The 114552-nt window shown below is 38.8% G+C and overlaps 3 protein-coding genes across 5 annotated transcripts; all 3 read left to right on the top strand.

Moving 5' to 3' along the window:
• Positions 1 to 4483: 4483 nt before the first annotated feature.
• Positions 4484 to 31860, top strand: LOC106050769 (acyl-coenzyme A thioesterase 9, mitochondrial-like). 2 transcript variants are annotated; one of them, XM_056012843.1, is made up of 14 exons: positions 4484 to 4563; positions 9646 to 9757; positions 10290 to 10335; positions 11272 to 11474; positions 12120 to 12212; positions 12716 to 12822; positions 13003 to 13076; positions 13621 to 13688; positions 18683 to 18794; positions 19609 to 19699; positions 24574 to 24659; positions 25891 to 25981; positions 28165 to 28318; positions 30033 to 31860. In XM_056012843.1, the coding sequence occupies exons 2-14, from the start codon at positions 9646 to 9648 to the stop codon at positions 30074 to 30076; spliced, it is 1281 nt and encodes a 426-aa protein (XP_055868818.1). In that variant the 5' UTR covers positions 4484 to 4563; the 3' UTR covers positions 30077 to 31860. The 2 variants fall into 2 exon arrangements, with proteins under 2 accessions (XP_055868818.1, XP_013061260.1); XM_013205806.2 differs by lacking the exon at positions 4484 to 4563 and adding an exon at positions 5116 to 5217.
• Positions 31861 to 36746: 4886 nt separating this feature from the next.
• On the top strand, positions 36747 to 63876 carry LOC106050761 (RNA-binding protein FXR1-like). Of its 2 annotated transcripts, none has more exons than XM_013205791.2 (16): positions 36747 to 36868; positions 40922 to 40974; positions 41234 to 41330; positions 41519 to 41664; positions 41934 to 41999; positions 43037 to 43130; positions 43737 to 43853; positions 44084 to 44251; positions 45020 to 45098; positions 47556 to 47665; positions 47801 to 47887; positions 50373 to 50491; positions 50691 to 50776; positions 53715 to 53900; positions 55214 to 55315; positions 55880 to 63876. In XM_013205791.2, exons 1-16 carry the CDS (start codon positions 36818 to 36820, stop codon positions 56407 to 56409), a joined length of 2091 nt encoding a protein of 696 aa, XP_013061245.1. In that variant the 5' UTR covers positions 36747 to 36817; the 3' UTR covers positions 56410 to 63876. The 2 variants fall into 2 exon arrangements, with proteins under 2 accessions (XP_013061245.1, XP_013061244.1); XM_013205790.2 differs by having other exon boundaries at positions 47556 to 47680.
• A 6296-nt stretch (positions 63877 to 70172) lies between these two features.
• LOC106050753 (uncharacterized) lies at positions 70173 to 112335 on the top strand. The gene is made up of 10 exons (XM_056012022.1): positions 70173 to 70307; positions 72425 to 74964; positions 77807 to 77913; positions 79476 to 79572; positions 80864 to 81043; positions 83194 to 83244; positions 84542 to 84775; positions 88189 to 88427; positions 91216 to 91358; positions 93362 to 112335. Exons 1-10 carry the CDS (start codon positions 70211 to 70213, stop codon positions 112333 to 112335), a joined length of 22662 nt encoding a protein of 7553 aa, XP_055867997.1. The 5' UTR covers positions 70173 to 70210.
• The last annotated feature ends 2217 nt before the right edge of the window (positions 112336 to 114552 follow it).

The following is a 114552-nucleotide window of genomic DNA, read 5'->3' as shown; positions in this document are numbered from 1 at the left end:
TGAATAAAACCAACCTCTGATTATGCACACACTGTGCAATTTTTCATTGATTAAATCATGTACTCTTTTATTGAGATATTAAATGTATTTTAAAGGGTTTTACAATTTCACATAACTTATTTGTTGACAAATGAATTACTGCTTTAGGACATCGATTTCTATGCAATTCGTCTAAGAATGCTCTATGAAGAAATGACGATTCGCTTCTAGGATGTAATAAAAAAAAATTATTTAATATAAATGACCATTTTTTAATGTTCCTGTAAATTGCGGTCGAAAGTTGTGGTCGAAAATGGAATTATATTTAGCTTTTCCATCAACGCACATGGTTAAACTGGATGTGAGCCAGCGCTCCCAGGGCTATTTGTATGTATTTTTATTTTTACTACTTGTATAGGCTAGTACTAAGCTGTATACTTGTAGGCCTACTTCCGCCTATTATTAGATGTACTATAAATATTAAAGTCAATGCTGTTTCCTGTACTGTTGACCAGTGGACTGTTGACCAGTGGTCATACTGTGTGACAAGTGACGGTTGTGACCTGTAGACTTTTGAAACTTGTTTGAATCTTGTTAATTATTCTTTATCTGGGACTGCCTGTAAGTTTCAGAAATATGTTATTCTCTATTTTAACTATGTTGTAAATAATATTATTATTATTGTATATATTACTTCGATGTGGGCGGATTAGTGCCATCGCATCATCGGTTAGTTAATTAATCATTATCTTATGTAATGGGATCGGAAGTTCCATGCGTGAAGTTCCTAAGCTTTCACTTTTCTAATCAAGTAAATGTATATGATTTTCTTTTACATTTATTTATAAGTTTGATTTGTCATTCTGTAAATATATTATTTAGATTCGTATTTTTCTATCTGGATAGCTTCTAAAATAGTTGGCATTTTGTTTTCTAAAGTATGTTTTGAAAAGATGACCGCTCCCAACCTAGCGCTATCAAGATGACGTCTTTTGTTTGTGTAGATGTGTGTACTAGATCTTTTTTTTTTTTCAGGGTTCGTAGCGCTCCTAAAATTCTCCTAAAAATTGACAGAATGCTCTTAAAATGTTGCCCACTCTCCTAAAATTTGTACCCAATATTTTTTAAAATATATTGCTTATTTCTTGCTAAAAATCAACAACAGCGTAACAGGCATGGAAAAAAAAATGTTACAGTGATCGCTCTAAGCAAAAGACTCAAGCACTCAAACCTTCTCAGGCCAACACACTAACCACTCAGTAACCACTGTACCTGCGAATAGGTTATGAAAATAGTTTTTATTGTTATCTTCAAACTTTAAAGCGGCGACCTGCAAGGTATAAAGGGGGTTAATTCAACTTCTACCACTACATCTGTGGTGGAGTTCAATCTCTTTCTCTTATTTGACACCAAACAAAATAATTAATTACCAATAGTTAATTAATTGGTTGTGTTTTTTTTTTTTTTATGATTCTTGCTTTTTCATAATTGTGCAAAATTTCAACCTAATCCGACTTTTTAACCAGACAAGACAGTAAGTTGATATAACTAATATAAGAGATCTATACATAGACATAAATAAATATAGACTGGAAGTAGGAAGTTATTTTTATTTGGGGGAAGTCAAATATGTTTTATGTACTCTATCTATGTGAAAAAAAATGGCGGCAATTGAGCTATAAATTCTAGGACTAACATTTCAGCCAATATATAATTATGATCTTTAGTTTTGAAAAGTACAAAACTGCCATATTCCAAATATTTTGCCTTTGTTTCATAATCATAGACATAGGCAAATATATATAGGTTTGTGATGTGGATCTATGTTTGTTGACATGGCTTCTTTATTAATGTATGGCGGTCGTCTTATCGATTCAAATTGTTAGAATTAGTTTTTAGTCAAAAAAGTCAAAGAAAATTAGCAGAACGTGCTCTAATGTTCGTAGTACGATAGGCCAAGGATAAATTCTAAAGAAAAAAAAATTGAATATTATACACAGTAACTTTCAGTTTCAGTAAGTCAGAATAATTCAGTATCACTGTGACTGTGACTGTCACTAATTTAATATTGATAGATCTAAATCTAATAAATATGACTAATATTTGTAATAACTAGGTCTAATACTTTTCATACTTTTAACTAATAACTATTAAACTAGTCAGTCTAACATCTATGCATGCAGGCTATAGACTAGATCTAGTATAAGTATAGATTATAGATCTAGTGACAATCTAGTCGTAGACTATTTATATACTAACTATAGACTAGACTATAGGCCTACAGATTACAATTGTAGTTTATAGTATAGTATAATAGAATAGTAAGTAGTATTTTTTTTACTATAGTATTTATATAGACTAGGTCTAAATCTAGTATTTAAAACTATAGTCTATTTATAATTATTATAATTATGTAAATTTAATAGTAAAAAAACATGGCATATATAAAATCTAGAATTCTAGGGGTATATAGGTTATGGCTGAAAAAAAACAACAACTATAAATACTTTAAATTTTACACTGCTCATAATTGCTGTATAGCTCATACAAACTTATCTTTTCCCAAATGTTTCCCATAATAATTTTTACTTTATCGTCCAGTCTATATATATATGTCTATGGATCTATAGATATGTTTCGGTTTTTAAAAAATGCGCATTCGAAATTTAAAATACCCAGATTTAAGTATTAATATTATATACCCATATTGGTAGGTCCTTCTTCCCTAGTGCTATTAGAGTATGGAATTGGCTGCCTGAGCCAGCCAGGAAAACCAGACATGCATGACTCGTAGGACGTACATTATCTTCTTTGTTTTTGAAGCAACATCTGTATTATATAAGATAAGGTAGGATAAGATATACCAGTAGTTCATGTATACCTGATGACAAAACAGCCAAGCTGCAACGTATACAGAACAACGCCTGCACGAATAGTACTTAGAAAAACAAGACAAGATTCTGCTACTACGCTCTTGCACACTCTCCATCGGCCTGAAAGCGAGAATCGATTACAAGGTCGCCACACTTTGTCATTAGTGTATATATAGGCCTAACAATGAGATGCCCTTGTACCTTAGCGAACTGATTACTCCATATGCCCCCCCCCCCCCCCCCCCGAGAGCCCTGCGCTCAATAGACTCAACGCTTTTAGTGGTGCCACGTTTCTCCCTCAAAAGCTACGGTCTGCGGGCTTTTTCAGTGCACGGACCAAAGGTTTGGAACTCCCCATTGATCTCAGACAGACAACATGCTACACCACTTTTAAAAAGAACATTAAGACCTACTTGTTTAAAACTTTTTTAGATTAGTTCTTGAATGTTGCTGTCGTGTTTGTGTTTGTAATGTTATTACAGTGCCTTGAGCCTTCATTTTGTTTGTTAACAGCGCTTTATATATAAAATTATTATTAATGTATTATTGTGCACATTGATGACATTAAGAGTTATTAAAATGTGTGTTGGGTACATGATGTATATATATATATCCTCCTTCGTGAGAGCACATTTCCCATGTCCTGTGGACTCTAAGGTGACTGTAAAGTCCAATCCTCGCTTTAAAAAGCCGGCCGCATACGTGGCATGGGTGGGTTTGGTCATTTGCAGATAGGCATGCTTCTTCTCTCAGCTTTTTGTTGGTTCGGCGCTCTTTCACCCTGGCCACTCCTCTTGCCTCAAATCTTGAGACGCCGAGACTCACACCTTCACGTCATGAGGAGCGATCGAGAGCTAGTGCTTCCCAGCTGTGAATGTCGATATCGCATCCCTTGAAGGAGTTCTTGATAGTGTCTTTGTAGCGCTTGTATTGAACCACCCTGGGAGCGCTTTCCTGCACACAACGCCCCGTACAGAAGTCGTTTGGGAAGGCGATTGTCTGGCATGCGGATTAAATGTCCCGCCCATCGAAGTTGGGACCTTTTTGCTGTCGCATTGATACTGTTCATGTTGGACAGCTTTAAGATTTCTGTCTGGTATGTGGTCGGACCAACGCACCTAATGTATTATTACGTTCTTAAAGGTTCTTGCATTTTAAAGAAATTCAATGAGTTACTTTATACAAAATGTTTCAAAAATGCGCAGACGAAATAGATCAAGGTCCATATATAATAATTTACTTAGTAACCAACAATGAAAGGGCGGGGTAAGACACATTTGACCTGTGTAATAGTAGATCTAGATGTATCCTTGACTATCAGATGTGTTATTTGTTCGCTAGACAACTCAAGCCTATTACGCACAAGGAAAAACACGTAACTACTAGACTATATATAATAGCCCTAGAGCTATCTGACCAATTCAATACCCACTGGTCTGATGTCCAACTTTAAGTGTTTACTTTTGGGCAGAGAGGGAGGGAGTGGATGAAAGTGTTAACCCGAATGCAAAAAGATCTGTAATCTAGATTAGATTAAACTTCGCGGTTTCCAAACATAAGAGTCAAAAGATAGGAACGCTTTTCCGAAACAAAATATCTCACCTTACTGTTACTCTACATTTTATATAGTCAGGTACTAGATCTAGTTTGTATGCCGTTATCTCTGGACTAGACTGTCTAGAATTGATTTTAGACTAGCTCTAATACAAAGGTATTGTTTCAATCTTTTTATATAATATAGGCTCTATATTCTATTTGTGCTTTAAATCTGCTAAATCTAATACTAATACTCTTCACTCTTCTATTTTTCTTTCGATTTGATTTATTCAAATTATTGTTGTGAGTTTTACTTGGTTTTAGTTTTAGTCACTCAGCGAGTTCACTAAATTAGACATTAGACAGTATTAGTGACTATTCACTATTCCCTAATTTACTCATTGACTCAATCACACACTATTCACTGTCTCAGTTTCTGGCTCATAGCCTCATGGTGTACTTCTAAAATCAAAACAAACCAACTTAGCTTTAGCTTAGAATTTAGAATCAGCAACAGATCTAGTCTATATCAAATCAGATCGAATATTAGAAATCTAGATGTCTATAGAGATATATTATAAATATATATAATAAACTATTTAGATCTAAATTCTAAATATAGACTAAGACTAAATATAGTCAATATAAACATTAACATAGACTAGATCTAGATTTTAAACTAAAAGTCTACTTCAAACAATTTATCTAGATCTAGTGACTAAATATATTATTAGATTCACCCAGTAACTAGCAGAATGGTTATTGTCTAAAATCTGGATTGAGTCTACATTAAGTCAACCAAGTGTTGGAGAATTGTGGCTCTCAACTTGTAAGTTTTCAGGTCAGGCATTCCCCTCCAGAAATAATAAAAATAATATTACATCCCACAGCACAGCATGGGTGTTTGTGGACAAGGTTCTGTCTGTTCACTTTTTTTTTTCACTGAGACTGAAATGCAATGTACAAAATATCTGAATATCAATAATGTTATGCAAATCTTAGCTTTACAGGCTTGCATACAACTCATCATCTTCTTTTTTGAAGTAACGTCTGTATTATATAAGATAAGATAACTCCATCCATCCATCCCAATGATGCTAAAGCTCATTGAGGGCTCTGACCAGCCTCAACACATCCCCTCATTTAGTTCTTTCCTGAGCCTTTTGTCTCTACACCCGAACCCCAAGTTGTTGTACATTTGTTGTGTTAGCGCGAATTCTTTCTCATCTTGAACAGTACTGTCTCTAGGAAGAATTTCAATCTCTATATATAGAAAGTGCCGTAGCACAGAGACAGCAGTGGTCAGGGTACTAAACGACTTACTTCACAATTCCGACAAAGGCCACATATCAATTCTTTCCATGCTGGACTTGTCCGCAGCCTTTGATACGCTAGACCATGAAATTATGATGGCCAGATTCTCTGCAACTTTTGGTTTAGCAGGAGTCGTCCTAAAGTGGCTTGGATCCTACCTGACGGAACGCACCCAAAGTGTCGTTGTTAATGGGACAGAATGAACAAGCTTACTCTTGAAGTACGGAGTACCCCAAGGATCAGTTCTAGGCCCAGTACTGTTCACTATGTATACATATCCACTCACCGGTGTCATACGGCCAACCGGCATCTTATACCATTTCTTTGCCGATGACTCAGTTATATGATTCCTCAGTACCCTCAGAGGTTTCGCATCTGGCAGAGAAAATCAGTGGTACCATTGCAAGGGTGAGCGATTGGATGGTTGAGAATAAACTCAAGGTGAACGAAGACAAGACAGAAATAATTAAGATAGGCACTCAGAACAACGTCTCAAAAGTCAAAAACACTGATCTCTTTTTATCATGGACTGCCAGGTTCCTTATGTCCATGTAGTGCGGAATCTTGGAGTTTTCTTCGACTCACACATAAGTCAGCTCTGCAAGGATCTTTATCTGCAGCTGCGCAGATTAGGCCACATCCGACCATATTTAACAATGGAGTCAACAAAAACGCTATTTGTAGCATTCATACTCTCCCGCCTTGACTACTGCAACGCCGTGCTAGCAGGTATACCCGATGACAAAATAGCCAAGCTGCAACGTATTTAGAACAATGCCACACGAATAGTCCTTAGAAAAACAAGAAGAGATTCTGCTACTACGCTCTTGTGCACGTTCCATTGGCTTCCAGTGAAAGCGAGAATCGATTATAAGGTCACAACACTTTGTCATCAGTGTATATATAACCTTAGCGAACTGGTTACCCCATATGTCCCCCAGAGAGCCCTGCGCTCAATGGACTCAACGCTTTTAGTGGTGCCACGTTTCTCCCTCAAAAGCTACGGTCTGCAGGCTTTTTCATTGCACGGACCAAAGGTTTGGAACTCACCAGACAGACATGCTACACCACTTTTAAGAAGAACATTAAGACATATCTGTTTAAAACTTTTTTAGATTAATTGTTATTTTAGCTCTTGTGTTTGTGTTTGTAATGTTATTACAGCGCCTTGAGCCTACATTTTGTTTGTTAATAGCACTTCATAAATAAAATTATTATTATTATTACATCTGCCTCCACATCATCAATCCATAGCATTCAGGGATCTGCCTTTGGGTCGCCTGCCTTTAAAGGTTTTTGCCGGTAGTATACAATTTTCGCTCCTGTAATAACATCCATGTCTTGTGTTATGAACGCATATCTTATCTTCCATCTTCTTATCTTATATCATACCACACAACTGGACCTTGTTTTTAGTGACTTGGCTGTGTGAGATTTAGCTCTTGAGATATGGAGATGAGAATGACCCTTGAGGGATTATGGTCGGGACATGGCCTAAATTGTGCTGATGTGCCAAAAACCCAAATCATATATCATATAATATAAATAGAATACATGGTAGAAAAACTAAAAAATGCACTAAAAAGTAGAAAAGAGTTAATATAAAAAATTGTTTACTACATTTATTTTCACTTTTTAGTCTTAAAATTTTACCATCCTTTTTTGACCATTAATTTTCTTCCTTTTGTCTTGAAATTCTTAGAGCATCAAGTCTTGCACATTTTCCTGGTTCATTCTCTCTATCCTCGTTTTCCGTGCATTGTTTTTTTTTTTTTTTCTATCGCTTGATTCTCCACACAAGGCTTATCTCTGTAAATAAAAAAAACAACTAATTATGACTTTTTAACTAATTGGCTGATTTGTTTTTTTCGTCAAGCATGAGCTTGTATACAAAATTTGATGACAATAGAATGAGTAGAAGTGGTTGCAAATTCTATTGCAAAAATCCAAACATATAAAAGGAAGATATAGAATGAACATAAGCCTTGTAAAATAGATACTACAGTGCTCACATCAATTATTGATTGGTTTTGAAGATATACTTCTCCTGGACCCACCCCAGGCAGATTAATTAATTTGATAAAACACTGGTTGTTGTTTTTTTAAAACTCCTGGCTTGTTACAGGATGTAGACTATGAAACCTAGGTCTGTTCAGGGGAAGTCGTGGATGTATAATTCGAGTCACGATGATATCTGAAAATCTCTATTCATAGTACTACAGCAGTACTATTTTGAGCCACTGATACTTGCAGCAGGTATATTAGAAAAACAAACAATAGAAATGTAATGCTGAAGCTGGGGATTCATGGTCACAGATAAGCACATCTCATTTTTATTTCTAGACAAATATGGCTGATCACTTTCTGGGGCATGTGTGGTTTGGAATGGATTTAGCTTGGCCTGCATTCGCTCTGAATATTATTTTTTTTTGCTTGTTTATTTACCCGAACCCTTGGCGACTCGTTTTTCTTCTGTCAAACGCACTTTATAAATCAGAGTTACGAGGGTTAATTAATGTTTTTAAAAGGAAATGATTTGGTGTTGAGTGAACTTAAAGAATAGACTTGTCGTTGGATATTTTGTCATGTAGTTCTAGATCACTTAATCCAATCTCCCCTACATCTGAAATTGTCAAGTAGTGTTGTGTTGCACTTGGAACTCTAAGGCCAGCAAAAGTTAACAAGAGCTCCCTTCCACCGGCCTGAAGTGGGTGGCGAGTTCCTCCTTCTCGACACCCTGTCTGACAGAGGGTGAGATGTGGGGTTAAACTTAGAGCTTGATTTTGTGTTCACTTCCGGTGGACTCGGACTCGCGGACTAGAGACGCTGCCAAAGGCCGCACCACCGGGTCCCTCCGTCGTGTTCCTTAAATCTACCAGGCTAACCATGCGGGACACGCCATTTATGTAACGGCCCCTTGAGGGATGGCGCCTGGACATTGACAGATCGCTGTGGGAGCTCTTTTACATCCCCGCCCAGTGCAAGATGAAGATGCTCTTGTACCACTTAGGCACTCCCGTGGGAGCCTTGTTTTGCTACCCATTTGTTCCCTCTCATGACCGTTTGAACCTGGGCGCCACGATGAGGCAGGGCAGCAAGCCTGGGATCTCCCCTACAAGTGTGTGTATTAGCTCAAATGACACGAAAAATAAAGCTTTCATTATTTTCATTTTTACTTATTGGATAAGACAATACCTGAATCGATTAAAAAAATAAAATTTCACCAATTAGTCAAATGATCACTGGTAATTAGTTTGATACCAACAAGGGAAATTAATCCTTCAGTATTCACAGATGAGTCTAAATATGTAGGCTTTTGTTCATTTGATATTGTGCATGTTTTTTCTCCTACTCCCATCCTTGGTTCAAGTTAATTAAATATCTAACCAATTAGTCTATTATTGGTAATTATTTTGTTTGATATTGAATAGTTATTTATTGTACCTAACTGTTGTGTATTTATGTTTCTTGTTGTGTGTTGTGAACTGATATGTTCTTGTGTGCCAAAATGTCTTGGTGTCCAGGCCAGCTTGTGTGTGTGTGTAATGTGTTATCGTGAGCTGTTTTGCCATTTTTGTTCAATAAAGCGTAGGATCAAGAAATGTCTTCTAGTTGTGTTTCAGTAGGTTACTACACTTACAAAACATGAAGCAATTAAAAAACCTACCAATTAGTCAATTATTGGTAATTATTTTGTTTGATATTGAATAAGGGACATGCCTTTTACATTAGATATGGTTTTAAGTGTGGAGTTCTTCCCCATATATAAGATATGCTTTTTTTTAATGATTTATTTTCGCAATGCCAATGACATCATTGCAGCTAAGTTTTTTGACTGGGAGTTTAAGCTCCTTGCTCTAACCATGTTCCTCGACACAATTATCCCAAGTTTACTTTTTACTTTATATCCAGTACACTATAAAGAACTTGTCTTTGTTTTCAGATGCTGTGTCCCATTCTTAGAAGGCTTCTCTTTTCATCACTTAGGCTTCGGGCTGAAGCAGCTGGTTACTGTACAGTCCCAGTTAATCCAAACATGATGACCATTAAAGAAGGTGACTTCTTAGCTATGTTACATTTGCATTGATGACGTTTAGATATTGTAAAAAAAAAATTTAAAAAAATAGGAAAGTTCCCCTTTCTGGCCTTGGGACCTATGATGCAGATGATGTAAAGGTCATCTGTTTTTCTGTGGCTCACGGTCAATGAGGATATCATGTGGTCAGCACAATGACCAAGTGCCTTTATTTTTCTCCAACTTATCTAATGTACCGCTGGCTGGACTCAGTGATGCCCTAAAGATCCCAATAGTAAAAATCTCATTCTTCACCAGGTTTTGAACCCAGGGACTCTCGATTTGTAAGCCAAGTGCTTTACCACTTTGCCACTGTGCCTTCTAGGATGGATTACTACAGATTTGTCAAGACATGCAACTGCATTTAAATGTTTTGATATCAAATGACTAAAAATAAAATATGTGGATTGTGACGCAATTATCCTTTTGTTTGTACTTGAATACAAATGAACGAGACTTATCTTTCCTATTAAACAAATATCATGTCTGTTTTCTAATTTATTGCTTTCCAGTGCGAGACAGTCTGATAAACATGGTGGGAGTCAGAAAAAAATGGATGTAAGTTGATTTTTGTTTTAAAGAAATCATCATGTAAGTTGTTTTTTATAGATCAGTTTTGATGTACATATGTTTTTTTATGCTCTCGTCTTAAAGATTTTAAATTTGCTTGATGCTATTGTGTGTGGGCTGTTCATCAAGATGTTTGGATTAGGACTTATTAATCATCTCTTCCGAAGGATTGTTTAAAAATTATAAGAATAAAAAAAAGTAAAGGTCTCCTTTCAGACCTTGCAATGATAAATGATAAATAAAGGTCATCTGTTTCTGGTGCCCACAGTAAACATAGGTGTTATGTGGCCAGCACAATGACCAACCTCCTTTACTTCTACTGTTCCCCAACTAATGTCAGGTACCCATTAGAACTAGGGGGACTTAGTGACGCCCTAAAGTTCATGAAAGTAAAAAAAAAATCCCAGGATTAAAACCCGGAACCCCAGGTTTGTAAGCTAAGCACTTTACCACTCAGACACTGCGTCTCCTAAGACCTTAACATCATCTTCCCTATAGTCCAGAATGGCTGAAAGGGGCACTTTACTTTTTAAGAGTATTATATTACTTTAACACCTCCTTATTATATTACCTTATTATCCTCGTTTCGATAGTATTGTTAATTTTGATGATTTGTATTTCACTATCCTGTTATGATTAAACTTCAATAACTTTTTTGTTTGTTATCAAGAAATGTTATATGCTCTTTTAACACAACACATAGTAAAGTTTATAAATCCAAAAACAATTTAGTTTATGGGGGGTCAAATCAATGTTGGCATCGTCAATTAGGAGAGAAAGAGTTAAATCCTTTTCCATCATATGTACTAATAAATTTGTAAAACTTTTATAAGCTTAAGTACTAATTAGAAGAGCATGGTTCCAAATTTGAATTTGACCTTATAAAAGCAAGCCAAATGACTAATTTGATTTTTTTTTATCAAGCATTGAAGAGACCAAAGTAACTGGTGTTATGCAAAAGGTTGTCAGTGACCAGTCATTATTGCCTAAACGTAAGCCCAGTGACAGTTATGTGCAAGCTGTCATTCCACTAAGTGACCCAGATAATAATGTTCGAGACAAGTACATCACATTTGCTAAAAAAATCCGATTTGGAAGACTTTTGGAAGATTTTGATTCACTTGCAGGTAAATCATTGCTGAAGGGATAAGAATATTCTTTACACTATATTTTATCTTTGTAAATTTATTTTCTTTTTTAAATATCACAGTGACATGTTGCATTTTTAGTGACTGAGAAAAAAACAAAAAAAACGCTTTAGCGACCTGTCGGGCTAAAGCTTGAATCTGGACCCAAGCTGAGTTGTGTGCAGACCGCCTATAGGCAGGACTGAAACATTTCCCCAGATAACCCACACACACACATTCTTCTTTTTCTAGCCAGCTTTTTTATGCTGAGCTGTGAGCTCTTTTGCAGACTTTGCCAAGGAAAAATAGTGTGCTGTTCTACCTTAGGGAGGGGCACTCAAAGAGGATATGGTTTAGTTTCGGACCATAGGCAGCTTATAGCATTAAAGATTGCGAAGTTTTAAAAAAAAAAAACGTAGAGCCTTTCCTATCGAGAATTTTTGCCAGCTAGAGTTTTGATTTGTAAAATGTAATGGTGAGGACAATGCAAAGAAAAACGTTTTAATTTTATTCTCGAAACACAAAAAGATTACTTTTATAGTGTTGATACTAAATGTACAATACATATCATGGTTTCGAATACAGAATAAATATTATGCAGATAAGAATGATTATTTAAAAAAAAAATTTTTACCTATCTCCCAGGGCTTATCTGTTACAACCATAACTTGAACCCTGCCCTTGGACCTGATCAGAAGTCTCCTTACGCATTTGTGACTAGGCTTGTGGACCGTATTGGTTAGTATGACTGGATATTTATGTTGTTTGTAATTAGAAGTTATTATTATTTTATTTAATGCTACTTGACTCTTTTATCTTCTGGAATTGATTTTAATAACTGTCACTGTCATTAAAAAGAAAATCACAATTCTATTTTTAAAAAAACTAAATTAAGTTGTTTTTAGTTAAATGGTCATACATACTCATGTATTAATCAAATAATTTTGTTTGATATCAAATAAAGGAAATAACGTCTACATTATTGATAGATATAGTTGTAAGGGAGTTCTTCCCCTTAGAAAAGCTTTGTTTTTTTAATAAAAGGATATTTTTTTTTTTGTATTTTTGTATTTTGCTTGTTAAAATTTTTTGTGTAGACATAAATAATAATCCTTACAGAAAAATCGACAATCTTTCAACCCAGTGTAGGACACATATTTCTAAATTATCACCTTAACAGAATGAACCACAAATATAGTCACCTTGTCTCTAATTTATATATTGTATATCTCTCCGTACAGAGCAGTCCCCTACCAAGCTTTTATCACCGTACAAAGATATCATCCTAGATGGTCAAGTGACCTGGGTCGGTCGTTCATCTATGGAATGTACAATGAATATAAAACAGGTTTTTTTTTTAAGCTTTAAGCTTTTCTTATTTGGTAGCATTTGTCGTACTTGTAGATTTAACTTAATAACGGTTGGGTTAAGGCTTAGAATCTAGTGAAGTCAGATAAAAGTGTTCACCATCACATTATTCTCCGTTTCAAAAGGAAGTTGTCTACCTTGTCTTTTGTTTCTATTTAAGGAAATTGATGGAGAGTTAGTCAAAGTAATAACAGCTAGATATCTGTTTGTGGCAGTGCTGTCAGAGACTAGCACGTAAGTACGAGACATATTTTCTCGGTTTTATATTGTTTATAGCTTTCCTCCAACATTAATTGCTTTAGTCAGATGTACTCGTTAACCTTTGGCCTACTCTAGTTGGGGAAAGTTAAGGCAGTTGTTCGTTGTGCTGGCCACATGACACCCTGCTAGTTAACCATTTGTCAACTCTAATGGGAACCTGACTTTAATTGGGGAAAGTAAAGGCAGTTGGACACCCTGCTCGTTAGCCATAGAAACATCACCTTAACATCATCTGCCCTGTAGATCACTAGGTCTGAAAGAGGATCTTTACTTTACTTAGCTGTGGACTGGTTGGATTTTAGTCCTGACTTTGGTTAGCTAAAGTAAAGGCAGTTGGTTGTTGTGCTGGCCACATGACACCCTGCTTGCTAAACTTTGCACAAAGAAATCAATGACTTTGCATCATCTGCCCTATAGATCGCAAGGTTTGGCAATGGAGACATTACTTAACTAAGTGAATATATTTCCCATGTCACGAGAGCAGGATTTTGTAATGATAACTCTTTTATGATTTTAGCCCTGGCGTTGTGAACCCACTAGATCCACAGACCCCTGAGGAAATAGCACTCTTCAAACTTGGAGAAGGTAAGGATTTCATATTAATACTACTATGAAGTTGTTCTTGATTACAGTGTATCATTAGCAGCTGAATGAGTGAGGACAAGCATTATTCATTTTGTGTAGAATTGTCTGTTAGGTTTAGATCTAAAAAAAAATATTAAAAAATGAAAAACGCTTTTAAAATCCCAATTCTCCATACTTTGTAGCATTTGGAAAATAAGTACTATAATAAGTTACCGTAACTCTCTGACCTGTTTCTTTTTATAAAATAAATATGCAAACCATTTTTGTCATACAAATAAACTGTTGTTTGTCAAAATGATACAATTTGTCAAAATTAACCACTTTTTTTTTTTTAAAGAAACAGATTTTGCACTTTGAAAGCACATCTTTTACTCTTTTTTTTTTTAAACAAGATTTAATTTTCAGTTTAATACTTGAGCATAGGCTACAATATCTGAAATCACCGGTCTATTTATCCATCACTTAATTTATGTGTGAAACTAAATCCTGTGATGTTCAAGCTCACAGTATTGATTTATAATGAACCTCAGATATTATTTTCTCTGCTCTGACATTGGTTAAAACATGGCAACCATGTCTTTGATGTACATTTTGTATGAAGGAAGATATGACTTTTTGGTTATTTATGTTTTTTAGTTCATTTGTTAATTGTTGTTTTTTTTGCTTACGCAAAGGTAGAAATAATTCTTTTCATTACCAATTATTACTATGAAAGTGACATTGTTATGGACCTTTGTTCATGTTATGTCCAGTAGACCTTTGTTCATATTACAGACCTGCCTACCGTTACGCAAAATGCGTATTCGTTACGCAAAATCTCCCAAAAATGACCGTCAGTACGCAAATACGCATTTAACCTGTCGCGTTATGCATTTCGTACCCTTTTTTTTTTCCCTCTCTTGACTAGCTTACGAGCGGTCACGGAGGTCACGCTAAGCCGTCCTGTTGGGGGGGGGGGGGGGACAGAAAAGGTGAGGGAACACATTGTGTCCAGATCTATATTGGTTCTTAAAAGCAATTAGATTTAGTCTAGAAATGAAGAACGAGGGAGTGGCGGGTTGGTACCGTCAGTTAACTGATACACCAACGTGACTTTTTTTTGTGTGTAAGTTTATTAGTAGAAATTATGTTGAATCCCTGATTCCCGTATTCATTTGTATAGAAAAAAATATCGAAGTGCTATCGATTCAAAACATATTGAGTGACATTATAGATATCTAGTCTAGATCTAGATTCTAGAATTTAGATAACTTGTTATACAGGAATAGATCTAGTTCAAGCTAGAGTCTAGCTAGTCATTACGTCGGTTATGTCATGATTCTCTACAATCTCTAGATCCAATTTAGTTGTAGTATGATTTAGATTGACTAGATCTAGATCGATAACATCTACTACCATCTAGTCTAGACCTAGACTAGATTCTTAGTCTTAGTATAGAATAGATCAAGGATGAAGGTAGGCCTACGAAAGTTTGGAGTAGACCTACGTTTGTAGCGGATCCACGGCATCGGAACATTCTTAAGCCCAGATCTAGAGTAGATTATATTCATTATATAGACATAGATCCAAATCTAGTCTAGATATTATCTCTATTGTCATATTGATCTAGATTTAGATTGTAGATCTAATCATGACATCTAGATCTAATATTATATATATAATATATATATATATATATATATATATATATATATATATATATATATATATATATGACAAAATAGTGGATCGACGCATTCTGGTGCCAAAATACGCATTTTGACCATCATCGTTACGCATTTGGACTTTTTTTGTTAGGCAGGTCTGATATTATGTCCAGTAGACCTTTGTTCATATTATGTCCAGTAGACCTTTGTTCATGTTATGTCCAGTAGACCTTTGTTCATATTGTTACGAATCTCACTATCCAGGCTCTCTGCAAACTGCACCATACACCACTAACCTAAAGAACTTGACAACTCAGGGCTCCAAAGTAACGTAATAGTTTAATGTCGATAAATAACAGCCAATACTGTACAATTGGCAACACGTACACTGTACAAATATCTCTCCGATAACACCGTTCCGCCGTATCAACTCTTGCACTGGCCTCAACGTCTCGTTCCGGGCTTGCACTGGGTTCAACAGTTCAGGACTGACTTCACACACTAGGCTCGTTGTGTCGGACTCGATCGCAGACCAAGATCAAGACACCAGCCGTCTCAACTGTACTTGACAGTACTCCGCACTGAACCGTCGTAATGCTCCGTACAGAAACACACAGCTGAACTGTGCTGTAGTCGACCGGACTGTAGTGAACCGGGCTCTGAACCCCTGCCGTGAACCTTGCTGTAATGAGCCCCTTTTCTCGACCGTCTTGACTGCGACACCTCCGCTCTTATATAGGGTCCCTACTGGCCTTCTCGAACCGGACAGAACGCCGCTCGACGTTTCCAGGTGGTCAGATGACTACAACTCTCGTGACGCTCCTGAGCTTGTTCACGACGTCGATCCTTCCCGAACCGCCGTCGATCCTTCCTGAACCGCCGTGTTGACACTCGTCTCGGCTGACCGTCGTAACTCGTCACGGTTGACCGCTGTCTCGCGCTGGCCTGGGGCGATTTGCGTCGGCTGACTACACTCACACCACTACCCCCATCTGTGCCACCACCAGGTTTATAACACTGCCCCCTCCTTAGATCTGTCCGTCCCGGACAGAATCAACATCATGACATTGGCTGTAAAGTTTCATCGCTGCAGGCGGGGGGTCGATCAGTGGCAGTTGGCTTGCCTCTTGAGCTTGATGGAGCCATCCATGTTGCAGTCAGCAATGGTCGCTTCCTTCTTCTCCTCCAATTGGCCTTCACCTGGTTGCATGGACGTCGTGCTTTCATCGCCATCCACGTTGAATTCAGAAAACGTTTTCTTCTTCTCCTCCAGTTAGCCTTCTTCTGGTTGCATCGATGTCGTTGTCGCATCGTCATCCGCGTTGCACTCAACAAAAGTAGCCTTCTTCTTCTCCGCCAGTTGGTCTTCATGTGGCTGCAGTTATTTCTTGGTTGAATCACCATGCACGTTGGACTACGCAAACGCCGCCTTCTTCTTTTCCTCCAGTTGATCGTCCTCTTGTTGCAGTAACGTTGTGGTTGCATCGCTCTCTTGTCGGTGGGTACCGAGGACAGCCACTTGACACATGGAGAGGTATAGGATGTAAGGGCTGGGGATACCAAGATCGTTGGCAAAAGAGGTTGCTTCATAGGGCTTTGCGAAGAAGGACTGGGATAGGCTTCAAATCCACAGGGCGGGGAATTGTGGGACAGGTCATCATCTTCAGCCTTGTCTGGAGGGCATGCTCGTGGGGCAAGTTGGTAACACTCCTCGTGCAAATGTCCCTCGTCTTCGGCTTCAGGCTCCATTCGGCTTTCTTCACCACCATCAGGACCTCTCTCTCTCGTCTCAGTATCGGGCCAATCGCTTGTTGGTTTCAGGCCCTGTCGATGACTTTCATCTTTCCAATGTCCATCAACGTCAACGTCAGACTGCCTTGGATTCTCTTTACCACCATCAGGACTTTCCTCTCTAGTCTTGGCAGCTGGACCAACGTCTGTTAGGTTCGGACCTGGCTGGTATCTCTCGACTTGCATATGTCTCTCAACGGCTTTGTCAGGTTTCAATGGGTCCTCGTGATCACCACCAAGGCTCCTCTCTCTGGTTTTAGCATCTGAACGAACGTCTGAGTTGATGATTCTCTCCTCCACAGCAGGTATGCGTTGGTTCATAGCGGCTATCTTGGTGTTCATGGCATCTAGCTTGGAATTGATCTGTTCCAGCAAGTTAGGTTCGACTTCAAAAAGATATGTGTCCGGATCTTCTTTTTCTTCCAAAATGTCATCTCGGAGGCGTGCTTGTAAGGTTTCTTTATTTCCGCTCGTTTTCAGATCTCGATCACGGAGTTCTTGCTTCAGTTCTCTAAATTCAAGTTCGTACAGCAGTTTCAGACGAGCCATAGTAGATCCGATCCAATCCGATTCCGATCCGATCCCACTTCTGACACCAGTTGTTACGAATCTCACTATCCAGGCTCTCTGCAAACTGCACCATACACCACCAACCTAAAGAACTTGACAACTCAGGGCTCCAAAGTAACGTAATAGTTTAATGTCGATAAATAACAGCCAATACTGTACAATTGGCAACACGTACACTGTACAAATATCTCTCCGATAACACCGTTCCGCCGTATCAACTCTTGCACTGGCCTCAACGTCTCGTTCCGGGCTTGCACTGGGTTCAACAGTTCAGGACTGACTTCACACACTAGGCTCGTTGTGTCGGACTCGATCGCAGACCAAGATCAAGACGCCAGCCGTCTCAACTGTACTTGACAGTACTCCGCACTGAACCGTCGTAATGCTCCGTACAGAACCACACCGCTGAACTGTGCTGTAGTCGACCGGACTGTAGTGAACCGGGCTCTGAACCCCTGCCGTGAACCTTGCTGTAATGAGCCCCTTTTCTCGACCGTCTTGACTGCGACACCTCCGCTCTTATATAGGGTCCCTACTGGCCTTCTCGAACCGGACAGAACGCCGCTCGACGTTTCCAGGTGGTCAGATGACTACAACTCTCGTGACGCTCCTGAGCTTGTTCACGACGTCGATCCTTCCCGAACCGCCGTCGATCCTTCCCGAACCACCGTGTTGACACTCGTCTCGGCTGACCGTCGTAACTCGTCACGGTTGACCACTCGTCTCGCGCTGGCCTGGGGCGATTTGCGTCGGCTGACTACACTCACACCACTACCCCCATCTGTGCCACCACCAGGTTTATAACAATATTATATCCAGTAGACCTCTGTTCATGTTACATCCAGTAGACCTTTGTTCATGTTACATCCAGTAGACCTTTGTTCATGTTATGTCCAGTAGACCTTTGTTCATGTTATGTCCAGTAGACCTTTGTTCATATTATGTCCAGTAGATCTTTGTTCATGTTTTGTTACTCTCTATTCCTAGAAAACAAGATCAAACGTCAGAGAGAAACCACTCAGTCACTGTTGAAAACACCACCTACAGAAGATGAAAGACTAATTATACACGATCTATTTTTGTCTACTGTAGACCTTAAGTATGTTTTTTTTTTAATCTTTTGCTACCTTCAGGTAGCTGATTGTTACTAAATTGTCATAGGGCTGAAAAAAAAAGTTTTAGTCAAACAATTTGACATTGAATTTTCAGCACTTAAAACTCTCAAATGAAATTTACAAAAATCAGTGAAGAACTGACATCTCCAAACATTTTTTTTTCCCTGAATGTGTACCAATTTTATAACTTTAAATATATTTTTAAATTTTGTGATTCTAGCCGGAATAAGTAGGGAGAAGAGAATTGTCATACCTAAGGACCTTTTTGGTTATCCAGCTCCGAGGGCTGAATTTAAGGGAGGGCAGGCGAAGCTGAGCCTTTAGGGGCTCCCAAACTAGATCAGTCATTTTTCATATTTTTACCAACAATACTTAAAATCTTACAGTTGTCAACACTGTCATGGTTAAAAAGGTTTCCCCTTAGTGTACTTTGGATGTACTGCTTAGCGTGAACTCTAAAAGTTGACTTTTTTTTTTTTTGAAATAATTTGATTTTTTAAACAAGGAAAATTAAATTTAATTTACAAGTACTTTCTTTTATAATATGGCATGCTTTTAGATATTAGTATTTTTTTTTTTTTTTATTAATATGGGGATTTGTATTACAGCTTTTGAAAAAATATGGAAGCCTTAACATACTTAAATCTGGCCCTGGTCTGGTAGTTTCAGAGATTCAAAAAATTCACGGTTATCTTCTTGAAGTACACCAGCGTGGCCTTTTTTTTTTTTTTTAATTGAAGTATTCTTCTTTATTAAATATTTGGTTACAAATCCATCAATATTTTTTTTCATCAAAAGCTCTGGCACATTTAAAGTACGTGTGAAGCCAGAGAATACAGTTTGGATGGAGGATGCAATCAAGAAGACTCTTCTTATATGTCATCCAGAGGTATTGCTTCAGCTGTTTCCCTTACTCTAGTTATAATGGAAAGTGATTAGTCTCCCTTTACTTGAGGCGTTAGATATTTCTTAGTTGTCTCCCTAATTCTAAGCTAGCATGGAAAGTAAAAACCTTTACTTATTGTGTAAAAACATAATTTATAAGTATCAAATCATACAAATACTAAACAAAATATATTTTGGTGGTTGATAATGTTCTGATGTAAGATTGTTTCTTCAATAGAGACATTAAGTAAGAAGAACAACAAACTAGTTCAGAATTTTAATTTAGAAACATCTTTTTTCTTTTAATTTTTAATGTTATCTTTTTTTTTTATGGAAATGAATTTTGGCTATAAATTTAAAATAATAAATGATCTATAAATTTGGAAAAATAAATGAGCCATAAATAATACATGAGCTAAAAAAAAAAAAGGAAAACTTTTTAAAGGGAAATGGTTAGAAAGAAAACATAAAATAGTTGTGTTTTTTTTTTAAGAAAAAATGTTTTTGGAAAATAATACCATTGCTAAACCAATTTCTATTTGTTAAGAAAATAATGTACCCCCTTGCGATCTATGGGGCAGACGATGTAAAAAAATCATGTTTCTATGGCCAACACTTAATGAGCAGGTATAGTGTGGCCAGCACAATGACCAACCACCTTTTCTTTCCTTAACTATTGTCAGGTACCCATTAGAGTTGGGTAGACTCAGGGGAATCCTTAAAATCCCAAAATTACAAAATCCCAGTCTTTACCACCAAGATTCAAGTCTGTTTCAATCAGTTCGGATATTTTTTCTTTACCACTCAGCTTCTACACTCCTTTCTGTAAAGAAACGTGCATTTATAAGTTTTAAAAAAAAGATAGCTATGATGTAAAGATTTTCTGCTTTTAAGGAGGCAGCTATGTATCACACATTCCACCATTAGTGCTAACTTTTCTTTCTGCCTGTAGATTTTGTTAACATGACACATTTCTTGATACCAATCAAGGCAGCATATTAATTAGTTATATTGGGGCCCAAGTTAGTTATAGGATATTGGGGCCTAAATTAGTAAAAGGATGATTGGGGCCTACATTATTCATAGGATGATTGGGGCCTACATTAGTCATAGGATGATTGGGGTCTAAATTAGTTATATGATGATTGGGGCCTACATTAGTTATAGGATGAATGGGGCCTACATTAGTTATAGGATGATTGGGGCCTACATTAGTTATAGGATGATTGGGGCCTCCATTAGTTAGAGGATGATTGGGGCCTACATTAGTTATAGGATAATTGGGGCCTACATTAGTTATAGGATGATTGGGGCCTACATTAGTTAGAGGATGATTGGGGCCTACATTAGTTAGAGGATGATTGGGGCCTACATTAGTTAGAGGATGATTGGGGCCTACATTAGTTAGAGGATGATTGGGGCCTACATTAGTTAGAGGATGATTGGGGCCTACATTAGTTAGAGGATGATTGGGGCCTAAATTGTGCCGCTGTGCCAAATATCCAAAATATGATTGACAATCTTTAAAGAATTCCATTTTTCGTCAACATAAATAAATTAAATTAAAGCTTTTATTTATCTCTACCTTCATGCTTATAGCATGCTCAGAGCGCTATAGTCCAATCTCATTTGTTAACCAGTGTGGGGAGGGGTATCTTGGAGAAGGTTTACATGCTGTCTTTAGGCGCTCAGGTGTGGAACCTCGAGCTTCCTTCATAGGTAGCCAAGACAGGCCATCTTAATATAATGACATCCAAATATAACTGTGAAGTTAGGTGCTGAAACTTATGAATAATACATACATATTCAACATAAATCAGGCTTCATAGCGCTCCTAAAATCTCCTAAAAAATGAAAAGTCTCCTAAAATTCTCCTAAAAATTGCAAAAAATCTCCTAAAATTTTGTTCACTCTCCTAAAATTTTTACCCAATATTTTTATTAAATATAATTTTGCTTATTTCTTGCTAAAAATGGGGGGGGGGGAAACAACAACAGCGTAAATAGGCATTCTGATTTTATGACGTTACGGGCTGGCTGTGTTAATGAGCTGCCCAGTGACGCTTCTACACCGCCTTTCACCCACTTGTGAAGCGCAACCTCAGGATTGAAGATGGCCTTGGCTCAAGCAAGCAGTATTTTTCTGGTCAGCGTAGAAATGTTTGTTTCCATTTATTGTTACCACTAAAGACGCGCTAGATGTAGTCTGTAGTGACTATTGTCTATTATTAGAGCAATGGCCAGATGGAGGAAAACTAGAAAAATCCATTGCAACTGGAGAGCTCTCTGACAGTCACAGAGCAGAAAGGGAAGCACTAGCACTAGCTGCTACTATGCTAGCAAATCATCCAAGTTCCCCTCAGTCAGATTGTCTTTCTAACAGACGAGAAAACAACCCTCCAAAGCCTGCAAAACTCTGATTCCCCTTATATTAAAAACCTCAGAACAGCACTTACAAAGCTCAACAACAACAGCAAAAAAACTGTTATTCAATGGATACTAGCTCACATACAACTAGCAGGAAATGAGAAGGCTGACACACTCGCCAAGAGTGGGAGAACAAACTCACAAGTAAACTCTGCACTCTATCCAGAAGAAATGAAGAAATTAATTGTAGATAAAATAAATGAGAAATGGACGAGCTCTCATCCAAATCACAAGAAAGATGACGCTTACTATAAGCTATCCCGACAAGACCAACGTCTAATCTTTCGACTCAGGACCGGGCACAACAGAATGCGACAACACATGTTCCGGAAGCTCAAAATTGGAACCAGTGAAATCTGCCCATGTGGAGTATCACCAGAAAATGCCGACCACATCCTCCAAAACTGCTCTCTCTACCAAGAGGCCCATATAAGACATTGGCCCCAAATCACCCCAATAGAAAGAAAACTATATGGAGAGCTCCCTGATTTGGAAACCACTGCGCAGTTCATCTCATGTATTGGTCTAGTCATATGAACACTCCAACATAACAATGAGAACGATGAAGAAGAAGAAGAAGAGCAATTACCAGACTAATTTGTAGGCTACACCCCTCCGGGCCCTCCCTCACCTAAAATCTTCTTGTTGTAAGTGTAAGAGTGGCTTCGCATGGAAAGTCTGTAAATCTTCTAAATCTAGCTAGTATCTAGTAATAGTATCTAGATCTAGATTTAGAATTAAGTTAGATCTAGTGAAGATAATTTGCACCTAACCTGAAAACTCAGTGAATTTTAGTCAATTTAATGATCTCTATACATCTAATGTTTAGATTACTCTAGAAATACGCTAGATTCTAGATTTACGCTAAATCACTTTCTAGTGAAGATAATTAGTACAAAGAAGTAAAAAGCCCGCAAATTTAGTGACTTAGATCTAGACTCTAGATCTACGGTATATCCAGTGAAGATAATTCGCACTCTGCCGCGAAAAGTCCGCAAATTTTATTGACTTAGACTTAGATCTAGACTATTCTAGACTCTAGATCTACGGTATATTCAGTGAAGATAATTCGCACACAGCCGCGAAATGTCCGCAAATTTTAGTGACATATCTAGACTCAAGATTTACTCGAAATCACTAGAATCTAGGGAAGATAATTCTCACACAGCCGTGAAAAGTCCGCAAAATTTAGTGACTTAGAGTTAAAGTCCACGAATTTTAGCGAATTAGCTTAAGAGTCTAGATCTTCTGTAAATTTAGTGAAGATAATATTCACACAGCAGTGAAAAGTCCGCGAATTTTCTTGACTTTGATCTAGACTCTAGATCTATTGTAAATTCAGTGAAGATAATTCTCTCACAGCCGTGAAATGTCCGCGCATTTTAGTGGCTTAGATCAAGAGTCTAGATCTACTGTAGATTTAACGAAATTATTTCGCATACAGCTGTGAAAAGTCCGTAAAAATTATTTCACTCGTAAAAGCCAGGGAAACTATTTGATTGAAAAAGATTCTGCTAGGAAAAAAAAGGCGAATAGGTCTAATCCCCCCCCCCCAAATCCAAAAGCCATTTTTTAGTAAGCAAATGTCAACTAAACATTCAAATAGGCCTATATTGCCCTTTATATTACATGCTCTGTTTATGAGAAGGATTTAAGGTAGCTAATAAAAGAATAAAACATTACCTCAAATGTACACCATGACTCTAGTATCTATAAGATACACATAGGAACTAATAATGTACATTTCCATCACAGAGAATACACATTATGATAGCATCTCTAAGAGTGTTTCTTATTTAAAAAAATGGAAAAGCAACCATTTGTAATGTTTTTAAATAAATCGTTGAAAAAAAAATGGTTGTTTGAGGTTTTGGGATGACAGTCGAGTTGTTACTTGATTACATTTTCTGTGGACATACCACAGCTGATAACATTGTTTCTGTGGCATATTGGCAAGATATTTATTATTTTAAAAATCAAATAACAATAATTGATTTGATAAATGCTTAGTTTTGTGTAGGTTTTACTATGTATCACACAAACGGATAGGAAACACACACACACATCATACATTTCATCCTTAAAAAACCTCCTAAAATTTTGTCATGGAAAAGTGCTACTAACCCTGATAAATGAACAGCAGCACCAGGGACCAAGTTTTTAAATGAAAGTAGTGAATTAAATGTGACGAAAATAAGGGACTGCACTGACCGAGGCTCGAACCTGTGACTCTGGAAACAACACCACCACCTAGCAAAAACGCACTGTAAAGCGAATTAAACCTCTAGACCATCGGAATGTTTAAAATAAAACATTCATTTGGTCCAGAGTTATTCACCCGTTTACAATTTAACACCCCAGGGGTCAATGGTCACAAGCTCCAGCTAGCCCTCCCCCCCGGCCACTCCCAAAGGGCGAATTTGTGTATTAATTTATTTTTTTTTCATTTTAGCAAAGAAACCTGTACAACAAAATCTTTGGAGGTTTCTTAATGAGGATGGCTTATGAGTTGGCTTGGGCAAATGCCTCTATTTATGCGTAGGTTATATTTTCTACATCAGTGTTTAACATTACTTTATTTATTGAACATTACTTTATTTATTGAACATTACTTTATTTATTTAACATTACTTTATTTATTTAGCATTACTTTATTTATTTAACATTACTTTATTTATTTAGCATTACTTTATTTATTTAACATTACTTTATTTATTTAACATTACTTTATTTATTTAGCATTACTTTATTTATTTAACATTACTTTATTTATTTAACATTACTTTATTTAACATTACTTTATTTAACATTACTTTATTTAGCATTACTTTATTTATTTAACATTACTTTATTTATTTAACATTACTTTATTTATTTAACATTACTTTATTTATTTAACATTACTTTATTTAACATTACTTTATTTATTTAACATTACTTTATTTAACATTACTTTATTTATTTAACATTACTTTATTTATTTAACTCTTTATTTATTTATACGAGCTGCTAGACTGTGTGCTCATGCTTGGCTTCAGATCTCAGGGTCTGTCAGTGCTTGCGCAAATTTTGCTCAAAACATGAGCTGACTGAAGAGTAGTTGACTGAGTAGTAGCTGACTGAGTAGTAGCTGACTGAGTAGTAGCTGACTGAGTAGTAGCTGACTGAAGAGTAGCTGACTGAGTAGTAGCTGACTGAGTAGTAGCTGACTGAAGAGTAGTTGACTGAAGAGTAGTTGACTGTTAAGGAAAGTAAATGGAGTTGGATGGTTGTGCTGGCTGCATGGCTATTGTCCGGGGGGCGTAGATAGGAATTTTCCATCGTTTGGGGGCCCTGGGGGCTTGACTTTTTTGGGGGCCCCTGCATTTTGCGTTATGTTTAATTTTTAATGTAAAAAACACTCATTTGGAGGGCCCAGGGGGGGATTTTAAAATTATCCCCCTCCTCCCCCACCCTAGCTACGCCACTGTCTTACTGTCAACTGAAATATGGGAACTCTTTGTCATCTGCCAGTTGATCTGAAAGATTTAAAAATAATGGAATCTTTAGTTAGATAACAGAAATGAGTCAAAATGAGCCATGTGTGCTAGGTTAAGACAAGTATTAGTAGGGCATGAAAATGTATTCAAACAGATGACCTTAACATCATCTGCCCCATAGATCGCAAGATCTGAAAGGGAAACTTATACTTTCATGAAAATGTATGTAAGCCAGACCTATATAAAAAGGTCATGATCACTTACATTTTTTTTTAATCACATGTCCTCAGGAGAAAACGTCCAAGATTGTGCAAAGTTGTGGATGACATCCTGTTCAATAAACCAGTAGAAATAGGTTCACTTCTACTCCTCTCCTCACAGGTTAGTGTTTCAATAATGCTTGGCTATGGATTCTTCTTCTTCTTCTTCTAGCCAGCTTTATTGCTGCTGAGCTGTGAGCTCTTTTGCAGACTGTCCCAAGGGGAAAAAAAAGGTGTGCTGTTTTCTTCAGTTGTTCAGCACTGCCGTACAGGGTGTTGGTTTTGTTGGGCTGTAGTGGAAGTAGGGTCTGCCTAAGGAGGGTTCAAAGAGGACATGGTTTACGGTTTCATAAGGATGGGCGCAGTGTCTGCCAAGGGGGAGTTGTGTGGAGTTTATTATTTATTGTCTATAGATATATTTTTAATAATTGAAGCCCGCATTGAATGACGTAATTATATAATCTTTTGACTGACTGTTAGTAAAGATTGTAATGTTTATATTGTGAAATAAAGTCACCCTTCAAACATTTTTTGTTCTCAAATTTGAGTTTTATCACATTTTTTACAAAGCTTATATATCAACTCTTGTCTGGTACTTCCCACTTTCTGATCAAGTTATACAATTACTCTTTGTCCCTAACAAAAATGAATTAAAAAAATTAAATAGTGGTATTAATTAATTTTGTTTGATATTGAAAAGGGAAATAAATCTTATGCCAAATGGATGTAATGCAGTTCTTTCCCTTATATAAGCTTTTGTTTTTTATTATCACTTTTCCCCTCAACCTTAATAGTATAGAACTTGAGATAGTTGTGTTCTTTTGTCTTTCCCTTGCACAGAAAATGTTTTTAAACACTGTGTTACTAGGCGACTAATGAATCAATAGGATGGAGCCGAGATAGCAAGAGCATTAATGTTTACTTGAGGTGCAGTATTAGTGATCTGGACTAGTATTTTAGTTTTGCTTTGACTAATGTTTAAGCCAAACTTCTGGCAAGCAGCAGATAGTTTGTCAACCAGGAACTGAAGCTGAATATCAGAATCAGCCATCATCAGCATACAGGAGTTCCCTGATAAGTATCTTCTATACGGAAGTGAAACTTGGTCAACTTACTCATGGCAGGAATAAAAGCTGAATGTCTTCCACCTCTGATGCCTAAGGCGGATCTTTAAAATAAGGTGGCAAGATAGGATAACCAATGAGGAAGTGCTATGAAGAGCAGGGTGCCAGGACATTCGCTCTGTTATCAGCAGCAGACGCCTTGGCTGGCTTGGCCACGTTCGTAGAATGCCAGTAGGTCGACTTCCACAGGACATCCTGTATGGCGATCTAATAGAGAGCAAGAGAGCGCTGATCGCCCACTTTTACGTTATACGGATGTATGCAAACGCGACATAAAGCTCTTCAAGATCGACACGAGTGTGATAGTAAGTGTATGTGTTTTGCGTGGCTAGTAGTGCAGTGTGTGTGCCTGTTTATGAAATGACCAGTGGACCTTGAGTGTACATGCTTGAGTGAACAGCAGTGTGTCAGGACTGTGTGTAAAAGGAAGTGAGTTTAGAGAACAAGTGGCTGGGGTAAAGAACATAAATAGAGACTAATAAAATCATTGTGTTTATTGAAGCTCGTGTTGTTTTAGTCTAGTACAACTAGCAGCTGGGGAAAAGTAGCACTGGATAGATCTGCATGGAGAGAGAGCATAAAGGAAGGCTCTCGGATTGCAGATGCCATACACTACAGAAGCAGAAAGAATGGTGATAATGCAACGGCTCCTTGTGATCACATATGCCCAACCTACGATCGCAGCTGTGTATCAAGGAGTGGCCTCTTTAGTCACATAAGAAGTTGCAAAGGGAAAAGATCATCTCTCGAGAAGTAAAATGCCACAGAATGAATCAATAGGACAATGGCTCATTCTGCACAGTGCTATAATAGCTTGTTCGGGCCAGTGCTAAAATAGTTTGTTCATCCCAGGCAAGCTCCATCATTGGGAGGCCTAGGGAGCCTCCACCACAGTAAGGCTAAGGAGCCTCCACCACAGGGAGGCCCAGTCAGGTCTTCTAAAAAAAATTTTTTTCACATAGTAGAAGCTGTTTATTTTGTAAGCCTAGTCCAATTGCATTAGTGTGTTTTTCTTTGAAGTCTTTTGTGTGAGTGAGTGTGTGTGTGTGTGTTTAAGATTGAATAAAGTTTTTTTTTAAAGTTTCTGAAGAACAAGGCACACAATACATAATGATTGTTAGAAATCCAGAATTTTAATGAATTGTGAAGATTTTAAACAAAGATTGACCTTTCCTTCAAGGTTGTGTACACCAAGGGCTCTGACCTGCAGATACATGTCCACGCAGAGGTTGACAATCTTGAGCGAGGCATCAATGAAAATACAAACGACTTTCACTTCACATTTGACATGGGGGTCCCTAACCTTCCTCGTGTTATACCGAAAACATACTCTGGTGAGTTGACTTGTTACTAATTAAGGCATGTATTTGTCCAGCTCCTGCACACAGACCTCCCAGGCAATCAGTGCTAAACAGAGCTATGAATTAAGAGCAGTATACTATTAATAGAATTATAGTAATGGAAAAAAACACACCATTTTCCAAATCTGGCTACGTTTTGTGTCATTGTGTTACAATATCTGTTAGTTACCTGCATACTAGAGTTACCAATTAAACACAGACTCTGTATAGTAGAGCTACCCATAAGCATAAGATAAACAGAACCTGAAAAGTAGAAAATGTAATATAATATGGCCCCCTTCAGTCATGAAGCGACTATGGATCATGTCATGGATCATAAGATGAATGCCTGGGCATTAGCTGTGGTCGAAACGATGTCACCCTCATGTTAGTTCCCCCCTCTCTACGCAGCTGATGTATCCAAAGGAACACCAACTGCTGATACAGTTTGGGGTCAACTGCCTAAGAGTCGATGTTGTTAGGGTGGGTTGTACCGATCTAGCCATGGGATGGTATAAATAACCTGGTTCTCCACCTTGGCAGTCTATAGTGTGTTAATTCAATAATAACAACAAACCAAGTTGCATAATAACGAACTGTAAATAAGTAGTTAAGGATCATTGAACAATAACAATATTTAATACTAAATAGAAATAGTTAATATCCTCAGTGTGTTCAAATCATGGGAATAATAAGTTAATGCATTGGTAGTCGTACAAAGTAACACACCTCGTGCGCACACACTCAATCTCTGCCACACAACCCAGTAGCTCCAACTAATACATCAAGGCTTGACCTGCCCCATACCTGGGTCAGACACAGCTCCTAGGGCAAGCTAAAAACCACAAAATAAATCACAGCCCCAATCCTATCACCTTGAAGCAAAAAATAAATTGGATCTAGCAATGCTGCTAAATCAAAGAATGACACCTGTACCGATTGACACATTTAAGTAGTTTCTACCATTAAAGCAAGGAAACAGTAGAAACTGTAGCACAGAAGGAGACCCCAGACAGAACGTCCTCTGCTCAAGAACAACGCTAGAACTAACGTGTGGCTCATATATTGAGAGTTACCTGTAAGCATAATTTAAGCCCAGATCCTGAATAGTAGAGTTATCCTTAAGCATAATTCAAACACAAACCCTGCATTGTGGAGTTGCCCCTGAGCGTAATTTGTTAAGCACAGACCCTGAATAGTAGAGTTATCCTTAAGCATAATTCAAACGCAAACCCTGCATTGTGGAGTTGCCCCTGAGCGTAATTTGTTAAGCACAGACCCTGAATAGTAGAGTTATCCTTAAGCATAATTCAAACACAAACCCTGCATTGTGGAGTTGCCCCTGAGCGTAATTTGTTAAGCACAGACCCTGTATAGTAGAGTTATCCTTAAGCATAATTCAAACACAAACCCTGCATTGTGGAGTTGCCCCTGAGCATAATTTGTTAAGCATAGACCCTGAATAGTAGAGTTACCTGTAAGCATAATTTAAACACAGACCATGCTTATGCTTACTAGAGTTAGCCAAAAGCCTAATCTCAACATAAAGCTTAATACTAAAGTTATCTATAAATCTAATCTAAATACAAATCCTTCATACTAAAGTTAACCATAAGTCTACTAAACACAAATCCTACATACTAGAGTTGACCCTCACTTAAGTAACAAGAGTATTATTATTTTATGAATTGTTTTTATTTCCTTATAGAATCCATGTTGTACCTAGTGGGTAAAAGGCACTATGAAAGTTGAGAGTGATATCATCACAGCAGTTCACTATGAGGATTGTTTGAATCTTGTTAAAGAGTTTTAATATTATAGGAACTAATTGATTTTTTTACTTTATTGAAACCATATTTATTCTGAGCACATGTAACCTATTGGTGAAAATAATTCTGTATTTATTTATTTATCAAAACTGAATCACATTGGGTGAACAACTTTTTGACTTTCATTAATATTTTTTGGGGGGCGCTGGTTAAAAGTCTAGTCTGTGCACAAGTTTTTGGTGAAGGAAGAACATAGTCAGACTATCTAATCACTTAGTCAGACTATCTAATCACTTAGTCAGACTATCTAATCACTTAGACTATCTAATCACTTAGTCAGACTATCTAATCACTTAGTCAGACTATCTAATCACTTAGTCAGACTATCTAATCACTTAGTCATAATGATGGTTATGATTATTTACACATTGCTGTTGTTGGTCTGCTGTTAGCTTACTAGTTCCCGCTTGCAGTGTCAGGTGTCTATCGATGCCACTGGTAATTATTGCTACCCTTGTTCATAATTCCTGTATGACTTTGTCTGCAGTCAATTATATGTCACATCAAGCATTGAATAAATGCCAAGCTTCAATGCCCTCTCTTTCTTGTGTCATTTACTGTGGCTGAAGAGTGCGGACTTGACCTTTTTATGCTCTGCAATTTGCTGAAATTTGGATTTATAGCTTTAATCAATATTTATCAAGTCAGTTTTTTTTTTATTTACCAAAGATTACCTGTAAGACATTGTCGTTTGTCTAGAATGCATGACTAATTGAACTTGTTATGTTTATCACTTTTGTTTAGTTTTTTTTGTCTATTTACAGACAAATTGTGTGTATGACTTTTTGCTCACACTTTTTGTTTCTTTTGTACATCTGGAACCTCATTAACACCTCCTTCTGACGTATCTACGCAGGAACTGTAATTGAGTGGGATGTTGGCGATTGTCTTTGATCAGATTTTATGCTCTGCAAGAGATTGTATGAGAGAGACCATGCTATGCAGGATACTATTCTCTGTGTCAGAAATTTTTTCTATACAAAAGATTGTATTATGCAAGAAACTATCTTATAAGACTGATTATGATATGCAAGAGACTGTCTTATAAGACTCTTTATGATATGCAAGAAAATGTCAACCCTGTGAGAGACGATTGTGGCATACAAGAGATTGTACAATGCAAGAGGTTGTGTTTTGTTTACAATTTGTTCCACAAAATTTTTGTTGCCAAGACAGTGTCAGCAACGGCCAATGGCTTCCTAATCTTTGGATTTCATAGCAAATGTTCTTCCTTGAGTTGTTAATTTTAACCAGTTCGTTAAGTAATCTGAAAATGAGGTCAGTGGTGTCCCAATTATGTGTGCATACTGACAATGCAAATCAGCCATTATATGTCAATACAGCCATTTCTTTCTCTTTTTGAATTACAAATTGAAAATCCGTTTCATAAAACTACTATACAGAACATGGTAGTGTACTCATCCAGTTTTTGCAGTGAATCTCACTTTATGTGTGTATATATTTTTTTTACTGCTGATAACTATACTGTTATGTATAATTCAATGGATATTACTAAGATGTTTTATAATGTTCAAAAGTGTTCATTAGTGACTCTACATACTGTAATGGTCATCACAGAGGGAAGACTTGAAATAATGCTTGTATAGTACTTATAATTCTTAAATTTTTTTTTTTTTATAATTCATTATATATTTTGTCACCCCTTTACAGATTGTTTTGTGGTTAATTAAACCTTATAATTTACAATCCAAGTTTTTAATGTCCTTATTTTTGTCTTTGTTCTAGCATTGCAGATTGATTACGTGATTTGGTGGGGGGGGGGGGGGCGGCGGCGGAGTGGTTATAGTAGAGTTCTACTGAATTTTTAGGGCGCCCCTGGGTCAACCCAACTCTAATGGGTACTCTGAAGGTGGTTGGTCGTTGTGCTGGTCACAGAATCAGATGACCTTTACATCATCTGCCCCAGCTAAGACTGCCTAGCTACAGTGAAATACTGCACTCCTCCTTAATCTTCTGTCTTGAAGACAAGACTTTTTTTTTTGAGACATTTCAGATTGGCTTCATCATGGGGGAGTGGTGTCGTTTGATTTTCTGAATACTGAGATTCTTAACCTGGATTTTTACGGCTAACCCTAACCCGCACCTGAGTCCACCTAACTTACATTAATTGGGGAAAGTATTGTTGTGCTGGCCACATGACACCATTGTTAGCTGTCAGTGATAGAAACATTTGAGCGTTACATCATCTGTACTATATATCTTGGAGGCGCAGTGCTTGAGCGGTAAAGTCCACCCAGCTCTAATCAGTAGCTCTCATTCGTTGAGGAAAAGGAAAGGGGGTTGTTCATTGTGCCCTAGACCACAGAAACAGATGACTTTTACATCATCTGCCCTATAGACCACAAGGTCTGAAGGGGAAACTTCACTTTTTAAATATAGATCTCAAGGTTTGAAAGGGGTTCTATACTTTTTATGACCTAATGGGAGGTTCAAATCTCTTAAGCCTGGGATTTTTACTTTGATATTTTCTAGGGCGCTTCTGAATCCACCTAACTCAGACATTGGTTGTGAAAAAGTTAAGTAGTTGGTCATTGTGCTGGCCTCAACGGATGGCCTTTGCATCATCTGGCCCATAGACTAAAGCATAATACGCTTGACCAGATTTATCTTAAAATAAACCGGCTAGAACACGCTAAGTTGACTTAGTTTCCCTATTATGACGTCGTCAACCTTTGTTGTCAGGGAAACCCCTCTTTCGAATGGATTCGAGATTGTGAAATTTTAGTGTCCCTAAAACGCAGATTAAAGTGCTAATATCTAAATAATTACAAAAAAATTAGGCCTTTTATAAGCATTACGATTCTTAAAAAAATGCATTACAGTGGTTTTTGCGTTTGACCCCAAAACCTCTTCAGTTGGTCTTTAAGGTCTTTTTCATTAGTTACATGGTTGCACTAGGACAAACTTGTAACACATCTATTCTAAGCATAGTTAGTTGTGTGGTTGGCTTTTACTGAAAAAGGGCGATTTTTATTTAGGGTGGATGTGTTTTTCGTGGGGAAAAAAATCTTATACATACAAATGTAGGTCAACGCCTGTCTTCAATAATGGCATTTCGCTGAGTCTCAAATGTTTGTCCTGCAGCCTTTGTAAGAGATCTTCAACTGTCTCTTTCAGAGGCCATCTGCTGCCAGGTACTTTCCTCTATGCTAGTGAAGGCGATGTGGCGCCTGAGTTGATCTTTATAGCGCTTACGGGGGCCACCTTTGTTACGTCCTCCTTTAGGCTCGCCTAACATGATCGCCTTTGGCATGCGGTCGGCCCCCACGCGGGTAAGCGTCCGACCCAGTGCAGCTATCGAATGGTAATTAGTGACGTCTAAGTAATTTTGTTTTATGCCGACATCTCTTTACCATGACTGTGATGCTCTTTATTATTACAAAGCTTGTCGAAACGTTGTCAAGAGGCAAAGCACAATATCACTTAGCTTGGCTAGGCTACCTATGAAGGGTGCTCGAGTTTCGACGCCCGACTCGAGCATAGTTATGTTTATTGAGCGCCTAAAAGCAGCACAGAAAACCTTCTCCCAGATACCCCCTCCCCCCCCACTGGTCCACAAATGAGATTGAACCATAACGCTATGAGCATGCTATGAGCATGTAAGTAGCGCTATATAAAAGCTATAATTATAATATCAACTCAATCAGTCTGTCTGGTAAAAAGTTTGAACATGGTTTTTCTATCATTTCCCATTATTGGATCAAGTTTAAACTTTTGCACAATTAATTATTGAACCTGACAAGACATGAATCAATAAAAATAATAACAATAAAAACAACAACAACAATTAGTCAATTAATTGTATGTGATTAATAATTTTGTTTGATTTCGAATACATGCTATTTAGTCCCCTTATTACGTTTTGACACGTTTTCGGATCAAGTGGAAATGTTGCATAATTAGGCCTATTCATAGTCGATAGCAACATGGGCGAAGCCAGGATTTTTTTTCGGGGGGGGGGGGGATTTATTACATTCTGACCCTTTCGGAAGACATTTATTGTGACCTAGAATAGATTCTTCCTGGAATTATTGGAAAACTTGTAGACTCACCGCACTTGCTAGCAAGGGGGTCTGGGGGAGCTCACAGTGCTCCCCCAGCGCGGGCTTCGCCCCGCCGCCGAGCACTATTTCTGGTATTGAAAGCCAACAAAATGCATATTCTGAGGTATCTACAGTGCATTATCTTGCTATTAAAAAGTTTTATTTCAAAAACCTAATGTGTTATTCTTACTGACTTAGACCCTCTCGCGCCGTTCGGCGCATTTACCGGCAAGCTGTTTCCGCAACTCTTATTTTGCGTAATTCATTTTGTCGGAGAACATGTCCCGCAAAACCTCATGCGACGCTCTGTCACAATCTTACAAAAGGTTCGACTCCCAGTTCGGCATATGATTTCTTTGATTTAGACCCGATCTCTATGACTGACTCCTAAAATCTGTCTTAGCCATCTTTGTTGAGCCACATATAGTGTTTTTCAATTTCGGCAGAAGACTATTCACACTTTATTAATGGAGCTCAAGCCACTGGTAGAAATTTGTACCCTTTCTTGACTACGCTCTTGGAATTACATGCCTGTATTTCGCTTTAGATTTTATATCGAAAAGGAAAGTTTTTTCGTCAAAATCATCTGTTGAGGGGTTTTAAACTAAAAAATCTCTGGAGTTTTTTTGTGTTTTTTTTAAATTCAAAATCCCATTTAGCTACGATCATAGAATTTGGTGACTGTAGCTTGCTTTAAAATAATATTGAAGAGAGAGGTTTTGAACTCTAAACGCTCTGTAGGGGAATTTTAAACTCAAAACCATCTGGAGGGGTTTTAAACTTTAAAGAAAAAGCCATCTGGAGGAGGGGGATTTAAACTCAAAACTCCTTTGGCTACGCTCATAGAATTTTGAGTGTGTAATTTGCTTTTTGTTTATATTGAAGAGGGGGTTAATCGTAAATTTTGGAGGGGGTTTTAAAATCAAAATCTTCCTTAACTGTGCTCTTGGAATTTGGGGATTGTTGTTTGCATATTTTGTTTTGTTTTATAGAAGAGGGGGATTTAACTGCAAAAACCTCTGGTAGGGGCTTTAAAACTCAAAACCCCCTGTAGGGGTTTTAAACTCAAAGCCACTGGTAGGGGGTTTTAAACCCCTGGTAGAGGGATTTGTATCTCAAAACCCCCTGGTAGGGGGTTTTAAACTAAAAACCCCTTGGGGTTTTAAACTAAAAACCCCTTGGTAGAGGGTTTTTAACTCAAAACCCCCTCGGCTGTGCTGTGGTAAGTGATCATTTAGTATTAAAATCTCACCTAAAATAAACAAATGAAAGCAAAAATCAGTCACTTAATTCCATTCCCCCCCCCCCCCGGCTACGCCCGTGGATAGCCCGTGGATAGCAATACTCAAATCAATCCAATTAACCAATCAGTTAATCATTTGGAACTAACTAAATTCTAGTTTCCGTTGCTTGTAATATATTTCTGTGTCCACTATGATTCGATAATGGAATTTTCAAAAGTGTCCGTTAGCACAACAAGAAAAGTTCTAACTTTTGTAATTTTTTTTTTTACAAAGTTTTATATCAACTCACTCTGCCTGTCTGTCTGTTGGGCACGACATGGCCTAAATTGTGCCGATGTGCCAAAAAATCTAAAACTGTCTGTCTGGTAAAAGTTTGTACACTTTATTTCCCCGACACCCAATCTCAGATCAAGCAGAAATTTTGCACAATTATTTCTTTTACCTGACAACACAAGAATAAAAAAAAAAAATTAGTTAGGCCTAATTAACTGCTTGTAATTAATTATTGTGTTTGGTATTACGAACAAGGGAAAGAGATTATGCGTTGAACTGAGGTGTTGGTATAAGTTGAGTTAGTCCGCTTTATAGGTCACCGCTTTAAAGTAAGTTTGAAACAAACATTAGATAACTATAGGCTACAATCTTCTATTTTCAAACATTCATCACTAGCAGAGTGGTTAAAATTTCGGCTTAAGGATGCTTGTGTTCGAATTCAGGTCGTCCTCCCCTCCCCCTTAAAAAAAAAATAATAAGGCCTAAATGCAGCTAAAAACGATTACAGTAAAATTCACACAGATACCCCTTTCTTTCTCCCCCCCCCCCCCCCCCGCCCGCCCCTTTTTCCTAACTGGCCCTGATAATTGATAAGGATCATAGCGTATCGAGAAAGCTAAAAGCATGAATTTTAAATAGCGCTAACAAAAACAATTGGTAAAAATATTTCTACGCTTACAGATTTATTGTTGTTGATCTAGATCTATTACAAAATCTATTATATGACCATTCGTAATAAATTGACACACCTACACTTCAAAAACGTTTTTTTTAAAAAGTATTTTTATGGTTTTTCTTGTTTTAATGACTGGGTCTGAAAATGTTTAAGTAGCTATCTGCCAATTTATTATACGTCTCGATCTAAAGTCATCAGTGGTGAATCGTTTGGCAGATGTTGACATTAAAACAAAATTTAGGACCTAGGGAGTCTAGATCTATTAAATCTTTAGAGAGGTCTCCAAACAGGCTAAGGTCTCTTTGACTCATGAGATCGTAGCCTAGCCTACTCTGAAGAAAAGAAAGGAAAACGAACGAATCGCAGCGCGTGAAGAATTTCCCAGCATTCTTCCATTCTTACCCAAAATGGAGGATCTTTCGGTTGAAGTTGGTGGAAGCAGTGGTGTTTATTATAAAGTACGTAAACACTAGACCTGTTATTTTTACTTTATCAGTGATTATTTATTAAGATTTGGAGAATGCAATCTTGAAATTTAGTTTAGAGTGTTATGTTTGTAACTTTTTAACAGCTCTAAATCAAATTTTGGTCGATGTTAAGACAAGAATGAAGTTTGCATTTTTTTTTTTATTTATTGTGAGTGAGTGTGTCAGTGTGCAATTTTGAGTTTTATGTTGTGGTCTTTATAATAATGAATCTGTTCTAGCCTAGTTAGAGTTAGATCTAGATTCCAGATTTAGAATATAAATCTAGATATTAATTTAGATCTCTAGATAGTCTGTAACTGTTTACTCTAGTCAGTCTAGTGACCTAGAATCTAGTCACTCTAGACTAGATTAGTAGGTTACTAGATCTAGGTAGAATCTACTAACTTAACTAAGACTAAGACATTTACAATATACATTACAGTACAGTAGATCTATCTAGAATCTAGATCAAGATTAGATTATCATTATATTAAATAATGATGATACTAAATTTAATACTATTAATAGTAATAGGTTTGTCTTTAGACTTAGACTTTAGTTTAGGCTAGCTAAATCTTTATCTAGAGTCTAGAAGTCTAGATCTAGATAGTGATCTAGTCTATATTTCTAAGATTTTAGACTTAGAGATCTAGTCTAGACTCAAGTCTAGAGCCAGTAGAGGTCTAGATCTAGATTTACTACTACTCTAGATCTAGTACTCTTGAATCTACTTTAGTTTAGATAAATATATTCATCTACTCTGTCTAGAGTCTTCTCTAGAATCTAGATGCTGAATCTTAGAGACAAGATTATATTTAATTATTCTAGATTTAATCTTGAAGACTATGACTAGTCACTGACTAGTGACAAGTGTGAGTGTCCAGAGACGTCTAGATCTACTAGCTCTATTATATGTAGTAGAATTCCAATATCTAGATCTAGAATTGAATATTATATAACAATAAGAGCTATCTAGGATATATAAAAAAGAGATATAAGAAATTTCTAAGAACAAAGAGAATTCAGGCTTATTGGGTGGAGGAAGCTGGAGAAGGTATTGTCAAGTATTGAAGATCATCATCATTGAAATCATTCCTTTGGGTTCCTCATGGAACATAGGGCCTCGACAAAAACATGCCACTCTCCACGATCTCTTGCTAGTTTTTTTATGGTTTCCCAGCTCTTCCCGGTTCTCTCTGCTTCTTCTAGTACACTGCATCGCCATGTTCTTTTTGGTCTTGTTCCCTGGGGGTCCACTCTAAGGCCTACCTAGCTCTGTTGCTGGTATCTTTTCTAAGGGTGTGACCAATACATCTCCACTTCCTCTCTTAGATCTGCACTTCTAAATTTTTTTGTCCACTCATCTCCCACAGTTTGGTGTTTTCTACTTTGTCGTACCAGTGTATTTTTAGGATATTTCTCAGGCATCTGTTGATGGAGCTTTGTACTTTTTTTTGTTGTCGCTTCAGTTGTTCTCCATGTTTCAGAACCACACAGTAGGAAAACCTTGACATTAGAGTTAAAGATTCTTAGTTTAGTCTTGTTTGAGATGTGACGAGATTTCCAGGTTGGTTTTAGCTGTGCTAGATTTAATGTCTTCATCTGTTCCACGTGATATACTGACTACACTCCCAAGATATAAAATTTTCTACTTGGTCTATTGTCTGTAATTTGTTTATTGTTTACTTTAAGTACTTTTTTTTTTGCTTAAAGCTGTGACCTTTTCTTGCATATCCTGTAGTCTGTGTGATAATAGGGCTATGTCATCAGTGAATTTCAGATCTTCTAGCTTTGCAAAGAGAAGTTCTATCATCTTAGAGTTGAATTAGAGTTTTAGACCTAGGAATAGAGAGATACATGTGTAACATTTTGGGTAATGCCTAATGAAAGACTGTATGTCAGGAATTCCAAATTTGCAGATATAAGGAACGAAATTATGTAAAAATGCTTTTGAAACACAAATTTGAAGGTTAATTTTATTACATAATGAACTCAATAGAATATATTTTTTATTTTCATGTGTCAAAGTAAAAAACTATCTGCGCAAAGTGTAGTTTTAAAAATTAGATCTAGCTCTAGATCCTTTCGATCTTTTCTCATGTAGACATGGCCAAGATCGATGAAGTTATAATGCTTTCATAGAGTTGGTCAACTTTTTTTTTTTTTGTGGGTCTTAAGTTTGTTTTAGGGCTACAATACATAGACTTTTCCTTCCTGAGCAATGTAACATTTCCCAGTATCTTCATGCTGATGCACCAAGTTCATTTGATTCTAATGATGAGTTTGAAAAACAAATCTTTTATTGTTAACATTTGTATGCACATTGTTTAGCTATATAATGTCAAGTACTGAGCAATAAAGTCAATGAAAGCCAATCTTAGGAATAAGGAGTTATTCATCTCAATGCAACTCAGTCATAAAGTCTATAGAGGTTGGATTGTCACTAAATATAAATAACAAAATGAAATCAGGTTTAATTTTGAAACATAGTATCCTGCTAACTATTGTAAAAAAACAACTAAAAGGCTATAACCATATTGCAAGGTCTTTGGGGCTTGTAAAGACCTTCCTAAAGGGAACAGTACCAAGAAAAAAATTAGGCAGAAAAAGAAAGCGATAGGAAGACAACATAAATAAATGGAGAAGCCTACCATGGAAATTCTACCAAGGCAAAAGACAGGAATGGAGAAAGACGGTTGACAAATCTTGTGTGGTGCTCCAACGGTCAGACAGACTAGGGGATAGGTGAAGGTCATCCTGCTTATTAGTCAAAATATCCATAAGAGGAAAAGGAATATAACCATACAAACAGGGAAAGGAACTGTCACATTTTGTGAGTTGGCCTCAATGATGAGTACATAGCACATGGTGGGAATGTAAGAAAGGCTAATTTGTCCCAGTTTCATCTGCCACGCCATGTGGCAGTACACTATAGAAACCTGGGTGAAAAGCTTGCACCCATGTAAATTAATTTTGGGGGGGGGGGGATTGTTGTAAAGACAGATTAAATTTGATTTATTGTCATTATTTATTTGTTTGATTAAATTTAAACTCATGTAATAACTGTCAGCTCTTTTACATTAGGGATTGTGTTATGAAGGTCCTGTTGGGATGTTCTTACATTAAACTCATGTGTGTAGCTGTTGTGCGTCTGAAGGCGTGTTGGGGTCTCAACTATAGTATTGCATGATAGGCACAAGTACACATACACCCATACCACTTGAACTAAAAAAAACACTTTAGAATCAAGTCTCTTGTCAGCAGACATCATTTATTTACATAAAGATAACAGGATAAAATAAGTGAATATGGTCGTTCAAGCAGTTATTCTAAACTAGCTTGATTAAATACACTATAATATTATCCAATACTTTAGAATCACATAATTATATCACTTCTCAATTATATCAAGTACATAGTCCAAGAAAATACACAATTCATGTTCAATGTCTCTACTCTCTAGAGGCTCTGCTACTAACTCTCAAAACCTTCCTATCTTCCTCACTTTTACTCCGTATTTTCTTGTTTATTTATATATATATATTAATAAATATTAATTTCTATTTGATTACATGTCACCAACGAGTCCATGGCATGTCACAGTGTTTGAAAAATTAAATTTGATGTATTAATTTCGTACTAGTTATAATCACAGTAAATCGAAATATTAAAATACTTGCATGATTAAATGCTGATAAAACATACACATTGGATTTTATTTACTCTGGTAAACTCATTATAACTGAAAATTATTATTATCTGTATATTTTTTTGGTTAACCCTAACCCAACATGTAGCCTGTGAGTTTTGAACCCTATTTATTAGTTAAGTCACGTTCTATTTAGCTTTAGAATGTTACACGAATTCACAATCACTTATCACGTCTCATTTTTTGCCTTCACAAATACCTAAGTGTACATTAACTCTTTAGTATTCTTGACACTCTTGTTAAGAAAGAAATTGGCTTGACAAGGTATTGTTTATTAAATTTTAGTACTTTTGAGATAGACTAATAAAATAAGCATAAAATGTGTCTATCCACAGGCTTACTTAAAAAGTTTTTACGAGGATGAAGTTCTTGTTTCATTTGAAAACAAGTAAGTCTGAGCTAAAGTATTTATAATCAATTTTTTTTTTTTTTTTTTGAAATCTTTAAGTGAATAACAGCATTTATTAAGCAGACTTGAAAACAAAGAAGTTTATCTCTTGGCATTTAATTATTTTCTTGTCAACTCTAAAATGTGTACATCTTAAAAGATAGAAGTAGGCCATTAAATTAAAATTCTTAATCATAAAAAAAAAAAAAAATTGAAAAAAAAAAAACCCTTTAACTGTTGCGAGTTTTCATCTTTTTAGTTGGCAGCCAGACAAGAGAGTTAAACTTGTTAATGTCCGGCTCCCACCCAAGCCTGGAGCAAGTAAACCTGAGTTTAGAGAGGACGAGAGAGTTGAGGTGAGCTTTGGGCTATGTAGACTCAAAAACAAAAAGTGTGCCAAGGCTGGTCCTTTTTTTTTTTTTTTTTTTTTTAATGGTTATTTGTACAATTTTCAATAATTCTTTGTTATGATTGACACATTTTAAAAGACAGTGTTTCAAATGATTTTATAAAGTAGTATTTGAACTCTCAAATTTGATTGCAGGTGTTTGGAAAGGTGAAAGATGAGGAGGGATTGGCGTGGTACCCAGCAAAGATCAAAATGCTGAAAGGAGAATTTGCTGTGGTTTCATCTCCGTGGGATGCTAACGATATTCTTCCCCTGGATAAAATCAGATCAGTGAACCATAAGTGAGTTTTGTTTTGTTTATAGATAGTGATATTCTTTTGTTTTCTGGAGCTACTTTAGGCACTGGTGTCTGCAAGATAGGATTTCAGTGGGTTTTAACTGATGCAGTGGGACCCATTTAATATCAGACTGCATAATTAGCGCTATGGCTTTGCAATTATTAATGTTCCACTAAGTATCAAGCTTAAAAGTGCTTATAAGAAGTATGATATGTTTGTAATATACAGTGTGGTAACATCTAAATTATCCATTTCTTTCTTCTTGTTTTCAGTCCACCTATCACCAAGGAATCATTCTTTCAGTTTGTGCTTGAGGTGCCCCCAGATTTGAGAGAAGGGTAATGTGGTCATCTTATGCATTTAAAAACAAAAAAAAAATATTACTATGTTGCACTAGCAAACAAACACAAATTCTGTGAGAACATTTAAAAGAAATATAAATATTTTCTTAGCTATTTAGAAAGTTTGAAAAAAAATATTTCTGATTTGTCGGCTTTCTGTTTCTTGGTCTGTATGATTTCTAGCTTTAACAACATGCATTTTAAATGATATCCAAACTTGATATATTCTCTGTTGGCTATAATTAATATTTTGCTAACTATATAGGCTACATTTTATTATAAGCTTACAGCTCACTCTGTCTGGTAAAAAGTTTGAACATGTTGAAACTTTGCACAATTACTCATTATACCTGACCAGGCATGAGTCAGTCAAAAAAATTAATCCATTAGTTAATTATTGGTGATTAAATATTTTGTTGGATATTGAACTAAGGGGAATAAATGCTACTCAATGAGAAATGAGGATGTATATATGGATTTAAGCCCCTTATTATGGTTCATCACGTTTTTTTCTCCCACTTCCCATTCTCTGATCACGTTGAAATTTTGCATAATATTTATAGTCGATGACAATACACAAATCAATAAAAAATTAACCAGTTAGTTAATCAATTAGTTCTAATTAATTAATATTTTATGTAGGAGAAAGGGATGTAAACCCTGCTATCTTCAGATAAATGGCAGTAATTAGCGGTTCTTTTCCTTAAATAAGCTTTGTTTTTTAAAAAGTATCTTTTTTTCTTTTGCTTTTTTAAAAATATTTGTAACTCTTGTGTGGAGGGTTTGTACTTACTCTTGTGTGGAGGGTTTGTACTTACTCTTGTGTGGAGGGTTTGTACTTTAATGGTATTAGCAACACACTTTTATTGTTTATCACGTTTATTACAAATTATTTTTTTTTACACAGGCTAATGTTTATCTATAAATTAGCCTCATTTTTGCTATTCATTATTTTTTAACACTAAATCACTTTTAAATTTCTTGCATTATTAATCTCATTATTTTTTTTTTGCATTATTTCTATGGTTTTTCAGATGTCAGGAAGATATGGCTATCCAAGAGTTTCGTAAACACATTGGTGGTGCCATGGTGTCTTACAATCCTGAAGACAAATCTCTTCATGTTCTTGTAAGTTCAACTATTTACAAACATTAAAGAAACACTCTAAGTTACCTGTTCCCATTTTCCCATTTTTATCTTTAATCTCAATTATTCCCTAGAATAAATTTCAAGTTTTATCAATTGTAAGAAAATTAACTTGTATGCTTCTTTTATCTCTTCATCCACATTTTATTATATACTTCATTTTCATTTGATTTTTATATCAAATTCTAAAAGAAAATATCAATAGTTCTAGATATGATTTGGTAATCATGTTATCATTTCTCTGATATACCGTTCTATGAAAGAAGAGATTTACATTGTAGAAGTTATCACACTCTGATGGGCCTTATTAGGCTATTAAAATGCTGGTTAAGGATCTTTCTTTGGTGCCTATATCCGAATCAGAAAGTTATCAAGGGGATAAGAATGATAAATTTTTGTGCTTGCCTGGTTTATATCAAACATGTTTATTTGAATTGCTTTTTGTTGTTAGACTTTTGTTTTGTTAAAGGTAAAATTCAGCAGTTCTAGTATTCACTGAGGTGATCCCATCAGTTTATCCTACCACTTCATGTGTCCTCTTGCCAGCAACATCTCTCCGATAATTATAATCTCTCTTTGTTTTTCTAGAGCACCAATCCGAGTGTTATTAAGAGGGCTTCAATGATTGGTGATATGTTTCTCCGAAACATGAGACAAAAAGTACTCTTGAAGCAACGCACTGAAGAGGCAGTGAAAAAGCTACAGGTAGATGCTAGTTGCTTAATCTAGCCAGTGAACTGATATAATTTTAGAATTATATAAAAAGCTTCAGGGCAGAATAATAATTGAATATAAATATAACTAGGGAATGTTCATGGATGTTTTCAAAATTTTTTTTTTTTTGAATGCATCTGTTGACATGGTCGTATAAAAATTATATTAAAAAAAAATGGACCTCTTGGATGTTAAAGTTTTTGAAAAATTTCTATCCATAGAGCACAAAAATCAGATCCGGATATATGGAAGAATTCCAAGTCCGTGATGAGCTTATGGGCTTAGCTATTGGCACACATGGAGTTAACATTCAGCAAGCTCGTAAAGTAGATGGCATCACAGGCATTGAATTGGATGAAGCATCCTGTACTTTTAAAGTTTATGGAGAGGTACTATACATATCCATTGTACAATATTTTAAAACTAGTTTCAACATTCACTCCCTTTTCTTATTTATATGCATTGAATTATCTCTTCCCACTAGATACATAATAATGTTTTTGTTTCATTTCACAGTTAATAAGAAAAAGTTTTGAGATGATACTATAAAATGATTTCAGTTTTAGCTGTACAAGATGACTACCCGTGCTCTAACTTGAAGGAACTTCTAGCACTCTATCACATGATTAAATCAAATAGAAAATCAAGATGTTAACTCTCCATGCTCTAACTTTCTAGCTTTTTATCACATTAAATCAAACAGAAAATCAAGATGTTAACTCTCCATGCTCTAACTTGCTAGCTTTTTATCACATGATTAAATCAAACAGAAAATCAAGATGTTAACTCTCCATGCTCTAACTTGCTAGCTTTTTATTACATGATTAAATCAAACAGAAAATCAAGATGTTAACTCTCCTTGCTCTAACTTGCTAGCTTTTTATCACATGATTAAATCAAACAGAAAATCAAGATGTTAACTCTCCTTGCTCTAACTTGTAGCTTTTTATCACATGATTAAATCAAACAGAAAATCAAGATGTTAACTCTCCTTGCTCTAACTTGTAGCTTTTTATCACATGATTAAATCAAACAGAAAAGCTTTGTTAACGTTTTGCTTTTTGCTGTATATAACAATTCAAATAATTAATTCTACACTAAACCACTACATTGCATTTTTAACATCATGTCAACATACAATTTTTACATTTCCTCAGACCTTGGAAGCTGTGAGATCTGCTCGAGGTTTGTTAGAGTTTTCTGAGGAAACCTTTCAGGTACCTCGGGATCTTGTTGGTAAGATTTTTTTTTAAAAGTCTTTACTGTTTACATTATAAATGTAACACTTTTGTATTATATAAGATATAATTTTAAAGCACCCTATAAATGCTACACTTTTGTATTATATAAGATATAATTTTAAAGCACCCTATAAATGCTACACTTTTGTATTATATAAGATATAATTTTAAAGCACCCTATAAATGCTACACTTTTGTATTATATAAGATATAATTTTAAAGCACCCTATAAATGCTACACTTTTGTATTATATAAGATATAATTTTAATGCACCCTATAAATGCTACACTTTTGTATTATGTAAGATATAATTTTAATGCACCCTTGAGTTTGCGCTATTCTTGACATAATCTATAAATAAAGTAAACTTGTTGATAAAACTTTTTATCGACCTTCAGTGACCTCTATTCTAGACATAATAATAATTTTATTTATAAAGCGCTGTTAACAAACAAAATGTAGGCTCAAGGCGCTGTAATAACATTACACTCACAAACACGACAGCTAAAAAAATACAATTAATCTAAAAAAGTTTTAAACAGATAGGTCTTAATGTTCTTCTTAAAAGTGGTATAGCATGTTGTCTGTCTGAGATCAATGGGGAGTGAGTTCCAAACCTTTGGTCCGTGAACTGAAAAAGCACGCAGACCGTAGCTTTTGAGGGAGAAACGTGGCACTACTAAAAGCGTTGAGTCCATTGAGCGCAGGGCTCTCTGGGGGACATATGGAGTAATCAGTTCGCTAAGGTACAAGGGCATCTCATTGTTATATATACACTGATGACAAAGTGTGGCGACCTTGTAATCGATTCTCGCTTTCACGGGAAGCCAATGGAGCGTGCGCAAGAGCGTAGTAGCAGAATCTTGTCTAGTTTTTTTAAGGACTATTCGAGCTGCGTTGTTCTGTATACGTTGCAGCTTGGCTATTTTGTCATCAGGTATACCTGCTAGCACGGCGTTGCAGTAGTCAAGGCGGGAGAGTATGAATGCCACAGCTAGCGTTTTTGTTGACTCCGTTGTTAAATATGGTCGGATCTGGCCTAATCTGCGCAGCTGCAGATAAAGACCTTTGCAGAGCTGACTTATGTGTGGGTCGAAAGATAGTGTTGAGTCGAAGAAAACTCCAAGATTCCGCACTACATGGACAAAAGGAACATGGCAGTTCGTGATTAAGAGAGAATCTGTGCTTTTAACTTTTGAGACATTGTTCCTAGTGCCAATCTTAATTATTTCTGTCTTGTCTTCGTTCATCTTGAGTTTATTTTCAACCATCCAATCGCTCACCCTTGCAACGGTACTACTGATCTTCTCTGCCAGATGCGACACCTCTGAGGGTACTGATGAATCGTATAACTGTGAGTCATCGGCAAAGAAATTGTATAAGATGCCGGTTGGCCGTATGACACCGCTGAGTGGATATGTGTACATAGTGAACAGTACTGGGCCTAGAACTGATCCTTGGGGTACTCCGTACTTCAAAAGTAAGCTTGTTGATTCCGTCCCACTAACAACGACACTTTGGGTGAGTTCCGTCAGGTAGGATCCAAGCCACTTTAGGACGACTCCTGCTAAACCAAAAGTTGCAGAGAATCTGGCCATCATAATTTCATGGTCTAGCGTATCAAAGGCTGCGGACAAGTCCAGCATGGAAAGAATTGATATGTGGCCTTTGTCGGAATTGTGAAGTAAGTCGTTTAGTACCCTGACCACTGCTGTCTCTGTGCTACGGCACTTCCTATATGCAGATTGAAATTCTTCCAAGAGACAGTACTGTTCAAGATGAGAAAGAATTTGCGCTAACACGATGCGCTCCAGAAGCTTTGACAGGAAGGGAAGATTTGATACCGGGCGATAGTTTTTTAGACATTCCGGGTCAAGACTGGATTTCTTTAATAAGGGCCTGTCTAGTGCATGCTTAAATTGCTGTGGTACAATGCCTGAAGTCAGTGAAGAGTTCACAATGTTGGTAATTGTAGGTACAAGCTCATCTAAACATTCAAGGAGCAAGGAGGTTGGAATGGGATCAAGGTCACATGACTTATTTGGCATCTTCAAAATAGTACTTTTGACATAATCTTCAGATACATTCAGAGACATTATGTAATAATATAGTAAACCTGTTAACAAAAGAATTTAAAAGATCTTTCAGTTTTCGCTATTCTAGACATTATGTAATAATACAATAAGTAAACCTGTCAACAAAAGAATTTAAAAAGATCTTCAGTTTTCGCTATTCTAGACATTATGTAATAATGCAATACAGTAAACCTGTCAACAAAACTTTTAAAAAGATCTTCAGTTTTCGCTATTCTAGACATTATGTAATAATACAGTTAACCTGTTGCCTTACAAATCTTTATTTTTGTTTTAACAGTACACATATACTATAATAGAAAGAACAACCCTTATGTTTAACATTCTCTTGCACATTGTTTTTCTTTTTCCGTTCCAGCTAAAGTCATTGGAAAGAATGGGCGTAACATCCAGGATATTGTGGACAAGTCTGGCGTTGTTCGTGTGAAGATTGAAGGTGACAATGAACATGAAACAGAAAGAGAAGAGGTAACCTCGTTGGATGTATGTTGATACGATTCTAGCATTCTTTTTTAGTGTTGGTAGTTAAAATGTAAACATTAATAATATCCTTGTTAAATTTGGCTTGCTAGCATTAATACTTCGGCATTCTTTGTTCTAAAGGGGCAAGTTCCGTTCATCTTTGTCGGCACCATGGAAAGCATTAGCAACGCCAAGCTATTATTAGAATATCACTTGGATCATCTCAAGGTATTTTTTTTTTATATATTATGTAGGGGGATGCGGTGGCTGAGTTGTTAACCCTTTGAGCCCTCGCAGTGCCCTGCCCTTAGTTTCCTATTCCCCTTGGCTCCTATGAAAAAATTACGCTTTACACAAGCATGCTCAAAAACAAACTAATGGTATTAAAACTTTTAAATGAACTATTTTATTTCAAGAGAAATTTATTAGAATCTTTATCTCCTATATTTTTTCTTGGCATGCCAGTCTTCTAAGCATGTAGACCCCTCATTCCTTCGATGAATCTGGTGCTGGTATAGATGTAGATCTAGTGTTTTTATTTACTGTAATTGTACCGATTTCGTCTAGATTTAGTATCAGTGTAATTATTTTCTAGCTCTAGTTCATTTCTTAGAATCATTGATAATCAGGGTTCGTAGCCACCTTGAAAACCTGTAAAACACCTTGAATTTCATATTAAATTCAAGGCCTTGAAAAAGCCTTGAATTTTGTAAAAAACTGAAAAAAACTTGAATTTTAAAACTGGACCTTGAGTTCTTTCCCTCCCGATACCTGGTGTTTATTTTTGTTTTTTTCCCGGTTACATTGAGCTGACCAGTGACGACACGTCTACACCGCCTTTCACCCACTTGTGAAGCGCGACCTCGTGATTGAAAACGACCTTGGCTCAAGCAAGCATTTCACTTAGCACTATTTTCCTTTCACTGTTAGGACTGAAGACGCGCTAGATCTAGTCTGTAGTGACTATTGTCTATAAATAGAGCAATTAGCAGCCTAATGTGAAGGCTACGGTGATTCAGTGAAGATAATTCGAAAAAAGTCCGCGAATTTAGTGACTTAGACTTATATCTAGATATAATTTACGCTAATCCAATAGAATAGAGTGAAGATAATTCTCTCACAGCTGTGAAAAGTCCACGAAGTTAGTGACTTAGATCTAGACTCTAGATTTACGGTAGATTCAGTGAAAATAATTTGCACACAGCTGTGAAAAGTCAGCGAATTTTAGGGACTAGATTTACGGTGATTCAGTGAAGATAATTCGAAAAAAGTCCGCGAATTTAGTGACTTAGACTTAGATCTAGACTTAATTTACGCAATCCAATAGAATATAGAGTGAAGATAATTCTCTCTCAGCGTGAAAAGTCCGCGAATTTAGTGACTTAAATTAGAGTCTAGATCTACTGTAGATTTAACGAAAATATTTCGCACACAGCTGTAGAAAAGCCTGTAGTTATTTTGGTTGTAATTTACTTAAAACTGATGGAAAGCAAGTCAACTGCTATAGTATTATTTTTACAAATCTATGTCAATTTAAGAAAATTTCCAACTTCAGATTGCGAGTTTTAGCTGAATTACATCTCATATTTTTAAAAAGTTATTCTTCTGTAGTGCACACTTGTGCGTGTTTTCTAATGTATTAAAAAGTTGCATTTAAATGCTTAGGAAACACTAGAGATGAATTCTTTTTTTTTTTTTTTTTTTTTTTTGGAGGTATGATTTCAACTTAGCATACATTTTAATGAGGGTTTTTTAATTTAATATTTATATATATATATTGTTCTTTTAAATATTTATGTCATATGTATGTAAATATATATACATATATATTGCTTGCTATGGTGCGATGCATACCTTGAAAACCTGGAAAATCATTCATGAAATTGGCTATGAACCCTGGATAATATAGTTCCCTACTCATTCAAAGTTTATTTATTTGGATTAGACTATGAGTACCTGAATCAATAAAAATTCTTTTTTTTGTAAATCAATTTACCATTTAAAAATACAAAACTCATGGGTTCGAGATTATTGTCATTTACCATAAGTCAAATAGTCCTACGTGACATGTTTTTTTCTTGGGATTTTTAATTATGGACATTTGGTTTAAGATAAGGTGCGTGAGACCGATATGTTGGACTGGCGGGGCCTGGAGTTTTTACGCCCAGACCGATTAATCGGGGTGGCGGATTCAAAAGGTTAAGCGCCTGGCTTCCAAACCTGGGGTCCTGGGTTTGAATCTCGGTGAAGACTTTTGTGATTTTTAGGGCGCCCCTGAGTCCACCCAACTCTAATGGGTAGCTGACTTTAGTGGGGGAAAGTATAGGCGGTCGGTCGTTGTGCTGGCCACATAACACCCTGCTCTTTAACCGTTGGCCAAAGAAACAGATGACCTTAACATCATCTGCCCAATAGATCGCTAGGTCTGAAAGGGGGAAACTTACTTATGGACATGTATTTTACTTTGTAGGACAAGAGAAAGTTTTATGACTAACATGTTACATTTATTATATTGCAAGATTTGAAATGTCCAACAATTTTAAAATTGTATCAACTTAAAAGCTTAGATTTAGTTGAAGTTGATTCTTATAAGACAAAGATAGTAGAATGTTCTAAGTCAGTTCTGATTTTATTGGTTTGCAGGTATCTAAACTTGTTTAACACCGGAGTTTAGGAAATGTCTTAATGTTTAACCATGTCATTGTGTTTATAGGAAGTGGAACAGTTGCGCCAAGCTAAACTTGAAATTGACCAACAGCTTAAGTCATTATCAGGGCCCCAGCCTGGCTCTTATTTCCCGCCTCCTAGAGATAGGAGGTGGGGATTTCCCCAGTAAGTACTACTGTACACAGTGTTTTTAATGTTTGGTTAATACTACATTATTGTGTGATCATTTTGATGATGATTTGTTTTACTTTTTTTCCTGTATATTTGAGCATTTTTTAATATCAACTAAATATTTTTCCTACAATCTCTTATTTTTTCTCATTATTGTAAAATAATTCATTATTTCCTTTTTTTATTTTAATAGAGAGCAGTTTGACGATCGTAGAGGTAGAGGCAGTCGCGGTGGCCGTGGTGCTGGCAGAGGCCGTCGGTGGAATACAGATAGGCATGGTAAGAATTGAATTGAAGGATTAGATTTTGCTTTTGTTTATTTAATGACAACAATTTGTTATATGTTGGGTATTTCATAACTACTTGGTGATACAATGTTTTTGTGGTCATCTTATCACAGTAGTGCTACCACAGCACTGGCTTGAGTGCTTGGAAAAGTTGGTATCATAAAAATGTTTTGTAATTCAGGACCCACTGTAGCAAAAAATGAAGACCGTAAACAACAAATAAACAACAGCATGGATTGAAACTAGTATTCAGAGATTCATGTGAATCTTTAATTGTTTAAGAAATAATAGAATTTTTTCTTTAATGGAATACAACAATTGTTAATAGGAATATCAAATAAATACTTTGTCTCACTCTGAATACAATTTAAGAAAAAATCAGATGGTGTGTGCTAGAAAATGATTCTAGGTTTTTATGAGCTAGAAAATGATTCTAGGTTTTAATATTTAAAAAATGTCTCAGGGGAAATGACCCTCGAGCACATCTTCCCCCAGGGCTCCGTCCTGTCATGCGCCCTTTTCACGGCCTTCATAAATGACCTACCGGCTCAGCTAAAATGCCAAAAGCTGCTATATGCTGATGATATTGTCCTTTGGATAGACTACAGCCTACCTGTGCAAATTTATGGCTCTAGGTCTGCTCTTGAATAACTTGATATAATACAGTCCCAAGCACTAAGATTTTTCTGTGGAACGTTTAGGACAAGTCCAGTAAATGCGGCCGAAATAATGGCTAATATAGGTCCACTAAACCTTTGGGGGGAAAGGTCAGTACTGACCTGCTATGAGCGGTATAAAAGGCTGGATGAATACCTCCCAGCTAGAAAACTAGTGGATGGTTGGAGATGCAGAAGACGTATCCAGATGCAGTCTTTTATGCATCATGCCACTAGACTATCTGATGAAGCTGGTCTCTCCACCAACCGACAAAACATTCAACGCTTTCATCCCCTTCCCCCTTGGTGTTGCCCAACGACCCCAGACATACGCTTGAAATTAGTAGACCCTAATGCCACTAAGCAAAGTCGTTCCTCTAACGACCTTCAAATCTTAGCTCTGGAGACCATTAATACCTTCAAGCCCAGTGCTATTTTTGCATACACTGATGGGTCGGCATCAATAGATTCTGGAAGAGCAGACTATGGAGCCTACATCGACTTTCTTGGCTCTTACACAGTCAAAATCTTTGGACCATGTGGTAGTGTTTGCAGTTTTGATGCGGAGACCATGGCAGTCAGTGAAGCCTTTTGACTCTCAACTCGGTGAGGGACATTTGAGGGCAACACAGATTGTTGTGGTCACTGACTAAAAATCTGTACTACAGTATTTGCAAAGCCCCAGACCATGGCCCCCCAATATCAACACTGTCACAATTGCAGACTCTTTGACCCACCAGGGAGGGCAAATTCCACCCACTGAACAGGCTGTAAGCTTTCATCAAGCCCTGGCTATAATACAAAAAACAAATGGAAAAGTGGTTTGAGTGCTGGGACAAGTCCCAAAAAGCCCCTGGAGTCTGGGAGCGCATGAGGTGCCCTGACCGCACTTCCCCGTGTTAAAGGCTGTCCAGGCCTGAGCAAGCTATTATAGTACAGTGCAGGACAGGCCACTGTCCTGTTGGCTCATATTTCTCGCGGCTATGGCCAAATTTTGATTCACGGAGCCCCCGCTGCGGGGAAGAAGAGGAAACCGTGCCTCATATTCTGTTTGACTGCCCCAGACTTGCTGATCTCTGTCTCGACAGGTCTGGGAACCCAAAATTCTCGACCTGTATAGCGACATTTATGCACTACGCAATACAGCAGGGTTTCTGTCCAGGGCTTTTGCAAGAGAGGATTTCAGCCTCTCAAGCCCTCACTCTAATGGAGTTTGATGATGATGATGATGATTTAAAAAATGTAATTTTTCTCAAAAATAAAAAAAATATTCTGAAGTCCTGTCATCCTATTGTTGATCAAGGAACATTCTTAGCCCATTACTGTTTCTAACTTACATAAATAACCTACCATATTGCATTAGTTCAGGAACAAAATTCAGATTATTTGCAGACAATAGCATAATTTATAAATCTGAATCAACATAAGGTAAGAAATTTTGCAAAAAGAATTAGAATTACTAAAATGGGAATCAAATTGGAGCATGTCTTTCCACCCAGAAAAATGCCAGTTATTAAAAGTAACAAAAAAAACTAAAACAAATAAAAACTACTTATTTTATTCATAGTAAACTTGTTACACAGACTACAAACTCAAAATATCTAGTTGTATTAATAAAGGCAATCATGGAATCCGCATATTGATTAAAAAAAAAAAGTGTTTTTACAAATCAAACAAAAACATAGAACAAAAATGCTATTTAAAACTTAGTTAGGCCTATATTAGAATATGAATCCTCTGTTTGTGATCCCTCAACTCAAGAAAACATACAGAAACTAGAACAAATACAAAATTGAGCAGTGAGATTTATAACAAAAGAATATTTAATTTTAATTAGCGTAACACCATTAGTAAAATCACTGAAACTTAAAGACACTTCAGGAGAGAAGAATAAAAATAAAAAGTAAAGTAGCTATAATACATAAAACGCTGATTTACTCATTTACAAATAGAAAAACAAAACCTAATTAAATGATCAGAAAGACACAAAGATAGAGGCACGTTTTTCAATCCATACTCTAGAACAAATTCATACAAGTGCTCCTTCTTCCCTAGTGCCATTAGAGAATAAAACGGGTTGCAGTGAATCAACCAGGAAAACCAACGAAAACCAGAGTTTAAGTCATTAATAATATGCATGACTAGATTGACACATGAAATACGTAGAGGTTGAAGTAATGCAAGATAATAGAAACCATCATTTTTAAAACTATAATGTAATTCTTCATTCAGTGACCATTTTTTTACTCTGAGCATTTTATCTTATGTGTTTAGGAGATGATACATCTATGCCCGCTTCAATGGTAGGAGACTGGTCTGCTGAAGTTGATGATGAGAAACGTCAGTCTGGCTACTTAACAGACAGTATTCTCACAGGGCGAGGTCGAGGAGGTGGGGCCTACCGACGTGGTTCGAGGGGCGGTGGTCCAAGAGGAAGAGGCGGCCTTCCACCCAGAGGAGGTAATAAAAATAATTTTTTCGTGGGTCAAATGTTTTAGCAATTTTGTCGAAAAGGAATCTAAGGTTGTTTAATCGATGCAGACTCATGAACATGATATGTAATTTTCTGAAGATTTTAAATTATCTAATATGATCTCTTCAGACATAGTCAAGCAGCAGCTTTAGGCTGCAAGTAAGTTGCTCTTGTATTTGTGGGGCATTCGGTGTAGGCTGGGTGTTCTTCCAACTAAGGACAGGACACATACCTCTGTTAAATTACCATCTCAATAAAATAAATCCCACACAACTCCCCCTTTGTAGACACTGCACCCACCCTTATGAAACGGTAAACCGTATCCTTTTTGAATGCCCCTTCCTTATCCACCTTAGGCAGACCCTACTACCACTCCAGCCCAAGATAACCAACAACCCTGTACGGCAGTGCTGAACAACTGAAGAAAACAGCACACTATTTTTGCTTGGCACAGTCTGCCAAAAAAGCTGACAGCTCAGCAGCAAAAAGCTGGCTAGAAGAAGAAGCATTTGTGGGGAAGCACATCTCAGTAATTTTTATCTGGTCATTTCTTTTGTTGAAAGACTACATTATTCTTTCACGTTAATCAAAGGAAGGAAAAAGGGTGTCCATGGATAAGCTTATGTTTAAAAAAAAAACAGTGTTATATTAAATCCCTCAAAATTGAACAAAACAATGAAGCCAATGTTTCTTTTGAATGCATTTTTTTAAAAGTCTTTGTGGACTAGATATCCTTAGTGGACACAATCTTATTGTTAAAATCATTTTATTATATGTTGATATTGTTGTCAAGCTTGTTATTGTCAACAAATCTTATGTTATAAATATCCAGGGTCTCTAATTCACAAACTACAGACCAAATCTGTTTGAACATTTTCAACTTTAGTAAAAAAAAAAGTAAAAATGATACACTTTTGTTTGTTATCAGGAAATGTTATATTAGGTATAGAATTATAGGAGAATGCATGCTCTTTTTATGTAACAAAAATTAAAATTTATAGAACCAAAAACGAATCAAATCTAATGGGGTCAAATCAACGTTGGTATCGTCAGTTAGGAGAAAAAGAGTTAATATTACTTTTGCAAAAGAAAAAATGTTGCTGACACTTCCCATTAAAAGTCCCATTTTAAGTTTTTAGCCATCAAGAATATATTTTTAATTTAATTTAGCTGTTCACCACTCCTTTTCGACTCAAAGGGGCTGGTAACCATTGGGCTAAAGGTCTCTGATGTATCTCTGAAATTTTGGCTCATTTTGGTTTTTGCTTGGTTGCGAACTGAAATGTTGTTGCAATTGCAGCGTATGATGATGATGACTCCCGTGATCCAAGATCTAGGAGACGAATGACTGATGATGATGACACAGTTTTAGACAATGCTAGTTTAACAAGTCAAGACCAAGGTAGATGTTCTCATAAATAGTTTTTATGACTGAATATTTTTTATGACTTCAATATTATGCATGTTCTTTTTTTTTTTTTTTTTTAAATTTATTGCACAAAAATATAATTTTTTCTGGTTTAAAAAAGTTTTTTTTTAATTTTTTTTTTACTCCTAAGCAAAAGGAAGTAACTCCTAGAAAAATAAAATAATTTATAAAATTCCCCAAGGAAAAAAAATGTCTAAATTTTTTAAAATATATACTTTAAAAATTTATGAAACAAAAATAAGCTTCTAAAATACTCAATCCCAGGTGGTCCTTATACACTTTCAGAAAAACAAAAAAACTGTTGATCCATACACACATCTGATCTTCACTAAAAAAAACAACAAAAGTAACAAAGTTTCTTTTCTCGCTCTGAACAAGACATGAAGAGTTCTTATAAGAAAGTTTAAAAAAAAAAGACTGCTGGTAACTTGTATCCTCTAGTTACTTCCTGTTGTATAACTATATCTCAATCTCTCTGTGGAGTATCAAATATAAACCATTTCAATAGCATCAAATTGTCCTGTCTTTCTTTGGCAGATTATGATCAAGACAGACAAAGGCGGCCAAGGAGAAAGAAAAACAGACCTCGAGGAAATGGCGGTGGTGCTTCTGGCACTGAGACAGAGACAAGTGTTTCTAGTTACCCAAGAGATAGAAATTCAGGCAGGGGCAGAGGCCGTGGCGGGGGCTATAACCAGCGTGGCAATGAATCTGATACAGGTCGCGGAGGCTACAAAGGCCACGAGTCAGATTCTGGACACACTCCTAGTGTGTCTGTCTCAGGTGGACGCAGCTCTATAAGTCCCGGGATCCAAACGGTGAATGGTGGAGGTGGGGACAGGCCAACCAAACCAGAGCCTCCATCCAAGGATCAGCGGGACAGCAGGCCACCAAGGGATAGTAGGCCAAGAGGAAATAATGTCTCTGCGGTGCCCTCCGGCCAACCTGCCAAACAAGTTTCAGGGAATCACCACAGCGGGAGTGATTCGGACTCTAAGCTAGCTAAAAGTAAATTGAACAACAGCGGTGCCAAAACAAAGGAGCATATAGTGAATGGCGGGGAGTGATTCTGTGGATTCTAGTTCTAGTTTCTAATTGAGTGACGAATGTGTTGTTGATAGTGCGACTATTACTCTGGTGTGGATGTGTGCGTGCATGTGTGTGTGTGTGTGCGGCACTAGTGGTTGTGAGACCTGAAGTAAATTATTCTTTCTGGCTGCCGAATGATTTGCCGTGTCATTTCTTACTGCTGCCTAGCCCAATGTACATACATGTCAACTCATTTGGGTTACTTCTTGTGCATGGGGGGAAAATCAATCTTGTTATGTTGAGGTGAGAATGTGTGTATGTGTACACACAGCAGTGAGAGGGCATGGCCATGGTAGTATCATGTTTAGAAACCTTCTTTTTGTTTGTTGAATAGTGTGCATAGATTTTCTTAGTGCATGAGAGCTTTGAATGGGATTAGCATTGTGTATAATCATAATTGTGTACAGTTGTTTTTTTTCTTTTGTATGTTTTCATTTTTTTCTTTTGAAGCCTTGGAACAAATGATGTTTTTTTTTTTTAATATCTCTCAAGGGAGATAAAGGTTACTAGCCAACATGACAGCTATTTACAACCAACTTTTGCTTTAACTGTCTACTTAGAGGACTTTTCCAGGAAGTATGTTTCCTTGCGAATGACCTCCTGGTAGACTAGGTGCTCAAAGCACTCTTGAAAAAATCTGAAAAGATATGCCAGTTGCAGTGGTTTGACTTGAAATTGTCATTTGGAAACAAATTGTTTTAACACACAATTCTTCTACTGAAACCATATCATTTGTTTTAATTTGATTAATGCGGATGCTATTTGAGAAATTGATTTTAACGAATTCTGTTCACATTTGAGAACCACTGCTTCTAGAGGCAGATATTAATGGGGGAAAAAAAAATCCTGATTCTGAGCACTTCTCGAACTTGCTGTGTGACAAGGTTGACATAGATTTGTTTACATGTTTAATGACATGACTCACTGTTCTATTTCATGTGCAGTTTATTGTGTGCTTTAACCAATTTTTTATATTTTTTTTAAATATAGGATATGCACTACAGTTAAATTTTTTTTTTTTTTGCAATTATTATTTTTATTTTAACCTAAGACAACACAAGAAAGTGGAGAGATTTTTTTTTTCTGAACTTAACTGCACATGGAATATTGATCTTTGAATTTCAAGAACTGCCTTTTTATCAATATTATTTTGTTGTTTTTTTTGAATTTGTATAAAAAGGCTCGTTCTAAAAATCAAACATTACTGCTCTTGGTGTCCCAGTGGCACGGAAACAGTATTGTATAATATTGTTCATATTGTTTTGTTTTTCATGCTTTATATTTTGACCAATGGACTGAAAGTAGACGGGAGATTTCCCATGCTGTGAATGAGAATGCCGTGCCAGTCTGTTGGTCAAACCATTGTGAACATTCACTGCCGAGGCCCCGTTTCTAATCAGACGGCCCCAAAGACAGCATGATCTTTGCCAGTGAATCCCATGCCCTCCATCTGTACCCCACACTCTTCCCATTACATTTGCATGGCCTCTTACTTGTGATGGGATAAGCCCAAAAAAAAAATGTTTTTAAAAAATATGAAAATTTATCTCATCACTACTGTAAATGGCCCAATTGAAATGCAGTACCTGGCAAGTACGTGGTCGTTAACATTCAGACCATAGCTTGAAGAGTACCACGCAGTGGTGATGTCCAGGTACTAAGGATGATATCACCACTGTAAATACCATCCAGCATCTGGAGTCTGGAATTACAGGACTATTGATGTCCTACAGCTCAGCCTGCTGCCTCGTTTGGTTAGGCAGAGTGGCTGTCACAAATAACATCACTTGCAAACGTCACTTTAATCCTTCAAATAGAGACAAGTGATGATCAATTCTCTTAGAGTGACATACCCTTTTTTTTTTTAAATTTAATTTTTGTAATTATTTTTTTAAAAATACATTCACGGAAAGCATATCGCATAAAAGTTCCATTTAAAAGAAATAAGATTAGGCATCAACAGGAAAGACTCCTGCATTGTGAGAAAACATGATGCTTGTCTTTGAGATGTCAGAGATATTAATGTGGCATTTCTTTTGGAACTTTTCCTTTTGCTCTAGAGTGTGAACAAAGCTGACTTCAGTGACTGTCGGCTACACCATGAATGTGCTTTGAACTGAAATAGCACGATTACCATACACTAAAACAGATATATATCATATCATATATATATAGTGAGAATTAACCAAACAGTACATCAAAATTTCTACAAAGATTTTTGGATAAAAAAAAAAACAAAAAACAACATGTCTGCCATTCAAAAAGAAAATGCAGTTTTGAAAACATTTCTGAAAAACTGCGACCTAAGTGATCTGTCCCTGTTTTACTGTAAAGTCTTGGCATTCTTTTGATGTGCTTTTTTTTGGATCCATGTGAATGATTAATTACATTTTATCTTTTTTTTTTTTTTTTTGGCTGTTGTTGTTCTAGTGAACATTTAAACGACTAATTTCAAGTTTGTCAAGAGTTTTGTTTTGTTTTCTTGCAATAAGAAGTTGTGTACAAGTTTTTAAAAAACCTGGACTTGCTATTGCTTTTTTTTTTTTTTTTGTTTGTTTGTTATGTAGACCTTTTGGGCTTTTGTATTTTCAAGACCTTCAACATTTTCTTTATCACTTGAAATGATTCTAACTTAGGGTAACCCCATGAACAGCTGTGTAATGGACTCATTGTGTGTACAGTTTAGGGCTCTGTTTGGGATGGCATTGTTAACCCTTTGCATGCCATCCAACTCATTGTCATGACTAGACAATCAATGTCAATGACTAAACATTGTATGAATTCATGTAGTCAGGGATAAGGTAGATACATTGAATCTTAATGTTTGTTTATTTTATTTTTTTTTAATTAGCATAGACTTTTATAATGTACTCACAAATCACCAAATCATGGTTATGATTGGGTTTATTTCAAAGTCTTAAGGGGTCTAAGCAGATAGACATTCTGTATAGGATGTATACTTGAAGATTATCATGATATGGTTGGGGTTGAATGCTTTTTGTCCTAAATCTGACCTACATGAATCACCACTTTGAAGGAGGATAACCTGTACCAAGGGAAATAATGAATTCACTTCTACTACTTTCACATTGATAACGACAATTGGTGTCAAAGTTGAATCTGACCATTAAATGTCACTGTTGAGGGAACAATCTAGCAACAGCAACAGAATGTGTTGCCACATGTTATTGAACTGTCTTGGTTTTGGGCTAGTATTATTTTTAAGAAAAACATGTGTTTGGGTTCATTTGATAATTTTTTTTTTTTTTGTAAATCAGGAGAATGGTACCTTGTGAATGTACTGATATGGACTATGTTGAGATCCAAAGTTTGAACCATGTCATGTGGTATTTAGATTAGTGTACTATCTGGGTTGATTTTTGTATATAATGTTAAACACTTTCTTTTCACCTGTTGCATGACAAATTGTTTTATTTTTATAAATATCCTTTTTTTAACAAAAACCCAGGTTTACTTTGTCCGGTAGCATTTTCATTTTTTGACGAACCGTTTCCTGTCTTTTAAAAATATTTTTAGCACACACTTCTCTAGCTGTATTTAACGTCAAGTTGGGTTGCAGAGTATTTTTAAGATAATCTCTTAAAGAAACAAAACTTAGAAATGTGAACAGGGTCTAAAACATATAGATATACACTGCACGCCATGTATATAGTCTGGAGTTAGACTCATTATTTAATTTGTTGTTTTAATTTTTTTTTTTTTGAGTTTCTAGTTGACAATTATTTTATGTGGCTTTGCTGAGTTTTTTTTTTTTTTTTTAACGTATAGGCCAACTAATTGAGGGTGGGAGTCCTGGTTAATGCCGTCTTTTAAATGGATTGAATTCTATTAAACGGATGTTGGAATCTATAGCCTTTAACAAACTAACTGGAAATATTCTCTTGATGTTACTAGAATATTGTTTGCTGTTCAGTGCAGATGCAATTCTAATTGAAAACTTAGTCAAATTTACGGAGCATTTACACACAAATCAGTAAAAAAAAAATTTAGTACTTTGCATTAATATACTGAGAACATTTCTGTCCATTATCACCACCAGTAATAATTAGTTTTTGGGCTTATGGTCTGTGACATCCCTCTCCCTTTAACTCATAAGTTTTATTGGGACTAAATGTTTCAAATGTTTGTGTTGCTGAATTAAATGTGAACCTTGCATTTCCAACTGAAAAATAAAAATGGAAACAAAGAAAAGCACTTTGGAGAAATGAAACAATAGTTAGTTAAAAAAAAATTTGCTGTTGAAATTAGTTAAAAAAAAATATTTTCTTATAGGCTAAAAGACAACTCTTAAATGTCTGTATACATGACTCTAAAATACCAAATAAAATGCTGGTGGGAGGGAAGAGACGATGAGGTAAAAACTAAATCAAACCCTACTCTACCCAGAAAATACAAAAATTGATGGTTGCAATTTCAATTTTAGCATCAAACAATCAACATGGAGTTTCAGTCAATAAGCAGATTATTTTTTTTTTTACTGATTTGTGTGCCTACGGTCCTACACTCGAGTAAAACCCCAGTTGTAAACTCCTGAACAGTGTACAATATCCTATTACCTCTTTTTTTGGTGTCAGCAACAAGTAATAGTACATATCTATGAAGTTTTAGAAGAATTCATAAATCGACTTGGGTCTTCTGCTTCTCATTTTGTCCCATTTCTAAAGGACTTGTTTAGAAGATATGTCTGCGATGTTTCAATGTTTAGTCCCACTCATCATTCATGCCACCTTGACTTTTTCTTTAATGTTCACACATTGAATCTAAGCTTGTATTTGACCAGGGGAGAGGTTGGTAACTGTCCTGGGCACCTACATCAGCATCAGGACTCCAGCTCTTAGGGATGGCATTACCAGTTTATAGAAATATAAATGAGAAACATAGGTGGCTCTAAGCTGCTGCCACTGTTGGGCTAAAGGGAGTAGAATTGACTGTGCAGTACACTACTGACCTACAAAGTCAAAGATTTTATATTGAAATATATTTATATATATATGTATATTTTACATTAATATTAGCGGTCTATGGGTGCACCAATTTGTTTTACTGCCAGTTCCTCTGTGAGCCTAGAGCTGTCCTGGTCTAAGCCCCACCTCCCTCTGAGCCAAGAGCTGTCCCTGGTCTGACAGGTTTTAAACAAGTTAAGTGCAAGATCTGTATATTGACAGGCTTAACCCACATTCAGATTAACTTGTACCTTAAGGGCTGAGCACACTTCTATGATGACTTGCAAGTTTCATAAGGTTAAACCTGTGTCTGATACATGTCAGTTACTCTTCACCTCTATAGGTTATTAAACCTCACTTGAGTCAGTCCCTGACGATAAAAAAAAAGATTAAAAAAACCCAGGCTGACTAGACTGAGGCACCCACCCGGCATAAACTGTATATGTAGAATCAACCCCCTTGCTGGAAAGTGTCTTTGACTGGAGATGTTGATGTGAGAACTGCTTTGATTATAAACATTTGACCCTCAAGCATCACTGACTCTATCCAAACTATAACAAGGAACTGAGTGCTAGATCATTGGGTTTTGAAGTCTCAACTAGGGAGAACCTTTTCTACATACCAAGCACACATTTCTCTTGAAACCAAATGTTTGTCAACAATGGCTGTTTTTCATCCATTATTTGATGTGCAGGCACTAAGAGAAGACCTGTGAGTTGGCATGCTGTTGTACACATTGAAGACTGTAAAAGCAATACAGATGTGCTGGTCTTAGTTTTATACTATTTGTAAGATGCAGATAGACCTCTGTATTTTATTTTAGACGCAGAAACCTTTGGATACGATTAAGCCAATTTAGAGATCTAGGAGTGAACAGAAACAATTTTGTATTGTACAACCATTGGAAGTAAATATGCAATATTGTTTCCAAATGTATCCATAAATCTAGCTACAGAACAGCTTTTGGAACAATATTTGTTGAGAAAACTGCTCTAGTGCCAGTTAGAGATTACCTTGAACACTTGCTATGACATGAACACTTGGGCATTAGATGGGCAACTCTTAGTATTGTTCATTCTGTCAAGACTTTTTTTTTTTTTTTTTGCTTGTGTGTCAGAACTTTGCCCAAACTGTGAGGCAATGATCAGAAATGCTGTCATGCCTAGAAATATGAAACCTAATCCATCCAACAGTCATTAATTTTTGTATTTTTTTAAATTAAAAATAATTTTTTTGTATGTTTTTTTTTCCTCCTAGCTCATGTCTTCTTGCTGTTAGTCCTCAGATGTCACTTTCTTTTTCATCTTGTAGTCTGAGGATAGTAGTACATATGTTGTGCACATTATCATTAGTGGCAGTCAGGATTGAAGAGTTTTTTTCTTTCTAGGAAATTAATCTTTGGAACAGAACCAAGCTCTTGTTGACTTAGTGTAATTTTGTTAGTACAGAAATACTCAGAGCTCTATTTCCACATTTGGGTAAGGAGAGGGGTGGGGGCTATTATTATTATTTTATGACTAATGTAGAAGCTTTTTTTTTTCTTTTAATGGTAGGATTTATCTGACTGAAAGCCTTGAGTGATACTATCTAAGAAATCAGTGTGGATTGATTGTATCTGGATGTGGGAACTAGCAGTATGCAACTAACATAACATCTATTTTCATTTCACTGTCCTTTTAATTTATTTTTAAATCCATTGTGACACTGCTGCTGGAGTTGGATCTAACGACCTTGGAAGCGTGCATTGTTTTTAGCATTAACACACACATGTATTGAACGTAGATGTATGCACTTATTTGTTTCGGTCAAGGGGGATAACCATTTGAGTAGAATACAAGATACGTTATTTCCCTTCACGTTATTTCTGTCAAAGCTTCAACCTAAGCTGTTTCTCTCGTCTCCAATGTTAAGTCAATGCATATTTGTGACCCCAGTCTAATGTTAGTGGGGGGGGGGTTTAGCCCCCAGTCTAATGTCAGTGGAGGTGGTTTTTAGCCTGTCTAATGTCAGTGGGGGGTGTTTTGTAGCCCCTAATCTAATGTCAGTGGAGGTGGTTTTTAGCCCCAGTCTAATGTCAGTGGGGGGTGTTTCGTAGCCCCCAATCTAATATCAATGGGTTGGTTTTTAGCCCGTCTAATGTCAGTGGGGGAATGGGTTCGTAGCCCCAATCTAAAGTCAGTTGGTTGTTTTTTTTCTTATTTAAAAGTCGGTCGGGGGTTTTATTAGCGCTAAAGTGAGTGGGTATTTTCTTCGCCCCAGTGTAGTATCTCTGAAGTCCTGAGGTGTTGTGTTGCCTTGTGGACACCACATATCACTTGTCTGTTGGCATATGTTCACTTGTTGCAACGTTTGTTTGTTGCTGCAGACATTTTTTTTTAACTTATTATTTTAATATTTAACTATTCCCACAATCTTTTTGTATTATTGATTTCTGTTAGGCATTTTGATAAAAATAAATAAAAGCATTGCCCACGTGTTTTACAGATCGTGTGATTTGTTGAGTCACTGTTGATTGTGTGATTTGTTGAGTCACTGTTGATTGTGTGATTTGTTGAGTCACTGTTGATTGTGTGATTTGTTGGGTCACTGTTGATTGTGTGATTTGTTGAGTCACTGTTGATTGTGTGATTTGTTGAGTCACTGTTGATTGTGTGATTTGTTGAGTCACTGTTGATTGTGTGATTTGTTGAGTCACTGTTGATTATGTGATTTGTTGGGTCACTGTTGATTGTGTGATTTCTTGAGTCACTGTTGATTGTGTGATTTGTTGGGTCACTATTGATTGTGTGATTTGTTGAGTCACTGTTGATTGTGTGATGGGTGACTGCTCTGATGGGATGCATGTTCTGAAAATGAAGACAGAATGCAACGGATAAAATAATAACTTGGATGGCTACCTGATCGTGTGGTATGTGCTCTGATATGTCATTTAATGGTCCCGGGTTCGAACCCTGCCCGCTGTCCTGAGGCAGTTTTTGGGCTAGGAAGTAATAATCATCAATTCTGAAGGAACATCCAAACGTAAAATCCAAACTATGTATAATTCAATTTTCCAGATAAATCCCAGAGTTTCAATGAATTAACTGAAAGCAATACATTGAATTTACCCATATTTTAAAATTAAAATTTTTTACACCGCTCTTTTTTTTTTTAGCGGCCCCCGAAAGGTGATAAGACGTATTAGTTTTGTGTGGTCTGTCTGTCCGTCCGTCCGTCCTGTTTAGAAATTGAAAGAGAAAATGAAAATCGGCAATATGGCGCAGAGAGAAAATCATATCTGTTGTAGATCTACTTGCCCTAAAGCCACACTGCGACTCTGGATAAACTAATTCTGCCAGGATCTGTAATCGCTTTAGTAATACTCTAGCAAAAGCCTTTCCAACTATGCTAAGCAGTGAGATGCTTCTATAATTTTTACAATCAGAGCGGTCGCCTTCATTTTTATAAATTGTAACTATGTTGGAGTCTTTCAATTCCTGGGGCACCATTCCTTGTTCCCAGCACAAGCTTAGCAGTTCATGGAGTGGTTTGATTAGGGCATGTTTTCCAGCCTGAATGACTTCAGCAGGAATGCCATCTCCTCCGGGTGCTTTCCCATGTGCAAGCATGTCAATAGCTACGCTCATCTCCTTTACTGAGGGCGTTTCTTCAAATTCCGTCAAAACTGGAAGTGATGGGAAGTTGGAAACATCCCGATTCGCATTTTTTTTTTTTTACTATTGTGGTAATTGTGGCAAGCAAGCGAAGTTCTTTCCAAAGTTACTCTGATGAAGACATACATACTGGTCTGTTGTCATAGATAAATAAATAAAATACTGTAGGCATTAATTAATAATAACAATAATAATATTAGAGACTGTGTTTAGACCATAGACATAAATAAATATAGACTGGCCGATTAAAGAGTTTTATGAAACGAAAATTTGTGACTTGCAATTTTGTGTACTTTATTATACAGCATTTATGAGCAGTATAAAAGTTAAGTATTCATATCTATTTCAGCCATAACCTATATAAGGATTACATTATTTTCAATATTGTTTTTTTTTTTTAATCTCTAAGAATGAAGATCATGCAATTTTTCATAATTCCGAAATCCGAATACAATAGATATTTACATGTTTTCAAGTTACATGAAGTTACTTCCTTCTGCCAGTCTATATTTATTTATATCTATGGTTTAGACATAGAAGACTATTTTTTTTATTACCTCAGTTCCTGTTAATTACTTTCTCACAAAACATTCACAATAAACAATGACGTAATATAAACATTAGCACACACATACGATCAACGATGACGAATTGACGACCCTCGTAATTCGTTGATGACCACTTTTGTTATTATTGATATCTCTTCACCGATTAGCACTACTACCGTTTTTGTTTCCGGCTTATATTGCTTCAGTGTGCCGTCATGTGTGACCCACACCTAACATTTTTTAATTCATTCTAATCAGAGGATTTTCATAACTTATCTTATATAATACAGACGTTACTTCAAAAAAGAAGATGATTACGTCCTACGCGTTATGCATTTAGTCATGCATGTTAACCAATGACTTAAATTCTGCCAAGTCACTGGTTTTCCTGGCTAGCTCAGGCAACCCAATCCATGCTCTAATAGCACTAGGGAAGAAGGAGTATTTGTACAAATTTGTCCTAGCATATGGGATGAGGAATGTGCCTTTATCTTTGTGTCTTTCTGAGTATTTTATTAAATTTTGTTTTTGTATTTGAAGATTATGGTACAGTGTATTATGTTTATGTATAATTGCTACTTTACTTTGAGTCTTCTGTCCTGAAGGCTTTCTAAATTTAGTGATTTTACTAAAGGTGTTACTCTAATCAAATGTGAATATTCGGTTGTTATGAATCTCACTGCTCTATTTTGTGTCTGTTGTAGTTTCTTCGTGTTTTCTTGAGTTGAGGGATCCAAAACGGAGGATGCATATTCTATTATTGGCCTAACCAAGGTTAAATAACATTTTAATTAACTCCACCACAGTCATCTGTTCTTTGTTAGATTTTTGTTTGTGTGTAAGATCCGATTTACGTTCTTAGACAATAAAATACATTTAGAGGGAAAAAGAATGAAAGACAGTTACAGAGCTCTCACAAAGGCCTACTAGAGAGAATTACGAGAGATAAATATTCTTTCAACCCGGAAATGGTCAAAGTTATGTCCAAACCTCCTAAACTCGTCGACATTGTTTCTTTCTAAAATGATTTGACAATTCAATTTCAATACTAATATTAGTAGAACTTGACGTGTTCATGTGCGCACCAAGTCACTTGCGCACCAGGATGTATACTGAACACTTCTGAAACCCTAACTTCCGCTTTCAACGTCATACAAAGTTGCCATAGCTCATCTGTAAAGGGGCTGGTTTTTTTTTTTTGGGCATTCTTTGATTTGTTATTTTCCTTCTCCTGAATGAATATGTCGTTTTACGCAGCTCATTTCAATCGCTCACTTTTGTTGTAAGCAAGTAATTAATGTTCTAGATCTACTAAAGATCTAGATTCTTATATTGATTATCTAGAAAAAAGTAACATAAAAGATACGATGGGGGAACTTTAAAGCTCCAATTCTAGTCTAGATAAAAGATACAGACAGACTAATGAGATCTAATTTTAAATTTAGTTTCTCTAGATTTAAAGATATAGAAAGTCTAGATCTAGATATGGAATATGAATTGTACCAATTTATAGACGATAGATCTAAAGGTAATAAATTTTACTTTGGGGTCAGTTAGGGTTTATGAAAAGGAATTTCTACAAATCAAATAAGAACAAAAAACTAAAATGTTATTTAACCTTGGTTAGGCCTATCATATAATAATAATAATATGCATCCTCCGTTTGGGACCCCTCAACTCAAGAAAACATAAAGAAACTAGAACAGACACAAAATAAAGCAGTGAGGTTAATAACAAACGAATATTCACATTTGACTAGAGTAACACCTTTAGAAAATTAGGCTACTAAATTTAGAAAGCCTTCAGTGGGGCCTACAGAAGACTTAAAAATAAAGTAGCAATCATACATAAAACACTGAACCATAGGCCTAATCTTCTAATATTAAAACAAAAACTAATAAAATACCCAGAAAGACACAAAGATAAAGGAACATTCCTCGTTCCATATGCTAGGAAAAATTTGTACAAATGCTCCTTCTTTCCTAGTGCTTTTAGAGCATGGAATGGGTTGCCTGAGTCAGCCAGGAAAACCAGTGACTTGGTAGAATTTAAGTCATTGGTTAACATGCATGACTAGACGCGTAGGAGGTAGTCGTCTTCTTTTTTTGAAGTAACGTCTGTCTATAAGTTATATAAAGAAGTCACTACACCGAGTCGAGATAGATTTATGTCTTTGATTATCTGAGAAACAAGTTGTAATTTAAACTATTAGATTCTATAGATTAGGCTATATCTAGATCAGGGGTTCTCAACCTGTGGTCGCGACCCCCTTGGGGGTCGATTGACGATTTGGCAGGGGTCGCCTAAGACCAACGAAAATATGGATTGTTATTGTCTATTCTTCTCTATTGCTGTTGGGGGGGGGGGTCGCGGCAGAGTTGGGGATTGTAAAAAGGGGTCGCCGAGCATAAAAGGTTGAGAACCGCTGATCTAGATGAAGTCTGCCTGTCTCAATAGCATTCCCCCCATCTTTCGTCGTAGGGGTGCTGTGACAGTTCGAGCAACCAAATCCTTCCAATTTTTTTTGATCAGCAGCTGTTCTTAGCAGGGCATCAAGAGAGAGGCCGGTCCATTCTTTGATGTTGTCGTGCTCCCCCCCCCCCCCCCCCACTGACTTTGGAAAATGAGTAATGTTCTCTAAGGTTTCGTCTTTGTTAAGGGTACGCCCATCTCCTCTCCTATATAGAATGGCGCTTCGAAATGTCGTTTGTAGAATGATCCTCGAGATGGAGCCCTGCCCGCCGATATCTCTTGCTATCCTGTGGGAGTAGTGAATTAAAATGAGATGAAAATAAGGGACTGCGACGACCAAGGCTCGAACCAGTGACCCTGGAAACGACAACACCGCCTCCGTGACCACTATGTCGAAGGTGCCGGCGATAACGCACTAAGCGAACTAAACCTCGGACATCGGAATGTCCAAAAAAAACAACAACAACATTCTTCTTGTCCAGAGTCATTTCGCCGTATGAAAATTTCCACCCCAGTGGTCAATGGTCACATGCCCTAGCTAGCTCCCCCCTCGCCACATCCGTTCACCAACAACTTCAATAGAGCCGACACAGGCAGCCGTTCGGCATGTATTAGACAAACAATGACTCTATTTAATCGTGTCTCTCTCATAATGACAGGTGGGCAACATAAACACATTACATACAGAAGCTTCAGTGGGTGTGAGCAATTCAGCTGTGAACGTAAATATAGAGTTGAAGCTAGGTGCTGAAACAAATGATGATACATACATATATTAGACATAGATGAACACAGGGGCGGACTGGCTATGTGGGCATTTGGGCAAATGCCCGGTGGGCCGGTACCCAAATGGGCAGGTAGGACCACCGAAATGCCTGATCGAAGTCACTATGGCAGTGGCATATATCAAGTTGTTAAAGGTTTTATAATATCCTTATTATGTTATTATTATTATTTTTATAAAAAGCCCTCTGAGCGTCGTGTTTAGAAAAGTATTTCACAGACATTACAATGTAATACTCTTTTAATCAAACACATTTTCCGACAATAAAATGTAGAATGTAGACACTAGACTGTGCTACTAGTAGGCTTCATCTTTTTAGGACCTTCATAATTGCTGATTTAAAAAGACGCTATATTGCTTATTAAGATATAGAGTTCACTGTAGGCATGCATATCGATACATTATCAAACTTAACAATGATTTTTAAGGACAGCTACACCTAGACATGGATACCCATCACATGATAGAGAATTTGTGGGCCGAATTTTATAGAAATGCCCGGGCCGATTTTGACACCCAGTCCGCTCCTGGATGAACAGCAGCACCAGGGACCAAGTTTTTAAATGAGAGAACATTGTCACCGCTGGTTACTATGTTAAGTTTTATAATGTATCGATAACTGTACGCACGCATACAGAGGCGTACCTAGCGTGGGAGGAGGGAGGGGGAGAATTTGAAAATCCACTTGGGGGGGGGGGCCCAAATGAGTGTTCTTTAAAAATTAAATATTACGCAAAAAGCAGTCCCCCCCCCCCCGGACCCTAAAATGATGGCAAATTCCTAGCTACGCCACTGTATGCATAAGCATAGGCATTATGTTGCTTTTTAATAAGCACTGTCTACGGATGCAGGCTATTACATTATTTCGGAAAATGTGTTAGCTTAAATTAGTATTACCCTGAAGATGTTTTTTAAACACGACTCTCAGAGGGTCCCTTTTATATGAGAATATCATAAAACCTTTAACAATCTAACACATAGTGGCATCCATACGGCCCCTTTCGGTGGCCCTACCTACCTGGCATTTGCCCGAAACCCATATAGCCAGTTCGCCCCTGCCCATCCCGCAAGGACGAACTAATTTTGGAACTAATATTGTTTGTAAAATGTTTTACATAATTCGGATGTTCCTTCTGAGTTGAAGATAGTTTACTTCCTAGTCCAAACCTCCCGCAGGACGACGGGGGATGGGAGCGGGCAGGGTTTGAACCCTCGACAGTCGATAAATCCGAACGACAGTCCAGCGCGCAAACCGCACGACCAGACAGCCATTATTAAAAGAGTATGACTTGATATCTCTGGTATTATCCTAGCAGGTGAAGTGTGTCTCTCTTCCAAGAGTGTGCTTCCACGAGGCGATGTCTTCACCGCATTGCGAGCTGAACACGTCCTCGTTTATGGGACAGATGGTGGCCCGATACAGGGAGAGGATGACCATGGGCTTTCCCATGACCAGTAAGTTCAAGCAATGTGCACTGCGCTATCTAGGAGGCGCGGTGGGTTGAGTGGTAAAGCGCTTGGCTTCCGAAAACGAGGGTATCGGGTTTGAATCTCGGCGAAGACTGGGGTTTGGAATTTCGTTTTTCTATGAGGCGGGGTGGCTGAGTGGTAAAGCGCTTGGCTTCCGAAAACGAGGGTATCGGGTTTGAATCTAGGCGAAGACTGGGGTTTGGAATTTCGTTTTTCTATGAGGCGGGGTGGCTGAGTGGTAAAGCGCTTGGCTTCTGAAAACGAGGGTATCGGGTTTGAATCTCGGCGAAGACTGGGATTTGGAATTTCGGGATTTCTTAGACGCCCCACGAGTCCGCCCAACTCTAATGACTAGCTGACATTGGTTAGGGAAGTAAAGGCGGTTAGTCGTTGTGCTGGCCGCATGACATCCTCGTTAACTGTATACATCATCTGCCCAGTGAATCGCAAGGTCTGAAAGGGGAACCTTTTTACTAAACTATCTACTTTTGACCCAGCTTCGTGTAGCGATTACTGAGAGTTGGGGGGGGGGGGGAGGGGGGGTACTCAGCAGTTTGGTAGTCGGTTTGCTATTCCATTTTAAAGGAAGTAGTGGCAGAAGTATTATCAAATGCACCCTGCCCAGACGACACCAATCGTCATAGAACTGGGACGTCGCAACCTGTGGGCAGTGGATATCACTGGCTCATTGCCATGCCATACAGACCGGTGACGAGGCAATGAGCTATTTGTCTAAACTACTCTCAAGTTTCGACGTTGCAGGTCAGGCTCTGCGACGGTTGGTCTCAACTCGGACCAGAAACAATGCATAACTTTGTCACTACCGAGAGAAGAAATATTTTTATTCGCAATTTTAGTCCACTCTTTAATTAATATTTTTTTTAGCGGCCCCCAAAAGGGGAAAAGACGCTATTAGTTTTGTGAGGAATGTCTGTCCGTCTGTCCGTCCGTCCACCTGCCTGGGTGTATCACTTCGGGGGCCTATTTTCAGTCTTTGTAACCTTGTTTTTTTTTTGTTTTTTTTGTCAGCCATAGATCTATATCTAGAGGGGGCACCTTATTTAGAACAATCAATTTCTACTAACCGTAATATAATCCTCCTCCCCCCCCCTCCAAAAAAAAAAAAAACCATCACGCTCACACTTTTCATAGACTCTTATAAATTCATTGTGTGACAAATTTAGGGATTTTTTTAGTTTTTTATTTAGAATAGAGGGCTACTCGTAGATCAAGCTCTAGCTGTTACCACGCATCATTAACTACAGCATTTAGATTTCAAACTGTAGGAATTTTCACCAAGCACAAACACATTTGATGATCACCTTGATCTAAGGATAATCCCTCACATTCACTTGAACAATTATTTAGATCAGTGATACCCAAAATACGGCACGCGGGCCAAATCCGGACCGCGAACTGGCTCCATCCGTCCAGCCGAAATGTCGGCACAAAGTGTAGAACACCCCCCCCCCCTAAAAAAGTTTAAAAATGTATCTTTGCCTACGTTAGGGGCCTTTTTTCTTTTTGGATGTCAGATAGGTACCATGACCTTTAACATTTGTGCTTTTATGGAATGGGAGTGCCGAAAAAACTAGGCTATAAGTGGATTCTGAATGCAGAATCTTTCAGGAAAAGTGAACGGATCTTTATCATTATTTTTTTTTTTTGTGGAACATGATAATAAGCCAACATATTTGTTTTTTAAAATAAAATGTGGTTGTTTTAAAAAAACGTCATTAGGAATTAAATATGGCGGTATTGACGAGAAGATTTACCAAAAGAGACCAGAAAATAATGAGCTACAATGGTGTTCACATTTGAAGTAGAGAAATTGAGCCATTTTTCGACGCGTAAAGAAACAGATAAACTTCCCAATAAACAATGCAAGCACTAGATCTTCATGTTTCTAATCAAATAGTTTCAGGTCAATTTCATTTTGTTTTTGTACCCTTTTGGTCATGTGGCCCGCAACATGAGTGTCTCAAATTAAAATGGCCCTCAAGTCGAATTAGATTAGGCATCACTGATCTAGATCACATGAGTATGCGAAGCGCGTAATTAAAGTAATTATCTTTTACTTTTTCCTTGCATTTCTCATACAGACGCCATCAACCCAGAAACATATTCCACAATACTCTCAGAGACGGCGGAAGAGGCGACATCGAAAAGATTCGCCCACTCCTTGACACAGCACGGCGGAGACAACGAAACAACAGTGGGTGCAGCCGAGCGCCGCGACACAGGCCTTGATGCCAAACCCGCCAGGTCCCAGTCCAACTTGAGCCACAGCAGCTACTTCCCCAAACCCTCCATGAAGGAGCTGATAACGAAATTTGAGAGGCGCTCTTTAACGGCCAATCAGCTTAAAGAGAATGGACCACGTGCCAAAGAGAGGAAACAGTTTCGGGAAATCGGCCCGGCAGTTTGCGAAGAGGAGACGACGAAGCTGGATTCACCGGAAAAGAATGCGTCACTTCCGCCGAGCTACAAGACCACATTGTCCCCGCTGGTTACTACTAGTCCGGTTAAATTCGAACCCAAACCGGAGACGGTTGTGTGCGAGCCGATGGAAAATTTCCCAGAAGCGACGAATGCTACCAATAATACAGCTGTATCAAACACAGCGGAGAGATCAGCGACGCCTTTAGGTCAATATGAGAGTCAAGAGGGAGTAAAGCCATTAACACCTGTCGCAGAATCTGGTCCCCACTGCGAGGATCACGCTAGCGATGAGCAGAACAGAGAGATTGAGGTAAAAGTAGACTCTTCTGATCTGTTGGATGGCTGGGCAACCCCTTCTCAGAACCTGATGACCGAGGTTGGGTCCGACACGCCTTCTCCGCTTAGAACCAGCTTACGAGGTATCGCTCGCACAAAAATGAGCCCCGTCAACGAGTCCAAATTTGTTGTCCACAAGAAGGATTGGAGCAAACGATACGATCCCAGACTGACCACAGCTAGCCTCGCGTATTCTCCCTACACTGTACACGAGACCCTGTCCAAGACAAAAAGCGACGGGGGCCGATCGGTGACCAATGCGCCCTCCAACACTCTGCAGCGGGCAGAAATACGTCGGACGCTTCACGAGCTGGACACGAAACACGAAAGTCAACAGAGTGCCAGCAGAAGTGACCTTCAGGGTAACGCCATGGAGAGGTACATGAACTTTTTAAAAAACACTCCTCCTCCGACACCTACTACAGGAGCAGACAAAACTGTCCTCACAGGGGGCTCGTGTCGCCCGCCAACGCCGCGCAGATCTCAGATAGTTAATAAAAACAAAAAGAACCAACTGAAATCTGTCCTGAACTCTGCCAAAGCCACCGGATGTACGGTGGTGACTAACAAACTGAAGTCCACTTTGAATAGAGACAATAAAAGTGACGTTTTCAAGGCGAAGTCAGGGCTGGATAAAATGAAACCAAAGACCGGGGTTACCACTGTGAAAGTAACTAACCCAGAAGTAACCACAAAACCAAAACGGCTGGTCGACAAAAAGAAGAAGCTTCTGAAGAGCAAGGTCAATAGCAGCTGTAAGGACACAAAAGTCGACCACAGCTGCGGCGATGTTGGCGCCATGCATTCAACTGCTTCGACTATTGGCTTTACTGCTGGAGATGGACGTGGCATGAGCATCAATGATCAAAGATCTACAACGTTATCCGTCAGAGCTTCCAGATCTTCGGCCAGCAAACTGCCGACCAAAATACCTGCCGACAAGCTTAGCGTGAGTAAATATCAAAACAAGGCTAAAAAGAGAGATGCTTTTACCACAAAACAGGCGTCTTCTGATCATGCTGAAGATTTGACAAACGTGGATATCCAGAAGCACGAATCTGTCTCTCCTACTGTTACTAAATCGGCGCAGGGAACATTCGTCGCACAGAACACCGCAAAGGAGGAAGTGCCCAAGATCGGAGACAGCACCAGAAAGGAAGCTTCAGCAGAAAAGGCTGAAAAGCGGGCTACATCATCCCCGGCACGTTTATCTAGCAGGTTAGGCAAGAGAGCCTTGCAATCTCCGAAAGACATCAGGATAAAGCTGTTCCAAGGTTTGGACAAGGACCTCTCAGACTCGGAAGATAAGCTCCTAAGTGACAGGGAGCTGGCAAATAACGATCTTATTCCTCTCCAAGACGATCAGGGATTGCATGAGGATAATCTAGCTATTAATCGATTCGGATTCCGAGCCAAGCAGTCTCCTGTAAAGGTTACTAGGCCGATCCCTAGGCTGAGAAATCAGTTCTTCGAAAGTGACCTCGACAAGCAGGAGCAATATCTGGCCGACCATGACCTGGTCCAGCACGCCATGATGTCTCCTTGCTTTATCCAGACCCACTCCCGCCAGAGAGAGAACTACCACGATGACAGCGAAGGCACCACGCTCAGCCAGACAGACTGCGAAAGCGTGAGGTACGCGTTCAAGCACGACGTCATGGAATCGGCAGACTTCTGCCATTCCGACAGCGGCGGCAACAATGAAGACGCGAGGCCCAAGAAATCCCTCAACACCAACTCCAACCTGGTCCCCGAGACCCTCTCTTCTCTGTCCCAATACAAGGATGTGGATAAGAGCCCCAACGAAGATCCATTCATTTTAACGAATTTCGACAACCGCGGGAAAAGACATCGGCTGGAAATTGTAAGTATTCATCGAGCTAGTATGAAGTTAGTCTGTCTGTCTGTCTGTCTGTCTGGCCAAAAAATCTTTGACACGTCTCCCCCTGTCTCATTCTTGGATGAAGTTGAGACTTTGCTAAATTGTAACATATTGATGATAATAAACAATTTAAAAAATTAACCAATTATTTAATCAATTTGTCGTAATTAGTTGTTTTTTTTTAAATATTTACAATGTACTAAAACAGCGACGGCCGACCCGTTTCAACAATCTCTCTATATATTTTAAACTAACAAACGTCAGATAAAATCTTCTATATTTGTAAGCACTTGAATAGCTCAGTGGCAAATCACGCTGGAGGCTCGAGTTTATATTGCTTTTGAAAAGGCGGCACGGAAACTAGATAGTCTCCCCTTAAATGATTCACAAATATGATTGGACCATAGCGCAGACGCCGCAGAGTTAGCTATAAGCCTGAGAGTTGCGTTAAACCAAAAAGATTATTATTATTATTATTGTTATTATTTTTATTATTATTATACATAATATTAAAAACGAATTACATAATTGATTCAATAGAGTATTTAGACATTGAACTGAACCAAACAATAAAATGTACATATATTTCACGAGGCCCTGAATAAGATATTGGCCCTTTAATCAGATAATAATTACATCAGTTAGGCCAGGCTCACATTGGACAATATCAGTTCATTGATTATCTTGAATATTAACACTATGATGATGACAATAATATTAGTACATTTCGGTACAGTGTTATATAATGTCGTTAGTCGGCCTGAGAATACAATAATATCGACAACACTTGAGATACGCATACTCTCTTAGTTTTGTATTTGCGGAGATAGGGTTGTGGATGTTGATAGTTGGAGATAGAGTTGTGGATGTTGATAGTTGGAGATAGAGTTGTGGATGTTGATAGTTGGAGATAGGGTTGTGGATGTTGATAGTTGGAGATAGGGTTGTTGATAGTTGGAGATAGGGTTGTGGATGTTGATAGTTGGAGATAGAGTTGTGGATGTTGATAGTTGGAGATAGGGTTGTGGATGTTGAGAGTTGGAGATAGGGTTGTGGATGTTGAGAGTTGGAGATGGTTGTGGTTGTTGATAGAATTGTGGATGTTGATAGTTGGAGATAGAATTGTGGTTGTTGATAGTTGGAGATAGGGTTGTGGATGTTGATAGTTGGTGATAGGGTTGTGGATGTTGATAGTTGGAGATAGGGTTGTGGTTGTTGATAGTTGGAGATAGGGTTGTGGATGTTGATAGTTGGAGATAGGGTTGTGGATGTTGATAGTTGGAGATAGAAATGTGGATGTTGATAGTTGGAGATAGAGTTGTGGATGTTGAGAGTTGGAGATAGGGTTGTGGATGTTGATAGGGTTGTGGATGTTGATAGTTGGAGATAGGGTTGTGGTTGTTGATAGGGTTGTGGATGTTGATAGTTGGAGATAGGGTTGTGGATGTTGATAGTTGGAGATAGGGTTGTGAATGTTGATAGTTGGTGATAGGGTTGTGGTTGTTGATAGTTGGAGATAGGGTTGTGGTTGTTGAGAGTTGGAGATAGGGTTGTGGATGTTGAGAGTTGGAGATAGGGTTGTGGATGTTGATAGTTGGAGATAGAGTTGTGGATGTTGAGAGTTGGAGATAGGGTTGTGGATGTTGATAGTTGGAGATAGAGTTGTGGATGTTGAGAGTTGGAGATAGGGTTGTGGATGTTGATAGTTGGAGATAGAGTTGTGGATGTTGAGAGTTGGAGATAGGGTTGTGGATGTTGAGAGTTGGAGATAGGGTTGTGGTTGTTGATAGGGTTATGGTTGTTGATAGTTGGAGATAGGGTTGTGGTTGTTGATAGGGTTGTGGATGTTGATAGTTGGAGATAGGGTTGTGGATGTTGAGAGTTGGAGATAGGGTTGTTGATGTTGATAGTTGGAGATAGGGTTGTGGATGTTGATAGTTGGAGATAGGGTTGTGGTTGTTGATAGTTGGAGATAGGGTTGTGGTTGTTGATAGTTGGAGATAGGGTTGTGGTTGTTGAGAGTTGGAGATAGGGTTGTGGATGTTGAGAGTTGGAGATAGGGTTGTGGATGTTGATAGTTGGAGATAGAGAGTTGTGGATGTTGAGAGTTGGAGATAGGGTTGTGGTTGTTGATAGGGCTATGGTTGTTGATAGTTGGAGATAGGGTTGTGGTTGTTGATAGTTGGTGATAGGGTTGTGGTTGTTGATAGTTGGTGATAGGGTTGTGGTTGTTGATAGTTTTACCTGCCTGCGTGAACTAACTCGGGGGCCGTTTCTGAGTTTGTGTTTCCACACAAACCATATTTGTAACCTTGTTTTATATTCAACTTGTTTAGTTTTAAGCATTCCACTGTAGCTTGATGACTATTTCTAAGACCTATTTGTTTCCAAATGTTTGTCTGTCTGTTCCCCTGTCAGACCTTACGATGTATAGGGCAGACGATGTTAAGGACATCTGTTTCTTTGGCCAACGGTTAACGAACCGGGTATAATTTGGTCAGCACAACGACCAACCGCCTTTACTTAGCCCAACTGAAGTCAGGTACCCATTAGGGTTGGGTGGACTCAGGGGCGCCCTAAAAATCTCGAAATTCAAAATCACAATCACCGAGAAGTTCGGAAGCCAAGCGCTTAACTGCTGAGCCCCCGCCCCCCCCCCAAACAGTTGTCTTTATTCCAGATGTTTGCCTGTGGTCTAAACTCCAGATGTTGTTTGTCGTATGTATATATATCTAAATTGATAGCAAGCACTATCTTTAGATGGTGTGCCATGGTCGTTGATAGCAAGAACTATCCAGCTCAATGTCTGTTTCACTCCCCCTAGGAACCTCCAAGACGTACAGTGCTGACAAAGGGAAGCCCAGTTCACAAAGGGAAACACAAAGCAGAAACAGGCCCCCAGGAAGACGAGAGTGTGATGGATATTTACAGGTAAGCTAGGAATGGAGTGGAGACGAAAGGCTAAAAAAGGAATCTAAATGGAGGGGTGTGCCGAGGCAGGTCAGAGCCCTCCTTGGGCGGTGTTATGGAGTCTTTATATGTTTCTATGATGACGGTGAGAAGAAGTTAGCGATTGGTCGGTGGCTATGCAGTGTGAATGACGCAAGCTAAGCGGTATTGTCGTAAGCTGTCTTGGGTAGGACAGACGACTCCAGAATGCCAGAGCGAAAAGACGTGTTTTTGTAGTGAGTTAAATTTAGTTCAAAAGACCATTTTATATTATGACTCAAGTCTACTACATGTATTTCATGTCATCTCAAGTTGATGTGGACTATATTGTAATAAATGTTATATATATATATATATATATATATATATATATATATATATATATATATATATATATATATATATATATATATATATATATATATATATATATATATATATATATATTTATCATTGTTAACAAAAAAGTTATTCAAATTATTTCAAGTTTTGCAAGTTAAATATAATACGCCCACCGAGGTTTAGATGCCTAACAGCAGTTACGATCTTCCACAACATACTGATGTCAGAAGAAACAGTAAAGAATGGATCAACATATAGACTTGAAAAGTATAAGAATTTTAATACATTCTGGTGTTAATACAGAAATTAGAGTAAAAATAAGAATAGGGGGAAACAAATAAAGACACGTCAATGTAAGAGTATCGACATTTGGTGTCAAAAGTAAAGAAAGTATCAACGTATAGAGCTTAAAGGGAAAGAAAGTATCAATGTATAGAGCTTAAAGGGAAAGAAAGTATCAACATATAGAGATAAAAGGGAAAGAAAGTATCAACGTATAGAGCTAAAAGCGAAAGAAACTATCAACGTATAGAGCTAAAAGTGAAAGAAACTATCAACATATAGAGCTTAAAGTGAAAGAAACTATCAACGTATAGAGCTGAAAGTGAAAGAAACTATCAACATATATCAGCGTCTATTAATAAAAAAATATTTTGTCAAATGTTTGACATGTTTCGGATGTTCCTTCAGAGTTGAAGATACTGGTTCTAACCATGTCTGTATTTCTGTTTATTTTCTTTTTGTTCTAACTATGTCTGTATTTCTGTTTATTTTCATTTTGTTCTAACTATGTCTGTATTTCTGTTTATTTTCACTTTGTTCTAACCATGTCTGTATTTCTGTTTGTTCTAACCATGTCTGTATTTCTGTTTGTTTTCTCTTTGTTCTAACCATGTCTGTATTTCTGTTTGTTCTAACCATGTCTGTATTTCTGTTTGTTTTCTCTTTGTTCTAACCATGTCTGTATTTCTGTTTGTTCTAACCATGTCTGTATTTCTGTTTGTTTTCTCTTTGTTCTAACCATGTCTGTATTTCTGTTTGTTTTCTCTTTGTTATAACCATGTCTGTATTTCTGTTTGTTTTCTCTTTGTTCTAACCATGTCTGTATTTCTGTTTGTTTTCTCTTTGTTCCAACCATGTTTGTAACTCTGTTTATTTTCTCTTTGTTCTAACCATGCCTGTGACTGTTTCCTTTCTCTTAGTTCCTTCACAAGAGACTGGACGAATCAATTCCTCATAGCAGCTTCCAGGGGCAATGACCATGATGACAGCCAAGAGGCAGGCAATTCTTTCTCCAAGGTCAGACTACTGCTGCATGCCAATCATTTCATTGGCCCATAACTGTTGCTAAAACTAGAACTATATTAAAGGAAAAAAAAACTTCATTTTCAATTTTATACCGAAGAACATGAACGAATCCACATTTTATATTACTAGTTATAAATTGTTTTCCCAACTCATGCCCTAATTCTATAGTTGTCTCCCCTTAATGAAACTTTGAAAGAGTACTTTTGACTCATACTAAATTAGAAGTTAATTAGTTACTCCAACCACTACTGCTACCAATTACTATTGGACTCACTATAGTTGCGGGCCTCCTTCAGTCGTAGTGAAGCGTAATGGAGGAGGAGGACAAAAAGGGGGGGGGGGCACGGTGTCTCGGGCGCCACCCTCAGTGGGGGACGCCACAAGCAGTGAGGCGCCTAAAAAATTAAAATTGTTGTAGGTAATACATTTTAATGTTATTGGTATTATTATTAAATACTTTTTATTTATAAGCCTACATTTCTATGTGATGTTTATGGAAATTGGGGGGGGGGGGGGGCGCCATTAATGTACATTGCCCCTGGCGCACGTTTTGCTGACAACGCCTCTGCTCTAGAGCCCTATTCTCAAGAGACATCCCCACCCACACATATCACAGGTAAAAGTGGCATTCGCTTCGGCTGTAAAGGAGCCAATCAATTAAAAAAAAAATTGGAACGTTTTTTTTTCCCAGAGCTGAGGCTAAAGCTTTTTTCGCTGTCTATAGCTTTCTTGGTCACCGTCTCTCTCCACGGACCACAGGTCAAGGTCTATGTCATCTTTCTGCTGAAAAGACAAATGGCACACAACCATTGAGTACTGAATGACACACAATCCCGAGTACTGAACAGAAAGATGACAGACAAACCTTAGTACTGAACAGAAAAATGACAATCATTAAAGTACTGAAGAGAATAATGACAATCATTAAAGTACTGAACAGAAGAATGACAATCATTAAAGTACTGAACAGAAGAATGACAATCATTAAAGTACTGAACAGAAGAATGACAATCATTAAAGTACTGAACAGAAGAATGACAATCATTGAAGTACTGAACAGAAGAATGACAATCAAACACGCGAAGACAATAAAAAATATTAACAATATGTTACTATCCAGTGAACCATTTGTCGGTGAACGAATTGTCAGTGAACGAATTGTCTTGTTCCATCTTTTCAGTACTTTAATGACTGTCTGTCATTATTCTGTTCAGTACTTTAATGATTGTCTGCCATTATTCTGTTCAGTACTTTAATAATTGTCTGTCATTCTTCTGTTCAGTACTACTATGGTAACCCCTTGTACAAAGTGGCCCACAGTAGTGATGATGGTCAGAGCACGGCCACGAACTCTCCGGTCACAAAGAAACGTCACATTGAGAAAAAGAAGAAGAAGAAAAAGAAGCGAAAAGAGGAGAGTGTAGATAAGTCAGAGGTGTCCCTAAGTCAGGTGGACATGGGGGTAAGTGTGTAGTCAACTCTTTTCTATCTATCTATCTATCTATCTATCTATCTATCTATCTGTCTCTATTTCAATCAATCAATCATTTAATCAATTAATCAATCAAGCAATCTATCTACATGTCTGTGTGTCTCAATCTGTCAATCAATCTATCTGCATGTCTCTACATCAATCAATCAATCAGGCTCTCTGTCTCTATCTCAATCAGGCAATCAAAAAATCAATCAATCTAGCTATCTGTCTCTATCTCAATCAATTAATCTATCTTTCTCTATCTCAATCAATCAACCAATCAATCAATCTATTTGTCTGTCTCTATCTCAATCAATCAATCAATCTATTTGTCTGTCTCTATCTCAATCAATCAATCAATCAATCTATTTGTCTGTCTCTATCTCAATCAATTAATCTATCTGTCTCTATCTCAATCAATCAATCAATCTATTTGTCTGTCTCTATCTCCCAATCAATCAATCAATCTATTTGTCTGTCTCTATCTCAATCAATCAATCAATCAATCTATTTGTCTGTCTCTATCTCAATCAATCAATCAATCTATCTATTTGTCTGTCTCTATCTCAATCAATCAATCTATCTATCTGTCTCTATCTCAATCAATCAATCAATTTCCTGTCAACCAATGTGCTTACTATCACGCGGGAGAACAGTAAACAGATATAGCTGAAGTAGCCTAATTTGTTCAGAGTCAGCAATAGTGCACCTTAGTCTGTTAACAAGTACAAGCGACCAACAATAAAACTACCTTCAGCAAACTACAACGCAAGTCTTGACTCACTTTGCTGACGCGCATTGAGAAGAGCTCCCACGTTTAGGAAAGGTCAAGGCTAGTGATGGGCAAAAGTTAACTAAAAAGTTAGAAACTTTTAGTTTAACTAAAAAAAATTACTTAAGGCCATTGTTTGACTAGAAAAAAAAAGTTTGGTTAAAATCGTAGTTTAATTAATTTTATTTATTTAATAACTAAAAAGTTTAATTAAAATTTGTAAAACTTTTCAACATGTGGTCAGGGTTGAAACGCACTCCCTGTTTTCTGGTCATGTGATATCAATAGCTTTGATTATCAAAAAAAATGATACAGTTAACAACTATTTAGACAGTCTGCATTTGAAGAGGCTAGAGTAAGATCCTGGTAGAAGTTATGGGAGTCAATATTTGCACTTGAAAGTAGCAGTATTCTAAAATGTTTAACATTTTTTGCCAAAAGCTTCTATGTAGTATTAAGAATGAGGTTTTTCAGATTATTTGTGTGAGCCAAGTGGAGGTGTTTAATTTCTGTTTCTATGTGGAATCTGATTAGTGAGTTAGGCCAATATTTAGTGGTTTTAATCAATTCATTTGCGGCAAACAATATTTTTTTAACTGCAGGAACATCAAGTACACACTTTTATAGTCTTAAGACTTATTATTGAGATCTTTTTAAGTCTAAGCTAGGCCTATATCTAAAAGCATAAGGGTAACCAACTCTAGAAAAAAAATCTTAATCCACACCCTCTCTGGCCATAAAGTAAATAGACTGTGTCCAACTGATTTTAACAACCTGGTCAGCTAGACATACACATGACCACATGTAGGCCTAGTGTACTGTACGTGTGTAGTCGACAATACTGTAAGACTAACCTGCATTAAGCTTTATACAATAGTGTTTGCTTAATTTGGAGAGGTCAGACAAGAAAATAACACACTGGCGTGGCTAGTCAAGCATGTTCGTAGATATATACGTTTATGTAAGAAACATATTCATTAATACTGATTTTATTCTCGATAAATATTACTAGAATGTTAAAAGAATAAGATCGAACCGTAGGCATACAGTCGGATGATTATATCTATATAGGTCTAGTTCAACCCCCCCCCCACTAAATAAAAAAGTTTGTTATAGTTTAATTAACTTTCTTTAGTTTAGTTTAACTATCTTTTGAAATTCATGATAAACTAATAGTTGAACTACTTTATTTTAGTTGAAAACTAGTTTTAGTTTCACTTTTAAAAGTTAGTTTAGTTCCCATCACTACTCAACGCTATACCAACTATTACAATCATGGAATAGCTGATCTGGGCGAAAATGTGTACTTTCGCTTTGATTGGAAATATTTTTTTGTAACAGAACTTTTCATATTTTTTTATACCAGAAAGTTCCTCATTTGAAAGAGAAGAGAGATGGGTCGGCCAGAATTTTTAAGGTGACATAAAGTCTTTGTTTGCGTTTGTGTTCGTATGTGTATGTTTGTGTTCGTATGTGTATGTTTGTGTTCGTATGTGTATGTTTGTGTTCGTATGTGTATGTTTGTGTTCGTATGTGTATGTTTGTGTTCGTATGTGTATGTTTGTGTTCGTATGTGTATGTTTGTGTTCGTATGTGTATGTTTGTGTTCGTATGTGTATGTTTGTGTTCGTATGTTTATGTTTGTGTTCGTATGTGTATGTTTGTGTTCGTATGTGTATGTTTTTCGTATGTTTATGGTTTTGTTCGCATACTTTTTTGTTCATATGTTTATGTTTGTGATTGTATGTTTATGTTTGTGATAGTATGTGTGTGTTTGTGATCGTATGCGTGAGTTTGTGCTCGTATGTTTATGTTTGTGATAGTATGTGTATGTCTGTGATAGTATGTGTGTATTTGTGATAATATATTTATGTTTGTGAGGGTGTATTTGTTTTTTGTGATCGTATGTGTATGTTTGGAGGCGTGGTGGCTGAGCGGTAAAGCGCTTGGCTTCTGAACCAGGGGTTCCGGGTTCGAATCTTGGTGAAGACTGGGATTTTTATTTCGGGATCCTTGGGCGCCTCTGAGTCTACCCAGCTCTAATGGGTACCTGACATTAGTTGGGGAAAAGTAAAGGCGGGTGTTTAGGACTTTGTCCCTAAGCTTGTGTATTTGTGTGTGTGAATTACGGGCTTGTTCATATTTCTGTCGCACCGTTTATAATTATTTGTATGTTATTTTTATTCGCACACAATTTTTTAAAGGTCGAACTGAACATTTGAGATGAAGTGTTCATAAAACGAATATCTCTGGGAACAAACGAAATGGTTGGACGAAGTCGTTTTATTTACTTTCTAATGTTGTCTTAGTATCTCTTGCATCTATCTGTCTAAATATAAGCATTTTTCCCTAAGAAAACAATAGTACAATTAGTGTTTAATTAATCCCAATAGGGGGCGCGGTGGCTGAGTGGTTAAGCGCTTGGCTTCCGAACCTGAGGTCCTGGGTTCGAAACTTGGTTGAGACTGGGAATTTGAATTTCGGAATTTTTAGTCCCCCCTCCCCCTCGTCTATTGGGTACCTGACTTAAGTTGTGCTGACCACATGACACCCTGCTCATTAACCTTAACATCATCTGCCCTTTAGATTGCAAGGTCTGAAAGGTGAAGTTTACTTTACTTTAGCCCCAATATGAGCTAGTATTATAAAACATATCTTTTTTTTTTTTTTGGTTTATAACATTCTGATTGGTTCTCAAATCACGTGGTGAGTAGCAGGCGGATTTATTACGAGTGAAAGAACATCCGGGTCAGTCCTCGGAGTACCCAGAACCACACAGACATAATGAACTGCCCAAATCACTGGACCATGCTAAACACCAAGATTTCTACAGGCATCGTCAGTCGGGCAGACGGTCAATCGACCAGACGAAAGCCCAAGAGATACCAGCAATCCCAGAGGATCTCAAATATCAGGAAACTTCCAAGTCGGATATAATTACACCTTCAGTAAGCAGGCCACTTTAGTGTTGATAGAAAGAATGTCTGGTAGTGAGAATGTCTGATAGAGAGAAGCTAGAGTGAATATCTGATGGAGAGAACGATAAAGAGAATTATGATAGAGAGAGGCTAGGAAGAATGTCTGATAGAAAGAATATCTGATAGAATGGATGATAGAATGTCTAATAAAAAGAATTATGATAGAGAAAAAGCTAGAATGAATATATGATAGAAAGAATGTATAGTAGGAAGAATATGTGATAGAATGCCCAATATAGAGAATGTCTGATGTAGAGAATGTCTGATATAGAGAATGTCTGATACATAAATTACTTGAGAACGGACACAGCCTTAATTTGATACTTCAAGTGGCTCAGATGGTTCCCCGCGTTCCTGAACAGGAGCCTTCATGCCATCAAGAAATAGTTTCACCATGGATATGAACTTTTGTGGACATCCGTTACTTTGACATGATCTTCCCGAGACCTCTGCTAACAGTGTCTAAAGCAGGGGTTCTCAACCTGTGGGTCGCGACCCCTTTGGGGGGTCGATTGACATTTTGCCAGGGGTGGCCTAAGACCATCGAAAATATGGATTGTTGTTGTCTATTCTTCTATTGCTGTATGTGTGTGTGGGGGGGGGGGGGTCGCGGCAGAGTGCGGGATTGTAAAAAGGGGTCGCCCAGCATAAAAGGTTGAGAACCGCTGGTCTAAAGCTTTTGTTAGGTCAACACAGTGCCAGTCATAAGTCTCCGTCTCTCAAAGTGGAATAAGACTAAAACACACAATATAATTTAGACTCACATATTTATACTCATTGATAGTAATTATTGGACTTTTGGCTATGGAGCTATATCAAAGAATGAGTTTCAGCAATCCATATGAATTATTAAACATCAAACAAGTAGTCGTCAGTAAATGTTTTTCAAGCTTCTGGGAACAATGTAATGTCGGTTATGAGCGAGATGGTGAACACTTTAAACAGTCGCTATGAAATTCCTTATTATGGACAGTTATTTGTTTTTACTGCTATTGTGTTTTGTTGTGCGTTAAAGTCAGTACATTTAGTTAGTTCTTACACATTATTAAGAACAGCTCCTGAAGTCTTTCAATCAGGGCTTGTCCACCTTTTTGTAGACTTCTGCGGGAATGGTGTCAGCTTCTGGGGATTTCCCACTTGCGAGCTGTTGAATGGCAAGATCGGTTTCCTTTAGCGTAGGAGGTCATCAATTTTTTCATTTATTGGTACTTGCTGCAGCCTGTCTATGGCCGCTTCATTTATGATGGAAGGTGTATTGAGAACCTTTTCAAAGTGTTCGGTCCGCTGTTTCAGGATTTCTTCCTTATCTGTCAATAGGATTATCCCATCAGCATTTAGTAGAGGGGATGAGCCTGACTTTGTGGGTCAAAAGACTTTCTTTATGGCATGGAAGATGTTCTTCATGTCGTTCTTGTCAACGAATTCCTGCATTGTTTCCACTTTCCTGCTTAGCCAAGTATCTTGCATTTGGCGTAACTGTTTTTGTACACATTTTTACTGATGTTGGTAAATACATCTTTGATGGAATGGGAATTTGTTCAGAATACAGTTTATGAAACTTGCGCTTTTCATCTAATAGTTTTCTGATCTCAGTGCTGCTTTCATCACACCAGTCCTGATGCTTTCTCTCCATAGGACCGAGTATGTTTAATGCTGTGCTATGGATAGCTTCTTTGAAGCATTGCCAGCTTCTATCTACATTTGATTCAGCTAGAGGGGTGGACGTGAGACAGTTCTCGTTCGCATCTGTAAGCGACTTTTCTATTTTGTCATCTGCTAGTCTGGCCGTGTTTAGCCTTTTTTAGAGGAATACATTTCTGGTTGTATCCGAAATTTAAGTTTTGTAATGACAAGGCTGTGGTCTTTTACTCACTCTTTACCACAGCAAGATTTGGTGACACTTATATACTGATTTCTTGGTATGTCTGATAGAGGGATCGCTTGATATACAGATTGCTTGGTGTACAGAGTTCTTGGTATAGAGAATGTCTGATAGAGAGATTGATTGGTATAGAAATTGCTTGATATACATATTTATTTGTATAGAGAATGCCTGATAGAGAGATTGCTTGATTCAGAGAATGCCTTATAGACAGAATGTTTGATATAGAGCACCGATTCTCAACCTTTTTACTCAGCCCCCCCCCCCCCAAACTAATAAGATTCCCCTCTAGGCGGCGACCCCCCAACCGTAAAATTTATTTCGTTCATAGGCCTAGGTAGACCCTAAATATTTTTCATGTTATAAAATCATAATCAAATTTTAAATGAATATATCTGACATCCATGATGTATTTACATAGCAAAAGCTTTTTGTAATTTTATTGAGAGTAAAAAAAAACAATTTGTGCTTAAATAAAAAAAAAAAGTTTATCTTTAATGTATACCATCTATGGTACTAATGTGCTTGTTACAACACTAAAGAAATTGTATGACAAAAAACTTCCAATGAAAATAGACAATAAACCGAAATTACCGTTAGTCTTAGGCGACTCCTGGCAAATGGTCGTTCGATCCCCAGGTTGAAAACCCCTGAGAATGCCTGATAATGTTTGTGTGCGTGCTTTCCCATTTAAATAGTTTAGTCCTAAAGTGAGGGGCGGATTGACTAGTTAGGCTTTTGGCAAACGCACGGTGGGCCGGCACCAAAATAGGCTGGTGGGCCGGCACCGAAATAGGCTGGTGGGCCGGCACCAAAATAGGCTGGTGGGCCGGCACCAAAATAGGCTGGTGGGCCGGCACCGAAATAGGCTGGTGGGCCGACACCGAAATAGGCTGGTGGGCCGGCACCGAAATAGGCTGGTGGGCCGGCACCAAAATAGGCTGGTGGGCCGGCACCAAAATAGGCTAGTGGGCTGACGTCGAAAACGTTGCTTGGAATACAGTAAAATAATTAATATTTTCTTACAAAGGGACGTTTAGAAAGTCACAACTGATCCTTGATTACATAGCCAGTAAAGTCGGTTGAGCGTTGTGCTGGCCACATGGCACCCTCGTTAACCGTCTTCCATAGATGACCTTTGCATAGTATACTCCATGGGAAGCGTGGTCGAGAGGCCAAGTACACTTGAACTTGGCTTGGCTTGGCTACCTATGAAGGGGGCTCGAGGTTCGACACCCGACTCGGGCAGAGTTGTATTTACTGAGCGCGTAAATGCAGCACGGAAAACCTTCTCCCAGGCACCCCCACTGGTCTACAAATGAAATTAGACTATAGCGCTCTGAGCATGCTATAAGCATGAAAGTAGCGCTACATAAAAGCTTTTTTTTTTTTTATTGCAAGTTCTAAAACAGGGTACTTTATTACTACTAAAATTCCTTGAGATAAAAAAGTAACTAAATGAAAACAAACAAAACAACAACTATTTCTATTTTTTCTTTAGCTCTCTTACTACGAGTCACCTAAAGCTGTTATCAGCTGTCTCGTCATGTACAAGCCTGTACAGCCAGTTTCATCAGTAGCTTCATGGAAATTTGGGAAAAAATCTTACATACCTGTCATAACCTATAGCAAAGCTCCTAGCAAGCGCAAGTTTCAAATCCTGCAGCAGAGGCGCCTCTGGGTGGAAGGTTACACAAACAAGTACCCCCCAAGTTGTCTACCTTTGTCCCAGAGCTTCAGGTAAGTTGCTTCAACTGTCTATGTCAATACCTTTGTCCCAGAGCTTCAGGTAAGTTGCTTCAACTGTCTATGTCAATACCTTTGTCCCAGAGCTTCAGGTATGTTGCTTCAACTGTCTATGTCAATACCTTTGTGCAAGAGCTTCAGGTATGTTGCTTCAACTGTCTATGTCAATACCTTTGTGCAAGAGCTTCAGGTATGTTGCTTCAACTGTCTATGTCAATACCTTTGTGCAAGAGCTTCAGGTATGTTGCTTCAACTGTCCATGTCAATACCTTTGTCCCAGAGCTTTAGGAGAAGTAGTTTTAATTCTCTATGTCAATACCTTTGTCACAGAGCTTCAGGTAAATTGCTTCAACTGTCCATGTCAATACCTTTGTCCCAGAGCTTTAGGAGAAGTAGTTTTAATTCTCTATGTCAATACCTTTGTCACAGAGCTTCAGGTAAATTGCTTCAACTGTCCATGTCAATACCTTTGTCCCAGAGCTTTAGGAGAAGTAGTTTTAATTCTCTATGTCAATACCTTTGTCCCAGAGCTTCAGGTAAATTGCTTCAACTGTCCATGTCAATACCTTTGTCCCAGAGCTTTAGGAGAAGTAGTTTTAATTCTCTATGTCAATACCTTTGTCACAGAGCTTCAGGTAAATTGCTTCAACTGTCCATGTCAATACCTTTGTCCCAGAGCTTTAGGAGAAGTAGTTTTAATTCTCTATGTCAATACCTTTGTCACAGAGCTTCAGGTAAATTGCTTCAACTGTCCATGTCAATACCTTTGTCCCAGAGCTTTAGGAGAAGTAGTTTTAATTCTCTATGTCAATACCTTTGTCACAGAGCTTCAGGTAAATTGCTTCAACTGTCCATGTCAATACCTTTGTCCCAGAGCTTTAGGAGAAGTAGTTTTAATTCTCTATGTCAATACCTTTGTCACAGAGCTTCAGGTAAATTGCTTCAACTGTCCATGTCAATACCTTTGTCCCAGAGCTTTAGGAGAAGTAGTTTTAATTCTCTATGTCAATACCTTTGTCCCAGAGCTTCAGGTAAATTGCTTCAACTGTCCATGTCAATACCTTTGTCCCAGAGCTTTAGGAGAAGTAGTTTTAATTCTCTATGTCAATACCTTTGTCACAGAGCTTCAGGTAAATTGCTTCAACTGTCCATGTCAATACCTTTGTCCCAGAGCTTTAGGAGAAGTAGTTTTAATTCTCTATGTCAATACCTTTGTCACAGAGCTTCAGGTAAATTGCTTCAACTGTCCATGTCAATACCTTTGTCCCAGAGCTTTAGGAGAAGTAGTTTTAATTCTCTATGTCAATACCTTTGTCCCAGAGCTTCAGGTAAATTGCTTCAACTGTCCATGTCAATACCTTTGTCCCAGAGCTTTAGGAGAAGTAGTTTTAATTCTCTATGTCAATACCTTTGTCCCAGAGCTTCAGGTAAATTGCTTCAACTGTCCATGTCAATACCTTTGTCCCAGAGCTTTAGGAGAAGTAGTTTTAATTCTCTATGTCAATACCTTTGTCCCAGAGCTTCAGGTAAATTGCTTCAACTGTCCATGTCAATACCTTTGTCCCAGAGCTTTAGGAGAAGTAGTTTTAATTCTCTATGTCAATACCTTTGTCCCAGAGCTTCAGGTAAATTGCTTCAACTGTCCATGTCAATACCTTTGTCCCAGAGCTTTAGGAGAAGTAGTTTTAATTCTCTATGTCAATACCTTTGTCCCAGAGCTTCAGGTAAATTGCTTCAACTGTCCATGTCAATACCTTTGTCCCAGAGCTTTAGGAGAAGTAGTTTTAATTCTCTATGTCAATACCTTTGTCCCAGAGCTTCAGGTAAATTGCTTCAACTGTCCATGTAAAATATCTTTTTCAAGCAACGGGAGCCAATTAAAGTTTCGACACTCGTGTCGCGGGCCTGTGGCCAAAAAAAAAACCGAATAGAAATTGACCTAAAACATTTTTAATAAAACCCGTGGGTCCAGCACTTACTACCTACTCTACTGTAATTTATGTGAAAGTTAGTTTTTTTTTTATGCGTCAGAAAATGGCTTCCTTTCTGTACATGAGAGCTAAATTAGAGCTAGCTAGCCGACGACTCATTTTCTTGTCTCTTTTTGGTAAATATTTCCATCGGTCCTTCAATGTCTAGGCGTAGTTTAAAATTCTTTTTATTCGCGGCTCAAAGAATACCGTAATATTTGTTTTATAATAACGTTTATATGTTGTTAGAAAAATAAATAAAAAAAAACAGCCACACTTTCTTTACAAAACAATTATGTGAGCTTATAAAAAATAAAATAAAGAAGCTTTCACTTTTGCTGGTAGATTCAAAATTCCCCTTGTACTTTCAACTCTCCCATTCCATAAACGTACAAATGTCAAAGGTCATGGTTTCATTCCATCAGAAGGCCCTAATGTACGTAAGGTAAATTTTTCAACTTTTTATTTTTTTTAAAAGGGGATGGGGGGTCTTCTCTTTGTGTCGACATTTCGGCGGGAGGATGGAGCCACATCTTGGGACGGATCTGGCCCTCGGGCTGTATTTTGGACATCACTGGCCTAAGCTATTGAGTTTGACCAATGTTGTTGTTTTTTTGTCCTAAGCTACTGATTTTGGCCAATGCTATTGACATTTGGCCTAAGCTAACGACGTTAGCTCTAAGCTATGGACGTTTGACCGAAGCTCTTGACGTCTGACTAAAGCTACTGCTATTTGACCTAAAAGCTAATGATATAATTTATGTTGGACTAAATGTTCAAACTCAGCCACCACGTGTTCTCTGCCTCCAAAGGAAAACACTTTGGGCGTCGGTCCAAGAAGAATATGCGATGCACAGTTGGTTCCCAAACGTCCCTGATGGCTATGACAGCTACATCGTTGGCAACCAAGACCGTGAACTTAAGTTCAGGATGGACAATGGCCCGTTACTGGACAGTAAGTTAACCCAGCCACCTTTTCATAGGTCTACTTCTTTCTTCTTCTACTTCGTTCTCATTTTACAGGTCGGAGGGTTCAGATCTGTAATTCTATGTCCGAGATGATCAGCGCAGTGGTTTCCAGATCAGGCATTTCTCCTTACAGTTTTTGTTCTATAGGAGGGTTTTGAGGCTTGATCGGGCCTCTTGATATAGTGTGCAGCTTTGAAAGACATGATGATGCTCCACAAGGGCAGGTTTCGCTCGTCCCGACTTTAAGCTTCCGGAACATATGTTGTGTCATTCTGTTGTGTCCGGTTCTGAGTCGAAAAATTATGCGTTGGTCATGTCGAGATAGCTTATAATAGGCGTCCTTTCTCTTGTAATTGAGATGTGAGCTGGTCCAATTCTCATTTATAGAGGTTCTGCAACCATAGCCATCTTTTCAAACAGTCAGTGATGCAAGCTGTTCATGGCGTCACTTGTTGTTCTCACCCCACTGATACTCTTGCCAACTGGGCGCCCTACTGGAGACTCTCATCCCTTAAGATAGGGGTTCTCAATCTATGGGTCGCGACCCCTTTAGGGGTTGATTGACTATTTGTTAGGGGTCGCCTAAGACCATCGAAAATATGGATTGTTTTTGTCTATTCTTCTATTGCTGTGTGGATGGGGGTCGCCGCAGAGTGGAGATTGTAAAAAGGGATCGCCGAGCTTAAAAGGTTGAAAACCGCTGCCTTAAGATATAGCTTCACGATTTAAAGTTTTGCTTTTAGTATTGAAAGAGGCGCCCCCATTTTCTTTTCATACAATCAAAAAAGGAAATAAAAAATACATCACTATTACCAATATGCCAAGACTCTCGGGAATTAAGGCGAGGCCGAAGGCCGAGTACACTGGGGAAATGCCTCAATTTTCCTTCTTTGTACTACAGCGGCCGTTGTTGGTGTTCGCCAAAAAAACGTCCCATTGAGGAACGGTGTGTGGTCAACTTGGGACGTGTGTACGCAGAGATTTGCTTAAGGTAGTCAAAACATTTATCATATAGTGAGTGATTCACATACTAAATTCACACGTATATGCTGGCTTGAGTTGACAAAATTAGCATGGTGGTTTGATACTGCCGTAGGTCTACAATTTATTAAATTATTTGATGTCCGACTTTCTAGAGGTCATTGTGAAAATTGTGTGTACATTTGTGAAGTCGAAAGCATAGATACTATAGAATATTCCGGGTAATGTACATTATAAAAGGTTTTTTTGTTTAGTATGGGTTGTCAGAGAGAAAGAGAGAGAGAGAGAAAGAGAGAGAGAGAAAGAGAGAGAGAAAGAGAGAGAGAGAGAAAGACAGAGAGAGAAAGAGATAGAGAGAGAGAAAGTGAGAGAGAGAGAGAAAGAGAAAGAGAGAGTGTGTGAAAGAGAAAGGGGGTAAAGAGAGTGGGAAAGAGAAAGTGAGAGAGGCGAGCTTGAAAAGAAAGTCTGTGAGATGGCGAAGAGAGAGAGAGAGAGAGAGAGAGCAACACTATTGCACCTACTGAATTTCTTAAGACTTAGTTTGCCTTGCGCCGTTCAGTTGACACTAGCGACGGTCTTAGCTTATTCTCATCTGGTGTTTACGGTTCGACGTACTACGGCCTGCGATACCGTATCGGCCCTGTCTCCGTTACCCTGACATTGAGGCCTACATGATTCACATCCAGCGAATTTCATGCGACGTTAAGTCCGGACTTGGTTTAGTAGCAGAACGCCTACAGTTAATCAGACATATCTACAACAGCAGACGACACCAACCGGAAAGTATCATACTGTAATTGCAAGACCTATCTATTGATCGAGATACTCAGCAAATTTATACTTATATATTTGTATCCTTAGCTTTAGTGCTTCCACTCTGGTCTTTTCAAAATACCCAGCTCTGTTGGAAAATACCCAGGGGGGGAAGCATTGAGCGCTATTAAAACAGCTAAGAAAATACACAAAGTGAAAGAAACGCCGACCGCTGCCCCTCTGTTCTTCTTTCAGCACGCCAGCTTCATGTGATCTGCTGGTCGAGGCATGGGCAGCTGTTGAACGAATGGGTCACTGGTCGAGTCACGGCGTGTTCCAGAATCCCAAAGAACCGTCGTCTGAAGAAGTGCACTAGTAGGTCTTGCAGGAAAGGCATCAAGGCGAGCAGACCGAGCCCGAAAAGGTATGGCTTTACCCTTGTCAGGGGAAATTGGCATCGAGAACCAAGGGGCACACCACCGCACCACATGCATGCTGATGCGTTTCACAACGACAAAGCGATCTTCCCAGAATGCAGCGGAAAACAGTTTCCATATCTTCTTCACATAAGAGTTACCGGATGTGGAAATAACATCCGGCAGATTGTACATACACTATACAAAGACGCTCCATTTAATGGCATACACTTGAGATGTGTAGTGGGAATGAATGTTGTGAAGAATGCATCACATTTACGCCAAATGTCTCACCTGATCGACTCAATACAAAGTGGGTCAATTTTGGGAACATTTCGAATCGCAGAGCTTAGTGCGGTATATTGGACTTTTTATAGTGAAATCATTGGATTATTTCATGCTCATTATAGCGTGTTGATGACCATGACAGCCACAACCAAAGTACACACAAGTAACAACGATTTGGGTCAAGGAGAAGTTGATTACTGGCTTTATCAAAACGTCAACAACAATTCCTACTATTGTGAACTCGATCCACTTTCAAACTTGAAGAGTTGTAAACATCTCGGATCAAGAAAATATCGCAGATGTAGGACTAAATCAAATTTTCATACAAGGTGGCGGGTCAGGAAAACTAGATGCATCTTATCCCGGAAATTGTCCTGGAAACAACAGCAATCCACGAAAGCTGTTCAAGGGGAGTGTCTTCTGGCAGTGCTGCAAAGTCTGATTGAACCTTCTCCTGACATAGAATGGCCGTGCCCTTCTGAAGTGAGCTCCTCTTTAACCAACTCCACTAAGTTTCCCCTCTTTGGGCGCAATAACAACAGCAGGAGAGGAGACAGCGACTCACGACCCTGGCACCAGTCCGACTACAGCCATTGCAGCAGCAAAGAGTTCCAGTCAGTCATAGATAACACAGTGGACAGTTCTAATTTACAGGCGCGTCGAAAGAATCGCGCACAGCGGCCAAAGCCTTGGAAGTTTCCCGCTGCGGTGGAACCCAGGAAAGAATCAACACATGTCGATGCCCTTCAAACAGGCTTAGACAAAAACGTTTCAGGCATCAAAAGTTCACTTCTGGGCCAATTCAGTGGTGATACAAAACACATGTTTTACGACCGAAGGAAATGTTCAGAAATGAAATCAAAGGATGTCACTGAACAATTTTTATTTACCTCCCCAAAACAGTTTAAATACTTAAATTCCGATTCAAACAGACCGGAAGTACTAGACCCTTCCTGCTATGACACACAAATTTCCGTTACAAAAGAGAGAGAGAGCACCGCCAAAGCATCTGTGGCACAGGAACATTTAATGTCTCGCCAATTACTCAACGAGGACGCTGTGATTATGTCCAATAAATTACAAGATATGAAAAGCAACGACAACTGCACTCTGACAGAGAGAAGTGTGCTGGATACCGATCAAGCGAACCAAAAGCGAGCGGGCAAGGTGTGGAAACGGCAGAGGTCTAAAGGCTTGTTGTTCATCTCCGGAGACGCTACGGCCATGTCCACTGCTGACCGCTTCAAGAGCATTCCTTCCAAACTGGACGAGACGGAAACGTACTGGACTTCCCCGACGGCTAACGAAGAGACCACAGCATCTTTTGCAAGGGATAGAAAACTTCGGGCCACCAAAGGTTTCTGTTCGCGAAACCAAATGGAGCCGAAAATTAGCGTTGAACTGCAAAAGAAGGTGAAAGCTCTCGTGGATTCATACAAAGAGTTCCTGCAAGCCGAAACAGGCCAGAAACAGGCCACCAGCGAACTGGCCACCAATAACAATAAAAGTCTCCGACATGAGGGGAGCGTCTGCGGCAGAACAAGACCTAGCAAGCTGGTACCATTCTGTTCTAACTTCCATATACTTGACAGCAGTACATGCAGATCTTCTGCAGTTCCAGACAACATAAGAGACTCGGGTTCAATGCTGACGTCTAAATGCGATGAACTAATGTGCAACACGACAGCCTGCGATGATGATCAAAGCCCTTTCCAAGCCTGTAAGAAAAAGCAGCATTCAAAACTGCCCAGAAGATCATCTTGCAAACGAACCATCAAAGCCAACGAATACCAAACGAATGGCGCGAAGCCTCTAAATGTAGAGAGAAATAGTTTATTCTTACAAGACGACCTGAATATGAACCTTAGCGTTGAAACTGATGTTACTAAAATTGAAGCTGCTCATGTGCCACGGTGCTTTGGCCAAAATAGCCATGGGTCAACACACTTATCTCCGCAAGCTGCTGCTTTGGAGAGGGAAATGTTAGCCGGTTGTTTTATTGAGAAAGAGGCCAAGAAAGAGAATTTGTGTGCAAACGCATGTCATACGAACTTATTTTACGAGCAAAGTGACAAAATCATTCAAGAGAATCCAAGCCATCATTTAAACTCGACAAACTCAGGATCGGCAGCAAGGCAAACCAAAGTCCCACCAGAGTCAGAGCAAAGAAAGATGCTTCTCTTACACTACAACCAAGACAGATGGCAAGATACAAGTTTTCAACGCAAAGCCGTTGGCGTGAAGAAGAAAGCCAATGCCGAAACAAACAGGGCGGCGGAAAGAAACGAATGCAATCTCAGTTCACTAACGAGACCGAGGCAAGGTCTAGTAAAAAAAGAGGATCATAGTGGCGGTCTGGCGAGCGTAAATCTCCGCAAGCACGGAGATTCGCATTTAAATTCAGAAGATGGCTTGTACAAAGTCAACAGAATCGGGTTTATGGGCGACAAAAATGGTGCTGGGGCATTAAGACCCTCTACTGTGAAATTTAAAGTCTATCGGAAGAAGTCAACCTTAAAGTCGTTTAAAAATAACAATAAAGAAAGCAGCAGACGATGTAGCCCGTTAAGTTCTGTACAGGTCGCGCCTGAAAGCGTAAACACGTCTTCTAGAACAAACAGGTTATTAAGTAGGCCGTCGAGGTGGAAAAATGAAAACCGTTTCAATTGCTCTGTTAGTACGAAGAGAAATAACTCAATAAATGTCAACAATCCTATATATTCCAGGTTTGCTTCCCCTTACAATATCTCCAAACGTCTAAATGACAACAGCAATAAGAGAACAAGTAACGTAGATTCCAATCATTGGAACCAGTCATGCATTTCCAAACAAAGCCAAATACCCTTTACGCGTAGTAAAATACCAACTAGACAAGCTTACCTTCAAAATACAAAAAAATCAGCCAGAAATGTGCATAGTGATTTTAAATATAAAGTCACACCGAGCAGACTGATAACTGGCGACCGTGCTAAGCCTTCCTTTTCCCTCAAATCCAATGTTGTTCAAAGTGAAAGTAGACTGCCAACAGAACCTAAAAGTCCAAGCAATAAGTTACCAACGAATTTAGGCCAGCCGCACAAGGCGGCGACAAGCGCTTTCAAGTTTGGCGCCTGCGCAGCTCTAAGCCAAGCTCTACACCCTGTGAAATCCTCCTGTGTTGCTGCCCAGAAAGTAGTACGTCTTCGGGCCGATGGCTTTTTAGGACAAAACAGCGAAGCACAGGAAAAAGCCAGCACTGCGTCACAAAGCCGGTTGAAACATTGCCCGGCTTCCGACCACGTATCGCAGACCCGAATAAACGGCCAAGACAAGACCGAGAAACGTTCCGAGGTTCCTTGTACGAAGATCACCACGCACGCTGTGCAGAGTAACGCTGAGAAAACATTAAACTATCTAAAAGGTAGCTGCTCCATAGAAAACGTGGAAAGTCTCTTGCTGGTAACCGCTTCGTCTCCCGCAAAGAAAACTGAGGATGGTCGCTGGAAGAAAAGCACGACCAGCTCGGAGCAAGGAAGCTGGCTGTCTTCGATGTCCTCAGTATCGCGATACTCGTCAACTATTAGCTCCGAGACGTCTGCAGTGAGCGAGCGAACGAATGGGTCTAGCCCCACGTCCCAGGTTTCTGTAGAGTTTGAGTCGGCTATGCACTCGAAGACGATAAGAGTGGACTCCGTTTCCAGCGTCTCGTCGAAGACCTCGAGCTGGAACGACACATCAACCAGGGCGCCAAGCTTTGTGATAAAAAATCCTCGCCGTCGGAGCCGGAGATTAAGAGATGTACATCACCTCACCCGTCGCCATGTGGTCTTGACCTCATCAGAAAGCAGCTGTCCGATGTTCTCAGCGGGAAGCAACATGTTCGCCTCACTCAACTGCCCGCATGGGAGCGAAGACAACGTCTCCTCTCTGTCCACCATGCGAAGCATACCCGAACTGCCCTACAACTTTGTGAGCACCGACGACCTGAACCAAACTACAACTCGGGATGACCAAAACAGCCAAACCATGTTTCACGCCAAGCGAAATGTCGCCAAAGGCAAAAGGGACTATAACTTTTCAAACCGTCAACTGTGGCGGACATCGTCCGAGCCGAACATGACCACGAGCAGCATGTCCAGGACGCTGACCAGAACGGCAAAGAGTTTTACTGTAGTCCTTTCCCATAGCTCTTGGGAGACTGTAACCAACAGCACTCGCTATTCCTCCTACATTAGCTCTTCCTGCGAGACATACACCACCTGTAACACCAACAGGCAAGCCAAAAAGAGAAAAAGCCAAACTTTGCTTGAGAAAAGTATAAAGAAAGAAAGGAAGGAATCGGGCCACAAAGACGGGATAGTTCCAATAAGCTTGAGAAGCGCAACGCGTATGAATAGTTCTCAGAATAAGCCAGAAAACTCCAAAGGGAGAATAAAAAAAAGTGCAATCATTTACAGCCCGAGATCTGCAGCGGCAAATGTGAGACACAAGGCTTTCAACTGTAAAAAATATACGACGTTTAAACCCAAAAAACCCGCGGCCTGCATCGAAAAGGCGTCCGACTCCAGACAGACTCATAAAGAATCAGATCGCAAAGTTAAAGCTGCACACAGTTCCGATAAACCACAAGACACTGTCCAGCGTGAGAAGGCTGACGAGGCGTCTCCTCGGGTTTTCACTGGTTTTCAGTCCATCTTAAATTTCTGGGAGAGTCGAGAAGGCTTCGGCATCGCCAATGCTTTTCACAAAATGTTTGGGGGTGTAAGGCAGACATGGGACGGTGTTAAAAAAGAAACGGGAAATTCAGTTTTGAAAGAAGTTGACTCTGACGTCACAACGTTTCACAGCGTCAGTGAGAGTCAGAAGATGGATCAGCTCCAAGTGGATGATTTGTTACCAAAGGCAAGCCAAAAAAGATTAATTTGGAAGCGCGACTTTGTTCTCCCGGCCCATCACGTGACTAACACGAGCAAGAAGACACACAAAAAGAGCACCAGAAGCAAAGATATAGTTTTACCTCAAAGAGATACACGAGAAAACAAGGTCCTCACTTTCAATAGAGCAAATACCATCCACAGATCCAAAGATCGACACCGGAAAGAGACCCCAAGCCAAACTTGGTCAAAACATGTTCCACGGAACCATAACACACAAGATAAGAAAGTCATTGTTTTGCCTATTAAAGTTCCCGGAAGCCACGGCTCCACGAAACCTAAAGACGATTTTTCTTTGCGCGATTCCTGGCGGGAAGTGGACTCTATGTCCCCTATCTATAAAGACACGATAGAACCTTCAGCATTGCGCGAACACGTTAAGATGACGAGAGAGACCAAGAGAAACGAGAATGACCTACTCAACCAGAATGACCTAGTCAACCAGAATGACCTAGTCAACCAGAATGACCTAGTCATTTTCGACCATGAAAATAGCATTTCAAACGTGAACACGGGGCAGCTAGAAAAAAGAAAGAAAAGAGAGACTCACCAGGACGCGAACGCTGAGGAAGAGATAGAATTAACTAATGTTGCCCAAAACACGACCCAAGAGCCATGCGAGTATCAAGACATGACGGTTTATTCGTGCGTACAAGGGGACAGCCTAAAGCTAGACAAACACATTTCGCCTGGGACCTGTGTTTTGAATCTCGAACAAACTGACCAACAGACAAACACTAATGACAAGCCCCCAGGGCGCATGCGCTATGTGGCTAGCGAAAATAGGGAAGAAATCCTGGCATTGGCATCAGCAAACTTGTCGAAAACAGCCAGTGAAAAGAGGTGCAGATCACGCTCATTGGTCCATGGAGATCAAATTCCAGCCTTAGATGTGGACAGAGAGACATTTTTTCTCCGTAATTTTTTACCCAGTAACCGTAGAGACAGTAAAAGCCTGAAGAGGCACGCTAGTCGACACTTTGGCTACTCGGATCATCCCCACGGGAACACCGACTCTCATGCAGACAAGAAGCGGCTGAGGAGAACTACAAAATATAAACTAAACAGTACTTCGCAGTGCGACGCAAACAAGACTCTACAACAAAGAAACAACGACTCCTGTTTTGACGCCAGAAATCTTGAGCTGACTGTTTTCCCTGGGAAAGGTTTGAATGAGTTATTTCAGTCTGGAGAGCCAAACGACGTCGACAAAAATTCATTGAAATTGCCTTCGGAGGAGGCTAAGCTCAAGGCCATCATCAGCCCACTAACTGCAGGGAGAAAACCACCCATTTGCAGTGCCCGTGCGATGACATGCTCTACCCACAAGCAACCGGACTCGCCTATGAAGATTTTGGAAGACTTTTCCAAACTAAAGTTTGGCGCAGGAAGCCAACACTTGAAGCTGAAAGATCGGAGAACCGCATGTTATAACAAAATCAGGTCCAAGCTAAAACAGCTGATGTTGAACGCAGAGTCTCTGGGCGTGGTGGCCGAGTCAGGCAGTTCAGAAAAAGATGCTTCGCAGAGAGCAGACACCGATTCAAAACCCATGCAAGGCGTGGAGCACCAAGGAAGACAACTCGTTATTAACAAGATTGGGCGCATGCTTAGAAAACAGCAGAGTAAAAAACTGTGCTACCATGGAGACGTCAACGTGAGTGTTGCTGGTGATAGAAGAATAAATGCTTGGGGCAAGGGAAGCGACTCCACCCAACTTCTTCAAGCCTCGGAGCAATCTAAGATCACCAAAGCTGGCGATCCGACGAAAGAAAATCCATCTTACGAAAGTTTCATATCCTTATGTACAAACGATGTGTTGTGTTTGTTTGACAAAATGCATTCTCAAAATTTAGAGTCGGACTCTAATCCGACCCAGGAATGTGGCCCTGACAACTTTCTTTTGAAGAATGCCGAACCATTTAGAGAGACTTCTCTTTGTAGAGACGGCGTCGTAGTTTACTACAGCCCTAGGAACTTATGCTGGCAGAAATCGGAGAACAAAGTGGCCGGGAACTCAGATGTAATCATTAAATCTGATTATCTTTTAGAGAAACAAGGGACTTTAACAGAGATTCCTGTTACGATGGCTGGTTCTGAAAAACTTAACAACAGTAATCGAACCTGTTGTGTGAAGGGAGAAGACTCATCAAAAGATGATTTTCCAGACACGAGTTATGTACCCTTAACGCAGGCATCAACTAGTGAGAACTGTAACACGAAAAGATTTAATCACTTAATAATGGAGAATCGAAATGAAAAATTCCAAGACAAGAGCCTTTTGGTGGAAGGTGAGTCAAAGCCTATGAAAAGATCAACGTCTGAAGTACCCTCAAGCGCTAGCACTCAGACAGATGCCCCATCAGGCGAAGCCAAAGTGGCCTGGTTAGCAGATATGTCTGTCCAGAGCACTACAGCATCTCGCACAGATGCGGATTCTGGCCAGGTTAAGCTTGTCAACACAGCTTGTCAATGCCCTAGCAAAGAGGAAAAACTCAAGGCAAATCATACTAGGCAATTTCTGAGCTACACAGCATCACACGCTGATGCGGAATCTGGCGAGGTTAAGATTGTCACCACAGCTTGTCAATGCCCTAGCAAAGAGGAAAGGCTCAACGCAAATCCTACTAGCCAATCGTTGAGCTACAAAGCTGAAGCCGAACTGAAGGACGGGTCTTGCCAGTGTCCCAGTATGGAGCAATTATTCCCTCCATTACTCAGAATATCTCGTTGCGCTTCACCCAAGGGACTTGCTGAAGGCATGCTTGATGACAAAGCCCCTCAGAATCATCCACGAACAGCAAGCCTTAACAAATCTAAATCCCCAATGAAGGAAGCTACGCTCGAAAAAGCAATGGATCCACACGATGTACTCGTTAAAGATCTTTACGTTCTGCTACTCCAAAAGTTTACCTGTAACAATGATTTGAAAGCAACTCATTCACAATTACGTGGTCGAGAAATTCATTTACCATTGAACAAAAAGGATCCCGGTTACAGAGAAACGTTAAGGAACCTCTTCTCTGTTTTGAAAGAAAGTCTTACGAAACAGGACCTAGACTTTCGTTTAAAACAAGAAACGAACCCATCTCCATCAACTGAAATACCTCCAGCGTCACTTGGCAAAGAAGAAAATGGTCGACAAGCACTTAAACCAGTGACAGAGAATTGTCATGAGAAAACAAACTTGCATTCAAAATCTCCCAGATCCATGAACAAGGCTGCCGAAAAACAAGGTGATCACATCACTCCGATAGCGAGAGAAAACAAAATAGCATCTCAGATGAAAACTGAACCGTTTGAAAACGTGGAGAGAATGTTCCATCTAGACGACTCTACGAATAAGGACTTGTGCTGCTCAGAGCATTCATTAGAATCTTTGAAAGCAAAAGAATTAACATTTTTAATGGAGTGCTTGGCCTCGTGGAAACAAGAATCGGAACCTGACGAAAATGTTTACTGTGGGAAAACATTGAGAAAACACGAAAAAAGTCCACAAAAATGTATTACTTCCACTAAAATCAGTTCAATCAAATCTAGCCCAATAAACAATAAAGCGAGTCTCAAAATGGGGTCTATACAATCTAGCCCAGCGCAGAGCAAGGGGAGTCTCAAAATCGGGTATATACAATCTAGTCTAATGCAGGCTAAAGCAGATCTCAAAATGGGGTCTATAAAATGTAGTCCAATGCAGGCTAAAGCAGATCTCAAAATGGGGTCTATAAAATGTAGCCCAATGCAGTCTAAGGCAAATCTCAAAATGGGGTCTATAAAATGTAGTCCAATGCAGTCTAAGGATCCCAAAATGGGGTCTATAAAATGTAGCCCAATGCAGTCTAAGGCTGATCTCAAAATAGGGTCTATTAAACGTAGCCCAATGCAGTCTAAGGCGGATATCAAAATAGGGACTGTAAAATCTAGTCCAATGCAAATTAACCCGAAGGAAAACGTTAGAATCAACCATTCATTGACAACTACTGACAGGGCAGCATCAAAAAACGCTCAAATAACCAAAAGACATCGCGATACTTCAGAATTAGCTAATGCGAAGGATTTCATGGCACGCAAGCAGCCTCAGCAAGTGCTGGTAACAATGAACCAGCAGCAGGAGTTATCTGAAAATGTGAAAGAGTCCCGTAGAAATATATACGAGCCGCAGCTGAAGGTGGGGCTAAGCCCTAGATATCTTCAAGTGGATACATTGAAGAAATCGACAAAGAAACCCGTGGAAAGAGCTTGTTTGATGAATCTTTTCCATTCGTTTTCAGAGAATTTGTCAGAAGGAACTCTAAGCGTTTGCAAGTCCATTACGGAATTGAGCGAAGCAGGCGGAACGAAAGCAGAAGATGACATTGATGTGGAATACGTCATATCTACCGGTCTAGATTACAATTCGGACAGCTCTGACAAGTCGGTCAGCGTAAGCAACGCCATTTCTGCTACTCTGCAGCACAGTTCGATCGGTTGCAGCACGCGTGCTCACTCAATGGGCGATGTGTATTCCTTTATCTCTGACACTCACAGACACAATGGAGTGGCGTCCGGGACTACACGTGCTCTTAAGCGAAGTGAGGGGGCGCTACACCTTTTGCAGGCAGGTCAGGGTTTGGCAGCTAACAGACAAGACCAATGCACAATAAATGATCTCGCCAAGAAGGACTTTGATTGCACAGCTATGCCACTAGAATGTACAGGCCAGGTCCGTAAATATTTACAAACCCATCGACCAGGACACAAGAAAGAAACTGAAACTCGTTTCAACTCTTGTCTGCCGTCACAAAAGTTTAACAAACAAGTCACTCCAAAAGTCACCCAAATGAAGCCAGACTTTTCGAATAACCCATCTTGTATCGAAGAAACAGACGCGCAAAAACCCAACACCAGAAAGCAAGAGTATTTGATTCAATCAAGCGAGATGGACTCTTGTACATCTTTGCCGCGAGATCTAGATTCTTGCATAGACCAGACTGAGCTTAAACCACACACCGAAGGAGACTGCATCGACGAAATCACTTACGGTAAAGATCATCCTGACATTTTTGCAGACCACTTTGTTATGAACCGCAATCGCTTTTTCATGACTTCCACTTCCATATCCAGTGAACCATTGACGCCAGCTAACGAAAACGTCACAGAGAAACACGACCAAGTCACGAAACAGCCAGGGAAGGAACTCAAAACCAAACGCAGATCCCACTACACATCGTCTCACTCGAGGCTGCTGGCTGTGGGAGACAGCCCTTCTTTTGTCATAACTTGCAGCAAGCAATGTCTCTCCACCACGGAGGAGTGCTTTGAAAATAACACCCAGGGGAGTCTCGAACGTCAAAAGACTCAATCAACACAGTTTGTGAAAGTTAACTTTGAAAGCTCGGCCATCTCGAGAGTCCATGGTTCTGAGGAGTTCTCAAAACTCAAGCCCAACGGAATCAGGATTCCAGGCATGAGGAGATCGAAGACCAGCGATGAGCCACCAAAGCATGAAAAGTTTGAGAGATTGACTCCAGAGTTTGAAGTAGGGTCCGATGAAAAGGCCTTCAAAGTGTACAGAAAAACAAAAAAGCGTAACGATAGGAGAATTCGCCCCCGACAAACCGACCATTCCCACTACAAATTAGATATAGAGAAAACATTGAATGAAGATCATCAGAATGAAGTTAAGAGTGCCAAAAAGACGGCCATTGAAGAAGTAGCTGAACACCACCCTGACAAACAGTCTCATCCGATTGATGTTCACATTTTGACCTTTGGAAGATACAGAACTGATCGGATTGACGCACAGGATGAGAGGAAAGGTCAAAAACCCATACGTCACATAGAGCTCAACAGTTCGGGGGATAGAAGAAAAACTGCCATTCTAGAAATGCAGAAATCCCAAGGGATAATTCCCCTAGTTGTAAAAAAAACGCACCGGGAGAAGCCTTTGATATTGGAGACGCCTTTCCCGAACATGTCAATACTAAGAGAAGACTGCTTGCCCAAATCTTTTACTTCCAAACTTCCACAGTATTCTAGCGCAGAACTAGAGCTTAGATTCCAGGGAATGTTAAAATCGACCACCCGTTCTTCACGCAGGCACCAAGAGCTATGCGCGTGGACTATATCGCCTATAAAAAAGACACCAGGGTCCCTCCAGCATCAGAAAATCATGTCCGTGTCTTCTGTTCCTGCCCGGCCCGTGGCCCACAAACCCTATCTGTTTCAAAAAATGTATCTTCACAGAGAACGCAAAGGCCGTAGGCGAGCGCATGTGGAAGGGCTAAGTCATAATGAAGTTCACGCATCTCGATCTAAGCTCAATAAAAAGAGTCTTGGCACCCGGAGTTCAGCGCCGCCCTTGTTCCTTAATAACTTTACATTTGCGAATAATGCCACACTAAGACATAAAGAGGCTGATATAGTAGCTGAGTTTGATCTAAACAGTTCAAATGTACAGGAACATGTATCCCAACCAGAGAGCATGAACAAATTGCGTGATAGCAAAGAGCGAACCCTTTTTAGTACAGCCGCAGAGCCCAGGAGAAAAGAATTTGAGATTCGTTCCACGCAGAAAATAGACAAAAATAAGACTGAAGGAAAAAAAGACGCAGATCAAGAAGTTGCATCAAACGAATGTAAAGAAACATGTCTGCGAACAGGCGACAAACTTGAACATATGAGTGGCTCAGTAAAAAAGAAAACTGATTCACCGTCTCTCATCAAAGCTAAAGAAACACGAAAGATTCCCTGCAAAGCTCACAGGCTGAAGAAAAAGAAGCCTCAAGGTGTTTCAGAAATAAAGCTAGTTCCTGAAATGGGAGAAAACTCAACGCTAGATTCAGTGGGTCGCTATCGAGATGTTGAGATCATTTTGGGGAAAGATATTCCGTATGAAGAGTTCGCCACCAGTTTCGTGTCTGGAATTCACCATCAGCTAAACCATACCCAAGCTAGCGAGGAAGACCGGAACGATCCTTTAAAATGCGAAGTGCAGTTGGTTATAGACAAAATCTTCGGCAACGAGCCTGATGTGAGGTTCCAGGACAAAGTTAAATCGTTCGCGAAGGAGACGTCTCTTCACGTTCACGTTCCAAGCGGTAGGCCCAAGGAGGCACGTCATGACGCCAAGTCTAGCAAAGCTTTGATCAGCCAAGATTACACAGTAGAGCTGAATACGTGTAGTTCTCACGGTGGGCGCGAGGCAGGATACCCCTTTCAAACACGCGGATGCTCAAGGCTGAACCAAAAACAAACTTTCTGCAGACAGCCAATAAGAAATAGGGCACGGAAAGAAAATGCCGAGAACTGCCAGGGTGACGGTCTCACCAAAACAGAAGGTTTAACCGATAAACTCATTTCCAGACACATTCTGGGCGTTTCGGAAAGAAATTCTCTGAACAAAGTCACTGATTCGATAGTGAACAAGACCCACAGGCTGCAATGTCTAGAGAAACCCAACTGGCAGTCTGGCTACAATACCGCCACAAAGTCCATCAGCGACAGTGTGATCTCTGTACCATCGCCAACGCCGCACACGGCTCGTAAAGTACCACACCATCACCTAATTAACAAGCTTCACGTTAAGGACAATAAAGAAAGATATGTGGCTTCCAGCAGCAAAACCAGCTTACGAAAATCTCGTAAAGCTGTCCTCGCTGACGTAAACACCAAGAAAGACATAAACCAGCCGGTGGGCTCAGTTGGTGGTCTAGGTGGTACAAAGTTCGGGCCCTTTCTCAGAAAAATCCCTTTGGAACTCTTTACTATTAGCAAACCGGATAACTATACACTAGATAAAGTTACCAAAGTCAACAATACTTTGGCAAACATCATATCGTCTCCCTTTTGTGTGCGAAATAGAATCAATAATGAGAAAGATTTTGAACCTAATGACCAGGTAAAATTGGTGGATAAGCAAGTTGCTGGTGCAATGTCAAAACCTGAGGCTCATCCGACTAAACCGTTGTTAACCAAAGCTTCAACCCTGAGCCGACACGAAAAAATGCCTGAAGATAAATCTAAAAATATTTCGGATGGTAAAGCTCACACCACGAACGACCAATGCCAACGAGCCAACCAGATGAAAAATAAGCGACCAGGTAACAGTCATCATAGCTCTTTAGCAGTCAAAAGTAGCAAACGTCTTTACGATGTTTTGTTGGAAAAGGAGCGAGAACGTTTCGAGCCTGAGATCGTGCCTTCTGCGAAGGTTCTAGAGAAGAAGCAACCAGTCAAAACATTCAACAGTAGAAACGAGCGAATTTGTAGGAAAAACCCGGAGGAGATTTCAAAGCCCGAAGTATTAGTCAGTCAAAGGTACGTACCAAACTTAATACCTTTTGCGGAGAGCACCACAAGCTCTGATAAAACTACCACTGTGGACTCCCGAACACAAGCTGCCTCATCAGAGCTGCCCTCGTTAATCGAAACACAAATGAAGCAAGAGTTACCCATCTGTGGACGTACGTCGGAGTTCAAAGGTCTCAGCGAAGAGAATACTGTTTGCAATGTTGGTGACAGCTATGACGGTAGCGTAGAAACAACCCAAGAAGAGCACATACCAAAAACCTCAGATGTCGGCAATCTTTGTTCTTTACAAAAGCAGCATCGAGAAGACCAGGTTCTTCCCGAACAAGGAAGATCAGCACTATCCCCACTTCCTCCTGATAAAGTTAGCCAGATCACTCAAATCATTCAAGATATCATACACAAGAATCTCCTTAAACAAAACTTGAGTGAAATACCCAAGCCTGAAGGACCAGCTGCTCCACAGGTTTCGGCTGGTGGCCCAACGCTAGCCAAGGATTCAGAAGAAAAAACAGATTCTCACCTTGCTTGTACAATCTCCATTCCGCCAATATTCAGCGAAAGTTTGCAGCACAAATCGGAAACCAAGACCAACACAAACATAGACGTGCAGGAGGTCTCATCGAAAAAAACGTCCACATTGTCTGATGCAGTGTCACAAATGCACAGCAAAACTCTTGACAATGCTTTAGTTCCGCCAGATCCAACTCATACACGTGGATCAGATAAAGATGCAGTCCAACTAAAGCATTCTCTAGGAAAAGGTAACAGTTTACAAGAATCATCAGAAAAAGATAGCATTACCAAAGAAAAGCCGTCCGGAAAATGTCTACAGTTGTCGGACGTAAACAAAGTCGCCTATGATCCACATAAAGAGACACACACGACACAAGAAGCTACGACTGAACTTAAAGATACGCCTTCCAGTGACGGGACTTCCAATGAGATGGCCGAGGATCAAACCCCAACCCAAAGCAATAGTTTGAAGTTGCAAGACAAGACTCCAGCTTGTAGTAAAGATGCAAAGGAGACTGAGTATTGTACCGTTTCATCCCAGTGTGAGACTTGTCACGTCATCATGACAGAGGAGCCGGATAATTCAGAAATACAAATACCGAGAGAGTTTAAACTGAAGGCGCCTTGCTCATTTTACACTGAAGCTAGCAACGTGAGTGTCACGCTTGACCCATTCAACAAGAGCGGGGAGCAGAAAAAGTATGTCATGCTGACCGTGCCGCGAGTGGGCGCTGCGCCCCAGTACGACCTGATCGTCGAAGCAAACACTGACGACGAGGGCCCTCCCAAAATTGTAGCGGAAAATGGCTACGTCAGTGTAAGCTTTGGTAGAGTCACTCCCTGTGAGGTTGCTGAAGAAGAGTCAGCTCTAGAGGAAAACGACACGCCCGTGATGGGGAACTCAAACGTTGCGGAGTCAACAGTAGAAGAGCAGTTAGCAGAGTCACCCAAAGCTCAATCAGATATTGATGACAACACCGCTCCGCGGTTATTTTTAGGCTCTTGTCCAGGACCGAAAGAAAGCCCAGACGTACCTGCAAGGTCTCTGTACACTAATCTGAATGAAAATTTACACTTCCACAAACTCCCTGGGAGTCCGGAAACCTTGTACACTCCTCAATCATCAACCCCTATATTTGAAAAGCTCAAGGGAACTCATCATTCGAAGCCCTCTCACGTGAGCCCCTTACGAGCCAACACCACATACACTGGTTTCACAACAAATGCCGCTGAAATGGAAACAGATTATACTTATAATATAAATACCCCGAGACGCGACTCGTACGCGACAAGTGTTGCTCGACAAAGTGATTCGCCATCTCCCTACAGCACTTTCAAATATGAGGAACATTATAAGCCGAGATCCAGCAGGTTCAACGACACCCAGCCTCTTACGCCTTTGAAGACAACGTCCCTGCTTCAAAGTGAACCGACAGGACTGCGAAGCTTTTTACAAAGACAAGACGAGTGGTTTAATTCAATGGGAGTCCCAGAGTCCTCCACAAAATGGCATTCACAGACAGAAGCTAATGAGACTCAATTTGCGAAAGACTCTTCTGTACTTCAAGATCGTAACAACGTGACTGAACAAGGGCCTGGAAGGCAGAAAACAAAAGACATTTTAATTGAAAGATCTGGAACGACCAGCACTGCAGACGACAGAAGCAGACCAGTGGATGGCAGCAGTATCAGAGGTAGACCAATGAACGATGAAGTGAACAAATCTATTTACGACGACCATGCTATCAGAAAGAAATGTTCAGATCCCGACATGAGTCGAACCCAAGCTGCACCTTCGGGATTAAGCCGACTTTACGTCAGAGAAACAGGAAAGGATAATTTAAGCTATATAGGCATCTCCCGGGGGGAGACGAGAGACAATATTGACACAGCCCCGTCCAGACACAGCCCCCTGTTGAGAACTACTGACATCGACAGAGGACAGTTTAATACTGCTCTAGACAGTTCAAATATCAGAGGTATTGTCCACGAGATCGATCGAACCTTTCAAAGAAACATTCCCGAAAGAGCCGCTTTTGTAAGAGAGTCAGCTCTCGGCAGAGGCCGCATGAAAGATGGCAGCTTTGTCAGAGCTTACCTCAACGACAAAGATAGCCTCCAAAACAAAGGTATTACTCGGGCACACACAAGAAATGTTGAAGGAACATATGTCAGAGATAATACTATTGATAACTCCCAAATTAGAGACATGGGTAAAGAAAGCATACTAGAAAGAAATTCTATCATCGACAGAGCTCAGCCTCGAGAGCTGGGTCTAACTAAAACCTTTGTGCGAGATGCAGCTATTGACAGAAACTATTTGACTTGTACTGCTGTAGATAGGTCGATAGTTTCAGAAAATCATCAGGCCAGACTAGGCACTACTGTTAATGATGTAAACAATATTTATATAAGGGAGCCCGATACTATAAAGCCCACTGCAAGTTACTTGTCTGGCACTGGGAGATACCCATTGTCCACTTCCCCAGACCAATCGACCTTTACAAGTCGATCCAATTATTTATCGACTGGGACTATACAAGCAAGCAGTCAACAGATGTCAGGTAGCGGTCAGACAGATAATGCCCATCCATCTTTACCAAGCCAAGAGACTCCATTGAAATATTCTTTGGCCATTCGGATCAATGCCCCAACAAAATTTCAATCTCATCTCCAACGAGAAGTTTTAGCCGAACCGTTCAGATCTAGTTCTGTAGATTCAGACATTCAATTGAAGCCTCAGTACCCCCTGAAGAGTTTTGATCCGCGCACCAATAAGCACGAGTTTTGGAAACGGCCTTTTGCAAAAAACGAATTATCTAGCCATGATAAATTCATCCCGAAAAAACGTTTTACGGAAATCTTTAGTGGAGATTCGGTAACTGTCAATACCGCGTCTAAGACTGGAATACCTAAAAATATCCCAGATTATCAGGCTTTCAGTGCAAATCGAGAAAATAGCAGCCCAGAAGACTCGAGAATACGCGATCGTGGCCGGCAGTTCGCTACTCTGCAATCACGTGACAAGAGAGGTCGCCGATTGTACAACGAATCATCTCTGTCTGATGACTGTTCGGAGCTGGAGTCCCCGAATCGAAGACTTGAGATTATCGGTGCAGCAACAAAAGGGTTTAATCGAGCATGGGCGGGGAAAAGCCTAACAGAGAAGCGAGTAGTTAAAAGAGACTCATCTGGAGAAAGCACTGCATCCGAGGATAATCTTTCTTATGATTCCGTCTCGTTGAATCAGAAGTCCTCTGAAGATTTTTTCAGGCAAAAGAAGGTATCGAGTGAAACTGACGACATTCTCTCGGACGGTTTCAATCAAGGACGCATTTCCCTCAAGGAGAAAGAGCATCGCGTGTTGTCGAGGCTTGTAGGATCAAACGTTAGTCATCAGGTTGGGGCGCATCGGAGCTCAAGTCAAACAGAAAAGTTTTCGGCCTCATCTCGTCCTGTGTCGAGCCCGGACCCCTCTCGACATTTTTTCGAGAGACCAAAAGATTTCCATGCTGCAGGTGAAGAGGCCAATAAAATAACGTTCAATGAGAGAGCCCACTTTGGCGCTGCTAAAGGAAATGAGACTCGAAGCATATCTAGAGAATTTTCAGACTCGGAAGTATCGTCCCCAGATAAGGCTTATTTTGTGAGGAAGCCGTATCTGAAACGTCTTGAACGAACATCTTATCGGGACACAGCTTTGAATCGCATTCCTTACCATGACAATCTGCACGTAGACTCTGAAAGGATTGCCCGAGAAAGTCGTTACAATGATGTTGAGAACAAGACAGAAAAGCAAACTTCTCACATGCCTTTATCCGATTACTCTTCTGAAGACATGTCGCCTAGAACTTATCCTAAGCAGAGGTACCAACTCACTACTACCACAGAGAAGAATGCCAACCAATCAGACAGTGAAGATAACATTTCATCTGACAGTGAGAAAGCGTCTTCAGAGAACTCAGAGGTTGATCTACGGTCACGGTTTTCGCCGACCCGCATCGGTGTCAGAGCCATTGACTGTCCGCTAAACACTTTAATTCACCAGAGAGATTCTCCAACGTATAACAGTTATGGGCGTTCGGAAGTTTCCACAAATGCTTCTTACAAGATTGGCAAATCTCGCGACACAGCGTCTCCGAGCCCTAACGGCAGTGATGGAAACGCCTCGAGTCCGAGGCGAACCCCTCACAGCAGTCTTGCCAGCAGCAAAAGCCCTCGGGCCGGGCTCTATCGAGTGAGGTTCTCGGACGAAGTCCAGCAGTTCGACATCCCCCATGTGAACAAAGAATACAGCAGAATGAAAAGGAGAGCACCACATTCAAGGTGCTTTGAAGAGAAACACTTCAATCATAGACCTGAGGCAAGGCTAGACACTCGAGATTTATCCCACAGCCATAACGAGGAATCGCCAGATGAACAGCCCCCGGAGTGCTCTGATAAAGATAATGCTCCCTTAAAGACTTGGCATCCTAACCCACCCATCACTAAAATACCGGACCCTAACACAGAAGATAAAGACCCTAGCCATTTTCAGGAACCTGAGGAGGGTAATGGGGAGTCTACAGAAACACGCGCCCCATCAAATAAAACGATGAAAAAACGCCATTCCAGCCTGCACCGGGAAAAGGGGGAAAGCACCTCCCAGGGTCACGATTGGGTGGACTCGGGATACAGTACCATTAGCACGCCGAACGATTTCTCTGGAATTTCCGAGTGGGACATTGCTATTCAGAAAAAATTGGAGATGCGTCGAGAGCAGTTAAAAACAAAACCCTCACAAACCTTATCGACGAAACGAAATATCTAACTTCGCATCAGATTGAAATACATTGTCCTCGTTGGTATTGAACTGATGCTTTAAGTTTTTTTTTAAATATAGAATACGTTTAACAGTAAATCATCTCCTTCTCCATACTGAGACTAATCTATTCATATTAATATAATATAATCTAAATGTATAGTGGTATCAACGAGCATTACTTTCTATTGAAATAGGATAAAATAATAATAATAAAAGACAAATATTTAATGACTGTCAAATGAGATTGGTGGAGTGTTGAATTTGACAGTGAGCAGGAACCTATTCTCAAGCGATCGTGCTACATTGCTCCTGTGTAGTTGAGTTTAGATGGAATATCCTGATCAGTGAAGATATATTAACTCTTCATTCAAAGACATTGAAGTGTTCCGCTTCTCTAACTTAATTGGAAAACAGTGCTTCGACGATGCGATTGTGAAACGGCTTTGTAACAAAAACTGCGATTCTGAAACGGGGGAACATAACTCCTTATTAATGCATTGTATATCTATCTAAAGCTGTATATATGTTATATATAACTGTATTATCTATATAATTGTTTGAAGATGAAATTAGACAATGGTTATAACTAAGAACTGTTTTTATTGGCACGCTTGCATATCGATAAGAGGTTGTGTAAGACAAACAGACATTTGACACAATGTGTGGGAAGACTTTATTTTAAAAGGAACAGACAATATTTGTATAACTTTCGCGCGCGTGTGTGTGAGTGTGTGTTTGTATGCCTTTTGATAGAATATAATTATACATTTTTAAATAGATTTCCTATGGACTTTTTACATAACGTTTGATAAGGGAAGTAATAAAAGTTTTAGACGACAAGAAAAATAAATCGAGTTGTGTACCTTTGTATATTGTTGATGAAGAGCAGTGTCGTCTGAGTTTGTCACATTTCTTTGTTCTCTTTCTTGTTCTCTCCGTCCAGTCATCCCCCTACTCGTTAAGAATCTCCTCTTTACTAATTAAAGATGTAAAATAGTAAAGTTCCTCTTTCAGACCTTGCGATGATGTAAAGTTCATCTGTTTCTTTGGCCAACGATTTTCAGTTGGAAATGATTGAATTATATGATTGACCTTGGTTGGTCGATGGAATAGTACGATCAATGTCCTTTTATTTAAAAATCAATTGAGGATTTAACCTTATCAATTTTATTCAATTTTGTCTTAACCTTTTATAGATTGAAATTTAGATCGTTAACCACGCCCTACCCATATGCATCGTTACATACCATACCATATAATACTTTTTATTTGGTATTTTTTTACTCAATCTGTCTGTCTGGTACAAATTTTGAACACGTTATTTCACCCACTCCCCATTCCCGGATCAAGTTGAAACTTTCCACAATTATTTGTTGTACCTAACAAACACGAATCAATCAAAACAACCAATTAGTTAATTCATTATTAGTAATCGAAAATGGGAAATAAATATTACTCATTGAGAGATAGATGTAGATGTGGATATTAAGTTCTATACACGGTTGTTTTCCAACTTCCCATTCTCGGATCAAGTGGAGATTTTGCATAATTATTCACAGTCAATGACAATACATGAATCAAATGAAAAAATTAACCATTTAATAAATCAAACTGTGGTAATTAATTAATTTTGTTTTATCTAAAAAAAAGGGAGCCTAATCCTGAAGTTTTGAGATATATTAACTTCATTTTATGTTTGTGTGTGTGTTTCTTTTCATTAGAAAGATTTAAAAAATATTTTGTTTGTTTGCTTTAATCAAGATGTCACCGCGTTCTGCGTCCACATTTTGTTGTCGTAATTTCATCACTATAGGGGTGATGGCTGAGCGGTACAGCGCTTGGCTTCGGTACCGGGGGGTCCTGGTGCAGATTGGGATTTTTAATTTCAGCTCTAATGGGTACCTGACATTAGTTGGGGAAAAGTAAAGGCGGTTGGTCGTTGTGCTGGCCACATGACACCCTCGTTAACCGTAGGCCACAGAAACAGATGACCTTTACATCATCTGCCCTATAGATCGCAAGGTCTGAAAGGGGAGCTTTACTTTACTAACGTAGCGATTTCCTGATAGTTTTTCACTTAACTCCCACGTCTGCTGAGTTCCTCACGGATTAGCTCCCTTATAAATATAAATAAGATGTGTAGTGTTTTGAATGTCTTGTTTTGTCTGTCCTCGCCAGATCCAAGGTTTAGCAAGGAGTGGTGGGTCGAGTTTCTCGCCCTTC

This window comes from Biomphalaria glabrata, chromosome 15, assembly GCF_947242115.1.
Source record: "Biomphalaria glabrata chromosome 15, xgBioGlab47.1, whole genome shotgun sequence".
NCBI lineage: Eukaryota > Metazoa > Mollusca > Gastropoda > Planorbidae > Biomphalaria > Biomphalaria glabrata.
Note: the sequence above shows the minus strand (reverse complement) of the source record. Positions and strands in the feature narration are given on the sequence as shown.

What these genes read in the sequence shown, in the direction of transcription:
- LOC106050753 (XM_056012022.1), top strand. Translation starts at nt 70,211, where the DNA reads ATGTCTTCACCGCATTGCGAGCTGAACACGTCCTCGTTTATGGGACAG. An exon ending in CGGATATAATTACACCTTCA is followed by an intron (nt 84,776 to 88,188) that starts GTAAGCAGGCCA and finishes TTTTTTCTTTAG; the next exon opens with CTCTCTTACTACGAGTCACC. An exon ending in CCTTTGTCCCAGAGCTTCAG is followed by an intron (nt 88,428 to 91,215) that starts GTAAGTTGCTTC and finishes CTGCCTCCAAAG; the next exon opens with GAAAACACTTTGGGCGTCGG.
- LOC106050769 (XM_056012843.1), top strand. Translation starts at nt 9,646, where the DNA reads ATGCTGTGTCCCATTCTTAGAAGGCTTCTCTTTTCATCACTTAGGCTT. An exon ending in GTGCTGTCAGAGACTAGCAC is followed by an intron (nt 13,077 to 13,620) that starts GTAAGTACGAGA and finishes TTATGATTTTAG; the next exon opens with CCCTGGCGTTGTGAACCCAC. An exon ending in GCAAATGCCTCTATTTATGC is followed by an intron (nt 24,660 to 25,890) that starts GTAGGTTATATT and finishes ACATGTCCTCAG; the next exon opens with GAGAAAACGTCCAAGATTGT.
- LOC106050761 (XM_013205790.2), top strand. Translation starts at nt 36,818, where the DNA reads ATGGAGGATCTTTCGGTTGAAGTTGGTGGAAGCAGTGGTGTTTATTAT. An exon ending in ACAAATCTCTTCATGTTCTT is followed by an intron (nt 43,131 to 43,736) that starts GTAAGTTCAACT and finishes TTGTTTTTCTAG; the next exon opens with AGCACCAATCCGAGTGTTAT. An exon ending in CTTTTAAAGTTTATGGAGAG is followed by an intron (nt 44,252 to 45,019) that starts GTACTATACATA and finishes ACATTTCCTCAG; the next exon opens with ACCTTGGAAGCTGTGAGATC.